Below are 143,343 nucleotides of genomic sequence, written 5' to 3'. Positions count from 1 at the left end.
GGATTGATTCGATGACTGCCGTGTAGAACATGTCGAGATTGTATCAAACTATTCAAAAATATGAAAAATAACATGCTAAAAAAACTAAATCCTCATACCCTCACACGCAGGTGTCTTCTGGTATTTTGAGTCAATGAGGCGTGCGCCAACTCTTGATGTCAAAGAACCAAAATAGGTCGACCCTGACAGAAAATAATCAGTCTGATGCTTTTCTTAAAGAGGACAATGTTTGAACTCAACACTAAGTTTATTCCAAGTGAAATGCACATTATTGGATTGGTTTTTCGAGCTCTCATGGGGCATCAAGAACAAATACTTCAACGGCTTTACTAAAATACGGAGTACAGCCTAATATAGAAAACGTCGCATGCACAAAAGAAAATCCAGATGCTTGAATCTGTGCGCATATGGAAATGCTGGCGTACCAGTCTCCTCTCTTGCCACGCCCCTGTAAAATATGCAAATTTGTGTAAACAGGGCATGTCGGTGGGAATTATCACGCTGCATGAGCAGATAATCGCATTATTAAACCATGAATCACTAATGAAAAAAAAAAGAGCAACTTCAAGGCTGAGCCGCAGATGCTTGTAGACAAAGATGAGACCCCCCAAACATATTTTTGGCACGATATCCTTTGAGCAGTGGCATTCCGTCAGGGCCAGCAAGGCCTTCTCTGCTGGCCTAAACATTCTCAGAAAAGTAAATTTAATAAATTTACTTTTCTGAGAATAACATGAATTTAATTTGTTATCTTATTTTCATAAATATGTCAACAAAATTATTCTCTGTATTCTTTACGTCATATTATTTCCACTTAGTCGAGTGGCTTTCAATGTTATTTCAAATAACATTGAAAGACACTCGATAAATAACTTATTTATTCTGGTAGAGTTTTTAACCAATCATATTTCAGATAGCTTGTGTTGCCAGGTAAACTAAACTTGCTCGGGGTAAACAGAGCAGGCCCCTGTGAGCTGTAAATGAACCGGCACAGTCAGCTTGCAATAGCCAATCAGATCACGAGTCTGCATGCCAGGGCCAGCTAGAAGGGCTTACGTCGACACTGGACGTGCGCGTTCGGTGATTGGATTAGCGCCTGCTGGAGGGAGCTGTTGCTGCATTTTGACCCAAAATGGCCGAAGGAGAAGACGTTGATCTGGTTGCAGGACTACTTTCCACACAATTTTCAAGACGGACCTTCCACTGGATTTACCAATTTAAGTTGTTTTACCAAGGCAGCAAGGAAACATCAGAGCACGCCTGGGCACTTACAAGCTACGGTACGTTTATAAACGTTTGGGGACACTCGCGTAGATCTGCAGCTCCGTGAACAGGCACTACATTGGTGAGTAAATGAATTTTAGTTTACATTTCTTCTTGTTATTTTATTTCGTTAGTATTAATGGGAACTAAATAAAATGGCAAAGATACAAAAATGTATCAAATAAATCTGCTTACCTGCAATTTATAATGGCGCATTGTAGTCAGCTTCGTGCACTAAAATTTGTTCAATCTCAGCATTGCTCAACATTTTCAGTTATGTTGCATAGCCTATTCTCAAAATGCAAATGATCTGTTAATTTTATTTTCAAAGAATAGTTTGTTTTGTTATTGTGTGGTTGGTGTCTTATATGAAATTGTGACATTGCGCAATTTATTGGACAGACTTGTTTATGATCACACAGTGTAATTTGGGTGGCATTTTATGTAGTATTTTTTAAATCTTTCTTTTTTGACAATATCTGTAAATTTAGTTTCCTGCTCTTAATTGTGAACGCATACTTGATGGTTTTAAATGCTCCTGAAATTAAGCGCTGCCTGACGAGCCTATATTGTGTTAATGTATGTGACGTCAGTGAAGGCCTAAGGTTGAAATGCACGGCCCGCCACTGCCTTTGAGAGCCAACAAACAAGCTCCGTGGCAAAGATCTGCCACCAATTGTGGCTTAATGCGCAAATGGAAGCGGCATCAGTTTGTGATCGGCTTGGCTTAAAGTTAAAATAAAGTCTGCCTTGGGCCTGATGGACCAGTGCCGACCTCACAGTGCAGACGTCGTGGGTTTGATCCCAGCTCTGGCCTCCCTGATATTCTGACACATTTTTGTATATAGATGAGGCCCTTGGTTCTAAAGTTAAGGTTGTCCCTTTTTTTTTTGTATTTGCACTGTTATTTGACAAATATGAAGGAATCTTGAGCCTTCATGTTTATAAATAAATAAGTAAGTAAATAAAGTCTGTTTACTTCCCACAGCATGCGCATTACAAAATGGCACCCATGAACTCCTCCCAAATGGGTCTTGTTGATGGAGTCAGCCAAGTAATTTATGAGCGCTTCAATGGAACTGCTTCCCTGAGTCAAGTGGACTCTAATCGGGCTTTTATTTCCCCGAGGAAGAATGACGGGCCACTCAGCACATTTACCATGATAGATGATGACGCTCAGAAGGTTGAAGTTTGCTTTCCTTTTATGAGGACATTCGCTTTGGTGCCAACAACAGCCCGCTTGTCATACGTCGTGTTATGGAAATAATAGTGGTTTCTCACCAATGACTCATGTTCAGTCAAACTTCCGTGTATTTGCTGCATTTGCAAACTTGCATTATCATGTTTTTTTGATGGGGCCGATCGATCCCCTGTGATCCACAGAAAACAGTCAAAACTCACCTATTTGCTGTTTTGCCAAAGTTTGTTTGTTTGTTTGTTTGTTTATTGAACATAAAACATATATACAGTAATAATTTGACAGAAAATAAGGTAGATAAAAAAGTAAAAAGAAAGAAATCAATCTTCATTCAACACAGTTGAATAAAGTCATTTTGAAGTGAGTTGGAGAGCTTCGTTCATAGTATTTATTTTTATTTTTTTTGCTGCTGTCCGTGATGCTCAGGACTGGCAAGGAACTACGTCGGCTGTTTGGAAAAATTAGCATATTTTCCTGAAATTCCCAATAGGCAACCCGCCTCTTGCCTCTCACTATCTGAGGTCTCTTCATTTATGACTTTTTTTGGTCAAACAGGCTGGAGGGGTGGTCATGGCATCTCTGAATGGTTGTTTTTCCTCTGATGCGGTGATTTCGTACAAATCATATGTGTTAGTGAATTTCTTAAAAAGTTTGGTTTTCTTTTTTAAGTGAATGTTGACTGGCGGAACAGAAGCCGTGTTGTGGATTAATCAGTGCAAGATTGAGGATAAATTAGTGATAAGAAACGGGTCGCTGGCGGTCTCGTGGGTCATTCGCCTGACTTGTGTACAGACAGCACGGCTTCAGCTCATATTACCCAGCAAGTGTGAATGTGAGTTGGTCCAAAGTACCCCGCAATGCACTGGCGGCTGGTCGAGTGTTGATCCCACCTCTCGCCCAAAGTCGGCTGCCATAAGCTGCAGCTCATCTGCGACACCCGAACGGAGAAAACGGCAGAAAATAAATGAGGATCATTGACGACGGAAGACTAAAGATAAATTCACTGCATGCCGCGACATAAAACTGCTGTCTGCCTTTCATCCTCAGGTTAATCTTGTGCAGACAGTCGGGGGAATTGGGAGGAAGGTTGTCAATCTCTGACACTGTTTCAAATCTGACACGGAGTGCCGGCAGAATGCGGTTTGATGATCCAAAATGATGTCCTTGCTTTGTTTGGGTGACACGGTATGGTATCGTGCTGCCAAGATTAAGTGGTCGACGAGAGTTCAAAGATCCAACTCCACATTATGATTCAATACAGAAGAACTGATGTATTCAGATGCGGGTCATTAACGCAAAAGCGTGCATCGCGCGCGACGATCGGCCGGTGGAGCGGCCAACCGGATGTGGCGGATGAAAATGGGTAGAAGGTCTTGTGTTTGGTGAGATCTGCTTCATGTGCCACATGTACAGATCTGCATGCTAAAAGTGCAAATGAAGTGTGGCATCCACTTGTGAGAACTACACGGGTACGGTGGTGGTGTGTGTGTGTGTGTGGGGGGGGGGGGGGTCGGGATAAGACAGCAGCAGCTTAGTGCAAGCTCCCTTGTGTTTGCAGCGCTGAAAATCTCCCGCTCTGACTGCAGCTGGAGAGTCGCTTCGAAGGGTTGGAAGACTCGCTTTTTAGAACACGGCACTTCAGCACACCGCACTGTCGTCGAGGGGGGGAAGATGTTGGTTTTGAGCCAATGCTTGTTTCTCGCGTTTTAATATCAGTAGAACAATTGCAATACAGTATATGAACGGATGGCCTATTTTTAGCCAGCACAACGGTGAGACTCATTTGCACAAAGTACCACCAGTTTGGTTTCCAAAGCCGAACGTGCCCAGCGAAATGGAAGCGGAAACACTCTGCAACGTGCAAACAAATTCCGCTGACAGAAACAAACATAGACGGTGTAAAGTAGCCATGAAATTAAGTATGCCGGGAAAGTGAAAATCAGACCACCAGCTTCGAAAACAAAGAGCAGAAACAGAAAATAGGCTCTTTTCTATCCTCGATAGTTTTTTTTTCTTCCCCGACGGTTCAGCCACATTAGCTTGTGTAGCATTGTCAAAAACAAGCGAACACAATGAAGGACACAATAAACACGGCAGGTCTTAGTCAAGCCCCAAGGCGTTATGTTGCAGGATGGGAACGTTATTCATTACACCGGGAAATCAGTTGAGCTTTTGACGCAACCAACTGGGTGAATTTAGAGTGTACAGCATCTTCTATGTTGGTGCTTCGGATGCAGAAAGTTGATCGTCTTGCTTGGGAATTAACCTGCAAGTCGATAACATTGAATGGAAGTGACTCATCAAATTTGTTTAGTCACCCCCACCACCCCCCGCCCCCCAAAAACGTTACAGCATATCGTAAGACAACAAAAAGGGATTGTTGAAAAAAAAAATCAAAGTAGGAAATTCAAAGTGAACTTTGATTTATTTTAGTTGTTAAAAAAAAGTGAAATTAATAGACTATGGAGTGATGCATCATGGGTTTTTCTGGCTTCGATCATTTGTTGCTCATAAGTATTTTGTAGGTGCAGTCTCTGGTTATCCAAATCTACTTTTCCAGCATATGCACACTGCACCTGTGTGACCGTTTTTAAATTTTTTTTTTTAAATAACGGTAACTCTGCAGTCCTTTGAATGCTAATACAACAGTGTTCGGTTTATTGCCCACTAAAGTTTTCACATGACGACAAGTGTAGTGCATGCACGAAAGAATAAAACAGAGGTCTGGTTACTGGCTGTGACATGAGCCATAAATAGAAATCATTGGGGGAAATGAGGCCATTGCCAAGATGGAAGATTGAAGGCACGCCGAAGTATTTTCAGTAGGTACATGTAGCAAAAAAAAGAAAAAAGAAAAAAAACCCCAAAACAAAACATTGCCTTTTGAACCGTTATTTTCCTATGACATTATTTTAGTGGGCGACTCGTTAGCACGTCGGTCTCACAGTGCAGAGGTGCCTGGTTCGATTCCGGCTCCGGCCTTCCTGTGTGGAGGTTGCATGTTCTCCCCTGTGCCTGCGTGGGTTTTCTCCGGGTACTCGGGTTTCCTCCCGCATTCCTAAAACATGATTGGTGAGCACTGTCGAACAGCGTTTCTTAACCTGGGTTTGATCGAACCCGAGGGGTTCGGTGAATCGGTATCGGGGCGTTCGACGGAGCCTCTGCCGTGCAGGGTGAGACACACGACTCGACATATCAATTAGTTATGACATGCCCGCTTGGCCTTTGCTGGCTGCAGATGATCACATGACATTGCTTGTCCAATCAGTGCTGCGGGAAATTTAGTTCGCTCGGTGGTCAACGTGTGACTGTCTTGATAGTTCGTCGTCAACTTGATAATTTGTAATTTTATTGACTTTTTTCTGTTCTTAATACAGTAAACGCATTTTTTAAAATAACTTGAATTTGTAAAAAGTCATTTTTGGTTTTCATTAATGAAGGGTTCGGTGAATGTGTATATGAAGTGGTTGGGTTCGGTACCTCGAACAAGGTTAAGAAGCACCGCTCTAGAATTGTCTATGGGTGCCATGTTGGGTGGCCGGGATAGGCTCCGGCACGCCCGAGTCCCTCGTGAGGAGAAGCGGATCAGAAAATCGATAGATGGTTAGCGTAGCGAGTGAAAATTAATTCATAGACTGAATTGATATCGTGGAAGCGCTTTGCCAAATACACTTCCTTGCATGCAAACATGCAAACACTTTGTTTTTCTTCTTTCTTCCCACAATCTTGCTGTTGTAGATTGTAAATTTCCCCAATGTGGGACAAATTTAAGGATAACTTATCTTATCTTATCTTACAATACCTCAGCTCAGCAAATGTCAAAGTAAAAAAAAAAAGTTGCTTTTTTGGGGTGGGGGGGGGGTGGCATTTTGTGTATAACGTGAGAGAATTGTGAATTGTTAGTAAAGGTTTTAAAACTGTACTGGTTTTTACCGTAACCTGAAATTGATGATGTTCCACAATTTTACTTTTGGGTCTAAACAAATCTGATCAAATTAGAGCTGCAATCATACTTCATATCTTCCAGATGTTATTTCAGAACATTTCGGGCTCAACTATATATTTTTCATTCATCGCCTCATTTTCAAAAGCAACAAAGAAATGTTTTTTGACAGTCCTGTTTGATTTCTCGTAACCAGCAGTGCAGTATGTTGTGAGCCAAAGGTATTGAAAAAAAAAAGAAAAGAAAAGGGTGTGGGACTTGACACGTGGGAATTCAAAAACGAACCTGCCAAGTCGACTCTTAAAAAATGGATGAGACAAATATTCACAAGATGTAAGACGCTCTTGGAGCGTTGATGATTTTTTTTCCCCACTCCCTGTGGATTCATGGATAATTACATGCCCACTGGAGATGTAAAAAGCTTATATGTGAGAACGTAATGAAGGAGGATATAAAAGAAGTCATCAAAAGGAATACTTAAAACAGGACCTAGAGAAATCAAAAGATTTGCTGGGTTAAAAAAAAAGATAAAAAAGAGACTGCCGCTTCTGAAGAAGCCCCGCGGTTGTGATGCTCGCAGTTAAAGCGCTCTATTTTGGACTATCTGGTGCATCGGTGTTTTTTTAATCAGGTCGGTGAGCTCACTGAGTGGGGGAAGAATTTGGGAGGAAATGGCTTTAGGGGTCCGCGATTATATCATAAAAGCCGTTGATATGGGAAGAAAGGTGTCCGTGTGTTGAGTTCGCAATGTCCTTGTGTCCAGGGTGTGCGAGCAGGGATGGTTGTCTGTCCCTTGCGACTGATTTCGGAGTCGAGGGGATGGTCCACCCCAAAGTCAGCTGGGATCGGCACCCCCCCCCCCCCCCCCCCCCCCGAAGAGGATAAGCAATATTGTATAGGAAACGTTCGGCTGAACGGTTGTTCACAGTCAATTAGACTTCAGCCCTCAAGGGGAAGCTCAGAAGCAAAGAACTAAATTGCGCAGCATCCAGCCGAATGCTTGAGCCTGAATCAAACGCGGCCTTTTGCAACACTGTGCTCCCAGCCACAAATACTCAGTTAAGCTTTGTCATGGATTTAGTTGATAACCTTCACGCAACCTTGTACGAATTTAAATTCCTCTCGTATCCTGAGGGTCAGTGCTCTTTCTGCACTGTATTCCAGTCAATGTGTCCTTCAATTAAAAAAAACAACAAAAAAGCCCCCTAGTTGTTCCTGGTGCATACCTTCAGATGCGGGAGAATGGAGTTCTACCGTATTTTCACGACTATAAGGCGCCATTAAAAGTCTTAAATTTTCTCCAAAATGGACAGGACGCCTTATGATGCAGAGCGTCTTGTGTATGCGCTGAGTTCCAAAACCTGACTGACAGCCGACACGCTGTTTATATAGAGAAAAGGCGGAAGTGACTGTGGACAGGCATGCGGCAAAGAAGTCGGCCAATCAGTGAAGGGTGGGCGTGTATATATATACACATATGGAGAGCGAGAGAGAGAAAAGGCAGATGTGAGTGAGGACAGGCATGCGGGGAAGAAGTCCGCCAATCAGTGAAGGGTGGGCGTGTAAGTGGACGCTAAAGGGACGCCCCAAGCAGGTACCAACACCTGTATAGAGTGTGGCTATGTGCATTGTTGCAAAACAACTTCGGTTTTGGTTTCTAAGAACCCCCGAAAATAAATCCTACAAAGAGACACGCCTACGAAGCTCAGTTCAAACTTCAAGCCATCGGTTATGCTTTTGGCATGCGGACCCATCTCACAGCAGCGGTGAAAAACCAAGTCAAGCAAATGAACTCTGAGCTTGCCGTTATTCCCGGAGGCTTGACTAAAGAACTCCAACCGCTGGACATCGGCATCAACCGGGCGTTCAAAGTAAAGTTGCGAGCAGCATGGGAACAATGGATGATCGATGGCAAACACAACTTTACAAAGAGTGAGAGGCAGCGCCGGGCGAGTTACGCCACAATTTGCGAATGGATTGTGTCTGCTTGGACGAACGTGTCTGCTTGCACTGTTGTTCGAGTTTTTGGCAAAGCCGGCATCATTTCTGTGGAGCCACATGGCAATGAGAGTGACTGACAACGAGAGGGAACACAGCGTTTTTGATGGATTACCGGTACTTGCACAATTGTTCAATTCTGATACAGAGGATGAGGACTTTGATTGATTTCTGGGTGATGATTGATCGAAAAACGTGAGTACATTGTACAATGGCTAAATAAAATACAACGGAACTCAGTTTTGCTTCTGTTGCCTTTTTAAAAACGTGTTTTTAGCTTGTATCTGTATGTCTTGGCATGCTACCGTATGCTTCAAGCTAACGTGTTTTTAGCGTGCGCGCATGAATGCCGTATGTTTAAGCTGGCGTATGTTTTACCACTTTAAAATTGCGCCCAATAATACAGTGCGTTTTGTCTATGTGTAAAATACAGAAATAGCACCCATTAATGAGACTGCGCCCAACCATACGGTGCGCCGAATGGTCGTGAAAATACGGTACTCTAAAAGTATACAGTATTCGTATTACTCACCAACTATCATTATGTTGTCCCTACTACTATACGAAAATAATTCTCTCTCTCTCTCGCTCTCTCTCTCTCTCTCTCTCTCTCTCTCTCTCTCTCTCTCTCTATATATATATATATATATATATATATATATAGAATGTGTTGTATCGTATCAACACATATCTGTTTGCTAAGAAAATTACGTTTCAGACCCTTTAGTGATATCGACAAATTGAGCTGCGGGTTTTAACCCGGGCTCGGCCACCTTATTGACTCATCATCCGTCTTAAGTATCTCGGAGGCCAATTCTGTCAAGAAACTAATGATTTATGGATGTTGGCGCCATCCTTTTGGGAACGGGAGCATCGTGATATAAATGTCCTCCGAGGCGCAGGAAAGGCTTCGGCTTCCTTTCGACGGCAGCGGTCCCTGCGGGGCTCCGCCCAATGACGTCAAAACCCGCGATGCAGTATGTATTGTATTGTAATGCCCTTCAATGTGGACAGAAGGATGCACGCAGTCGCTGATGCAATCTGTTTCGTTTTTCATAAACAAAAGGAGGCAGCTAATAAACACGTTCACAGGAACTGCTGCTGCTGGTCACAACTCACGCCCATGCGCTCTACACTCAGACTAACTGCCGCAGCCGATATTTCTCCAACCTAGCTCGTCCCCTCTCTCTATGACGTCAACCGCGACTCAACTAACCCAGCCCAAGGACACATAAATAACAAGAAACAGATATTACCGTATGTTTGGTTTTAGGCTCAAATGGATGTCTCGCTATACAATGTTCCAAATCAGTCAGCCTGTAGGATCTAAATAAGTAATAAATGTGGCAAATAAAAAAAAAATCGTTGCAACTTGTGCTTACTCATATGCAACACAGTGACACACGCTGTCAAAGACAATCAGTCACGCTCACATTCGCGTCTATTGACGATTTAGAGCAGGGTTAGGCAATTGGCCCCTTTTTAGATTTTTTTTTGGGGGGGGGTAACTTGTGAATCTAAGGTCATATTTACCTTTTTATATGATTATGAAATTGCAATGTATGTCATTTGCGAAATATTCCACATTTCCTTGGGTTGCTCTGCCCCCTGCTGTTACATTTGAGGGGTGCATTGTGTGGCAGGGGGCGTGGTTACCTACATCAAGATTTACGTCAGTTAGTATGAGGAAACGAGAGACGGCAGCGTGCGTACAGCGAGATCGTCGTTTCTCCTCATTACTCCAAAATTCCTGTTGAGAAGGCGAAACGGTATGTGGTCATAACTGTGTGTTTTATACGATTTGGATGCATCTAAGTCTGTCGCACACCGTGTCATTTAATATTTTTGTCATCGTTTTTCACCCAAAATGGCGAGGGAGGTCTGGACAATGAAAGCTGTACAACATCGGCCGACTTGTCGAGTCGTTCTGTGTTCGGAAGATAACCTTCAGGCGCAATTTGTTTTTCTACAAACCCAAACTATTCTTCAAAAAACACTAGTAGACATTTGATATGCATTTTCATTTAAAAGTGGGGGAAATTAGAATACAAAACATGGGGGAAAATCCAAAATCTGAAAAAATATTGACAAAAAAAATGCGAATCATGAATAATGACCACGCAGAGCTCATCTTAAATTGTAATATCACCAGTCGCTACTAGATGGTAGACATCTCTCAGTTGATTTTGCACTAGGTCTTATACTGTCCCGTACTACAACGTGAGTAGGCCTAATACGGTTTGGGAGGAGTCAAAATGATATGCAGGACAAATGTAGTACCTCGATAACATTAACATTTGAAGTGGGTTGATTCTTGTGGGGAAAAAAAAATTAAAAAAATGAGTTCTTGCACTTAAATGTTTTCTTGTTCAGCAGTTTTGTGCTGTCCTAGAATGATTAGTTACATTGCAAGAAAGCCCTTTGCACCTTGGAGGGGGGGGGGGGGTAATGACAGTATGTGAATGAAAAATTGTGGCCTCCTCCAGCGTTCAAGTTGCCTAGTCCTTATTTGGACTATTCAATGAACCCATCGTGCACATTTTCAGATGTGGGAGCAATCTGGATTGCATTCTATATAAAACCTGCGTAGTCATGCATCGATCTCTTTGCATAAATACTCTTAACACCGCGTTCGGCTTCGACAATAAAAATGAAGACATTACATTTGAGTCCTAACAAGAATTGCCTCAAGAAGGAAGATGCGAGCTTGAAATACTCATTCACAATGCAAATCAATATCTAATTAAAAGCTGAACATTAAGATGCTTGTGTTGAGGACAGCCCCCCCCCCCCCCCCCCCCCACACACACACACACCACCACCACCACCACGTTAAACTGAGTGATCAATACCCCCTCGGAGATGATTTCTTCACCTGTCTTTCACATGCGTCCCCTGTAATGGTCCTTTCCTTTGAGAATTTATTTGCATTATTTTTTTGGGGGGGCCTCAAAGTCAGCACTTTTCTAAAGACTTCGATTGGCCTTGTAGTCCATCACTCAGCCTAAGATGTCGTCCATTTAGGCTGCAAAAACTTAATACCACCTCTGATGGTATCTTGCGTTCCAAAGAAGCACCTTTTTCCTGAAGTGCCATTGTCGAATTGTGAGGGGGTGGGGCGAGGGTGGAGGGGGGGGGGGGGGGGAGAAATCATGGCGAGTTGCGGACGCCCAGCATGATCACTTGTCTGCTTGCGCCCATCAGGGCAAAGCGCTTCGCTTTGTCTCGAATGGAGGACGGAAGACGAACTGGAGAAAACCTGAAGTTGGTCTTGCATCACATGACATATAAATGGCCGTAATCCAGCCATTTCTTTTCGAGATCGCTTTATAATCCCGCCAACTCTTCATCTGAGTGAGCCGGTGTCTGTCCCAGTCCACCCTGGACTGGTCGCCAGTCGATCGCAAGGCACATCAAGACAAACAAGCATTCACACTTATGGGAAAAACGTTAGCGCCTGAAGTTCAGCTTTTAAACCAAGGCACGGGTTTCAAACTGGGGGTGGGGTTTCTAATCAGGATTTGCTTGTCAAATTACAGTTTCAGAGGTCACGCTGGAGCTGAGGTTTCAAATGAGCATTTCAAATTAGGGTTAGTGTTTCAAGCATCAGTTACGTCTTTAGGATCGGGTTTCAAATGAGGTTTTTGAGTTTGGGATATGGTTTCGATTTAGGGTTAGGATTTCAAAGATGGGTTTCAGTTGACAGTTACTGTATCCGTTCTTCAATGAAAATGAAGGATTTCATTTGCCTACTTTGCATTCTTTACAACAGGGGTGTCAAACTCATTTTTGTCGCGGGCCACGTTTGAGCTACCGTTTCCCTTGGAGGGCTGTTATTAATGAAACCATAGAACGAGGTCAAATATAAACTCTTTAGTTACTAGTTACTGTAATGAGGGCTTTGCTAACAAGAAAATGCTGACAAAGTGTCTGATATTTATTACACATGAGAATTTTTACATTTTGGGAGAGATTTTATCAAGCATCAAGGAAGTTGACACATTCGCGGGCCACATCAAATGATGTGGCGGGCCAGAGCCAGCTCCCGAGCCTTGAGTTTGACACATGAGCTTTACAGTATGTCCATGGAAAGTGAGTAGTAAAGATGCTCTTAGCACGAAATTCAAATGTCACGCCAAATTACATTCAGTCCACTTGCACCCGTAAATCAATAACGCCATGACAGAATCGGCGCGCATTCAGGAAAACCCAGAAACATAATTATGGCTTGAATAAACGTTGAAAATATCACTGGAATTGGAAAGGAGAGTCAAACGGAATTGTGAGCCCCTGCTGGGTCGTGGCGATGTTCGAATTTCCCAAAAAGGCAAAACTGTCAAAGGTCAGCTCAAACACTCCTTCACAAGAAAAGAGCTGAGGAGAGTCACGTTTGGACAGGCCCATTCATCACGTACGAAAAGTGAAGTGGCGATGCAGTCGCTTATCGAACACCCTCTCGCATATCGAACCCCTCAATGTCAATTTTCACGTTTTTTTCTAGCTCTTAATGGCCTACAGATTTCCATCCATCCAATTTCTGATCCGCTTTATCTTCACAAGGGTCATCAAGCTTCGCGTCAACGATTTGGGAGCTTAAGAAATCGGGTTCTTGGTGTTTATCGATGTTTATTGTAGTAACACAGAAAAAATTGGTCTGAACGAAATGTGTATTTGTAACGTGTGCACTGCTTGCAAGTAACGATGAAGCGCTATTCCGTAAAGGTCGCTGCGTCTGGAATTCTAAGTGCCCTTAGCTTCCCCCCAACCACCCCCCTCTTTCTTGCAGAGCGCTCCAAGAGCTCCCTCGGTCAGCACTTTTCACTTCATACAAATTCTAATGATCTTTTATTTTAAAATCATCCGCACAAGCACACATGCAAATTGGGCAAAGCTGAGTTGCATACTTCTTAAAGCCGTCATGGTCCCATTGCGATGTCACCACACCGTTGATTTTGGATTTTCTGCAGGTCGTTGAAATTTCTTTTTGGGAGAAAAAAAAAAGATGATGATTTTGACTGAATTATTCACCGCTGACGAAATGTTATTCGGGTGCAACAGTAAGCCGAAGGTGAAAGTTAGTCACAATGTCGGAGAAAATAGAGCACCGGTGTCATTTTCAGATGCAAGTGGCAGCCGGGGCGGCTGATGTGGAAATGATGAATGTGCATCTGTGGAAAGAAGCAACAGCCGCAGATTCGCGGCTGTTGATGATTGGCTGCGCATGATGAACATTAGCACAGGATGTGCTTGGGAAACTAACCCCCCCCCCCCCCCCCCCCCCCGCCCCCCTTAAGTGCTGCTTATCGCGGCTCTGTATGGTTGAAAAAAGATCAGTTCACCTGATACAAATATTTTGGACGCCACGAGCTCACTCACCTGAAGGACTTTTGGTCTCAGAATCAGCGCGCCATAGGTTGGAGCGCGGCCGCAGATACAGCGAAATCGCAACTACCGTGTTTTTCCGCACTATAAGGCGCTTCGGAGTAAAAGGCGCACCTTCAACGAATGGGCTATTTTAAAACGGTTTTCATATATCGGGCGCACCGCTTTATGAAGGCGCATAGAATAGAATAGAAGCTACAATAGTGGCTGCGGTTGCGTTATGCATCCACTAGATGGAGCTAGGCTAATAGAAGACAATACAATCCAGCTTTATTTATATCGAGCCTTCACAACCGCTGCAGCTGTAACAAAGCGCTTTACAGAATATTTTAAAATATGACGTCCAAGAAATCGGAATTTTGATCCACATACAAGGCGCATCGGCCTACAAGGCGCACTGTTCACTTTTTGAGAAAATGGAATGCTTTTCGGTGTGCCTTATAGTGCGTAAAATACGGTACTATCGTGACAACTGTCGAGGTGACCTTGAGCAAGGCAGCAAACCAGCTTCGAGGCCCAGCACGGTTCGCCAGCCCCCGCCGCCACTCACCAGCGCTTGTATGCCTCGGCTTTCAGTCCACCCTTCGCATTCCCCATTGAAGGTATTCGATGACGCGCCAATTATTTCACACATGTCCATTCAGCCACATAACAGCATTCGTTTAGCGGCACGCTCTTAGCGCTGACACACAGTCATCAACATCTTCGGATGACCTCGACCTTCTCCTCATTCTGTGCTTATTTGAATGTTTCCATTTTCTAAACTAACCACCGGTTTGGTAAATATTTCTGGCGGAGCTTTTGTATCTCTCACTTCTCAAGCCCTTGCTCAAATGTTGTCGCTGAGAGAGATTATGCAGAACACTGCCGGCGCTGGAAGCGTATTCATTGCATGCACAAGGGGGCATTCACGATGCAGAGGGGGTGTTAAAAAAAAAAAAAACTCAGTTCAATCTTTCCCAGTAATTTACCTTGGCAGATATCAAACGGAGTCATTGAGTCAAACTGAATGATAATTGTAGCTGCCAGGAGCAATACTCAGTTTAGATCATCTCCGGAGAACTCGGCTGCCATGGAGGAATGATCACGACCGCTCTCCATCTCTCTCTTTTACCCTTGCTTCAAAAAGATTTTTAAAAATAAGAAGAAGAAGAATGTGCAGCCTGAGGGGTTGCTCCGTGATAGCTTCTTGTCCTGCAGCTAAATGGGCTGCCACTCATGAGTGTGTCGCGCATAAGACCATGAAGATCTCTGAACAGATGTCGGTCAAAAATATATTGCCGTTCTTGCTCCGATCTCGAGCGATGCATGCGTACATGTGCGTACGCTTGCACGTGCGCGATTGGGTCGATCGCGGGAGGTAGGTCGCTTCGAAAGTCGATCTTCGGTCGAATATGTAGCAAGCTGACCCAAGCAGTAAGTAACCACTGCTGAGAGTGCCCGTTTCGAGTGGCAACAACGGAATACAAGGCAGATTTGAAGAGGATTGTTCAAGAGAAGGAATGCTAGAAGGTGTTAAACAACATGCATAGTAAGAGAAAAACGTTCTGAGGACTGGCCTGTGGTCTTCGTACTGTCGGAGTCAATTTCTGTCATTATCATCTTGGTGTGTGACACTTACAATAAATGTGGCCGAGCATAGGTCTGTGTGTTTGTGTGTGTGTGTGTGTGTGTGTGTGTGTGTGTGTGTGTGTGTGTGTGTGTGTGTGTGTGTGTGTGTGTGTGTGTGTGTGGAAGGAATGCAGTGATGTTTGTGTGTGCCCATGTGCATAATTTGGCTCTTTGCAGTAACACGGTAAAAAAATTGGCTCTTAGTGGTCTGACTGGTTGGTCACCCCTGATTTCGAGTGTTCAATCAGTCTGCCATTCATGTTTTTGGAATGCGGGAGGAAACCGGAGTAGTTGGAGAAAACCGACGCAGGCACGTGGAGAACATGCAAACTCCCCTGCAGGAAGTCCGGAGCCCTGATTGGAACCCCGATCCCCTGCACTGTGAGGTGGACGTGCAAATTATTTTTTTCTTGTTTTCCAAAAAGATTGAAAAATGACGTTAGCAATTATGCCATGTGGCCGACGGTTGACCAGCATTACAGAATATGTTTTAAAATACATTGGTGGACCGTGCTACCGTCAAGAAGCATCAAGAGACCCCCCCCCCCCACCCCAAAAAAAGCAGCCCTCCTCTTTTTCACCAGGGTCCACGCGACATGGATGCCCGCAGCAGTAACATACCCTGTCAAGTTACAAGAGTAGGTACAGTTGAATATGTTGGCTAGTTGAGTTCTGCAGCTCAGTGAGAAGGTCCAAATATTAGCAGCTGTCAATATTGACAACTTGACACCATCAAAATGAATTAATACCTCTCTCACAGTCAAACCAAAAGTGAATAGTATCATTTTTGTCCTGGCGGAATCGAAATTGAGTCTCATTCGATTGTGAACATGTCCCATCATAACAAAAAAAAAGTGTCTTGTTTTGACTGTAAATCATACTTATTCAGCTCTTTGAAGCCCACAAAGATTCAGACGGCAGCACCTTTCCACCCTTCAGGGACTTGAAGCACTCGACAGCCTTCCAATGTTAGCTGGTTAAGTACTCCGAGCCTGAAGAAGACCACACCAGCGCTTTGCCGGACGGCCAAAAGGAAGCTGAGGCGAACGGCTCTCATCGCAAGTCAATTTATTAAGAGAAGCCCTGCCGTGGTTTTAACAAAGCATTTCTGACGATCTGCAACCTTTTTTTTTTTTTTTTTCAATTCCGTCTCTCCCCTCATCATTTTTGAGCTCAACTATCCTGCTTGTCATTTCCAATCCATTATGAGCGCAGAGCGCTGTCACCTTTTAAATTTGTACTTCAACCGATAGATCACCGAGCCGACGGGACGGAAAGAGGACTTGATTAGAGAGCAGAATAGGAAGAGACTTTGAAATTGCACAGGCACGTTATCACTGGCGCGTTCGGCACCCTCGGCGAGCCCGAAACCCAAATATCCAGACCAGTTAACCATCTCATTTATTCACCTCGGTTGTTCACCTCAGGCCATTTGATCGAGGACGGAGGATCGTGCGGCGGCATGTAAATGAAGGTCCTTTGGTGTCACGAGGCGAAATGAGCCTCGTGTGAGTGTCGATTCCTCGCCGCCGAAATCTAACAGGCCTGTTCAGAACCTCGTGACCTTTGCCCCCCGGACCCCATTATGCATCCACGGGGACCGGCGTGATTGATGTGGGCGACAATGGATGAAATCACGTGTGTGTGTGTGTGCGTGTGTGTGTCTGTGTGTGCGTGTGTGCCGTAATTTCCAGACTATACGCCGCTACTTTTGTCACACGCTTTCAACCCTGCGGCTTATTGAATGATGCGGCCTGTTTAACGATTTTTCAAACGGCCGCCAGGGAGCGCTCGAGCAGAAAAGGTAACTGTGAGAGGCTATAGTGAAAACAACCGGCCACGAGAGGGCGCACTTCACCTGTGTTTTGAGCTGGACTGCAATCCGAAAGCTGTGTGTGTGTGTGTGTGTGTGTGTGTGTGTGTGTGGCCGGGTCGATGACAGACTTGACCGAACACAAAAGTCTCGAACCGCTTCGGCGGTTAGGGACTTATTATTGATTTTGAAGGGCACCGCATGGCGACTTCCTTCGACGCGGCATTTTGGCGGTTTTACCCTCAGCTGTCGAGTGAGCGATCACTTCAGGACATCAAGCTCTCGCGGTCATGATGACGTTGGTCTCGTCATTTTTGGGGCTCCTGAAAAATGTTACAGTTAGAAATGTGTTTTCCACCTGACTGTGTAAGTGCGTGTTATTTTTCTTTAGCATGCTTAGAGTGTATGTGGCAAAAGGGAAGCCATGTTTTTTTTTTTAAGAAGTTTTAAGTTTTTTAAAGAAACAAAAACAACTGAAGAATCACGCATCTGAATCAGGCTTTAAACGTTGATGAAACATTTCTGAAACGGAATACTGCGGAATAAATTGAATTGTTGAAATGCTGAATTTGAAAGTGAAAAAGGTCAAACAATGTGCAGGGAGGACACTGCTGTATCTCTTAACTCTTTCAGTCCACAAGACGCACTTGTATGTCTTTTTAGAATAAGGCCCCGCCTACCAAGGACGTACTTATATGTCGAAGTCTCTTTTTTGCATCATAGAGAGGAGGAGGGTCTGATGCAATCTGTGACTGAGAATAAGCCGTTTTCATTGTAAATCATGTAAAAAAAAAAGTGACCAGTAGGTGGCTGTGGTGCCTCAAATGCTTGAAAGGCATGCTTTTACAAAAACAGCTCTTTTTCTCAGTTTTTTGCCCAGGAATCGCCATTTCCATGAAACTTAGCCATTTTGTAATGGCCCGGTGGTCGAGTGGTTAGCACGTCGACCTCACAATGCACAGGTGCAGGGTTCGATTCCGGCTCCGGCTTTCCTGTGTCGAGTTTGCGTATTCTCCCTGTGCCTGCGTGGGTTTTCTCCGGGTACTACGGTTTCCTCCCACATTCCAATAACATGCACAGCAGGTAAATGGAACACTCCAAATTGTCCTTAGGTGTGAGTGTGAGCGTGAATGGTTGTTTGTCTCCGTGTGCCCTGCGATTGGCTGGTTACCGGTTCAGGGTGTCCCCCGCCTACTGCCCCAAGACAACTGGGATAGGCTCCGGCACCGCCCGCGACCCTTGTGAGGATAAAGCGGATCAGAAAATGGATGGATGGAAGAATTTTGGGAATCAATCCAACAAACAGTGGCCAAGATTTGCCTCCATTTCCAGGGATTTTTTTTTTTCATGGAAAAGTCGGAAACGTTTCGAGGGTGAATCAGGTGAATTTGTTCAAATTAGGAAGGTTTGAATCGGTGGTGAAATATGGACAGTGCGGCGCTGGAGAAACGAGTCAAATCCAGTGAATAACAGATTTGATCTTTTTTTTATTTTTATTTTCCTTCGATTGCCACCTGCCTGAATGGCCACGGGAGGCAGATGCGGTCCCCACTGGTGCCCCGAAATGAAACCTAACAAATACATCCTGAACACGGTAATCCACCAAACCAACAAGTCCTAAACAATAGGAGCTTTCAAACCACAAATTAAACAGTGAGTGGATTATGGCATCGGCGGTGGAAAAACCCAACAAATAATCCTTCAGATATACCGTGTCAGTTCTGATTACCGCGGCTCGGAAAGCACATCTGCTTTCCATCCAATCGATTTGATTTAATTAAGTTTGAAGGTGAGGATTTGCGAGACCGCAAGTGGGTAAATCTTTTCACACCTGTCCTACACCAAGACACAAAAGACGGGACAAATCCAAATCAGCGGGAAAAAAAACAAACTGCTTTTCACTCCGCTGCTCAGGCGTGCAGCCGTTTGGTTTCGTTTGTTTTTATTTGCAGCAACTATTCAAGCCAAACTTTGCAGTCATGAATGCATGGAGGCGACACTTTGTTTTGAAGAAGGAATGAGTCTGAGCACAGAGGCCCAGCTCAACACCCCAATAACCCTTCTCCAAAAATGCGAATAAAAAAAAACGTGGAGACTGACATGACATTCTCGGGTGTCCAGACTCCATCATCTGCCCCGTCAGCCTGATGTCAAGCAGCAACATAACCCCGTGACAACAGGCCTGCGAACCGCATTTCCATTCCGTCCGTCCATTTTCATCACGGCTTATCCTGAAGAGGGTCTCGCGGGGAGTCGCCAGAGCCGATCCCAGCCGACGTCGGGCGAAAGGCAGACGGCAAAACAAAATCGGAATTTTATAATGATGAATCCGGGCGGCACGGGTGGGTGATTGGTTAAGCACGCCGGCCTCACAGTGCCGAGGCGCGCGGTTCGATTCCGGCTCCGACCTTCCCGTGTGGAGTTTGCATGTTCTCCCCGTGCCCGCATGGGTTTTCTCCGGGTACTCCGCTTTCCTCCCGCATTCCAAAAACTTGCATGGCAGGTTGATTGGGCACTCCAAATTTGTCCCACGGTGCGATTGTGAGCGCAGATGATTGTTTGTCTCCGTGTGCCCTGCGATTGGCTGGCGACCGGTTCAGGGTGTCCCTCGCCTTTGCATCAGTTTCACAAATGCAAATTAAAATCTTTCCCACACAGATTCAGTTAGACCTGACACGAAGGACATGGTGAATGATCTGGGAAGCTCAGTTATGTTCGAGCGCTGCCCCCCATGTTTCCATCAATTTACTTCGACTTGTGTCCAGCTTGCCATTGTTGTCTCATTAGTCAGCATCTGCGTTGTTTGCAGCTTTTTGTTCAGTCCTTCTCGTTGATTGTGTTTTTGTTGGGTTTTTTTGCCTCCCCAGCGTGTTATTTTTTATCCTGGCGTTTCTGTGTTAGCTGCTGCAAAGCCGCTACTTTCCTCTCCTTAATCACCGGGAGAGCTGTGAAGACGAACATTGCTGCTTCTTTTGGAATAAAAACCGCACGCTACAACAAATGGCGCGGCGGCACCTCAGATCACTCATTTACCCTCGCTGCGGGAATTAATTCCGTTCGAGGAAGTGTACACCAGGCGGGGATCATAGTTTGTCTCAATGAACAAAAAGTCACTCGGCTTTCTTCTCCTGTGCTGCTAACAGATGAGTTCCTCCTTGCTCAGAAAAAAGGATTTCCCAGAATGCGTTGGGGAAAAAAAAGACTCCCAAAAAGGTTCCCAAACAAAGCAAAAAACATCTGAAGGCAGCAGTGCGTGTTCTGTACGCCTCAAGAATGGATATTTCGATGATTACTTAAGTCTAAGTTCCATCAAAGGGAGAAGGAAAGCCAGAGGATAGGGTGCTACCATGCATGAAAAAAAATGCTTCAAGTTCAGACAAGTTCAAGATGGTGATGGCCCGGAGTGGCCCATCTGACACACCGTGAAAATTCCCGGTGGGCCGCAAGAGGCCGCTCATGAGGACGCAGTATCCTTATGATGGGTTTACACCGGATGCGAAATGAATTTTCATTCTCTGTAGTGAACCTTCTTTCGAGGCAAGGGCAGAGAAAAAGATTTCGTATTACATAACAGGGGGACTTTTCTCAGTTGGGGGAGCAGAAAAGTGGGAATGGCTTTCATGCATGAAGATTTTTTCACACTAGGGGGGAATTTCACCCATGTTGGTTTCGTTGTAGAGGTGTTTCACTGTATACACACCGATGGATACACCTTAAAACTCGACATCGCTGTAATGTACTCACTCTTTTTTGTTTGATGCTGATAAGAAAAGATCAAAAAAACTTTATTTGTCTCACAATGGAGAAATTCCCAATTTGCAGCAGCAAAAGTAGGAAAGGGAGAAGTAGAAGAACAAAAAGTCAATAAATAAATCAACATTATAAAATAGGCATATTAAAAATGGGTCAGTGGGGATGAGTCCAGGTTTTCGTTTATTCGGTAGCCTGACAGCAGTCGACATGAACGAGCGGCAGTATCTCTCCTTCTTGCAGTGCGGGCGTATCAGTCTCTGGCTGAAGGAGCTGCACAGTGCTGTCAAGGTGGCCTGGAGGGGGTGGGAGGAGGGTCTGTCCCGTCATAGCTGTTAGCTTAGCTAGCATTCTCCTGCTGCCAGTGTGTCCAAGGAGGGGTATATACAGTATCATCTCATATTTCTATTATTATTATTATTATTTGGGTCATTTATTTCTGTTATTTATTTAACAGATATAAATATATATCCCTCCATTTCCTAATCCGCTAATCCTCACAAGGGTTGCGGGCGTGCTGGAGCCTATCCCAGCCGTCTTCAGGCAGTAGGCGGGGGACACCCTGAACTGGTTGCCAGCCAATCGCAGGGCACAACCATTAGCGCACACACGCGCACAATTTCGAGTGCGCTATTAACCAACCATGCATGTTTTGGGGAATGTGGTCGGAAACTGGAGAAAATTCACGCAGGCACGAGGAGAACGTGCAAACTCCACACAGGAGGGCCGGAGCCCGGAATCGAACCCTGCCACCTCTGTACTGTGAGGCAGATGTGCTCAGCAGTCGGCAGACGTGCTCAGCAGTCGTCCACTGCGCCACTTTAATAATAATAAGATCAAGCAGCACTGTCTGAAAAAGGAGAAGATCGTGATTAGATTTCAAGGTATGAGGCAGGAGCCTTGACACTTGGAAAAGGGAAACCCAATTTGTTGACTCCCGCATCTGGCTAATGAAAATGCTGCTTGCTGCCCCGCTGCGAGCCAGCCAACATTCATCAACGTACATCTTTTTTTTTTTTTTTCCATTTGGCGGTGCAGCGGCAGAAAAATGAAATAGCATCTGTCAGTGACCCACAAGTCCTACAAGGCCCAACAGCCATCATGGCGGCGTACGTGAACTTCGGCATGTCTGCAGATTGAGTTGCAACATGACTGTTGCTCTGTACTTTTGTGCGAAAAGAACATCAAGCCAAATTAAAGTCGGCTGTCGACTCATTAAAGAGACGAGCTGCTTTTATTTGCCACACAAAAAGCTAATGATGTTGAAATGAGCAAAACCAAGCAAAAAGAACAAAAGAATCACTCAGTGGAATCCCGTCAATTAAAAAAAAAAAAAAAAGTGAAAATTGGGGCCATCATAAGCAGTGGCATTAAAATGCTATTTAAAATAAGTAAGCAGGTACAGTTGCTAGTTTTTACTTTTTACCCATTGTAAATAGCACAGCCACCTTATGCAGCATATATGCAGTTGCATATATACAGTACTTATATCTTATATTTTACATTGCATTCTGTAATATGTGCATGTTGTAGATTGCGAATTTCTCCATTGTGAGACAAATAAAGGTTTTCATATGCGAACTTCTCCATTGTGAGACAAATAAAGGTTTTCATATTCTTATTCTTCTCCCCAAAAAGTCGCAAAATTAAATTTAAGATTCAACATTTTAGAATTCCTTTGTCACATGCACAGTAAGAAAAGCAACCTGAGCACTGATCACACTGAAAGTCTCCCTCATCTCAGAGAAAGAATCCAAAAGATTACAAAAAAAAGCAATTTTAAACAGTGAGAGAGCAAAGCTTGAAAAACATGACGAGTAAAAAGCAATGTGTTCAAGTTTGGCAGTCGTGATCATTCCAGTTACCGCAAAACGAAGAATATGTGCTATACACGTATGCAAAGGTATAGTTAGTATTGCCGTGTAAACATTCAAGTAAGCCGCATTACAAAAGAGACAACAGAACATGTGCTATCAAATTGCGGAGTAAGAAAAATAACACGAGATGTTTTACATTCCATCTCTCTTATATTTACGAGATGAATATACGCTTACATATAAAGTAATCATGTACAGTACAGCGTGACAGTAAATTAATTTTACAAGTTCAGTACTCATGTTGTATGTTACTCGGTGACGTTACGCAGACGATTCTTTTCAGTTCGCCACGGTTTAATGCTACAACGTTAGCAGTGGCAGCATATTTACCTTCTCGTGGTTGACATTCTGCAGATGTCCCTTCAAATTCGGCGTGTTCTTCCCACGCATGATCGTTCCACATTCTTTACATTTTGTCTTTATTTTGGATTTTTTCTTCGTCGTGGAACGCGAATGGGCCCCACAAATCCTCTCGTCGCTTTCAGCCAGTCTCGCACTTTCACCATCTGATCTTTCTCAACCTCTTTCTCCCCGGCAGCGTGATTGAAGCGGGTGAGCGGCTTCCGTTCCCCGCTCCAGTCAGCCTCTGATTGGTTCAATTCTCGCTTTGTTCCGTTTTCCGACCGGTTCTTTTCTCTCACCCCCCGGGGAGGATTCCTTCTTTTGATTGGATATCGTCGTTGTGTTTTTTTTTCATTCGTCTTTTATTTGTTGACGAAATTGTCAATCAATTTAGTTAACCTTCTTTTATCCCTAAATGACTTCTATTTTTGTTTTCATTTCGTTTTCGTCTGGAAAAAAATTATTGTGACGAATGAATGACGAACATTCTTGTAAAAGTGAAATATAAATTCTCTCTCTCTCTCTCTTCTCTCTCTCTCTATATAAATATATCTCCGGTTTCCTCCCACATCCCCCCCATAAAAACATGCATTGTTGGTTAACTGAACACTCGAAATTGTCCCGAGGTGTGATTGAGAGCACGGATGGTTGTTTGGGTCTATATATGCATGCAATTGGCTGGCAACCTGTTCAGGGCGTCCCCCACCTAATGCCCGAAGACAGCTGGGTTAGGCTCTGGCACGTCCTTGCCCCCCCCCCCCCCCCCACCCTCCTGAGGATGGATGGATAAATAGAAAAATTTAACCAGATTGCTTCAATATTACCAAATTGGCGGGGGGGGAAAATTACTTGGCTGTTGACATCTAAATTACATTCATTGCGAAGTACATCAAGAGGATGGGATATCGCTGATTGACTAATGAGCTGCTGATGGGTTGGAGCGAGGCCAAAGCCCATGCTAGCAGCGCCACAGCCAGGCTCACTAGCCCAGAAGCGTAACCTTAGCTAAAAACTGGAAACGTTGCTTTTTAAAAAAAAAGTTTTCCATGACTGGAAAATTGATCAGAGCCAGTTATCCTCACAAGGGTCTGGAGGGTGCTGGAGCCTATCCCAGCTGTCTTCGGGCACTAGGCGAGGAACACTCTGAACTAAATGCCAGCCAATCGCAGGACACATAGAGACAAACAACCATCCACACTCACACTTACACCTTGGGACAATTTAGAGTGTTTCATTAACCTGCCGCGTATGTTTTTTGGAATGTGGGAGGAAACCGGAGTACCCGGAGAAAACCCACGCAGGCCCGGGGAGAACATGCAAACTCCACACAGGGAGGCCGGAGCTGGAATTGCACCCGGTACCACTGTACTGTGAGGTCGACGCGCTACCACTGGACCACCGAGCCGCCATCCAAATCCCCCTCAATCAAAATTAGCCCACATCTTGTCACGCGTCACTCGTCAAAGAGCCATATTATTCACTCATCGAAATGTTAGCATTTGGAAAAAAGGTGGCAGCAACAACAGTTATGATATCGTGGATGAAAACAACACTGCCACAGATGTTTTTTTTTCTTCCTTTTTTTGCGACAGGTCATATGATTTATCATGCACCATTTTGATTGCTGTCGCGACGCCATTCCCTTCCAATTCAACATTCTGAGCTAAACTAATTTCCAACTCAGCGGGGTTCGAACAGCTCGCGCTCAGTAGTATGCCTCTGGCTTTAAGCAGAGCCGTCATTGCACGCATATATTGGCACTCATCAATGAGCAGAGGAGTGCTTGGGTTTACGCAATGCGTTTGCTGCATTGCACAGCTGCACACCTACTGGCAAGTGGGTATTTGTGATCTCCGGAGGTGAAAATACAATCGATGCGCTTGGTAATGCAAAGCGTACTTGCGTTGGCACACCCTGCAGGTAAAGGGGAGTGGGGCTCGGGGGGGGGGGGGGGGATGCAATCAGACCTCCCTTCCCAATCCCACCAAAACAAGCAGCTTTTAAGAGAGCTGTAAAAATAGAGGGTGAAACGTGTGCCGTTATGCTTGATCAGAGGAGGATTTGGACCGAATGATGTCACAGACGTTTTAAGAGACCAATACCCTGTTTTAATTGGTGATAAACGGGTGACTCCTCCTTTGATTTTCCACCCCATCTCTCTCTTTGTAGAAAATACTTAGACATTTTATTAAAAACATTGCAGAAAAAAATGTACACACGTGTCCAGCCAGAAATCTCGATCATCACTTAAGGCAAAATAGCAAACAAATACTTGATAATAAAGTAACCATTTTGAATTGTATTTATATCCACGAGTGTGGTTTTTTTTTTTCTTAAATAGATTTAGCAGACGTCCCGTCGTCCCCGTTGTAGCGCAACAGATGCAAAACAAAATGAACATTAATGATCTTCTGTTTTCATGTCATCATAATAAATAGAATACTATTTACATTCATTCGCTTGCTTTGGAACCCAAAATATATCACAAGCCCCACACGATACTTTACATATTGCTCGCATATGAATAAAATTTGAAGTATGTAACATATATTCCAACATTTATTCTATTACAACTAATGTTGATAGTCCTTAAAAAAACAATGTAATAGATTTCTGGCCAAATTGTAGATGTGTAATCTCTTTAGATGCAGACAGAAATAAATAATATAAATACAAAAAAAAAAATCACCTAACAGCAGATTAGATTAGTCCTCATTCCTAGAAGTCTTGAACTGAGACAGAAGTTCCTTGCAGACATCTTGCATCAACACACAAAGCAATAAAACAATATTTACTTCATGGCTTGGAGGCCGAAAATGCACAACTCCCAAAGGCTACATTTCGAGGGAGGGGGGGGGGGGGGGGACGGAGCTCTGACCCCCCCCTCCCAAAAGAAAAAAAAACACTGAATGAAGGGGAAAAGATAACTTGTGTTGATATATATATATATATATATATGCAGTATTTACACATAACAGAAAGCTCAGAATAAAACCGCCCAACGAAAAATACCAATAGGACACTTCTGAAAAGTATTCCTCTCTCTTTTTTTTAAATGATCACATGGCGTTTTCTTTTGATATCAATACTTTTCTACTCAATCTGAAATTTATAATCAATACAATGCGATTCCAGAAGAGTCTCTTTGTATGTCCGTCGTTGCAATGCATTTGTTTGCTTTTTTTTTAAATTTTCATTTTTTTCTATTTTTTTTTTAAACAAGATGAAAAGCAATTCAGTCATTCGCTGTCCTTTTTTTCTGTTGATAAAACTCCATGAAGCTCAGCTCCAAACCGTTATTACAACAGAGACATTCACAATTCCGATTGTCTTTGTTAAAAAGACATCAATATTTCCTATATATGCTTTGTCAAGAAGGCAGCGTAGCAAAATAACTTCGACCTGAAATTTTCGGAGTCTGTGCTTCTCGTCACTTCCTTTTGCCTTTTTTTTGTCAAATCTGTTCTCGCGCTCACAGCGGGGGGTTTCCGCTACGGTCCGACCCCAACTGAGCTATACCCTTGTGGTGGAATGGCCGTGCGGCAGGTTGGTACTGTTCTGGCTGCCGCCAAAAGTATTGAAGTTGTGCAGCGGCTGCATGCCAGCCAGTGAGTTTGGGATCATGGTGATGGTGCTCGGCGTCATCAGCGGGATGTCGTCGGGCGAGCGGCGCAACGTGAGGGTGTAGTCGGGCGGGCAGGCGAGGCGCAGCGTGTCATGGACTTGCATGGCCTCGCGCTGGTGCTCGTGTTCCAGTTGCTGCTGCTTCATCTGCAGCGTCACCAGCTCCTCGCTCCGCAGGTGGGCGACGTCGTTGGCGGCGGACGGCGCGTTGACCGGCGTGGAGTTATGCTGCGGGGTGGGCGCGTGGGGAGTGGAATCGGCGCGCCGCTTGTCTTTTTTGTAGTAGAGTGCCGCGAAGGCCAAGATATTCAAGAAGAGGAGGGAGGCGCCGACAGCGATTGTGACGCTCAGCTCGGTGGAGTAATCCCGCTTGGTCTCGATCAGCACGGTCGATTCGTCGATGAGGTCGTCGCTTTTGCGCGGGTCCGTGGTGTGCTTGGTGTTGCCGGACGGCACGCCCGGATGGCGAGTGGTGGAGGGCCAATTGTTTTTGCCCGGGAAGCGTTTGGTGTAAGGGTACGGCGTGGTGTCTTGCGGGGGTATTTTGGTGGTGGTGGACACGTACTGGAAGAATTCGTTAATGTTGTGAAGATGCGGCACCAGCTCCAGCCAGAAGGCGACCTTGGTGGCGCGGTAGTGGTCTCGGACGCGAGGCTTGAGACCAATATGAAGGTATAGCTGGTCTTTGGGGTTATACTTTGTCCAGGCCACCTCTTCGAACCTGTTGGGCTTTGTGTGAATGAACTTTGTATCCTGTGGGACTGGCTGATTTGGGTCCCTGAAAAAAACCAAAAAAAAAACCAAATGGGCGAGACAAAATTATTAAATAATCGTACTGAGCATGGTAAATGTTTTACATTTACCATGGTGGGAGCACACATTGAAAGTGATAAGAAAGGTACACAGAACCACATGACGAAACACGGGATTAATTCCCAGCCAATGGAAACGGCTCCCTTCATTCCCTTTAAATTCGGCACAGGAGACGCGCACGGTCCACGCGGTGGAAGCAGAAGAGAAGATCGTGCAGAAGATCTGCACGTGCAGAGCACGTTTATAAGGACCTGCAAGATCTCTCATTGCGGATGAGGTATAGTTGGCCGCTGGCGATTATTTAAAAAATATATCTTAAAGATGACAATAACAATTATAATGCATTCGATGAATTGATTTCGACAAGGATTCAGTGGCAGAAGCTGATGTGATTTTTATGAATGAAAGATGACGACGTCCATCACACATATCGGCAGAGCACAGAAACTGTCTGCCATGGCCCACAAAAACTGAGACCTGGTTTCAATTGGTCTAAAGTCTCATCTTCATCCTGTCAGCAAAGTGTCTTGTGGCAGGAGTGTGAAACAGAAAACGCCCTAGTTCCCTCGGAACGCCCAGCATGACGTAGCGCCGCTTGTCCGCCGGTTTTTATGCCGAGTGCATGTGCGCCTGTATTCAGAAATAGCGCCCTACAGGTTCCAAGTAACGAGACTGAATGCTATTTATTTGCCCCTCCTGCCCCCAAATCTATGCGATTTTTATAATTTTATAATTTATAATAATTTCACCGAACAAATCATCTATATAATTTGTGTTATTGTAGTCTCAAACGACTGCCTATAGTTGCTTTGAGGTCAGAGTGGAGTGTTGCGTCATGCAGTGTCTGCTCTCCAAACGGTGACTACATTCGGGGCCGTACGCAATCGGGCTACTAGCATGTGGTGGGATTCGTCGCAACGCCTGTCATCTTAGCCCAACCATATGTTCCGACAATATGCCACTCCTCGGCAGATGAATGCTCAGACATTAACGCACCGCTCAAGGCTCTTGTTCTTCCCTGTGAGCTTTTCTTACATATGGTCCCATTAAGCGTTCAATCAAGTCTGTAATAACGGTGACATGGCGACGATTAACAAACATTTTCATTGGCTGTTGTATTTCCAAATCTATTGTTCCTTTTAAAACAATAAATCCAGCGTGAGACAGATTTGGTTATTTTATGGAATGTTGTGTGATACCGATCAATGTTGGTGTTAATTTATCTCCAAGCTATCCTGTATGTAACCAAATCACCACAAAGATCTTCCGTAACGACGTTCTGAGAATGTGCCAATGAGGCAAATCCTAAGAAATCAAATGAGGTGGAAAATAATAGTTACCCCGTTTTGGCAAAGTTAGTCCAGTAGGTCATGACGACAGCACTCAGCATCACGTCGTTTTTGGAGAAATTGCAGTTAAAGAGATCCGTCGGGCCAATCATCGGGATCCCGAACACGTAGGGGACTTCGTCGCCGTGGGCCGAGTCGGCCCAGCTGGGCTTCATGTCGCTCTGACAGTGGTGGTAAAACGCGTAAAAGTAGGTGGGCGAGCCGTACTGGGCGTGGAGATCGGCTGTAGCCACCGCTGGCGCCACCCACTGGTGGTCTGTGAACAGCGCCACTAAGGTCTTGCGCCGGTTCTCCGGATTCTCTTTGTCTGCCCAGTCGGTGTACATGAACTTGATGGTCTCGCGTAGGGTATCCTTGCCCTCGGGGTAGCCGTACAGGTGGTCCACAAAGTCAGACACGGCAAAGTCGAAATCGTTGGCCGACACGCCGTCCTCACTGTCCACGATCCCGTCAACGAACTTGAATCCCTCGCCTTGATTGACGCCCAGCATGATGTCGTAATTGAGGAACTCGCCTTGCTCCATGAGGATTTGGGGATCGTCGGGGATCACGTCGCCGTCAATGACGGGGCCAAAGGCGATGTGGTACTTTGCCGGCGTCACATACTGCTCAATCAGCTCCTTGTAGTTCTTGTTCTGCAGACACTCCACCAGGTCGATGGTGTCCAGCATGTTGCAGCCCACCTTCTCGGCGAGGGCACGCGTGTACTTGGCGGGCTGGTAGTTGACCGCCCAGCTGGAAAGTGCCGTGCCGCTCTGGATGATAGCTTTCTGGAACATATCTGAAAAGGGGCATCAAGAATTGAGTGTGATTCACGCGGGGTCACTTTTTGTGGGAACGCACCTCAAAGTGCAATCGTACGTCCCGTTTGAAACACGGAATACTGAATTCTCCGGGTCGCCCATGGAAAGATGCTTAGAGTGGGATTTGGATTGTTTGCTTTGTTGAGCTTTTTGTTCGCGGGTTATATGAAAGTGATCTGTCTGGGATTTCGGTTCGGGGCTTAATACAAACAGACTGAGCCAGAGCAAATTAACTCGAAGATTAAAGACAGTGGTGCCTTGCGAGAGGAGTCAAACCGCGTTCAGGTTTTTTCAAGTCACAAGCCGTCGTTTGACCAATTCTTTGCTTTGACTTTGGAGAAGAACATTTGCAATATGAGCCCTCTCCGGTGGCTGTGAAGTCTAAGTCACAAGCCGCAGGTTGAAAGGCAGTCAATAATTCTTGACGAGAGAGCCCTCAAGATGTTTAAATCCACTCACCGTTCACTGCCAAACTCAAAACAAAGATGATTACGCGTTATGTACCATATTGGCCCGAATATAAGACGGTGTTGGTTGCATTGAAATAAGACTGAAAGAGTGGGGGGTCGTCTTATATTCGGGGTCTAGACATTATACCCATTCACGACGCTAGATGGCGCCAGATATCATTGAAGCGAATGCTGAACTTGACTCCCCAGGCCAAAGTGAACCCCCTGTCACGAAGAATAAAATAAAAATAGCGGTAGCGCGAAGAAGAAAAATAAAAAATAGAGGTAAGAAGGAAAAGAGAACAAAATAATAGAAGAGATAACAGAAAACGGAGAAACGTAGCGACAATCTGGAGAAAAGTGGGTCGAAGATCGGCCAGGTTAACCGGCAGCTGAGGAGAAGTTATGATGTCATTTATATTTCAAAAACCAGAAGCCATTCATTTACGAATGTAATTGCATTTTAGTTTACATATTTAAATGTTCAGATATTAAGATTTGAATGAGGCAAAATAACATGCTTTTTCTCTCAAATATATTGTTAGAATCATTTGTTTCAGATGTACTGTAATTATTTTCTGTATAAAAACTAATTTGGTGTTTTCAAACTTCAGTCTTGAAAAAGGGGGGGTCATCTTATAATCAGGGCCGTCTTATATTCGGGCCAATACGGTATTTGAAACAATCACACAGATTTGCCTGAGGAAAGATCACCGTAGCAATGACAAAAGACCGTCACAATATCAACATCAGGGGTAACCAACGTGCTGCGTGCGGGCACCAGGTCGCCCTCAAGGCCAATGGGAGTAGCCCGCGGGCCTGTTGGAAATACAGTATAGCTCACCAGTGATGGGATATTGTGATTTTTGACTCGTAAAAGAATTGGAAAATGTCAACACTGGCAGAGATTTCTAGAAATAAAGTGCCGCATATTGATGCTGATGTTTCCTAATTCTGAGATGTGAACATTTCTCACAGCAACATTATCCATCTGTCCATCCATCCATTTTCAATAGCACTCATCCGGAACTGACTTTTTTGTTTTTTACAGCAACATTATGATTAGTAATTTCAGAAAATGTCATATTTCAGAAGGGAATCTCAAACAGGTCGCCCTTCATGTTGATCAGTACCCAGGAAGTAGCTCTCAGTTCGCCAAAAGATTGCTCACCCCCGATCCACATTTAGCCAATTTCTTGAAATTAGAATGATTGCAGATTCAGTATTTTTAATTTTGAAGCACTATTTATCCACAGGCAGGCAAGAGAAAGTGATGAGTCAAGGAGGCCTACTTCAAAAGGAGGTTTAGCCCTCACGTTAGCACCCCCCACAACCCCCCAACTCGCACCCCCAACCTCCCAATCCCACCGCACCCCCCAAGCCCGTTAAGCAACTTTCAAGCTTTTGCTGCTGCCACTGTTAATTAAGATGTCGGATAGCGGCCATATTTAGTTCTCTCTAGTGTATGAGGACTTATCAAAAGCAGTCATTTTGAATCTGTCAAACACAAAATGGGGAATAATTAAAAGGAAGGAAGGATGGATCTGAGGTTTTAAGGAATATGGTCCACAGACAGGCTCGTAAATACTTCCTCTGAGGTCAAATCAGACACGATTTTATATGACATATCGGTGCCATGATAGCCGCTTGACTACAGAACCCTCCCGTAGTCACTGCACAGTTACTTTTTTTGGCGCATTGCAGGGTTGAGCATCCTTTAATTCCCCCTAAAATTTCCATCTTTATCATCCGGCCTGTCAATAATTTACCGATTTCAAAGACGATTGCGGCAGACTGTGTAATAGGAAGTTCAATCGATCGCTGTCACTTTCAGGATCTCCGCGTTTAACCCAAATCTCACGCCACTAAATTGGCACAAAAGAATGCAGTTTGAACGATTACTTTCGAAGACCCCTTTTAAATCTGATGCCATCGGAACTTCCCCCCGGGGAGGTCCGATCTTTTCCTTTCATTTCCTTTAACAAGGAGGAAAAAAACAAACAAAAAAATGAGAAGACCTTTTCATGGCTGCTTGCAGCTTTTTTAACGTACGTATGATGATTTAATTTGAACTTTGGAAGGAGACGAGAAAAACGTCCTCGAGTAAGACCGGATGTGACCGAAACATGATGAAACATGTTGACATGTCGGCGAATTTTGTCGAAGCCCGCGTGAGCGAAGAGATGTACCTTCTGAGTAATGCGAGAGGGTCAGCAGGCTGACACATGAGGCGCCGGCACCCGAGCCGAAAATGGTCACTCGTTTGGGGTCTCCTTTGAAGGCTTGGATGTTTTCCTTGATCCACCTGAGAGCCTGAATTTGATCAAGCAGGCCGTAGTTGCCCTTGGCCGCCTGGTCTCCGGTGCTCAGAAAGCCTGCGGTAAGGAACAGAAGCGGGAGATAAGCAGACGCCCGTTTTACAACTGCCGCTTTTTCGATGAATTTTGTGAAAGCAAATATTTCCACTTGACGGCGGAATGGCAGGCCCTCGTAAATCACAGGGTTAGGAAACGCATCTAAATTTCAGGTTGTTACCGAAAATTGTCAAAGCGGAAGCAATATGGCAGTTAATTTGTTTGCTGAGGTGTTCCGGAATGTAATTCACCGCTCGTGAAAGCAAGTACAGATATAAATGTACAGCGCTCGGCTTAATTGGCAGCTGATCGCAAAGGTTTATGGATTAATTCACTTCGGGGTAATACTGAAGCTTGCGTTATGGTTCCGGACCAGTCGGAAACAGGAGCGGCTCACATAAATGCAGAAAGTGATGAGATCGAGTACAAAAAAAAAAAGTTTGATTTATGAAATAAGGTTGCAAGAGCAAAGAAGTGCAACATAAATCGCATGGGAACAACCTGGGGCTAAATAACGCTACTCATAAAAGAGAAATGAAGAACGCAAAATCACAACAAAGTGTATGCAGGAAAGTGGTTAAAAGTGCACGATTGTCTGTGTCTCATGTGTTGTTTTGTATTATTTTGTCATTTTTTCTTTTGATGGTGGCGCGGACACCCGCAGTAGCTACTCTTGTCTTGTTTTGTGTTGAGAGGGAAGAAATTTTCATCTGTACTGTATGTGAAACATACAGTACATTTGACAATAAAGTTTATCCAATCCAATCCAATCCAACTCAAGGCGACGGTTACGCAGTTGAACACGGAAATAGAGCAGTGGCAAGAGAGTTCAACATTAACGAGTCAATGTTCTAACTTGCCGTTGGTTAAGTGCACTGTGTCGCTGCTTTATTAAATACGTTTTACTGACATCTGATCGTTCTGTTGGTGTTTCCTTAAGCGTAGCTCCATCTGGTGGAGGCATTGTAGATTGCGTCTTAAATTGCGGTGCGTCCAATATATGAAAAAAATGACAAAATGGGCCATTCATTGAAGGTGCGCCTCATAATCCGGTGCGCCTTTTAGTGTGGAAAATACGGTACAAATTCGTCCAGCGATAGACTGATGACAACATCCGTTTGTCTGGCTGCATGCTCGGCCACAATCTTTCACAACCGATTGACAACATTTGCCCAAAACAATCGGAAAGGCTGCCCGGGGAGAACTGTTGGCCTCTCCTCGCCAGGCCCGCAGGCTTGGCTGGCACTGCCTGGCAACCAAAGTCTTTCCCTGCGAGCCCACCAAAACTACAGTGTCAATTAAAAATGAAAGGGCCACCGGGTTGAAGGGAGAGAGAGATGAAGAAAAAAGGCAGCAGAGAGGTAGCCTGTGGCTCACTGATAGAGAGCAACTTCAAGTTTGTCAAAGCAAGGTCCGGGAATAAGAGCAAATGGGTGAGTGAGAATGACGTCGCCTCTGGCGGCCTTCGACGGCCTGCGGGGCGACCAGCGATTCTGGCCGCTGTTTTTGTCTTCCATCTCCGCTCGTTTGAACTGCCTGCTTTTGTCATTTCTCTCCTCTGCTTTCCCAGCGTCCTCCCTCACCCCTTCGCAAAAGCGTTAAGACGTTTGTCCACAAGGCGCTTCTGGAAATGTGTAAGGGTGCATTTCAGAAACCTAAAAATAGCACATCAAACATCATAAGGAGTTCGACGGGTTCAGTCTTTGGCCCTGTGCAAAAAAATGATTCCAAATGTTTACGTTTCGATTGTTGCCACAAATAAATTCTCAGTGTTGTCAAAACGCAGTGTCTTGAGTGAAATCTTCTTTTAGTGCGGCGCAATGTCGGCACGTTCACTCCACGCATCGATCAGACCATGTGCACCTCCGTTCTGCGATGGAGATTTGCAAATATTTACGCCTCTGTGAAAACTCATTTTCGAGGCTCCGTGTGGCAAAACAAGGGCCGAGTACTGCGAGAACAAAACATAAGGACAAGGGAGCCATTTTCTTCCTTAATACTTGACTAAAAAGCTTCAGTATCAAATGAACAAGCAAAAACACAAAAAATAAGATAGCGTCTAACATCTACGGTGCGTGTCTAAACGTCAAAAACGGGATGCTGCAGTAATCGGGGGTGTCAAACATACGGCCCGCGGGTCAGAACCGGGAGGTTTGATCTGGCCCGCAGGATAATTTAAAAGTAAAAAAATGCATTAAAGACAGAATGAATATTTTTAATAAAATGCAATTCATGGATTATCCGCTAGGGGCGCACACTGTTTTGATCAGAGAAGAAAACAGCAGTCTCAGTCTGTCACTGAGACAGACCCAACACAGCAGACGATAGGAAAACGCCAAATGCTTCTTTATACCAAAACAAAGGAAAGACATGATATTTTTGTTATTTATAGAACAGCATGGTATAATGTTGGCATGTACCGAGTCCGTATGTGGCCCACAATGTGAAATGAGCATTACAACGAGAGCATTACAACATGTTAACTCAATGTTGGGTTTATGCTAAATTGGGAGACACAAAATGAAAAAGGAAGTAAACATGTCTAACGTCATGGAAGGGGCCACCGGCTTGGAGAGAGAGATGAAAAACTGTAGACAAAAATAGGCAGGGCTAGATTTCAAGAGTTTTCCTGACCAACCAAATGCTGAAAATTAATCTTAGGCAAACATTCAATCTGGCCAGTGTTTTTCCAAAAATCCAGATGGCAGGCAAATCAAATCCCAAGATAGTAAAAAAACAACAACAATTATTCTACCGATATCTTGATTCGTTGAAACTGTGTACCTTTGTTTGTTCTATATATATAGCATTGGCCAAACAAACGCAACACACTAATCTCAACAACTACATTCAGCAAAATAGGGAGTCGTGTTTGGAATAATTTGGTTTCATTTGTCGCCATACAGTTTTTATGGCTTTGCATCAAAATACGTCTTGACGTAAAACCAGAAGGGATCTCGATCTGTTCCATGTACAGAAAAATAATGTTGATTCCCGGCTCTCGTAAATGAGATTCCAAGCAAGTGACTTGGCTCAATTCACAAAGCACGATTCCAGCCCATTCTGCAGCCGGGGTTATTTATTCTCCCGAACTCGCACAGTTTCCCGGTGACACTAATGAGATGTAAATAACATTGGAGATAAGAGAGCTTTGCCTATGATGTGGCACCAATGATGGGGGGTGGGGGTGGGGGGGGTCATTGTTAGCGATTTCTGTAACGAGGAACGAAAATGCTCATTTCCATCACACTTTATTTCTAAATGGTAATGAACAAAAAAAAACATCAATTATCTGACAAAGCTTGAATAGAGCTTTCTTTCCACCTCCTCACATAAGAAAAGGTGACGCAGAGGAGTGCCTCCGTACCCCCATCCTTGACGGTTCCTAACAAATGTTCGGAGTCCAGGGGGCATGATTTCCTTTTACTTAGTGACATTGGAAAAAAAAAACTCCTGAAAATAGCATATTCATTTTGGTATCCTTTTAATTTAACAGGGACGGAAAAGTGTGTGCGGCGTCATCCATGCCGAGGCCTTCATCCATCACACTATTCTAGCGAGAGACAGCACATTCTGACAACATGACGGTTATACTAGTTAATTGTGCTCTGTGTCCAGAAGATAATTTGCCCCCATAGCTGAAAGTCGAAATGTTAATTAACAAAGGGAATGACAGGGAAGGGAAGTGTGAGATACGAAGAGCAAAGCCAGCTCAGCTCCAACCGTCCAACCGAGCATCCATGCCGGGAAAGAGCTGCAGCTTAGCTGTAATTTGGAAGCGTTGATACCCGCAAGAGGCCTCGGGACATGCCTGTTTTTATACAACATCATCTCCTGCGTGTCGTGTTCCTGTTTTTCCACCTGCCTGTCTGCTCTTCTTTTTTTTTTTTTTTTTTTTGTGTTCCGAGTCACTCGGCTGAGCGTTGCTGCGTTGCACCTGCCGTGAATAATCATCAGCTTGGTATTTCAATCCGGCAGAAGTTTTACTTTGCTTCTTACCGTGCGTCGTCCCTACGCTTTTCTTTACGAAGATTTGTGATCTGGTATTTGTCAGTCATACTTGGCGATTGTTCAGCTCCTCCCTGTACCCGATCTGGCAAGTTTCATGTTGGGTTACAAAGGAATAACATTTTGATTGACAATTAAAAGCACAGGGGAAAAAAAAAAGTTAGCGAATGTGCGCTGACTCCGGAGTGTGTGCATGTTTGTGCAACCATATTTTTTCGGTCGTTTTTATTTCCCCCTATAAAAATAGATTTTTAAAAAATCTTCAATTCAGTTGTACAGATTATTGGTTCCATTGGTGGTGTAAAAAGTTGTCTCATGGTTTATCTTGGTGTCATTTTTTCACATCGCAATAACCTGCCGTTTGAACAGGGGTGTGTAGACTTTTTATATCCACTACAGACATATTAAAAAAAAACAGTTTGCATTTTTACATCCTCAATCTGTATATCGTACGCAGGGGCCACATCCATTTCGGCTGCTCATTCAGCTTTGTGTCACTGCCCAGCATTGTCAAAATGCACATACTGTAACTATATTTGGATCTCCCCAGGATCAATCCGACGGGGCTGCAGAGATCCAGAGGTTTGGTCAAACAAGAGCCTTGACTCGCGGTGCAAGCAAAAATTCCAAGGTTATCACTGATAAATAGAAGCCCAGTCCATTCTGAATACCGTATTTTCTGCATGATAAGGCGCTTTGAAGTATAAGGCGCACCTTCGACGAATGGCCTATTTTAAAACGGTTTTCATGTATTAGGTGCAGAGAATAGAAGCTACAATAGTGGCTGTGGTTGCACTATTCATCCACTAGATGGTGCTACACTAAAGTGAACATAAGAGATTCATTGATATGGAGCCTTCAACAATCGCTGCAGCTGTAACAAAGCGCTTTACGGAACATTCAAAATACTACGTCAAGATCCGAATATTGATCCATATAGAAGGCTCATCGCATTATAAGGCACACTGTTGGTTTTTGAAAAAATGTGAGTGCTTTTAGGTGCGCGTTCATCTGCTGATCTAGGGCGAGCCCGTTTTCCCACACACGCACATATCTACAGTATGTATGAACCCTGCCTACGCAATAAACTAAGACCAAAACCAGGTCGGAATCTCAAAATTTGTAACTTCAAAAGAGTCACACAGGACACGGACAAAAATACGTACTGATGTTAGACACAAGCATTTCATTGAATATGATCCAGAATTCGTGGTATTGCTTTGCCGAGGATGTCACACATGATGCACCTTGCCTGAAATGTTTCATATTTCACATCCAGGTTGCTTCCTCCACAGTCTGGATTACAAATAGCTTTACTTTCGACTGGCATTTCCAGGAGATGTCAGTGGTTGCGCTCTCAACTCGTCCTGCTTGCTATAGTTCAATATGGGTGCAGGAGAGATATTATTAGTCTCTCCATCTTCTCCTTATTCTTCTCATTACGCAATGAGGCCAACCGCCAAGTGAATGAGCTCGGCTCTCCTGTTTCACGGTGCCAATTTAAGCACTCTTCAACTCCCTTCATCTTCACATAAACAGCCAGGTGCTTTGTTGTGCATTTAAGAATAATCGACAAGCTATGTGTAGTTAGTCGTAGTGTGGCACTTTCTGCTGTTAGCTTGGAGCTAACTAATTGTTCGTAGTTATAAAGAATGAATACTTTCCAAGATGGCGCCCAAGTAGGCAGCCGTCAGCAAGTGCTCTTCAAGAGCCTTCCTGAAGTTGAGGAGACAGGAGCATCGGTGTGGAGCGCGGATGCGTACTTGGAACTGAGAGTCGCCGCTCGGAATTGAAGCGGATTTACATGGGACAGGAGAAATGAATCTTTTTTTTTTTTGTCTATAGATTCTACAGCTTCTTGTTTACTTTCAAACTTAGCTTGTAGCCGACGTGTGCACATTTTGAGCATGACGTCTCTGACCCACTGGTGAAAGGACACCTTGAGTCTCCCCTCTTTCATATAGAACTGCTTCAAACAACAAGGCGTATGATGGAAAAGTGATTAAGATTGCACAACTGTCCGCGTTTTTATGTTATGTGTTGTATTTATTATTTACTCTGTGAACTGTTTTGTAAAGCGCTTTGTTACAGCTGCAACTGTTGTGAAAGCACACTATAAATCAGGATGTATTGTATTGTACTTTCATGAAGAAAAAAAAAGAAAATCTTTTGTCCATCTCTCACATTCTTTTACTCTCTTCCCCGCTTCTGACTCGCCCTGTGTGCGCTAAGGAGAGCAATCGTCGTTGGTGCTCGCAAGGTCGTGGGGAACTCGTGGTCCTCTAGCCGAACAAGTGGAACGGATTGGAAACGAGGGCTCTCCGCCCTTTGAAGTGAAAGAAGCCAATCAATATTTGACCGTATATAATGGAATAATAATTCTTCCCATTCTTTACCTTACACTGCTTTGAGTCGGCTCTTTGTGTCATCCAGACACTCATATAGGCCCATAGCATTGAAAGCCGAGGCCGCAGCGAAAAAAGAAATTGGAACAGGGACGTTCTCAATATGACAAAGTGGAACGGCTTGAATAATGGACACATGGCAAGGGCAGTCTACTTGGAGTCATGCGAAACCCACAGATTCATTCATCGGATTTAAGTGAATAATGATAAATTAGGTGTATATTTATTTCGAATCATTCACTTGCCACTTGACATAGCTCCTTTGGTGATTTTTGTAAACAGAAGTGAATAAAATAAAAAAAATCAGTTCAATTCAAATTCAAAATGTTCTGGGAACCATAAAATAGGCCTAACGGCGCCATTGCTTAGCGTTTGACCTCATATTGAGAAAAACCTTGGGTGACACAACCTTTCAAGTCCACAGGGTTCTTTTTGGAGACGCCGATATGATCCAAAAGGTTTAAAAAGGGTTTGTTGAAAACGACACAGTCTTAAAAGTAAGGCAACCTTCTCTGCAATCCTTTGTTGAAACTCCTTCGAAATCAATATGCTCATTGGTTGACAAATAATCCCGGCTAGTATTGCTTCTCTATTTACTAAAGAAGCAAACGTTGACAGGAGGAATTCATTCTGAGTTGATATGGTTTGCTTAGAAATAAAAATAAAAGGCCCTTTTTTTTCATGGAAAAAAAATCTATTTCGATCCTCTTTTGGGTGCATTTAAATATCTCGAAGGAGGGCCTTTCATTAAGGTCGGCCTTAGGCTTTCCAATGTGATTTATGAAGTTGTGGGAATGAATTAATACTTCAAATTGCTCTGCGATCCATTTCACAGGTATGTGTGTGCAGTTTTTCAAACGTGGCAAAGATAAATATATACAGGGAGGTCAGACACACACACACATCAAAAAAGAGAGCATTCATATGCCGGGGACATATTTCTCTGCTGTGAGCCGCACTCGACTGTGGCAAAGTGTGATTGGTTACACGTCCATTCAGCCGGGACGCTACCCTAGTGATCCACCAGCGTATGGTAATTAAATTCTGCAGAGCTAATTAGAATCTATTTGACATCCGTGGGGAGACATTTGCACAGCTTGCAGAGCTGCACAAACAACTCACAGGCACAAGCAGCCATGTGCACTGCAGCCATTTTTAAATCGGCAAAGATGCTGTGACAGCATGCAAGGTATATTGTTGGCTATAAGCGGGAGTCAACACCCACGTTTTCTTGACAAGAATCTCTTCCCTGCGCCATCACTCGTCGAAACGGTGCATTATGATGCAAACTGCGTTTGCGGAAGTTGAGCTAAGCAGAAAAATGCACCTGTTTTTAGCCATCTCCCAGCGGCGGTCGTTTTGCCCCCTTGTTGGCTGAAAATGACATCACACTTGCTCGAACAACACCGATGTCGTTTTCAGTCGACGGGTGGATTTGACTGCTTAACTCAGATTCCACATATGCAATCAGAATGCCGAGTTTAGACCAGTCGGGCTGCACAGAGCATATTCATGAAAAGACAAGTTTGGGGTTGACTTAGAAGAGATGTCAAATTATCGTGTTAATTGCGATTAATTAATTACATCACATTTAGTGCATTTTTTAAAATCCCGTTGATCTACATTTTAATCTCTGCCTTTATTGTTTATGTAGTTGGGTTGCCTTTTTCTGATAGCCCTAAAATAAAAACAGGGGTTTTCTCTGCAATTTTTAGATTAGATTAAAATATAAATTAATTAGATTAATTAATTACAGACCGAAATTAATTAATCACATATTTTTAATCACTTAATAGCACTAAATAAAATATTTCGTTATATTATGTTCATGTATGATAGACTATTGATTCATTGGCCCCTTTTCTCATGTTGTAATTCGCCCTCGCAGCTAATATTAAATATTTTCTCAGTGTTTATGTAAAAAATATAAAAAAAATTATACACCCAGCCCACCGTTTTGTATTTATCCTCTTCAGCACTACTGTCAAACTCAAGGCTGGGGGCCAGATCTGGCCCGCCACATCATTTTGTGTGGCCCGCAAAAGCAAATCAAACATTTCACCTTCTATGATGATTGCTCAGATCGATACCAAAATTTCAACTTTTCATATGTAACAAATAAGCGAGATATTGTCTCTTTTCAAATAGAGGGAATAAAAGTCAAAAATTCCATACATTTTTTCATTCTCATTCTGTTATTCAGAAGCATTTTTAAATACATTCCAAATGGAACCGCTGTTGCAAGACTGGTAATGTGGTGGAAGGATTAAAATTTTTGGGGGGAGGAGAACCAGTTGGAGTTTATGGAGGGATCATGAGCGAGCTCAAAAAGAAAGAAATTGTAATAATCAATCACAGGCGACGAGACTGTGAACAAGGACGACAGTGGAAGGAGGAGTGAAGGAGGGGCGATGGCGATTAATATCACGCAGATGAAAGTATGCAGATCATGTGATGTTATTTATGAGGTGATAAGGCACTGTCTAAGATGATACGTGTGTCGAGGGGTAAATGGAGGCGTTGCCTAATAGAGAAACTAAATAAGAAGCATTTAAGTTTTGTCGTGATTGAGTTTGACAAGAGTGGCGAAGAAAAGGTCAGAAAACGCTGATGGAAATGTGCCAGAGGACAGAGCACTGGCGGTGTGGACTGCACCATTGTTGGGTTGATTGTAGCCATTTTTTTCCCCACAGTTGGAACAACTCGAATAGTGAGATCGTAAGGAGGCAATGACAAAAGGGAGCCGAACGTTAAGGCAGGTTGGAAGCACGGCTGTCAAGAGGCGCTCGAGCTGACTGGTAGACGTTTTCACTTGTCGTATGACGGCTGAGTATCAGAGCGTGAGTGAAGAGAACTGCTGGAAGGGAAGTTGCTGATGTTTGCACTTTGCGTTTGAGTGGATACGGGCGGGGCGGAGAATCTTGTCGAGCAGCGAGAACACGGATGGGAAGTTGTCTCGACCGCCTGTTTGATGAATGCATCACTGTTTCTGTGACTGAAAACTCATTGGCAGACCAGTCTGAATTTGATTTCAGCGACTTAAAAAGAAACAATATACTAACTATATAGTGTTGACATTTCTTTGTGGGGGCTGGGCATGTAGGAATTATAAATTGAGTACAGTACATTGAACAGGAGTCAAGAGAGTTTTATGCTAACGCTAACTGACTGTCCCCAAAGCACAATGCTGCCACAGTAGATATTTTGTGGGGGGATGGCCACCGTTGTGTTTGTGCCAATACCTTTTTGGAATTATGGCCAAAAGGTTTAGCCTTTAGTTTAATTGGACCATAACCAAAGCTCCCGAACCAAAGATGTGGGCAATGTGTTATGGTGTATCCCCCCCCCCCCCAAAAAAAAACTCGTCATTTGAGAACTGGGCTGCGTCGACGTTTTCTACCCTCTGTATATTGAAGTCACACATTACTATTGTGAGAGATAAAAGAGTCCATGTGTGAATACGAAAAGCTATCCAGGCAGAATGTTTGCTCGACGCTGTCAAACGAGTAACTACAAATACGAAACTTAATATTGTGAATAAGAAAAGAAGTCAAAGCTCCCAAAGCCTGGGATTCAGCGAGTGTCCATTAACGTCAGCGCGGTTGTCAGATCTGACCATGTGTCATTTCCAAATTGCGTCTTCCGCCTCCGCTCTTTCATTTGCAACCATGATGGGCCGGCCCGGGGCAGGCCTGCTGCTGCTGCTCCAACACCCACATCATTAAAGTGTTATCATCATGGACATGTGATGGCACGCATTCAAACACAGCCTGTTAGGAACTGACAAGCCTGGCAAAGAATATCTGACAAAGCGCCTACTAAATATTCAGAAAGAAGGAATTGCAAGCAAGCCTGCAAGTCCGTCTTCCCTCGCTCTCTCGCTCTCTCTCCCCCACATAGCCTTTCTCCATCACTGAGTCGAGCCGGAATGGCAGCCCCCTACTTACATTTCCAAATTGCTTCCGAAACGTAGCCAGCCATGACAGATCTGCGCTGGGCAGGGGACGGAATGAGGGCAAAGACAGAGGTATAGGTTTCCGAAATGATGTCATGTCTTCTGAAAGTAAGCTTTTACAACAGAGGCTTGGCAACGGATGCGTACCAAAAGTGAGGCCACCGCTGCAAGGACAGAAATTTATTTTCATCTACTTTTTTTCCCTCACCAAATTTTTGTCCTGCTCCTTCCTTTAAACCTCAATTCATTCCTTTTTTTTGTGGGTATCCTGAAAACAGGAGCCGATCGCAGACGCACATTCTGCACCGTTCGCCTGTCAAGTCACGTGACTGACACACTCACACAACCATTCACACTCACATCTCCAGACAATATGGAGTCATGTTTCTGCGCCGTAGAAGGAAGCCGGAGTCGAGTATGACTTACGCAGGCCCAGGGAGAAGACGAAAACTCCGCTCCAAAAAGCCTTTGATTTGAAAAGAGCTTCTTACTGTAAGACAGCAGTGCGACCCACTTGTCCACTTTTCTGGTCCATTTAATTTCTTTTATGTCTTGACTCACTCTTCTTCACTAGCTTATATATTTATTTTTGGCATGGAACTTTACACACATTCATTTTTCTCACGTTTTTTGTTGTTGCTGTTCATAAGCTTTCTCAATAGTTAAAAAGAAGCTCCCCCTAGTGCATATTGTGGGACATTACACCCATGGGCATGACACTCTCTTAGACTGCAGGGGTGCCCACCCACCGATCCGCAGACTGTAACCGGGCCTCAGCCCATTTGGGACCGGAGACAGACCTGCGAGCTGTAAGTAAATTTACTAATGCGACCAAAACGTACAGCTAACGTATCAAAACGTACAAGACGATACACTAAACCTGTTGAATCATTTGAGCAAGTTGCAAACATGTGAGTGGAATTTGAACAGCCTGCCCACGTAAACATTAGCTGTTTAGTCGCTAATAACTAGCTGGCAGCCACCGGAAAGAAGCAGCATTCAATCGCCGTCAAATTTTGATCAGTCATATTTACAAGTAGCAATGATGCTAATGACGTACGTATGATCGCGATTACGTTTCCATTATGAGGCATAATTGTTGATTGATCCATTTCTTAATAGTCTCCTGTGTTATTTTATTTTATTCTACATATGGTGTAGAGTAGAATAACACTGTTTGAAATGAGCGGGGGGAAAAAAAATCGAGGTTAACAAAATGTCGAATGACTCGTATTATTATCTTTGCACCAGTGGCTGAAAACTGGCAATTTAAAAGCAATGAAAGAAACGGTTTGCCGCTCGGCGAACAGCATGTACTTGTCTCAGCTGCTCTGTGACACGAAAAGGTTGCGGGCCGCCGCCTTAGAGGACACAGAACATATTTAAAGGAAATGTATAATATGGTTTACAAGCGTTTGTGTGGCAGATTCATCCCACAGAGAACACGACTTTGCCGAGATTGTATTTTCCCCTTTCCAAAGCCGTGCAGCATCTCTTACGTTAAGGTGAAAGAAATTACTGCAGGGGTTGTGAGGTTGGGGGTGGTTGTGGGGGGGTGGGGGGGGGTTCTCGGGAGTGACAGTTGGTCCTTGTAGGGGACTGCTCGGCGACAGTGATGGAGTGCGAGCAGCTTCGACGCACATTGCCGTCACGTCCGAGCAGTCATTTGTAGTCGAGGCAGATTTCCGGCCGCACACCCCAGGAGTGTTTGCAGATTTGTGCTGCTACAAGCGATAACACAGAACCGTGGACGGGATGAATCACCGTATGCTCATTCACTCTTGAAGATGAAATGGTACGGCCGTTTCATATCACGGATGTACCGATGAAAATGATTGTGGTGTTATCACAATATTTCAGATGTGTGAACCTAAAGCAGTTCTAATAGGATAAAAAATATATAAAATAATAATAAACAGCAACAAACATTCATGCAAGGAGGGCCCCACAAAATCTACTTAAAAATTCAAAGGCAACAGTAACAGTGATCAGAGATGCAATACAGATGACTCTAAACAATTCTTTTTCATCTTCATTTTTTTTCTGTTAAGCTGTTCATACCAGATGGGAGCAGACAAAAGAGACAATAGAAGAATTCAAAGGTGAAGGCGGACATCTCTCACTTCTTGTGAATGCACTTGCATGAGTTTCATTTTTTTCTCATTTCCAAGTCAAAGCTAAAGGTTCCTTTTGAAGGTAAGTTAAGTACCCATAAATTGTGCAATTTGGAGAAAATTAGTTTGACTGAAAAAGCGATCTTTGATGGCATTTCACCGCAAAACTAGACAACGCAAAGAAAACTTATTGTCTTTGAAAACAGACGAGTCCAAAAATCCTCACACAACTGGAAAATTGCACCAAAAGGAAGTCCTATTGTAAATTAAAAAAAATAAAATAAAATTGAATTGCAGGATTCAGAAATGGGGGCGGCCCAGTGGTCCAGTGCTTAGCGCGTCGACCTCACAGTGCAGAGGTACCGGGTTCAATTCCAGCGCTGCCCTCCCTATGTGGAGTTTGCATTTCCCCCCCTGGCCTGCGTGGGTTTTCTCCGGGTACTCCGGTTTCCTCCCTCTTTCCAAAAACATGCATGGCAGGCTGATTGAACACTCAAAATTGTCCTGAGGTGTGAGCGCGGACAGGTTGTTTGTTTGTCTCTGTGTGCCCTGTGTTTGGCTGGCAACCGGTTCAAGGTGTCCCCCGCCTACTACCCGAAGACGACTGGGATAGGCTCCAGCACCCCCCCGAGACCCTTGTGAAGATAAAGCGGATCGGAAAAAGGATGGATGGATGGATTCAGAAACGCAACCTCAAACGAAGCCGTGACAGTCATCAGTCGAGGCTGTGTTTTTGTCTTCATGGCGCTTGGCAGCTTTTCGCGTCGGAACTCCTCAACTATTCCTGTCATACACTGACGTTGTTAGATTTTTAAGAGACTTATTCTATCGCAGTGTTTTGGTCCAAGTGTTTCATCCTTCTCTCTTCTACAATAGCGCCAAGTGAGACTGCTTTTGGCTCGATCTAGGTCACAAGGCATTATTAAATCCTCTTGTTCAACAGCTGCCCTCACACACACGCACACACACACACACACAGAACGAGCCACTACTGTCACCCTCACTGCATTCCATCTGTCCTCCAACATCTGTGTTTTCAAATCCATTGGAGGTACAACAGGTCAACTCAGCTAAAAAGGCCGTTTGGACATTTATTATGCTTGCTCATCATCAGGTGGGTTCTTCCTTGTTCAAACAAGAATGGATGGCGACGTTCAACGTCAAATGTTCCGCGTCTGTCTTGGTAATCTTCCTAAAACCGTTCGGGGGTGGTATTGCTTTGATGTAAACAAATTGATTCTGAAACCGGCAGGTATTCACACTTGGGCCATTCTGGCAGATGTGTTGCCCGTGTACAAGACAATCCTGCGCACTGGGGAATAATCGTTGAGTTCTGGAGGATAACAAAGACTTGAGACTGACAGACGAGTGGACTTTCCAAGTATCCACTTGAATTTCTTATCTTTGTAAAGCTACCGAAAGAGAAGTCGCAAGGTCTGGGCTAAGTCAGAACCAGTTGGTGATGGGGCATCTTAAGTTCTGGTTGGTCGATGTGAATGCAGTCAGTGTCTCCTAATGTCCAGTTCCAGGGCCACACCCTCCATCCAGACATACATCTCAACAGTTTCTCGTGTACCTTGTTACGATGGCTGAAAAGAAAGTAAAAATAAGTCTACTAGTCCGTGGCATGGTCCGTGTGGCTATAAATGACAATGCGAGTCAGGCAGACAAACAGCGGTGAATCCTTGCCTCCTTTCAGATATACTGCATGTCCTTCCTTCTACTGGCTGGACAGACGTGACCCCAGAAAATGGGGTCGCCACTAGCGGATAACTAGCAGCATGCCTCGACCACCGTTCCTGAGACCAGCCTCTCCCTATCTCGAGCGTGAAAGAGCGGATCGAATATCTGGACTGGTGTCAAGATAAAATCATGTTAATTGGCACTTTTTGAACATACGTCTGCCACCAGCTCCGCCACATCTTTTCAATTCACTACCTAACCAAATCACCGGTGCATCATGTTTGAAGATGAGATGTAGACTTTCAAACATCTGATCGCCTACATGTAATGCGACCCGAGTGAACAATTCAATTGTGATTTATGGACCTCAGTTCCTGAAAGCTACCACGGATTCAATTGTGCCACTCAGTCAAAAGGAAAGAAATTAAACTAAGAGCGCTCTGCGGTATAATCCCCAAACCTGTGAGACCTTAGCGGTCACCGCACTCAGGAAATGTGTATCGGGTTGGCAGTAAGTAAGCTAAGTTACTGTTTGTTCATTTCTTGGCTGGCATTCGACAGAGAATTTCTGTGCTAGTGGTGGTGGCGGTGGTGCTGGGGTATCACGGGACAAGTTGCAGACGGGCCGTCGTCAGTCATCAAAAATGACCAGCCTGTTTTTTGCTTTAATTCCTCATTTAAACAAAACAAAACAAGAAAATTCAAGCAGCAAGTTGCAGCTGTCGACTAGTGTGGACCGAATGGATGGCAGCAATGGGGGAAATGCCAGTCGTTTGAATTCTTCAGGTCTTTTGAGTTCTTCAGGCAACATATTGTTGAAATAACAAAATAGCGTTGGAACATTGTGAGCTTAGTTCAAAATGATGAATTATGAACTATAAACGGAACGAGTACATTTTAAAACTTGTGAAGCGAACTTTGGACGATTTGGTGTCAAAGACGACGCTTTCCCAACACAGCCAACAGAGTAGCTAAGTACTCGGCCTGTGTCTATAGTCTTACATGCGTCCCTGTCAGTATAATTTTGTTCGCTTCCACTGGACGGCACCATGGTTGACCGGTTAGGACGTCCACCTCACAGCGCAGAGGCGCAGGGTTCGATTCCGGCTCCGGCGTTCCTGTGTGGAGTTTGCATGTCCTTCCAGCGCCTGCACGGGTTTTTTATGGATATTCCGGTTTGCTCCCACATTCCCAAAACACGCATGGCAGGATAATGGAACACTCCAAATTGTCCCGAGGTGTGAGTGTGAGCGCGGATGGTTGTTTGTCTCTGTGTGCCCTGCGATTGGCTGGCAAACGGTTCAGGGTGTCCCCCGCCTACTGCCCCAAGACAACTGGGATAGGCTCCGGCACCGCCCGTGACCCTGGTGAGAATAAAACGGATCAGAAAATGGATGGACGGACAGCTTCCACTGTTACGCAGATGACGCAAATTAATGTATCAAACAAACCTAAAGAAATAATTATGCTATCCAAACTTCAAGCATAAAGAAATCAAGGACCCGGATTTATTACTACAGTCGTACCCCGCTTAGAACGTTTTCAACGCTATAATGTTTACATCTCAAAGTTCCAAAGTTCACGTTTTCCATTTGGCAATTTTGCTGATAGCGAACCCCTTTATAACGTAAACTTCATTATAACGACCAGATTTTTCCCACAAAATAGTGAAAAGACCTTCGTTACAACAAACCGTTGGGGTTTGTTGTAACGAAGTCTGTACTTGTCTCTCACTTTGCAAAGGGAGTCTCCCAGACGTCGGCGGTACTGGCAATTGCCGATGGCGGGTAATATTTGCTGACCGAATATTTTTAGAAATTAAGTGGGAACACTACTGTTGTTTGTTTCATGTCTTGTGAAATCATTTTTCTATTCACATACACGTATTTGTAATAGACATGTTTACACAGTATTCCATGTTTTAACATCCATAAATGTTCACACCGTCTTATACGTCATAGTTGGCGGCCATTTTATTGGAAATGGGCACAACAAACTACCGCTACAATATAGGATTCATTATGTCCCTCGAGGTATGTTGTAACAAGGTTCCACTGTACTGATTTCAGATAAAAGCAAAATTATAGTCTCAGGCTCCCAGGGCCTGAGCACGGAGGTCTCCCAAGAAACAGCAGCTCGAGATTACTTTGCGTTTGCCTCAAGCAGCACAGAAAAGTACCTGTGTGAGCTTGCATAACACTTCCTTGTTTGATTTCTGTATTGATAGACAGTTGTCATGTTTTGCTTTGGTGATGACGGACAGCTATGACATTTTCTTGTTTCCTTCGACTCGGATATATTTTCATTCCTTTGTTTGATCACATTCTTTTCAAGTGATTGTGAGAAGCGATGACATTTCTCATCTCTCCGTGTGACTATCTGTGATGACGCACAGATAGTGCAGTTTTGTCTTTCAAGTTCGAGCTCTGTGATGACAGAGAGTTACCGCTACGTCTTTCTAATTTCCTGTGATGGATGACTTAGTCATTTGTGAGTTAAGCTGCAAAATATGTCACAAACTTGTCTCTTTTTCTCAGCGGTAGAAGGCGCTCTTGTTTGAAGTGCTGGAGAGCAGTGGTCCCCAAGCCCCGGGCCTTGGACCAGTACCGGTCCGTGGGTCATGTGGTAGCGGGCCGCACAGAAAGACTAAAAAAACTGACACATACTTCCGTTTTGTTCATTTTGGAATCAGAAAGGTGTTTTATTTTGAAAAATTAACGGATTCTCTGTTACATCCGTCGACAGTACGTCACTCTTGACGTAGATCAAGGCGTGCTTCTCGGTCACGTGGTAGGTTCCCACTAAAATGAAACCCAGGAGCTAGCAAAATGAGTAAAAAAAACAAAAATGCGGATTTATCTCAACGGGAGATTCTCACGCACCAAGCCCACTCTGAGCAATATGTGGCGATGATAAGTCGTATTCTTCATGCACTTTGTATTTGTGGTGTCTCTTATTTTGAAGGCACGTTTATGTTACCATAGTGACCATAGAGTGTTGCGGCCAGATAGGACGTTCCTCGTGTTTATTATTATGTTTAGAAAATACCACCGTTTTTATGCAGGTCAAATCAAATTATTCTGTTGTATTTACCCGGCCTAAAAGGCCGGTCCCTGAAAATACCATCTGACATTACAACAACCCAGCAACTACATTGATTGTTCCTTTCTCCCATTTTACCTTGTAGTCGGTACGTGTGCTTCCAGAGCTGTGGCCGACAACTTGTGCCAATGCCTTTACATCAGCTTTAATTTACTTTGTAATAGTACTTTGTAATACTTTCATTGTAACTCAAATGAATGCAATGCGCATTGCATATCACGATTTCTTTCTCACAAATTTTCTTTCTCCATCCGTCTCCTGTATTCCACCACAACCGTTCGGCACCGAATCATGAGTCTGCAAGGCATGTTTTTATTTCTTCAGTTTTTCATTGCCCCTGTAGCCAAATACTAGCTCCTATGTTATGTGCCTTGCATAACTTCTGTTGTGTGTGTGTGTGTGTGTGTGTGTGTGATATGTTTTCACAAAATCAGGTGCATTTCACAGAGATCAGTTCAAAGTTGTATGCAAAAATAGATTGTTTGGTCAAAAATGTCGATTCTGAGTTTTTTTCAGAAAATACCCTCCTTAAGTTCTTTTTTTCATTTCCCAGCAACTTAAAGGTAAAAAATGTATTTGCGGGTTGTGAATATATCAATTATTAGTTGAAAAAGTTCATTGTAATTCAGAAAACTTTAGCAGACAGTATGCCAGCTCGTCTCACTAACCAGATGCCTCGCCTCTGATGTCACTCCACAAGATAGCAACCAATTAGTCGAGATACAACATAATGTAACCCTCCATGAAATCAAACAGAACACGTCTGGCTGTGTGGAAGTTTTTTCATTCAAATGCGTTGTAAGTTTAAAAAATGGCCTTCTCCCGACGTGCTCTCTCTGCCTCTGAGACCTGGACAACGTACAACCGCCACCTCAAGGCACTGCAGAGGTTCTGCCAACAGTGCCTGCGTTGCATCCTGGGCATCTCCTGAGACGAGACAACCGCAACATCCTTCAGGAAGCAAAGAGCACCATGGTTGAAACCATCGTCAATCAGAACCACTTAAGATGGAGCAAGAGCGGCCACGTCGTTGGGATGCCGTACTCCCTACTGTCGAAACAAATCTTCTCGGGTCAGTTTAAAGAAAGGAAGCGCAGTCAAGGGGGGGGGGGGGCGAGAAGAAAAGATACCAAGATCTTTCCGAAAGCCAATCTGAAGAAGTGCAACATCAACGTGAAACACGTGGGAGAGCCAAGCTAAGGACAGGCTAACCTCGGGATAGAACATCACCGAAGGAGCATCTACCTGTTGAAGCCCATTGCGGAGCGGACCTCGAAGCGAGAAGCAGAAGAAAGGAGAGAAAGCAACAACCTCGAGCCGACGTTCCAAATGGAATGACCTGCCCTCACTGCGGAAGGAAAATCCAAGGCCAGGATTGGACCACCTCCGTACTCACGCAAACCCAGAACACCACCACCATCCTCACCCGTGAGGGCTCACCAAGAGAAAGAGCCAGTATTTGTCACCTCAGTCATCTGGAGTTTATGGACCCAGTGGAAAACACGAAGAAACGTAGCTAAGCTTTGGGCTCAAGTTACCTTGAGGGATCATCATCAGTATAATGTGTAGGCCAGAGGCTTTTGAAACCCAGCATTCTCCTTTGTCTGGGTGAATGCCTTGTCAACAAGATAACGAACTGATTGCAGTGTCACCCGATGAGTATATCAGTCATCCTCGCAGGAATTGCTCACACGGCAGATGCTAACGTGAAACCTGTGAGGCTGTACTGCCGTGACACTAACGCTCGCTGAAAAAGTCAAGGTGGAGGCCCAATTCTCTTTGCTAACTAGAGATGACTCGAGCCTCGACATTTGACTGGGAAAACTCTGATCTGCTGTCGCGATGCGGTTACGCTAGCTGTTGGCAGCAGGCCAGATCACATTGTGATGTGCTCACACGCCATCAACATCTGTACATGTTTTCTATTCCAACCAGGGCTAAATTTATTCTACACTTTCATTACAGCATTACAAACCCAGAATCCCGAAGCAGTGGATGTAATCTGTGGGGATTATAATCGTGTTAGCCTGGACTCCACACCTGCCGCCCTCCTCCAACATGAAAAATGTCCAACAAGGATGAACAGGACTATTGATTTGCTTCGCGCTAATGCTAAGAAAGGACACTCTCACTCGTTTTGGGAAATCTGAACTCAGCCATGTACGTTCGCATCATTGACTCAAAACCCAGAGAGACACATAAATGTATGCCTGTGAAGATTTTTTTTTTAGCAAGCTTGTTCTCGTTGTTCTAGTTTTTGAATAGTACTGTATGATACAGGGGAATGTCAGGATAATTAACTCATTCAGTACCAGCCAATTCTGGACCAAGTCTGAAAAGACGTTTAAAAACGTCTTTGGGAGTGAATGAGTTAAGTTTTGTTTTTTTTTTTCATCCATCCATCCATTTTCCGATTAGCCTTATCCTCACAAGGGTCGCGTGGGGTGCTGGAGCCTATCCCAGCTGTCTTCTGGCAGCAGGCGGGGTACACCCTGAACCGGTTGCCGGCCAATCGCAGGTCACACACAGACAAACTAACATCAGTGCTCACACTCACACCTAGGGACAATTTGGAGTTTTCCATAACCCTGCCATGCCTGTTTTTGAAATGTGGGAGGAAAAAAGAGTACCGTATTTTCACGACTATAAGGCGCCATTAAAAGTCTAAAATTTTCTCCAAAATGGACAGGACGCCTTATGATGCGGAGCGTCTTGTCTATGCGCTGAGTTCCAAAACCTGACTGACAGCCGACACGCTGTTTATATAGAGAAAAGGCGGAAGTGACTGTGGACATGCATGCGGCAAAGAAGTCGGCCAATCAGTGAAGGGTGGGGGTGTATATATATACACATATGGAGAGCGAGAGAGAGAAAAGGCAGATGTGAGTGAGGACAGGCATGCGGGGAAGAAGTCCGCCAATCAGTGAAGGGTGGGCGTGTAAGTGGACGCTAAAGAGACGCCCCAAGCAGGTACCAACACCTGTATAGAGTGTGGCTATGTGCATTGTTGCAAAACAACTTCGGTTTTGGTTTCTAAGAACCCCCGAAAATAAAATCTACAAAGAGACACGGCTACGAAGCTCAGTTCAAACTTCAAGCCATCGGTTATGCTTTTGGCATGCGTGCCCATCTCACAGCAGCGGTGAAAAACCAAGTCAAGCAAATGAACTCTGAGCTTGCCGTTATTCCCGGAGGCTTGACTAAAGAACTCCAACCGCTGGACATCGGCATCAACCGGGCGTTCAAAGTAAAGTTGCGACCAGGCGTTCAAAGTAAAGTTGCGAGCAGCATGGGAACAATGGATGATCGATGGCAAACACAACTTTACAAAGAGTGAGAGGCAGCGCCGGGCGAGTTACGCCACAATTTGCGAATGGATTGTGGCTGCTTGGACGAACGTGTCTGCTTGCACTGTTGTTCGAGTTTTTGGCAAAGCCGGCATCATTTCTGTGGAGCCACATGGCAATGAGAGTGACTGACAACGAGAGGGAACACGGCGTTTTTGATGGATTACCGGTACTTGCACAATTGTTCAATTCTGATACAGAAGATGAGGACTTTGATGGATTTCTGGGTGATGATTGATCGAAAAACGTGAGTACATTGTACGATGGCTAAATAAAATACAACGGAACTCAGTTTTGCTTCTGTTGCCTTTTTAAAAACGTGTTTTTAGCTTGTATCCGTATGTCTTGGCATGCTACCGTATGCTTCAAGCTAACGTGTTTTTAGCGTGCGCGCATGCATGCCGTATGTTTAAGCTGGCGTATGTTTTACCAAACTGCGCCCAATAATACAGTGCGTTTTGTCTATGTGTCAAATACAGAAAAGCACCCGTTAATGAGACTGCGCCCAACAATACGATGCGCCGAATGGTCGTGAAAATACGGTACCCGTATGCAAACTCCACACAGGAGCTGGAATCGAACCCTGCACCTCTGCACTGCGAGGCGGACATGCTAACCAGTCGACACCGTGCCGCCCTTAGTCTTTTTAGTGTCCTTAATTATTTCAGGACAGCGTATTGTCGGCGGAAGCAAGGGAATGTGATGGCAACTATGGTTTGGTAACTATATATAACACAGATACATATTGAGTTTGGATTTAGTTAAAAATTGAATCCATTGGTATTGGAGCAACTGAGGTAACTGCAGTTACGAGTGTGTAGAGAGAAGCGGCTGGTGAAGAAAAAGAGGACGTGACAGCCCGCAAACGGAAATATTTGGAACATCCTCTCATGACGGGCCTTCTTTTCAAGTCGAAATGTGTTGATGTACCAAGTACGAGCTTGTCTGCGGGAAGTCCATTGAAGGAGCGCGGGAGCTCGTGCGCACGAGCTCATGCGCTCTCCAGCCATAACTGGAGTGCAATTTCCAGCCTCAAGCCTCACAATGACATCTGTATATTCACAGACACGCTTGAGTCGCTGCGACTCGAGTCGCTAAGCTAGTCATCTTGCCCCGCTACTGTTCACTGTTTCATATGACCACTTCTTCCTCAGCTGTCATTCAAGACTGCCCAGCTGGCTATCATCTGAAAGGCCACAGATGAGTATGCGCTATCAAAAAAAAAAAAAAAAGACAAAAAGCAAATGTTAATGTGGCATTTGCAGTGATGATAGATTATGGGAAGACAAGTGGACCAAAAATAAAAAATGATCACAAGAAAAAAAATATGATGAGTTACATTTACTTTAAGTCACATATTCCCACAATTGCATATAAGCTAATAAAATTGTTTGAAATGAATAGAGCGGAGGGCCAAAGAAACAGCAGACGAGATATGGGTCTTGGAAAAATATTTGAGCTGAGTCATAGCTACCGACTCCACATGATGATACGGTTTCAGCCGAACGGGCACAGAACGCAATTAACTGAGGACTCCAAGCAAATATGCCACTGAGGGACTATAAAGCCATTCATACTCATATTCACACATGCATTCCTCTAAACGTATTGGAACAGTGAGGCCAATCCCTTCATTGTTGCTGTGGATTGAAAACATTGGGACATGTGATCAACAACTGCGATTGAATTGAGGCACATTTACATATGGTTCTGATTCACAACTAAGGAAATGGCAACGATTGTTTGAATCCACCCATTCTTCATGTGTCACAAAAGTACTGGAACACATCAAGTTGGTGTCATTTCCACTTGGTTAGGGTCGGGTTTATACTCATGCGTATTAATAAAGGCATTGAAACAACAAGAATGCTCTAAATGAGACATATAATTCATTCACAGATAGCCCCCCCCCCCAAATATTCGGAATTCAGAAAGACATAAGCATAAGCACATAAGCATTTCTTGACGCCCAGCATTTCGCCAATGAGAAATCAAAACATTTTGTCAAGCCATAAAATTACAGCCAATGATTGACAGTCACACCAAAAGCAAATGACCTTGTTTGGGTCTTCGCATTCCGGCAATGTGAATGCTGGTTTTGCGGCTGTGTTAACGCTCGTCTGTCTGGAACGGCCATGTACACGTCAGGGTTATAATGACACACTTGCATCTGAATGGACCAACAATGCTGCTAATCAGCCGACATGAGAAGTGAGCCTTACTTTGCCGTTCGCTAATCTCACCTAACTTGAAAATGTCGCTTTCTCATTTTCATGTTACATTCTGCCTGTGCGGTGAAAATGCCACAGTGCGCTTGTGAGCCTTGCTTGCATATTTAGTCTGTTATAATGCTATTTTCTCTCTCTCTCTCTCTTTCTTTCTCTCTCTCTCTCTCTCTCTCTAATATATATATATATATATATATATATATATATATATATATATATATACATTTTAAATAAATCATGAAAAGTATTTTTTGACATAAATTGACATGGATGAAAACAAGGGACATTTTTGCAATGATTGTTCTTAGTTTGTTTTACCAATGTAAAATGTAGTTTCAGTTGATATATAAAATTTGTGACTTTTTTTTCAATGTAAGTTTTATTTTTCAATACTTTTCAATAAGCACCGGTCATGTCCTCCTGACTACCAGTAGTTCAAATTTGTCCTCTGTAGAGGACATTTGTGAAACGAAATATCTCCCACCCAGTGCATCCAATCGAATGAACTCCTTTTGTGCTCTAAAGAGGACATTCAGTGCTTTCCAATGATACCAAATTTGTAGGGGTTAAAAAAAGTAAGTAAATGGCTTCCCTCAGTGCAAGCACTTTTATGGGAAGAGGAAAAGTAATACTTTTTATCAAACACATTTTGTCTTGTAATGCTGTTGGCAGTTTATTTATAAGACTCTATTGAACACGTTAAAGTGTTGTTTGAGTTGTTTTAAGTGTATTTGAGCCTAATATTCAAGTGTTTAAAAAATGTCCTCTGTAGTGGAATTTCAAAAAAAATCTTTTGGAGTAGTCCAATTACTCCACATAGATTGGGGAATTTCAAAATAAATGTGATTGGACAACATTTTTTTTTTCCTGGTCGTCAGGAGGATATTGTGACTTATTGTGCTGGTCTACAAAAAGGAAACTAATAAATTAAGGCCTACACCTTGTTGAAGCTGACAAATGAGAAATAACTGTCATGTTTTGACAGTGACGACAACGAATATGTCCGAATAATAAGTCAAATGTTTTCTCGTATATTTTGTGGTTGCATTTGTGAGAGCCATTTGTTCATTCCGTTTGGTTATGCTCCACACACACACACACGCTCACGATGAAGCACTTTTCACTTGGAGCAACAGATGAGCTCGCCACGGTCTGACGCTGCAATTGCAGGGAAATTCATTTGCTGCGGCGGTTACCTTTGCTGAATGAAGGCCTCACAAAAACAAACAAACACAAACAAGAAAGAGCCCTGCCAGTGATGTGGAGTCTGAACGGTGATTTACCACATGTGGTCTCGGGCACACACCGCGATCCATTTGTCTTCGTATTGATTGTTTGGCCAAAGCCACAAAAACACCAACCTCAACCCGATCATGCGGGGCAGCCATCTTTTCTCCCCCTAACAGGGAGAGTCTGAAGTGCAGCTGCAGCCTTTCTGTGTCATGTCAGAAGGCATCACCTCATCATCTGAATCATGACCACAGCGGAGAGTCGCCCGTGACAATTGTCATGAGACAACGGCTGCATATTTCCTCCTGTTGTCAGGCCACCACCGGGAGGCAGAGACCATCTTGGAGTGGTCATGACCTCCCGCCGGCCACTTTTGTCCTTGCAGAGTCCGAGGAGCTATGAAGGAGCCGAAAGAAGAGGGTGCGGGTATGTCGACTACTGGACCTGCCCTCTGGCCATTGAAGATGCTTTGGAAAAGGAAAACATCACAAGATGGCAAAAGCAGGAGTACGGTACGAGAAACCAGAACGGGCTCAAATGTTGAAGAAAACATTTTGGGACGGTGATTCATTTCATACAGCGTATCACTGTTATCCGTGCAAATATGTCGACAAGGGGCTGTCATGGGTCGAGAGGTTACACCAAAGAATCAAGCAAATTCTCTGATCTGTTTTTTTTTTTGCTTTGTGCTTGGACAATGAAAAGTATTTAACCACTGCTATGATGTGGTGTCAAAATACGCAGTCATGTTGGTTTGTTTTTGGCTTTTTTGGAACCAAAACAGAATTTGTCATGATCTGTGTTTTTGTGACGGGTGCTTCATCCATCAAATTACGACAGTATTCAACCCAGATGCCTTTATCCGCTAGAAAATCGGGAAATATATTTGCACATCTTTCAAAAGATGGATTTTGTATCGACCGCAGTAAGGCAATCAGCCTCAGCGATATGATTTCTTATTGATGGGGAGAGGTTAGCAATACCTTTAGGAATCATCGTGAGAACTGATTATTCACTTAATAGAGTAAATATGACGTCAACTACACCCATGCTCATCAGTCTCTGTCGATGATGCGAGACGGTGAGAAAAACACTCTGCGGCTCATGTGAGTGTCAATTAAATATCAAAAGAGTCCTCTTTGCTTCTGACTGCTTGCACTGCGTCTAAGTCAGGTTATCCAAAGCTTCACATTAGCATGTCACAATCCATCTTCAGTGGCTTCTCTCCGTATTTTTATCTGCAATCTCTCCTCTTTTTTTTTCCGTTCCACATGGCAAACGTCTCACAGAACACCTTCTCCCCCTGGCTCCTAGGCAACTAAATATAGCGAGTGGTGCAGACAGGCTCGGCCTTGCAATGAATGGCAAGTAAACCGCAGCGGAGCAGCACTAGCGTGCGCACAGAGGTGCGCGCTGGCGTCGCTGACAGAAAACCTCTTGCATCGACAAGAAAGGGAAAATGCCAGACAGTGACGGGGAAAAAACAGAGGACGTTACCTGTGCAAAATATAATCTTTTCATTTACACATTTAATATTCTAATGCTACCAAGTCCTGTTGCTTTTTTTTTTTTTTTTTTAAATAGATGTTTCTATGGTGAAAATCTTCATTATTTTCAAAGCGTTGTAATACAGGTACGCAAATTCAAGTGAGATGACCCTTTGATGCGAAATGACACTACAATTGTGTGCCATTCAAACATTTCGGGCCTGATTTGAACCAACGCGTTCAAATCAGCGCGTTCAAATCAGCGTGTGCAAAAACAGCCGCAAACACAAACCAATATGGAAGCTGATCAACTCACTATGCGCAGCCAGGATTGCGTCTGCCAACGGTCATGAAGTTAATTCATGTGTTATGCCAGCAGCATATGCAAATACAGTCGATGAAATGATCACAAGCACTGCGATTGATGTCAACGGAGATAAATTGTTGCGGCTGATTTTGCGTCTTAACTCATTCACTCCCAAAGACGATTTTAAACGCCTTTTCAGACTTTGTCCAGAATTGGCTGGTACTGAATGAGTTTTAATATAGGGCATCCCAAGCCAGAATCTCGCAGGCAAAATAGAGAGGCGGCAGAGAGCAATTTTTTTATTCATGTCAACATTTTTGAAATGGCAACAAAAATGATCATCCGAGGCCTGGCTTGGAGCCAGTCGCGAGAAGCAGTCACCTTCGACAAAATTCATTAATATGCCTGTTTGCCTCTTCCAGTCTCCTGTAAAAAGTTGCTTTCTGCCATTTAGACAGCGAGCTTGTCCGATAGGCCTCCGCGGAAGTTGCACAGCAAGTATTTGACATCCCGCCAATGGGTACTAAACCTAATATGTGACTTTTTGGCTAACTAGCGAGTGGGCGATGTGGGGTTGCCATGGCCACAACAGAGATGCGAGTCTCCTCTTTGTAGCAAAAATGATTATGAAGCTGAGATGGGGCTAAAATGAGAAAATGTTTTCACACTAACACATGAAGCTGTGCCATGTTGGCACTCATGTTAGCAGCTACGCGATATACACTATAAGGAGCCCACCACCTCAAAGCAGTTGAAGGTGCATCAGGAATCTGAGAATAATTGTCAAATAAGTGGCATCGGTTCCCAAGTAACACAAAGGTTCACACTCTGTTCCCTGATGATGTCATTAAATATGTGAGAAACGTCATGAAAGACATCTTAATAGCAGGGTTGCTGCTTGCACTTCTTTCAGTGTCCTCCACCTCATGATCATGGTGACATAGCGAGAGTCAATTCGTCATGAAATCGATCACCCAAAGTCACTTTAAGACTCAATCAGCCCATAAGTGAAATAATTAATAGGCCTCAAATGGGCCACTCACCCAGAACGCCGAGACGGTAGTTGATTGTGATGACAATGACGTTGCCGTAGCTCGCCAGGATGCTGCCGTCAATCATGTTGCCGGTTCCCTCCATGAAGGAGCCACCATGAATATAAACCATGACCGGCTTTAATCCGTTCTCGTCATGAATATCTGCAAATAGGACACAAGAGATTCATGGAAAAAAAAAGGAGAAAAACGGCTTCAAATGTTGACTTTCACATCGATGCGACAGGTAGACTGGTGGTCATTATTTTCCACGCATGGAAATGGAGACGTTGATTTGTAAAACTATGACACTGTGCAATAGACATCTCCTATATTTACACTTACCGTATTTTCCGCACGAAAAGGCGCACTGGATTATGAGGCGCACCTTCAATGAATGGCCTATTTTGTCATTTTTTGACGCAATCTACAATGCATCCACTAGATGGAGCTACAGGTACAACTTTGTCTGTCTTCGTGCCTTCTCTTCTTCCGTTAGACTCGAGAGTCATTCATGACCGCCTCCAAAAAACGTATATTAACGATTACTTCAATGAAACTATGAAAATTGAAAATACAGTAATGCATCAAAACAGAAAATCACAAAATAAATTTTATAGCCCCCGACAGAATTTATTTTGGCATTTCATGAGTGCAGGTGCAACAGAACGATCAGATGTCAGTAAATTGGAGGGGATTGGACAGTCTCAGAAGTGTTTGTTATTTATTCCTTTTTTGTGTACAGTATTCACAAACGAGGAAATCACAAAATAAATTCTGTCGTGGGGCGATAGAATTTATTACCGTAATGACCATACACAAGGCGCACTGGATTTTAAGGCGTGCTGTGAGCGTTTAAGAAAATGGAAGACTTTTCGGTGCGCCTTATAGTGCGGAAAATACGGTTGTTGTACATACAGTATACTGACTGTATATTCATTTTGAATTAGAAAGTAAAGCAAAGTTTATGAGCAATAGCCAACAGCAAAAACATTTCATTTAATCTCTCCCCGGTTTATCCTCACAAGGGTGGCGGGGGGTGCCAGAGCTTATCCCAGCCGTCTTTGGGTAGTAGGCGGGTACAGCCTGAACCGGTTGGCAGCCAATCGCCGGGCACACCCGTACGAATAACCATTCGCGCTCACAAGCACACCACGGAACAATTTAAAGTGTTCCATCAACCTGCCGTGCATGTTTTGGGAATGTGGGAGGAAACCGGAGTACCCAGAGAAAAGCCACGCAGGCACCGGGAGATCTTCTTTCTGCATCCATTCTAATTTAGAATCAATCCAGTCTTCATGAATTAGTTGGATAGTTAGAGCATTTTACACGGCAAGATCCACATTACAAATCACATGAAAAAATGGAACGTTTTAAACGATTTTCAAAGGCAGGCAGTCTGTTTCTACTGAAAAAAAGAAAAGTAACACGAGCTGTTTGTATGTGTGTGTGTGTGTGTGTGTGTGTGTGTGCTGTTGGGTTATGCATTGAAGACCACTGCCCAAAACTTTTCTTCAATGTGCTGCATCTGTCACGTCACCAAAAAAATATATCATATTAGAGGCGTAAATGGTCTTCTGCCATTTAAAAAAAAAATCTGCTGTGTTTTCACTGGCGGAAATGAGATTCCATTGTAATAGCTTTCAGTTGAAACCAGCAAGGAAAAACAAACCAAAAACAAAAAAAACAACAGATTCAGTCTGACAAGAGAACATTTGTTTGAATATATTTTTTTTCCTCCTTTCATAATCATTTGTACATGACAACAACGGGATGGCTCGGAGGCTTTAAATTCTTCCGCAGACTGATAAGCATTCCCACCCGCTTTAAGCCGACAATCTCAACATCTGTCTCCTCCGCGGCTGGGCCCCATTTGTTCCTGTTGTTTAATTTGCAGTTTGGCCAGTTGTGATTAAACCTGGTGATTAGTTGACGGTTTGGCGGTGATTATAAATTAAGCAGCGTGTCCTTTGCATTCAACAACGTAATATGAGTCGTCATCTTGTCGAGCCGACTTGCCGCATGCCACGGGCCGTTAAGGCTGGCTCTTCGTCATGTGGGCGCGGGGGTGGTGGTGGGGGGGGGGGATTAAAAGGCAAATAGACAGTTACGAGGCTTGTCTTATGATGTAGTAAAATCAGCAGTCAGAAGTCTGCAGTGGTTTATTGATCTAAGACATGTTAATAGCTATGAAAGGAAGAAAAAAAACGGGTGATCGTAGGTCATCATGTTCTCATTCTGTCAGTGTGACCTTCATTGTCAAGCAGTGGTGTCCAAACAACGGCCCGGGGGCCATTTGCGGGCCACCATCCAATTTTAGCGGCCCGTGACACAGTGCCCCAAAAACAAAAAAAGGCGGGGGGGACCTCAAATAAAAATGACATTTGGCATGGGCTGCAATGTGAGTTGAAAAAGGTGAAGCTGGACAGAGTGAGAAGGGAGGTTGTCAGGAAAATCTGTGCCATTACGACTAATGACTTTGTTTTTATACACACCGAAGACATTTTCCCTAATTTCGAAGATGCAAGCAAACCATTTATGATTAAAATAATAATTTATCCTCAAAACACTTCAATTTTAGAGATCAAAAATAGTTCCTTCCACTTTGTGCTCTATTGCTGATTTATGAAGACGTCACATGAATGATCCTCAAGTCAACTGTTTGGAAAAATGGTCACCTTACTACTCTTCGTGGGGTTCTGAATGCGGGGGATTGGATTCGGCTGCTGTTACTTGGAGAGCGGTATCTACTCTGAGATTCAAAAATAAAAATTCTCAATTTAACACCTTTAACAGAAAGCTGATGAAATTAACTAGACAATACAAACAATCTATCCCGCTAATTGCTTTCTTGACTGACTTGAGTGTGTTTCAAAAAGTTGACGAATTTAAAAGTGGCCTTTTCATCCTTCCATTTTTCTGTATGCGGTCCTCAGAAGTAGACCAGCAATCCAAATGCCTCTTTATCAAAGTTTACACTTGATACGACTTTATAAATGTGATGGTGACACCGTTCTCCAAAACTTTGGGACGCCAAGGCTTTTTGGGGCGAAATTTCACCAAGAAGCTAAAATGCATTCAAACCTTGAAAGGTGAATATTTTTCGGCCTTCGCTAAACATCTGAATGCCCTTTTCATGCAGCCATTTCCCAAGGATGTCCACTTCTATGCCTTTCTCTGGCTCTTTCATTGTCCCAGTGCAGTGCCTCCCGCAACTTGCTGAGAACACTCGGTGACACCCAAAGCTCAGTGGCCACTTTTATCTCACAACAACCCGTTTGAAGCATGGCAATGTTGAAGTACGGCTGGTGAATTGGAAGTCAAAGTAATTGTCTTTGTCTTCTGATGTTGACATTTGAAATGCATTTTGAAGCAAACACTTTCTCAACGAAGCAAGGAAATGTAGTCATTCATTGACAGTTTGTAAATGAACGGGGGGAAAAAAAGAGAAAAAAACACTTTGGAAACGCTGCCATTCAAATGGAGAACAGAAAGTTGTGCGAAAAGTACTGAAAAAAACCATGCAGTTTGATATGAGCACTCGAAAAGGCTCAAATTAGGTTTACTTGCCTTGCTTTGCTCACTATTTGCTTCCCCATCTTACCTAACTCGTCATTAGTTTCAAATGTGCCCGTCCCTTCTATCCGCCATCCTCCAAGAGTTGTTCTCTTCTCCTCAAATCTTTCAGCTTTATGCCGTCAGCTTTGGTGTGTTTTACACCCCTTCTTCCAGTCCAGTCGTTCTCGGTTTATTTGTCATTCCTTATTGTTTGCATTTGGTCCACCATGCCACGGCGACTGTAACAGAAGTAACCGAGCAACAAACCGAAGCCCACTTCCAGAAATTTGAATATATTTTAATTACCGTATTTCCCGCACTAAAAGGCGCACCTAAAAGCCTTTTCTGCAGAGCTCACACTGCGCCTTAAAATCCGATGCGCCTTGTGTATGGTCATTACGGTAATATCTCGACCCCAAAATGGCTCCTTGCTCGAGACATGCTGACAACGCAGAGCTCAAACTTAAGGCGATCGGTTACACAATTGAACACGGAAATAGAGCCGCGGCAAGAGAGGTCAACGTTAACGTTATAACTTGCTGTTGGTTAAGTGAACTGTGTTGCTGCTTAAATAAATAAGTTTTACTGACACCTGATCGTTCTGTTGGTGTTTCCTTGAGCGTAGTTCCATCTGGTGGGTGCATTGCAGATTGCGTCTTATAATGCGGTGCGCCCAATGCATGAAACAAATGACAAAATAGGCCATTCATTGAAAGTGCGCCACATAATCCAGTGCGCTTTTTAGAGTGGAAAATACAAAATGTTATTTACATGTGTCAAGAGAATTCGTTTTCCACAAGCCCAAAATCCAGGAACAGCAATCATCAGATTGCAAGGTTGTTGGCCAAGCGGAAGGCCTTGAGATGCCGACCTTCATTCGATCTGCCCGCCCAGAACTATTCAACTGCTCTTCATTCAGTCGGGCCTATTTTCCGTTCCCTTTTCTGTTACTTTTTCCTTGTGTGTCTGGTGCTCGTGTTTCACTTCTTCTCTTTCATGTCACCTTCTACCAGGTGGGAAATGGAGAGAATAAAGTGAAATCCCAGCGGGCTGTTTCACATTCACTTCACTTTCGGTCAAATGGAAAAAAAAGGAAGAAAAACCAAGACGTTTGTGCTGCAAGTTACACTCGCAGTGCGGCATCTCTGTGGCATTGAAACAGATGGATCGTACCGTCGCTTAGCTCTCTGCCGTCCCATAGTCGGTTCGATCCATTTAGCTCGCGTTTTCTTATGAGTTACCTTGCGACTGGAAGCGTTACTGTCGCAATCAGAAGATGTGAGGATGGACAGAAGGAAGGGGCCAGGACAGGTTGAAAATGTCAGTCTGAAAAAAGGTTACTGCCATACGTGTCAAGCATACTTTTTGTCAACCAAACCGAACAAATGTTGTCAAATATTTAAAAGATACATATCAAATTTATTTAACCTCATTAGAATTTTTTTTCTGTAACCCTGGCGTAAAAGATAGGCCCATCCACTGCTCAAAAGGAAGCTAACGCAGCCGGGACTTCCCGCACAAGGCGAGGGACGAACAGACTTTAATTTGCCTCTCCCTTATTTTATTATTTCATCACATGTGATGAGAAAAAAAAAACACAGACAGAGAACATTTGATGAGAGTCTACAGTGATCGCCAGATCATGGCAAAGCCGTGCATCGATGTCAAGGAGCTATGTCTCAACTGTGAGACAAGCTTAGGATGCCTGGGAAGAGCTAAAGTTAGCCTGGGGTGTTAGCTTTCAGTTTTAATATCACTTCTGCTACGCGGTATTTAGTATTAAAATACCACCCTCACCCTGTAAACATTTTTAGGAGTGCCACCGATTAATCACAGTTTTCACTCGCTATTCCCTAAACGCTACAAAAAGCAAAGGAACGTATGTATTCAGAAGGATGTTAGCATCAGGCTACATATTCAGAAATATGCTAGCGTTCATCGCGCCGCATGATTGCAAGACAAACAGCTCTTTCGAATCATGGGGTTAAGTTGTATGATGAAGAGTTCCTTTCTGCAGTCATGACATCACAATGTCTACACTATTTTCGGTGAGAAAGCAGATGAGTCAAATGTCGAGAGGGGATGAAGAGACAGTATCCAGTAATAGAGCAGAAGCCGCGCAGAAGATCCCGCTGCCTCAGGCTGCTGCGAGTGCAGAGGAAGAGGCTGCTCATTTTCAGTGTTTTGTTCCATCCACAACCACAGCTTGTTCTGCAACTGGCATCCTCAGCCCTCAAGGGACGAACTTACATTTTCACACCAAGCACGCCACCAACAAGTGGTTGACACGCAGAGAAAAAAAAAAACAACACAATCACTGCATTCAGCATTTGTCCCTGCTGCAAGTGACAATCCTTTCATAAGGATGCACGTGTGGAAAAAACATGGACACATCGTCATTAGTGCAGAGAGGAGGATAAAAAGATTGACAGAAATAGTGCTGATGTTTACTTTCTGTTGGCTACAAAGGCAAAAAAAAAAAAAAAGCCTGGCAAACAAACGTCTTTTCATCATCAGTCGATGAACACTTCTTTCTGTGAGAAATGTCACAGTATCGCCTTGATAGTCACTGCATGGAAAAGAAACAGAAAAGTGAAACTTGCTTGTGCAGCTCGCATCAGTTAAAAAAAACAAAAAAAACAAACACAGTGACATAATGCCGAAAATAAATTACATTTGTGTCACTAAATAACACTTAAATCACTGAAAAGGGATTTGTCCAAATTTGCATGAATCCCAATTAATAATTCACTCCCCATTTATATGCCTTTTCAGACGCCACACATTCAATCCCAGCTACTTATTTACCGTGTGTGTATGCGTGTATGTGTGTGTGTATATATATATATATATATACACACATATGTGTGTATATATATATATTGTGCAGGAGTTTTTTGCCTATATATATATATATATATATATATATACACACACACATACACATGCGGTAAATTAGTAGCTATATATATATATATATATATATATATATATATATATATATATATAGCTTCTTGCTTGGCTCTCTACGAAGGCGGATGCTTTTGCTTTCTGCTTTCTGCTCCTGCCCCCCCCCCCTCACCCTTCCCTGCTCGCCACTCAGTCCATGTGCTGTCTTTGTCTGACATTTCCTAGCCTCCTGTCGTATTTTCATCCTAAAAACAAACATGGAATTGGTTGGCTGGTGTCTCGACGACGAGAAGAGCAGGCAGTGGGGAGCCTACTTGCCCCTCGGGGACTTTTGCTGCTGGGTACACCCTAGATCCTTGGAGGAAGCGAAGAATGGTGTGCCTGTCAACACTGTCCGTTGAGGATGTGGATGACATCTACATTATCGGCCTTCCGATAACAGGTATGCTGCTGTTTGGTGTTAGCAGTTTCCTGATCTATCGCAAAATTCAACCGACGGGAGCGGCTCTATTGGAAGTGAAGAGGCTGCCGGTCTAAGGATGGGATAGTGCGGATGTCCAACACTCAGACTCAGACTGTGCTCATCCACAAACTGTTGCGGTTTTGGAGCGTCTCTGCAAGATGGTCAAGAACTTGGAGAAACTGGAATCCGTGCTCAAATTCTGACAGAAATCACGGATTTGGCTGATCGACGCCACTAAAGAGACATAAGCCACGGACTCAAGGCTGTCTTAAATTCTTGGGCAGCCTGCTACCAAAACAACATCTGCTATCTCGACCTTCCCCTGATGAAAGTATGCACGGAAGCTAGTCCCCCACCATCACCCCCTCCTTCATACATTCCCTTGTTTCACCGTCTTCATTGTATGTCTTGTGACCTGTTGTAACTGTCATATGCTTGTGCAGGAGTTTTTTGCCTAACTCAAACTATCCTCAAAATGAGGATAGTTCGAGCGTGTTTTTTTTTCTCCCCCTCTCCCTCCCTTGTGGTTTCTTTCTGACTTCCGGGTTGAGTGAACGCTGGCGCGTTTTGGCTGCCGCTGCTCAACCCGTATTGTTTTGTGTTTTTTCTTATTGTTAAGTGTCCTTGGGTGTCTTGAAAGGCGCTTATAAATAAAATGTATTATTATTATTATATACTGGATATATATATACAGTATGTACATACGCACAGCACATTTAAAATACTACGCCCAAGAAATCAGAATATTGATGCATATAGAAAGCGTACCGGATTATAAGGCGCGCTGTAGGCTTTTGAGAAAATGGAATGCTTTTAGGTCCGCCTTATATTGCGGAAAATACTGCAGCACTGAAAGTTTTTCTGTCCATTTCTTTTCCAGCAGGAAGTTAACCCAGAAACCAAATTGCCAATCACTTGCAAGTGCAAAAAAACTGCCTGTCACGAAGCCGGTGTATGTAGTCCAAACTCTAGCTCTGTCCAGACATTCTGTTGTATATGCAGAGCAAGCATGGGCAGCGCTTCAGCGATCCCATTTCAAAGCTCATCCAGAGATGCAAGAAGTGGGGATACGTCAACTTTGTTCTTCATGTACACGTACCCCCAAAGAAAGCAGTCAGAAAAAGTTTGGTCTTCACTGGCTAGCGTCAATATTTTTTTAGGAATTCAAGTCATCGTCATCAATAAAACAAAATGTCCTGCATCTTCCGACTGTCACAAAGCCTTTCGGTTCTAAAGGATCAGAGGGATTGCCCAAGCCTAATCACCATATCAAGAATGTGTTGTCATTCTGTGTGACATGCTTGTGTAATCACAGAAACACATCACTCAATTGTTTTCCTCTCCTCCCACACGGGCTCAATTTATCGTCCTAAATCCCTCATCTGATGACAGGCCGGAGACTATAACATTGTGATGCACGGCCCGTGTCAGGTGCATGAGTATTTCAATAAGTCAGACATTTCTAATTGTCTAAATTCAATTTAGATTGTGACGTTCTCGTGACAATGCAATTACTGTGCAGCCTCAAGATAGGAGGATAATTTGTTCCGTTTCAAAACATCTTTCCTCACTGAAATGAATGGAAACGCCATTATTCCGTTTCACTCTCCCCAAAAGAAACAACAACAAAGTGTTAATGTGTTTGTAATGAACCCCCCCCACACTTTTTATTATTATACTCTACAAAGACATTATTTAAATTCAATTAATATTAAAGAGAAAAAAACATATTTTGTCACACTTTGTAGCAAGCCATTGTACTGCTCATTCTAGTGTGCCTGCTTTGAATAAGACACAGGGATGGCTATAAAGCACATGGAGACTGTTTCAGCTCCTCACTACGGCACTAATATTAGCCACTAAAATGTATGATTGTGCATACTGTTCTATTGTCTGTCTACATGTGTTACTGTACCGCTTGTGTGCAACATCGATGCTATCCCTTATGTATCTATTTGTGTTATCTGCATTGGGGTCGACTGAGAACGCACCGGAAGTTACCATGAGGGCAGTAAACTCAGTCTTAGTCGGTGATTTCATTTTAGAATCGTCTGGCAGTTGAATTGGACAATGTGGAAAATTAATTTTCTGTACACAAAGGTGGGTCTCTAGGGTTGTTGGCAACCTGTTGTGTGAAATGACACAAATTACCCGAATAAACGAGTGATTCCAAAAATGGTGTCAAGTGGCGTGCATGTCAATAATTGGGTGTAATCCCAGTGATCACTGTTGCAATAAGGGGTGCAAGTAACACCGCTTGAGCACATTCATTTACAGTGCCACCAAAGACGGAGATTTCATGAACAAATGGTGTGAGTCTGTTGATTAAATGGAGCAAGGAGGCTCACTTGACATTCTGGCATTTTCTATTACACGGACCCGGCACACCTGACAATTTGGTGACCGAACGTAGACTACAATTTAGACAATAATTTTAGCTAAAAGCAGATCTAAGTTCCGGCACAGGTGGTGGACTGCGATTTCGTTGTATTCGATTGAGGTGCGGGCAGACAAATTCTGAGCTTTGCTGATGTGTGTGGTGGACGTCATTCATCAATATGACGACAGCATGGGATTGTCCCTCCGAATTATGGTAAAAATCAATTCCATGAGCGAACAGTGGGGTTGCCACCACGGACGTTCCAATACAATGGCGCACAGCTACCTGCGGCCATCTTGGAAAATAACCAAAAGAAAGACAACTCCACCCATATTTAAAGATAAATAAATGACGTTGGTCATCTTCAACCTACGGCAGAGGAGGAGTTTCGCGCTCAGCAATCTGCAGAGCCTTCCTTGCTCAAAATATGCAGTGAGCATTGTCTCTGCAGACCAATCTACGTATTTAAAAAAAAAAGGAATCAAATTTGAACAACTGCCTGTTATAATGTGATTCAGAAATGTCAGGGTTTTTTATTTTTTTCTGGGCACTTGCCCATCTCCCTTCTGTCGAGGGTGACCTTTTCACTAAAACCTCTTCTATTGCTCCCGGAACAATGCAATAAAGATAACTCTGAAATTTGTGTTATCATCATGCAGGGTGGAGCCGGGTTAGAAAATTAGGGTTTTGTTTTTGTTCATTCGAGAATGCAAAATAACATGCACATTCGTTTGAGTCGACACACAGCAAAACCGGGTCGAATGCATGTTCTTTACTTGAAGTTAAAGCGTGAGGGGGAAAAAAAAACCAAAAACAAACAAACACTGAGTATAGGAAGGAGTTTTACTGACATGCAATGGAGTTAGGCTTTTATTTGGCTGGGCAAGAACATAAATAAAAAATACCTTGATCATTGCCACCATCATTACTGTTGAAATCTGCCCCTTTTCTGTGATAGTTCGCTCCTAGTGTTGAGGAGAAACATAAAGGGATAAAAAAAAAATGCAAGAAGACGTCTGTAATTTTCAATAACGTAGCTGTGATGTTATTTGACTGTGCAATTGCATTTGTGACACTTCACACTCAAACTGTATTTCAGTTTGCCGCGCCGTGCCTTGGAGAGAGCAGCCGAGTGCAGAGGAGGAGAAGTCAGATTCATTTTTTTCCCCTTGCTTTGTTGAATGCAAAACAAATGAGAAAACAACTTTTTCACTGCACTTGTTTGATTTCCCCAGTGGTTAAAGATTGCAACTGTGTTAGCGACACACAGAGGCAATCAACATTGATTGCCCTTCTAAAAAAGACCCCAAAAGGCCTGCCGGTGCCCATGTTTACATGGGCAGCATCATTCCAATATTAACAGGAATTGCTATTATGAATTCCTGGGGAAAATAGCCAAATAAGTAAGTGGTTTATGTCCATGTCTCAAAATTCTCCACATAATTGGTTAATCAATGAGCGGCCCGAACTGGCTGGCCCCCTGGCTGGATCTGAATGAATTCTTCTGATTCTGTCATGTCCTGTGTTTGTTGTGTTCCAGCTCCGGCTAGAGTGGAGGGCGTTTCCCTCCAGCAGGCTCACCTGTTCCTTGTTCCCAATCAACGCCTTGACCAGATTTTTTAAGGGCTGCGAAATTGCCTGCTCTATGTCGGATTATTGACCTTGCTCGCTGCACTGCCTCAAGTGTTATTTTCTAGACCCTCTTGCTCAGGTTGCTCGTCGCTTTTGTCCGTTTAGATTCCAGTTTTGTGAATATTTTTGTTCCTGAGATTTTTGAAATGTTGCGATTTCATTTTGTGTATTTTGGAGGGTTTGCTGTTACCTTTCCTTTTTGCAAACGCTTTCTGTTTGTTCATGTTTCTTTCATTTTTCCTGTTTTTTTTGGTCTTTCTATTTGTACTTCCTTTGTTTTTTTTTCCCTAAACAAATATTTTCACGACGGATTTTATTTGCGTCTACGTTTGTGGGATTCCATCACCGTTCAGTTCGTCCACGAACTGTGTCAGATTTCTGTCGTTTTAAATTGTCCATTTGCTACACAGGTATCACGATCTGGTCCTCGAGGTCACTATCCTGCAGGTTTCAGAGGTTTTGTTAATCAGAAACATAATCAGGCTTCTGCAGAGCTTGCTGATGAGCTTTTCATTTGAACCAGGTGTGTTGGAGGAGGGAAACATGCAGGATAGGAGCGCACGAGGACCGGAGTTCGACACCTGTGATTTAGTACTGCGGTCATTTTATGGCCCGGCAATAACTATCATCACAACAGAGTCAGTCACCAGACATATTCAAAGGTACACTCGGTTAGTACTCGCTTTGACCTTATTTTCATGTCAGTATGATTCTTGTGGTCCACTACATCCCAAAGTTATTCTAGCAGAGAGGATGACTTTTAGAACATGATGGCCATACTGTATATAGCAATGATTATCAATACTTGGAAGAAATGCAAGCCCTGGTAGAAATGTAACATATCGTTTGGCATATGGTGTAATTGCCATGAGTTTGGGAATGAACCTTTAAATGCAAAAACGTAACCTAGACCCACTGACATTATACACACACACACACACACACACAACCCCCCCCCCCCCCAAAAAAACCTGTTGCTTCAAGTGGCAGTTATCTCAAGAGAAAAGTCATGAGCATAACAGCAACGCTTTATCTCACACAAAGTGGCCATTTGCTCGGCTGGAGATCCCGTGGCGTTTTATCTTCACCCCGTAAAGGGTAAGAAGGTTGGTTATTTTGATAGAAGAAACAGTTTGCCTCAACACCTGGAAGAAAATGTCTTTTCAGGAGATTTCTTTCACTAAATCCCAAGTCGGGCTGGAACCTGAGGCTGTTTGTCAAGCGGCAAGCCTGAGCAAAATTGTGTGAAGACTCCTTAGCACTGCATCCAGCCATCCGTTTTCTGTACGGCTTCTCTTTGCGAGGGTCACGGTCAGCCCGAACTCTTCGCTGACCAATCACGTGCCGCGTATAAACAAACAATTGAGAGCAGGGCTGTCAAACTCATTTTGGTGGTGGGCCACTTTGAAGTTAAGGCGCCCCTGAAAGGCCAGGTATGACGGTGACAGGAAATGAATGTTTAATCGTCTCATTGAATTATTAAATATACCTGTACCCAACAAATTGATGGATGACTAGTTTGGAAATCAGAAGTCAAGGATAATAATTTGTGTTCAATGATGCTAAAAAGGCTACCGTATTTTCCGCACCATAAGGCTCTTCGGAGTATAAGGCGCATCTTCAATGAACGGCCCATTTTAAAACGGTTTTCATATATAGGGCGCACCATGTTATAAGGCGCATAGAATAGAAGCTACACAATACAGCTTTATTTATATAGAGCCGTGGCTGCGGTTGCGTTATGCATCCACTAGAAGGAGCTACACTAAATGGAATGCAATACAATACAGCTTCTTTATATCGAGCCTTCACAACTGCTGCAGCTGCAACAAAGCACTTTATGGAACATTTAATATACTACGTCCAGGAAATGTAAATATTGATTCATATAGAAGGCGCATCGGATTATAAGGCACACTGTCAGCTTTTGAGAGCATTGAATGCTTTTAGGTGTGCCTTATAATGCGGAAAATACGATCATTTAGAAAGCAAAATCTCAACGTGACATTCTTTTCCTATCAAATCGCAAGCTGAGACTGTATAGAAAATTCTTTACACATTGAAGCACTTGTGCACACCCATGTGCCTCAAAGAGGTGGGGCCTACCGAGATGGGGTGTCGTGTAATGCCAGCGAGTCTATTTGTGAGTGTCTCGGTGTGATAAATGACAGATCCTGGCTGAGTGTGTTGTGAGTTCAATAAACAGCTGAAAAGTGCCTCCTGACTGTGGCTCTCCTTTCCCACACGGTAGGGGACTGCAGTAACTAAGTCCATTGTAAAAACACACCAAAAAAATCCCTTAAAAATGCAATCTAACGGGGGTGCGAACAATGAACCGTGAGCGAATACTCTCCCCAGGTGATGTCTACACACTCACACCTGCTCAAACAACTCAAAACAGAATCTGAAAACATGCTCACTCCAGTCCTCCTGAATATTCATATTCTCTTTTCAGCGAGGCGTGTGGCAGCTCAAACAACTCCAATGAGCACATGAAGAAAAAAAAAAAGGCTACTTTATATCTAAGACACAGCAAAAGTCCCGCGATTAAATATGGTCCAAATGGGGAGTTTTTAGCCATGCCTCGTCGGCCTTGTTATGTCTTTTCATCACGAATTCAGTTTGTACCTGCTTTTGCCCGTGGTGACAACGGGGGTGTAGGGTGGCACAGGGAATGAGGGATCACAGACTGACGTTGGATAAGAGGGGTTTTTCCCCCTCAGGTGACTTGTTCTGCGAAGCACTTTGTGCATGTGTGTTTTTTTTAAAGTAAAATAGGTGCTATTTGAATGAATACCGTAATTTCCGGACCATAGAGCGCACCTGATTATAAGCCGCACCTAACTACATTTTTAAAGGAAAAAACGTTTTGTACACACATAAGCCACACCTATGTTACCTTTACATAGAACGACGGTACAAAAAAGGTGTTTTCAAAGTTTTAATAACATACCTTAACTTTTCTTTTTTTTGAAATTTTGAGTAACGTCAAGGTTATCCTCGTTCAAATCAATGGGCACTTGAACGTTAATACTCGTATTATTGTTTATTGCACATGTGCTTTGTTGGATATGTAATTAGACAGATGTAGGCTGTTCATCAGCATTAGGCACTTTGGAACTGCATTGTAAATCCAGCCGAAAACATCACTTCCGCCTGTTTTACTTTTACTCGAGCGCTTGCTTTTTTTTTTTGCCTTTTAGCGCGACAGGCCGTGACAGCAGCTATTTCTCTTCAGTGGACATTTGTTTTCAACTCTCCACTCGTATCAAGAATATATGTCACTGAATCTGTCAATCCATGTGAGACGTTGCGTTCGGTGAATCCCTCCCCTGATCCTTGACTGACAGGCTATTACAAAAGGCCAAATCGCCGTGCGGAGTGGGGTAAGTAAAAGATGATGGGAAGCGAAGGGAGCACTTACTGTATGTATGGCCTGTCAATCCTCGCTGATCTTCAACCATTGATTTGACCATCTCCCTGCCACAATGTTGAGGCAACAGTAGCAAACTGTCTGACAAAATTATTGATCTATACATTTGGATTTCTGGAGCTGTTTAACGTTACAACTAGACAGGCTTCCCTCTTGCAAACTGTCTTCCCAGAACTGCCTGCTCCCGACTTCCACCCACACGTGGTTACGTAACATGCGGCTAGGTAAATTAACAAAGGAATTATTCCAACGTGAGAACTAACAATCCGGTGTCATCCGCGAAAAAAATGTTGAACAGACAAAGTGGATGACAACGCAGTTAGGGTGCAGTTGCTTGTGGAGGAGTTGTTGAATTAATGGTTGCAAGCCCCCCACCCCCTTACCCCGCCTCCAAAATTCAGACAAAAATGTTTCCTAAAGCATAAAAATGTATCAAAATATGTTACAAATACATGTTACAATTAGATCATTGCATGATTAAATGACAGTTGTGCATAATGCAAAGAATAAAAATTATGGTCATTTAACTTTTAACTGCGTCCTCATTGTTTTTTGCCCTCTTTAGTTCATGTTCTCTTTCAGAAGTGTTTTTTGCCTGGCGTTTTGTAAAGAACTGATCCAAGGACATTTGCTTTTAATAATCCTTCGAAAATGTCCAAGGCAAACATCAGCTTCGTGAGCAATCGCCCGACTCGTGAACACAATACATGCAAGCATTAATGGAGCATCCACCCCCCCCCCCCTAAAAAAAACTCCAAATCTGGCACTTACCATCCTCAGTGGGCACATAGACGTTTAGGTAAAGGCAGTCTTCGCTCTGCTCTTGCACATAGGTTACGAGTGTATCCAAGTTGGCCGTGAACCACACAGGGAGCATATCATTGTGTAGGAAGCGATCTTCCAAAAACTGCGGACAAATGGCAGCAAACTGAGTGGCATTCCTGATGCCCGGCCAGGACATGGGGGGCTCCGGTGCCTGAAAGCGCCGTTCCCCTGTTGGGGCCAATGCATACGGGATCCCCAAATACTGTTCCACTGGTCCCAGGATCTCATTGGGGAGTGTGACTTTCACTCCCCGCAACTTGCCGTAGTTGGTGGTGACCACGGGGTGCTGTTGACCCTTGATTGCGAGTGCACAGATGGACATGAATCCCATCCAGAGCAGCAGGAAAGCCATGATGGAACACGTCCATGAAAGGCCTCTGCAAGCAGACATGCTCCCGCTGTGTTGAGCCAAATCTGGCGTTGTGAAAGTCCACCCAAGGGGTTCCTCAACGCCTCTTTGTTTCCTGTCTCTTCCTCAGGCTAAAAGCTGGGGGACAGAGACAGCGTCCTGGCAAAACAACGCGGCTTGCTCAGCATTTGCCATCCTGACTCGCTCAGGTCCGAACATCCAGGAGAGAAAAAGAGCTCGGACGTGGTTGCCTTCAGTTCCAGCTCGATGGGGAGTCTGAAATAGGAGGGTAGACATGAGTGCTATTGGGTTTAGTTGGAACCATGTTAAATGCTCATTAACAAACCAACATGTACGACATACAGTATCTTTCATACTTTAGACCAGTGGTCCCCAACCCCCGGGCGGCGGGCCGGTATAGGTCCGTGGGTCATTTGGTACCGGGCCGAACAGAAAGAAAAAATAACTTGCATTACTTCCGTTGTATTCATTTCGGAATCTGAAAGATGTTTCATTTTGAAAAATGACGGGATTCTCTGTTACATCCGTCTACAGTATGTCACTCTTGACGCGCTTCTCAGTCATGTGAGAGGTTACCGCAAAAATGAAACCAAAGAGCCAGCAAAATGAGTAAAAAAAAAAAACAAACGTCTTTAGAAAGTTTCTTTGGGAAGGGGAAAAGGCCGGCCAGGAGGCAGAAGAGCAGCCAACGACTTACGGGAAAAAAAAGGCTACATTTAATAGACAGTATCAGGAGTCCTACTTAAAATACGGATTTATCTCAACGGGAGACTCCCACCCACCAAGCCCACTCTGCATAATATGCAGCGATGGTGAGTCGTATTTTTCATGCACTTTGTATTTGCGGTTTATCTTATTTTGAATGCATGTTTAAACATAACCACAGCAACCAGAGAGTGTTGCAGCCAGATCGGATGTTCTTGGTGTCACGATTCATGTTTATTATTATTATGATTAGAAAATACCACAGTTTTCATGCAGGTCATATAATATTTCTTTGTTGTATTTATCCGCCACACCTTAAAGGCCGGTCCCTGAACATATTATCCGACATGAAACCGGTCGGTCCGTGGGCCAAAAAAGGTTGGGGACCGCTGCACTAGACAATAGTTGTGATTCAATCACAGTCACGCGAAACACTGGAACATGTGCCAAAACGGACACAAAATACATCTGACACTTTGACATCTTACCAGAGATAAATTAACCTTGTTTTCCTTTATGAAAAAAATGAAGTGAAAATTCTCAAACCTTTCATGCACCTCGTAACCTGATAACATGTGAAGCTGTCCACTGTTGTAACTGCTGTCTCTGAAAGGGTTAAACTCGGACACAGCAAAGACCACTGTTTTTTTCCCTTTTTTTTTAAAGAAATACTTCACAGGTGATCTTCAAGGACATTGCAATAGGTAGGCAGGACATCCTACTTAACATCCAACTTCATTTCAGGACAAGCCAGTAGCTTTTCAAACGTGATCCGAATCTGATGACTGCCTGAGATGGAAGCTGGGGATAAACAGAGCCGTTCAGCTGGGTGAGTCATTCCGTGTCCGACATCACATCAACATCAGTCACCACAACTGTCCTTGCCTAATCGAAACAATTACTTTGAATCCACAAGAAGTGGCACGATGCCTTTTCCGAAGCATGCCAGAAGCCCTCCTAAAAATATGCAGCTGCTCTATTTTTGACAGACGCCTGGCCAATCTGTACAGGGCATACTAATCGTGTGCGGGTGGGTGAAAGTATCTGGGGTATTTTTTTTTTTTCCCCCTGAACGAAAACCCTGCAGACCATTAATGGGCAGACAAAACGCTCCGCTTCTGAAAGCCTCCCGGTGGGATTTAAAGCTGTGTGCAGGCAAGAACAAAGCAACAGCATCATCAGGAGCTAAAGGGTTCAACATGCTTGAACTCAGTTTGATCAAATATGATGTCTGGAGATTGTCCCGAAGCTTACAAGAGGCGCAACTCTGTCTCCTGCAGCAATCTGGACAATATATTGGATATGAATGAATGAATTCACTTGGCCTGAGGTCCATTCCGTTGCACACCTTTTGGTGACATGCTTTCAAACCAACACTCGAACCATTTCATGCACCCTGTAACCTGGTAACACGGTAAGCTGTCCACTGTATTAACCGCTGTCCATGAAAGGGTTCATCTTGACAGCCTCATTTTTGGTAGACCAATCTCAAAAGGCCCAATCGGCTACAGATATTCAAGTCAAACTACACAATGTAAACAACAAAAGTGTTTGTCGTCTGGCCCCGGGAGTGTAATAGGACCCTTCAAGTAAGCAATTTGGAGTCGCTATGGCAAAAATTGATGTCCCCTTTCTTTTTTCAACCCAGGGAAGCAAACAAATGACCCTGAAACTGTCATTGTGACAAGACATTGTGGCTGTCAACACAGCAAGCGCACATTTAGAGAGGAAAAAGACACCAGGATGCATCATGGGTAATGTCATGGTACGTACACGTTCGAGTATGAGAGATGAGTGGTTTGTTTTCCCCCCTTCGGCATATTTACAGCAGGAGATTATTTGCTTGAAGCAGTTTGGATACAGCCACGGGGTTTCCATCATTTGCTCCTGATTTGAGTGCTTGCAAATGTAATGATTATTCCAACAACTATATCGAGAAGGGATATAGTTTGCATGGTAGCAAAACAACATCAAAGGTTAAAGGAGAAATGCGGTGACACTTTCGTCATTTGAAATTGCTGCTTATCGTTCAAGCAAGATAATAGGCTTGGAAATTGGATTTTTTTTCTCCATGAACCGACATTGTACAGTATTTGTGTTAATGTGGTACATAATTCATTAATTGTCCTTTATGGCGAGTGACGGGGCTGAATGCGAGGCTTGCGCAGCGCCACCGCCGCCACTCTCCTTCAACGAGGATGGCGTCCATTGTTCTCACTCTGACTGATTATAACAGCTAAGTCTTCTGAATATCAATGAAGGGGCGCGTTGCCATTTGCATTTCAATCACAACATGATCCAGCCTGAGGCTGCTCGGGTCTTATCTGGAAAATGTTACTGACACTTTGAACTACTGCCGCTAACAATTATTCACATTTACATGTCATGATAGACATACGAGCTATGTCAAAGAATGTTATGTAGACAGGCAACATAATACTCAGATGGATATATTCTTTATCCTCTATGGGGAAAAAAAATATTACAGCAGCTGTGAAAGTCTTTTTTGTTTGCATCTGCATGACTGGATTATACTGCCCCCGGTGGCCAAGTTGGGTAGACCATAATGAATTCCTGCACAAACCGTGAAATTTTTATTTATTGCCTGTCACAACACTTGGCTCTTCTAGCACACAAAACGAAGCAAACGCCGCAGGATCTCCTTGTAGCTGGTTCAACGTCCGGCCCATATTGAATCGGAAAACTCAGAATTAGGGTTTGAAACAGATCGTCTGTGACACTGGCATTATATTTGAGCATACCATGTTGGTTGTCACATTTCCATCTAAAAAAAAACGTGCTAGACAATCCGGTCCACAATTGGAGGCAACCTCTCTCCGTCAAGGAACAGTATACACCAGCGATTCTGAACGGATGGGTCGTGACCCACTTTCGGCATGTGAGTCTGCCCTCGGTGTTTAACAAACAGTGGCTCGAATAAAAATGTGTTCTGATGTTCGCAATGGCGAAATGTAATACAACCAGAGGTTTTTAAAATGTGGATTTTTGTTTACGCTAAGGATAAAAAGGGTGAGACACACTTGTGTGGAAAATATCAGGTGTTTTTGTTTTTTTAAATACTGTATACATTGTCATAATATTGTAGACTCTTTTTTTCTTGAAGCATTTCTGTTACGTTCCTCCAGAGTTGTCATTTCAGGCTTAATTCAGACACACAGTAGGCTGTAAGTACTCTGTTATTTTGTGGACATTTTATACTTACCGTATTTTCTGCACGATAAGGTACACCTAAAAGCATTAAATTTTTCCAAAAGCCGACAGTGCGGGCTATAATCTGATGCGCCTTATATATGGTGTTACAGTCTCTTTATATTGCCTGTTAGTGTTCGATCCCATCTAGTGGTGAGTATTAGCGGGAACCAATTGCAACCTAAAAGGGTTCTGCCCGACACTAATTGACAAACAGCCAACTACTTTGTGAGCTCTGCCCAGCCATTATGAAACAAAAATAATACCAAAAGCATAGCTAACTACTGACTAAATGAAGGAAGAAGGAGACAAGCATAACCTCGAAGGATATTTAGCCCCTTGTGGATGTGAGCCCAGAAGGTCTGTGTGCTTTTTGTTGAATCAATTGTATTCATAACTTTTGTGTTTCATTTATTGTTTTGTAATGCCATTTCTATTTATATGTCCATGTTTATGACCAGTTCTCATAGCTTTGTTCCAGCTGCAGCGGTTGTCAAGGCTCTATATGAATAAAGCTGTATCGTATTGTATTCCCTTTCCCGTAGCTCCAACTAGTGGATGCAGAGCGCAAACGCTGCCATTATTGTAGCTTTTATTTTATGCGCCTTATAAGGCGATGTGGCCTATGTATGAAAACAGTTTTAAAACAGTCCATTGATTGACGGTGCATTTTATAATCCGAAGCGCCTTATAGTGCGGAAAATACGGTAAGTATATTGTGAGGGGTAAAGGGTCTATAAGAAAATGGCGGAATCTAACGTCAAGATAATAGCAATTCGATCCCTTGCAAAAATGGCATACAGCAATGCTCATTTGAGCCACCCACGGTTTTCATTGAAGGTGCGCCTTATAATCCGAAGCGCCTTTCGGTGCAGAAAATACGGCAATTTCGCTTTTCTCTCAGCGCCTTAATCAGGTGCTCTGAAATGAACTCTGAGTGGAGTTATCTGTTATTTATTTGTGTTAAAAAAAAGACAAATGTTCATTTTGAAAAATACATTAGCTTGGTTTGACTTTTGTAATAATGGGCCAGGACCGAGCAAGCATGGGAAAGTTTGGTACAGCTACATTGTACACCGAGGTTGGGCTTGACTGCTTGGTATTGTTTTCACTTCTTGTCGGTGCAATCATTTCAGTGACTTGAATTTTTTAATTTTTATTTTTAAACATGCGGAGTTACAGTACTGTCTTGAGACAAGCTGTTTAGTGTTTATCTACAAATGTTGAGCTGGTATTGAACAGTTTATTTTGACGGCACGGCACGGTATTGTCTTAACTAATAAATAAGAACGCGTGCATATGTGAATACAAGATGCATTCAAGTGAATGAATGCTTTGTTGTTTGAAGAACTCAGACCAGCTGGTGTGAGCAACACTTGCTGTTCCTGACTAAGCGATACGAAGCCAAGGAAGCGTGCTTTGCTGCTGGACAAAACAGAGCCGTTGCGTTGGTTGATATTAATGCCAATATTTCTTTGCAAATGTTTCACAGAAATTGACTTTGGTTTCCATCACGAGGTACAATCACATCTTGCTGCGATGGGCCCCATTTCAAAATTCTGTCTGAATCTACGCCATGTGAAATGATTGAAGAGATTTAAATCAACCGCTTCGGAAGTCACACCTGGTTAACTTGGATTTCGCCACAAACTGAGATTGTCCAATTTTTCTTTTGTGCCCCTTTTATTTGTTTCAACTTTTGTATTTTATTTTGCTGTATTCTGATCATTTGATCACTGCTCGTATACTTTCTATGATTCTTTTTTTGGTACAGCCCTTTGAGGTCATACATCTAAATACAAACATCATGTTCAATATGATGAGCCTTCCGCTCATACTTTCTGGAGTCTTTGTAAGAATGCTTCTTTGATTTGCCATGACAAGAATATCACTCAGCATGCACAACAATGCGCACTTTGCTCAAAGGAACGAAAATAAATAAATAACACACACAATCACAAATGACAGGGCAGATGCACCGTGTATGGGTCAACTGATTTGTTGTTCTTTTTAAAATTACATGTTGTAGCCAGGAAGAAGGAAGACCGATGATTAAAAAAAAAAAGCTCTGTAATCTTGAAAGTCTGTCACATGCAATCACAATCACAAAGCTACTAAAGAGGAGGAGACATTTCACGACATCCTTTTTTGCCCTTTAGTTCTGAGTTAGAACCCGCCTTAAAATACTGCTCAGAAATCCATTTTTCTCCAAGCACACAAGCACCTGAGCATAGCACCCATTCTCAAATACACCGGAACTTCCCAGAGGAGAAAAGTGATGCGGATTCTAAGGAACCGTGACTAAGAGGGGCACTTTCTAGGAAATGGCGCTTTCATTTTGTGGCATTGATACGGTGGAGACCAAAGTCATCTTTCACTGCGTGAAAATAAATACATATTCTAAATATGGCACACCACAGAGAAGAGTTGACAAACCCAAGAAATTTCAAAAGTAAAGAAAAAAGAAATCCAAGTCAAGCCTTTCTCTCTGCTCTCAAACTCCGTGGGCGTGTCCGTATGTGCTGAAACCACGCCCTGATCAACTGTCAATCAACACCTTTGTCATACCTTCACATCCCAACAAGTGTGAGCCAAGAAAAAAAATATACGTAAACCCTTTTGTTGCTGGAATATTTCACACCGGGGTGTCATTTCACTGCAACAATGAGGCCCTCATTCTAAAGAACGCTTGTCCGCACTTGCGACTAAAAACAGGGCCCTCTAACGCTGCCAAGCATGTTTGTAGCAATTCTCTTCAAATAAACAAAATGTCAAAATCCTGAATTGAGAAAGAAATGTTTGGGCCCAGTTGTTCAAAGGTCCTTTGAACGGATTTTAGATCATGATTTGGATCAATTCTTGAACAATGGTTGTTCAAAACCAAAACCGCTTTCTGACATCAGATTAGATCACATAATCCAATCCAGGTTTCAATTCGATTTGATATTATTGATCCAAAATGAGGGTTATTCTGAGTGGATTTCGGGAACCGATGTTATTTTTGAGCTCTCCACTGATATTTCTATTCAGTTGATTTCTAAACCATCGAGGCAAAACTATAGTGAACCCAAAATCCATCTACTGTATAACTGTCGGCTATTATTAAAAACACTAATAAAATGTTAGGAATAGGTGAACCTGCGGGTGCCCACCGTAATTGACACGACAAACCATTAAAGCAGACATAAAAACTACACAGTGGACAGGCACAGTATAATTACATTTTATTTTGGACTGGCAATGAGCTGCGGAGACATTCTTAAAATCCTGACATTGCAAAGAATCATGATTCCCAAGGGGCTTTTATATAGTGCGACTCTAAAAAGTCATGTGACCAACAAAAGTACCACCTGAAGGACATCATCGTGCGGTTCTCAGTAAAGACGTGCTCAATTTGCTTAGCCAGATGTCCAAGTTGTTCTCTGGAATGAGTAAACCAACAAATGGGTTTTTTGTGCACATCATATGTGCGTGCGTGTGTGTGTGTCTTTCGGATGTAATTCCTGGCCACACATTCGCATTTTGTGTGCATATCACTGCATAGATAATTTGCTCCCCCCGCCCCCCCCCACCGCTACCTCCCAAGTCGCCAAAACATCCACTACAGATGGGAAACAGTTCACGCATGGGACGATGTCACTTGACTGCACAGCGCATCTGTTCAAGTCAAGCTGCTGACAAATGTACATAAAATCAAATCATCACAGGAGACGCGGGGTTATTTCTTGGCAACTGTCGTGGCGCCCTTGAGCAAGGCTCCCCCCCACCCAGCTCGAGAGGCGCAGCAGTCTTTGCCGCCCCTTTCCATCTCCTCGCTCGCCTGCATGTGTGTGCGTTTGATTCTGTGGTGCGCCACAGCATAAATGCAGCAAAGTGGAATAAGTGGAATGTCCCCCGAAGAAATTTGAATCACTGAATAAATGTCTGAAAAAGCTGGGGGGGTGCGAGGCAGCAAAAACCGGTATTGCAAAAACTTCAACCCCTTTAGCTGGGGTGCAGCATGGAAAATACAACGCCCCCCACCCCCCAAATTTTTTTAAAATCAAATAAAATCCCCCCTCTTCTCACACACCACCATCTTGTGGTTGCTTGGCAAAAAGCGTGCGTGCAGAGGGGTGCCAGCCTGCATTTTGATTCAGGGAGGGGGGGGGGGGTAATCTTAAATGTGTTTTGTCTCTAGCCTCCAATGCACCCCCCCTTGCCCCCCACCCCCGCCACCACACACCACCCCAAAAAAGTGGACGCGCTGTTGCGTTGACCCTGTTTGAACATAAAACGACGGACATCGCGCCGCGTCCTGCGAGACGTCCAAACAATCAATGTGATGAGTCTTCCTCCGCCGCACTGTCATTCAATCATCCGGCCGATGCGCCGTTTCTTAGGTTCATTTGAGCGCCACCGCAACGGCGTCTCCGACCAAAGTGCACCAGCGCAGCTTGAAGCATTCGACGCAAGTGTTCCGTCGGCCGATTCAAAAAGAGAGAAAAAAAAAGGCTCCCAAAACGAGCAGACGTGCGTGCGGGAAATAGATCGTCATGACGCGAGTCAAGAAAAGCGCAGAAAACGACGTCGCAGCGCGTCAAAAACGAGGCTGCGCATCCTCGTCCAGAGAATTCTTACCTCAGCCCTTTTAACTCCCTTCTGCGGGTCCACACAGACGCGCATTGAAATCCGGGTGCGCTCAAATCGATGCTGTCGAATCCAAAGTGAGAAAATGCGCGCGCGCGCGATGCAGCACAACTCTTGTAAATCCTGTGGCGTGCTACTTGTGCGCAGAGAAGAGAGATAATACACGCGCGTTTTTGTTTTTTTTTGGTATCGCGGATATGATGTTGCGGTGAGTCACTGCAGCGGCACTCGAACCTGATGGAGCCGACTGCGATGCCAGGCAGTGCATTGGCGGGACAAGATGAGCGATAAAGAAAGCACGAGAGAGGTCTTTCTCTCTCTCTCCTCTCTTTCTCTCCCTCTATCACACACACACACACACTCTCTGACTTTCTCTATCTCTCTCTTACCCCCCCCCCCCCCCTTCTCTCGCAATTGGACAACAGAGTGAAGTTTATGGAACCTTGCCGATTGTTCATTTTACATGCACACGTAGCGGTTCGGTCGTATGTTCTTGTTCATGCAAGTTTTGGTGAGAAACTACAATGTAAAATGTGTACGTTTGGATTATGATGAATCCACTGCTGGGCAGCGCAGTGGTCCAGTGGTAAACACGTCGACCTCACAGTGCAGAGGTACCGGGTTCAATTCCAGCTGAGGCCTCCCTGTGTGGAGTTTGCATGTTCTCCCCGGGCCTGCGTGGGTTTTCTCCGGGTACTCCGGTTTCCTTCCACATTCCAAAAACATGCATGACAGGCTGAACACTCGAAATTGTCTTGCGGTGTGAGTGTGAGCGCAGATGGTTGTTCGTCTCTGTGTTCCCTGCGATTGGCTGGCAACCGGTTCAGGGTGTCCCCCGTCTACTGCCCGAAGACGGCTGGGATAGGCTCCGGCATCCCCCGCGAACCTTGTGAGGATAAAGCGGATCGGAAAATGGATGGATGGATGAATCCACTGCTTTGAGGAAAATGGACTCAAAATTGGTTTTACTCTCTGTTTCGACTGGGATCATATTTCATCTTTTTCGAGTAAAAAGGACTCTACGAGATTCACTGTGTACGCTGAAAACAAAATGGTGTGTTGAACATTTTTTAAGTCGATGTACAGTATAATCTACTGAAAAAAAAGATCTGGGTTATTTCTCCAAACACTTCAGTGCACTGCGCCTCAGTAAAAGGACAACGTACAAAGACATCTCTGCGCTACTTGTTATTAGCAAAGCACTGTCGATTTTCACACATATCATTCTTATTGGCGCAAGGAGTACTCTCGTAGCACACAGGTGTCAACTAGTACAAATTTTTGACTCACTAGTAACATGTAACAACTAGTGGACCCTACTTGCTCGAGCGAGCGGACACACGAGTAGGATATCGACTAAATGCGTAAAGACCTCGCCAAAAGGACAGCTGCTTTTGAACTCACAACTCCAGATTGTTCCCAACATGTGGACAGTGGAGGATGGAGAACAGATGCAGAGTCCGTTGATATTGTGCCTTTAAATTGAGAGAGCTCAGGGACATCCACGGACGGCGTGTGAATGTAAAAAGGGAGCGAGAGAAAGGAACCGAGAGGGGGGGCTGGGTGGTGTATCGCACAAGATCCCCTGGCAGTGCTGGCTTATGGCAGCATGACTCAAGCTTGTCCTGAGTCATCCCTGACTCGGACTCGAACAGCTTTATCAACGCAAGCTTTTAAGACTGCTCTGAAACAGTAAGAGTGAATGCAACAACCATGGACAGAAAGACGTTTTTATAAAAAAAAAAACGACCATGTATAAGGCGTTTTTAGACGAAAAAAACACCTACCATGTATAGTAAGGCGTTTTTAGCCCCAAAAAAACGACCATGTATAGAAAGGCGTTTTTAGCCCCAAAAAAACGACCATGTATAGAAAGGCGTTTTTAGCCCAATAAAAACGACCATGTATAGAAAGGCGTTTTTAGCTGGAAAAAAAACGACCGTGTATAGTAAGGCGTTTTTAGCCGAAAAAACCCCAGACCATGTATAGTAAGGTGTTTTTAGCCGAAAAAAAACCCGACCATGTACAGTAAGGTGTTTTGAGCCTAAGAAAAACCAACCATGTATAGTAAGGCGTATTTTGCTGAAAAAAAAAACGACCATGTATAGTCAGCCATTTTTCGACGAAAAAAACGACCATGAAGAGTGAGGTGTTTTTAGCCGAAAAAACGCGACCATGTATAGTAAGGCGTTTTTAGACGAAAAAAGACGACCATGTATATAGTAAGGCGTTTTTAGCTGAAATAAACGACCACGTATGGTAAGGCATTTTTAGCTGAAAAAAAAAACGACCATGTACAGTAAGGCGTTTTTAGCCGAAAAAACCGTCCATGTATAGAAAGGTTTTTTTGGCGAAAAAAATGACAATGTATAGTAAGCCGTTTTTTGCTGGAAAAAAAACAATCATGTATAGTAAGCCGTTTTTCGTAAAAAAATAAAAAATAAAATAAAATTACCATGTATAGTAAGGCGTTTTTAGCCGAAGAAAATCGACAATGTATAGAAAGGTGTTTTTAGCCGAAAAAAAACGACCATGTATAGTAAGGCGTTTTTAGCCGGAAAAAACGACCATGTATAGTTAGCCGTTTTTAGCTGAAAAAAAGATAATGTATAGTAAGCCGTTTTTTGCCGAAAAAAACGACAATGTATAATAAGCCGTTTTTTGCCGAAAAAACCCCAATCATGTATAGTAAGGCGTTTTTAGCTGAAAAAAACCGACAATGTATAGAAAGGCGTTTTTAGCCGAAAAAAACGACAATGTATAGTAAGCCGTTTTTAGCCGAAAAAAACGACAATGTATAGTAAGCCGTTTTTTGCCGAAAAAAAAGCAACCATGTATAGTAAGCCGTTTTTAGGTGAAAAAAACGTGCATGTTTAGTAAGGCGTTTTTTCCTGAAAAAAAAGACAATGTATAGAAAGGTGATTTCAGCCGAAAAAAAAACGACCATGTATGGTAAGGCGTTTTTAGCCGAAAAAAAACGACCATGTATAGTAAGGCGTTTTTAGCCGAAAAAAAAACAACCATGTATAGTAAGCCGTTTTTAGGTGGAAAAAAAACGACCATGTATAGAAAAGTGTTTTTAGCTGAAAGAAAAACGACCATGTATAGAAAGGGGTTTTTAGCCGAAAAAAACGACCATGTATAGTCAGGCGTTTTTAGCCGAAAAAAACGACCATGTATAGTAAGGTGTTTTTAGCCGAAAAAACCGATAATGTATAGTAAGCCGTTTTTTTGCCGAACAAAAACCAACCATGTATAGTCAGCCGTTTTTAGGTGGAAAAAAAAAACGACCATGTATAGTAAGGCGCTTTTAGCCGAAATAAACGGCAATGTATAGTAAGCCGTTTTTTGCCGAAAAAAAAGCAACAATGTATAGTAAGCCGTTTTTAGGTGAAAAAAACAACCATGTTTAGGAAGGCGTTTTTTCCTGAAAAAAAACGACAATGTATAGAAAGGTGATTTTAGCCGGAAAAAAAACGACCATGTATAGTGAGGCTTTTTTAGCCAAAAAAAAACAACAATGTATAGTAAGCCGTTTTTTGCGGAAAAAAACAACAACCATAGTAAGCCGTTTTTAGGTGAAAAAAAACCGACCATGTATAGTAAGGCGTTTTTGGCTGAAAAAAAATGACAATGTATAGAAAAGTGTTTTCAGCCGAAAAAAACGACCATGTATAGTAAGGCGTTTTTAGGTGAAAAAAACCCGACCATGTATAGTAAGGCGTTTTTAGCTGGGAAAAAAACAACAATGTATAGAAAAGTGTTTTTAGCTGAAAAAAAAAACGACCATGTATAGTAAGGCGTTTTTAGCCGAAAAAAACCGACCATGTATAGTCAGGCTTTTTTAGCCGAAAAAACGGCCATGCATAGTAAGTTGCTTTTAGCCGAAAAAAAAACAACAATGTATAGAAAGGCGTTTTTTGCTGTAAAAAACGACCATGTCTAGTTCGCCGTTTTTGGCCCAAAATCACGACCATGTGTCGTAAGGCGTTTTTAGCCGGAAAAAAAACGACCATGTATAGTAAGGCGTTTTTATCGGAAAAAAAAGGACCATATATCGTAAGGCGTTCTCAGCCGGGGGGGTTTTCCGGCTATAACTATACATGGTCGTTTTTTTCGGCTAAAAACGCCTGACTATACATGGTCGTTTTTTTCGGCTAAAAACACCTTTCTATACATGGTCGGTTTTTTTTGGGCTAAAAACGCCTTACAATACATGGTGGGTTTTTTTCGGCTAAAAATGCCTTACCATACGTGGTCATTTATTTCAGCTAAAAACGCCTAACTATACATGGTCGTTTTTTTTTTTTTTGCTAAAACTGCCTTACTATACGTGGTCGTTTTTTTTTTTACCTAAAAACGCCTTTCTATACATTGTTGGGGGTTTTTTGGGCTCAAAACGCCTTACGATACATGGTCGGGTTTTTTTCCACCTAAAAACGGCTTACTATACATGGTTGTTTTTTTTTCTGCAAAAAACGGCTTACTATACATGGTCGTTTTTTTTCCCGCTAAAAACGCCTTACTATACATGGTCGTTTTTTTCGGCTAAAAAACCCTTACTATACATGGTTGGTTTTTTTTCGGCTAAAAACGCCTTTCTATACATTGTCGGTTTTATTCAACTAAAAACGGCTTACTATACATGGTTGGGGGTTTTTTCGGCAAAAAACGGCTCGTATACATGGTCGTTTTTTTCGGCTAAAAACGTCTTTAATACATGGTCTTTTTTTTCGGCTAAAAACGCCTTCCTATACATGGTCCTTTTTTTCGGCTAAAAACGCCTTACTATTCATGGTCCTTTTTTCGGCTAAAAACGCGTTACTATACATGGTCGGTTTTTTCGGCTAAAAACGCCTTACTATACATGGTCGTTTTTTTCGTCTAAAAACGCCTTACTATACATGGTCGTTTTTTTTTTCGTCTAAAAACGCCTTACTATCCATGGTCGTTTTTATTCATCTAAAAACGCCTTATATACATGGTCGTTTTTTCCGGCTAAAAAGGCCTTAATCTATGTGGTCGTTTTTTTCATCTAAAAACGGCTTACTATACATGGTCGTTTTTTTCCGGCTAAAAACGCCTTACTATACATGGTCGTTTTTTTCGTCTAAAAACGCCTTACTATCCATGGTCGTTTTTATTAATCTAAAAACGCCTTACTATACATGGTCGTTTTTTCGGCTAAAAACTCCTTACTGTATGTGGTCGTTTTTTTCGTCTAAAAACACCTTACTATACATGGTCCTTTTTTTCGTCTAAAAACGCCTTACTATACATGGTACTTTTTTTCCGTCTAAAAGCGCCTTACGATACATGGTCGTTTTTTTTCGTCTAAAAACGCCTTACTATCCATGGTCGTTTTTATTCATCTAAAAACGCTATCCATGGTCGTTTTTATTCATCAAAAAACGCCTTACGATCCATGGTACTTTTTTTCCGTCTAAAAACGCCCTACTCTACATGGTCGTTTTTTTCGTCTAAAAACGCCTTACTATCCATGGTCGTTTTTATTCATCTAAAAACGCCTTACTATCCATGGTCGTTTTTATTCATCTAAAAACGCCTTACTATACAGTACATGGTCGTTTTTTCCGTCTAAAAACGCCTTACTGTATGTGGTCGTTTTTTTCGTCTAAAAACGCCTTACTACATGGTCGTTTTTTTCCGTCTAAAAACGCCTTACTATACATGGTCGTTTTTTTTCGTCTAAAAACCCCTTACTATCCATGGTCGTTTTTATTCATCTAAAAACGCCTTACTATCCATGGTCCTTTTTTTCGTATAAAAACGCCTTACTATACATGGTCCTTTTTTTCATCTAAAAACTCCTGACTATTCATGGTCGTTTTTTTCCGTCTAAAAACGCCCTACTATACATGGTCGTTTTTTTCGTCTAAAAACGCCTTACACTATGTGGTCGTTTTTATTCATCTAAAAAGGCCTTACTATACATGGTCGTTTTTTCGGCTAAAAACTCCTTACTGTATGTGGTCCTTTTTTTCGTCTAAAAACGCCTGACTATCCATGGTCGTTTCTATTCATCTAAAAAGGCCTTACTATACATGGTCGTTTTTTTTCGGCTATAAAAGCCTTACGTTCTCACATAGGGTCTACGCAGGAAGTTCATTACAAACCTGTTAGTAAAGTGGTTTGTGCGTCCGCGTCCCAATGCAGAGGTGCAGGGTTCGATTCTGGCTCAGGCCATTTCTGTGTTGTCGGAAACACGTGTGGCCATCCTTTTTTTTTTCTTCACGCTCTCACTCACACCAAGGAACAATTCACAAAATGCCTAATGATGCATCAGCATTTTTTTCAGCAAAAATACTCCTTTTTGGACATGGTCGTTTTTTATTGTGAAAAACGCCTTCGTATACAAAGAAAAAAAAAAGCCGGCATGGTGTCTTGAAAAAAAAAGTGTCATATTGAGACAATGTCAATTGCTCACATCCAGCCAGCTAGTCGAGTGGTTAGTGGCTCTGTGTCCCAGTGCGGAGGTGCTTGGTTCAATTCCAGCTCTGGTGATTTGTGTGTTCTCAAAAACATGTGGGGCCATCCATTTTTTCGCTCTCATTCACACCAATTAACAATTCACAAAACACCTGACAATACATGGTCGTCTTTTTGGCTGTAAAAAAACACCTTGCTATAAATGGTCGTTTTTTATTGTGAAAAATGCCTTCCAACACACACAAAAAAAAGCTAGACTATTCATGCCCTTGTATTTTGAAAAAAATGTGTCTTGTATCGGGACTATGTGAAGCATTCATGGCGGCCTGGTAGTCGAATGGTTAATGTGTCTGCGTCACAGTGCAGAGGTGCAGGGTTCAATTCCGGCTCCGGGCTTCTTGTGTGTTTTCAGAAACAAGCGTGGCCATCCATTTTCTGATCCTCTTCTCCAGACATACCTTCGCACTCACACCAAGGAACAATTCACAAATATACTGTACATATATTATTTACATATACATGGTCGTTTTTGTTTCGGCTAAAAACGCCTTATTATACGTGGTAGTTTTTTGGGCTAAAAACACCTTACTATACATGGTCGTTTTTTTCGGCTAAAAACGCCTTAATACACATGGTCGTTTTTTTCGGCTAAAAACGACTTACTATACATGGTCTTTTTTTTTTTTTTTTTTACTAAAAACGGCTTACTATACATGGTTGGTGTTTTTTCGGCAAAAAACGGCTTACTATAATTGTCGTTTTTTTTCGGATAAAAACGCCTGACCATACATGGTCGTTTTTTTCGGCTAAAAACACCTTTCTATACATGGTTGGGGTTTTTTGGGCTAAAAACGCCTTACTATACGTTGTCGGGTTTTTTTCGGCTAAAAATGCCTTACCATACGTGGTCATTTATTTCAGCTAAAAACGCCTAACTATACATGGTCGTTTTTTTTTTTTTTTGCTAAAACTGCCTTATTATACATGGTCGTTTTTTTTCGGCTAAAAATGCCTTACCATACGTGGTCGTTTTTTACAGCAAAAAACGCCTTTCGATACATTGTTGGGTTTTTTTTGGGCTCAAAACGCCTTACGATACATGGTCATTTTTTTTTTCACCTAAAAACGGCTTACTATAAATGGTTGGGGGGTTTTTCGGCAAAAAACGGCTTACTATACGTTGTCGTTTTTTTTCGGCTAAAAACGCCTTACTATACATGGTCGTTTTTTTCGGCTAAAAACGCCTGACTATACATGGTCGCTTTTTTCGGCTAAAAACACCTTTCTATACATGGTCGGGTTTTTTTGGGCTAAAAACGCCTTAAAATACATGGTCGTTTTTTTTTCGGCTAAAAATGCCTTACCATACGTGGTCATTTATTTCAGCTAAAAACGCCTAACTATACATGGTCGTTTTTTTTTTGTTGCTAAAACTGCCTTATTATACATGGTCGTTTTTTTCGGCTAAAAATGCCTTACCATACGTGGTCGTTTTTTACAGCAAAAAACGCCTTTCGATACATTGTTGGGGTTTTTTTGGGCTCAAAACGCCTTACGATACATGGTCGTTTTTTTTTTCACCTAAAAACGGCTTACTATAAATGGTTGGGGGGGTTTTCGGCAAAAAACGGCTTACTATACGTTGTCGTTTTTTTCGGCTAAAAACGCCTGACTATACATGGTCGCTTTTTTCGGCTAAAAACACCTTTCTATACATGGTCGGGTTTTTTTGGGCTAAAAACGCCTTACAATACATGGTGGGGTTTTTTCGGCTAAAAATGCCTTACCATACGTGGTCATTTATTTCAGCTAAAAACGCCTAACTATACATGGTCGTTTTTTTTTTTTTTGCTAAAACTGCCTTACTATACGTGGTCTTTTTTTTTTTTACCTAAAAACGCCTTTCTATACATTGTTGGGGGTTTTTTGGGCTCAAAACGCCTTACGATACATGGTCGGGTTTTTTTCCACCTAAAAACGGCTTACTATACATGGTTGTTTTTTTTTCTGCAAAAAACGGCTTACTATACATGGTCGTTTTTTTTCCCGCTAAAAACGCCTTACTATACATGGTCGTTTTTTTCGGCTAAAAAACCCTTACTATACATGGTTGTTTTTTTTTCGGCTAAAAACGCCTTTCTATACATTGTCGGTTTTATTCAACTAAAAACGGCTTACTATACATGGTTGGGGGTTTTTTCGGCAAAAAACGGCTCGTATACATGGTCGTTTTTTTCGGCTAAAAACGTCTTTAATACATGGTCTTTTTTTTCGGCTAAAAACGCCTTACCATACATGGTCGTTTTTTTTCGGCTAAAAATGCCTTACTATATATATACGTGGTCCATTATTTCGGCTAAAAACGCCTTACGATACATGGTCGGTTTTTTTTTTCATCTAAAAACGGCTTTCTACACATGGTTGTTGTTTTTTTCGGCAAAAAACACCTTACTATACATTGTCGTTTTTTTGGGCTAAAAACGCCTTACTATACATGGACGTTTTTTTCGACTAAAAACGCCTTACTATACATTGTCGTTCTTTTTTCGGCTAAAAACGCCTTACTATACATGGCCGTTATTTTCGGGTTAAAACGCCTGACTATACATGGTCATTTCTTTTGGGCTAAAAACGCCTTACTATACATGGACGTTTTTTTTTCACCTAAAAACGGCTTACTATACGTTGTCGTTCTTTTTTCGGCTAAAAACGCCTTACTATACATGGCCGTTTTTTTTCGACTAAAAACGCCTTACTATACATGGTCGTTCTTTTTTCGGCTAAAAACGCCTTATTGTACATGGTCGCTGTTTTCGTCTAAAAACGCCTTACTATACATGGCCGTTATTTTCGGGTTAAAACGGCTGACTATACATGGTCATTTTTTTGGGCTAAAAACGCCTTACTATACATGGTTTTTTTTTTCGGGTTAAAACGCCTTACTATACATGGTCGTTTTTTTCGGCTAAAAACGCCTGACTATATATGGTCGGGTTTTTTTCAGCTAAAAACGGCTTACTATACATGGTCGTTTTTTTCGTCTAAAAACGCCTGACTATACGTGGTGGTTTTTTTCGTCTAAAAACGCCTGACTATACGTGGTGGTTTTTTTCGGCTAAAAACGCCTGACTATATATGGTCGGGGTTTTTTCAGCTAAAAACGCCTTACTATACATGGTCTTTTTTTTCGTCTAAAAACGCCTGACTATACGTGGTGGTTTTTTTCGTCTAAAAACGCCTTACTATACATGGCCGTTATTTTCGGGTTAAAACGGCTGACTATACATGGTCATTTTTTTGGGCTAAAAACGCCTTACTATACATGGTTGTTTTTTTCGGGTTAAAACGCCTTACTATACATGGTCGTTTTTTTCGGCTAAACGCCTGACTATATATGGTCGGGTTTTTTTCAGCTAAAAACGCCTTACTATACATGGTCTTTTTTTTCGTCTAAAAACGCCTGACTATACGTGGTGGTTTTTTTCGTCTAAAAACGCCTTACTATACATGGCCGTTATTTTCGGGTTAAAACGGCTGACTATACATGGTCATTTTTTTGGGCTAAAAACGCCTTACTATACATGGTTGTTTTTTTCGGGTTAAAACGCCTTACTATACATGGTCGTTTTTTTCGGCTAAAAACGCCTGACTATATATGGTCGGGTTTTTTTCAGCTAAAAACGCCTTACTATACATGGTCGTTTTTTTCGTCTAAAAACACCTTACTATACATGGTCGTTTTTTTCAGCTAAAAACGCCTTAATACACATGGTCGTTTTTTTCGGCTAAAAACGACTTACTATACATGGTCTTTTTTTTTTTTTTTTTTTTACTAAAAACGGCTTACTATACATGGTTGGTGTTTTTTCGGCAAAAAACGGCTTACTACAATTGTCGTTTTTTTCGGATAAAAACGCCTGACTATACATGGTCGTTTTTTTCGGCTAAAAACACCTTTCTATACATGGTCGGGGTTTTTTGGGCTAAAAACGCCTTACTATACATGGTCGTTTTTTTTCACCTAAAAATGGCTTACTATACATGGTTGGGGGTTTTTTCGGCAAAAAACGGCTTACTATACATGGTCGTTTTATTCGGCTAAAAACGCCTTACTATACATGGTCGTTTTTTTCGGCTAAAAACGCCTTACTATACATAGTCGTTTTTTCGGCTAAAAACGCCTTACTATACATGGTCGGGTTTTTTTCGGCGAAAACGCCTTACTATACATGGTCGTTTTTTTCGGCTAAAAACGCCTTACTATACATGGTCGTTTTTTTCACCTAAAAACGGCTTACTATACATTGTTGCTTTTTTTTCGGCTAAAAACGCCTTACTATACATGGTCGTTTTTTTTAGCTAAAAACGCCTTGCGATACATGGTTGGTTTTTTCGGCTAAAAACGCTTTACTATACATGGTTGTTTTTTTTCGTTGAAAAACGCCTTACTATAGATGGTCGTTTTTTTCGGCTAAAACCGCCTTACTATACATGGTCGTTTTCATGGGTTGAAACGCCTTACTATCCATGGTCGTTTTTTTCGGCTAAAAACGCCTTACTATACATCGGCAGCATGGATATACCAGCACTGTTTTTGCCTGGGAGGAATGTCGGCGCCATTTGACTGTCGTTGCTGGACAGTCCCGGGGCGCTTGTGTCTTGCGCCTGTTATGGGCAGCATTTTTCACAGCCCCGCTTTGTTCAGCGGAGAGATCGGTGCTGTTGAACGGTCTGCGGCTGGATGGATGTAAGGCTTGAGGAGCCGACGATGAGAAGAAAGGAGCGTTAGCGCGGAGCGCCGATGCGGATGTGGAACTGGGAGTCGCGGCTTGCAACTGAAGTGGATTTACATGGGACAGGAGATGTGAGCCAATCTCTTTTTCGTCAATGGATGCTACAGCTTCGTGTTTGCTTTCAAAACTTAGCTTGTAGCAGACGTGTGCACATTTTCAGCATGACGTCTCTGATCCACTGGTGAAAGGACACTTTGATCCTCTCCTCTTTCATCTATAACTGCTTCAGACAACAAAGTGTATGCAGAAAAGTGGTGAAGATTGCACGACTGTCTGTGTCCTATGTGTTGTGTTGTGTTATTTTTGTTATTTTGACTTCAAAATGGCGCCGCGTGAGTGGCTGCCTTTCCAGCAGCTCCTATATTTTGTTGTTCTACTTCTTCCTTTCATAACTTTGCTGCTGTGAATCGGGAATTTCTCCATTGTGAGACTAATAAAGGTTTTCTTATCTTATCTTATCTTATCTTATGGTCGTTTTTTTTTTTTTTTTTTGTTAAAACGCCTCACTATTCATGGTCGTTTTTTTCGGCTAAAAACGCCTTACTGCACATGGTCGTTTTTTTCGTCTAAAAACGGCTCATCGTTCACTTCAAAGAGCCGGGCGGCTCTTTGTACCGGCTCGTTCGCGACCGACACATCACTTGTGAAAATGTAGGTGATTGAACAGTCAGAGGTGCTGCCAAAAAGAACCCTTTCTGCACTGAAATACAATGAAATTAATTTTGATTCCGTTTGCTGCAATACAAACCGGATATTTCATACTTGACCATAAAGTTAATTTAAAACTTAGTACCTCAATTCAAAAACAAAATCTGACGTTGAAAAAAAATGTCGTTTTGTATTGTAAGACTGAATATGAAAATAAACAGAATTTAATTTTCAGTGAGGATCAAATACAGTTTCAAAGAAAAAACAGTCTATCGTTTCAAATTCAGATTGTACAATTCAGATTCAGTTATTCAATATGATTCAGAGTCAAATATACAAATCCATCCATTATCCGAACCACTGACCTTCAATTCACGTAATTCAAATTCAGTATAAACTATTTAAAAGTTATTTACGTTTAGTTTTTGGTAGCAAATATTCCGCCCCACAGCGTCACACCTAGTTTAGTTTTGGTTGTAAAGTGTCCTAGAGTGTTTTGAAAGACGCTTATAAATGAAATGTATTATTATTATTATTATTATTATAAGAAATTTCAGGGGTTATTTTTACTGACCATTCATTGTTCATGACATGTACAAATGTTTATTTTCCTAAAACACTGTCCATTCTTGTTTTCTTACAGTTCTTACAGCCGCTGTGAGACCTAATAGCCTAACATCTTGGGCCTCAGACCAGGAAATTGATGTCACAAACAAAAGATGGCTACATCTGGCTCCTGATCGGGATGGTGACAGGAAGGAGAGCATGAGAAGAAAAGAGGACATGGAGAGCGCAACAATTTGATGGACAGAAAAATACCGTTCAAGAGTAAGCTGCATCCCAAGTTGGACTTTGTGTTCACTGTTAAATCAAGAAAAGTGCATTTTTCCAGTGTATGTGGAGTTATATGTGAGGTTCACAAATTATGACAATAAACATATTTTTATAACAGTCGTTTTGAGACTTTTTTTTTAATGTGGATCAAATATGGCTCATGAAAGATGTGGCTTGGTTGAGGTTGAATTCAGGCTGATATCAGGAACCTGTTCTGGCCCAGCGTCGGGCCGGAGTAGGGCCAGATATGGTTTTACAATGCGGCTCAGATCTGGGCCGAATGCGGCCCACATCATGGATGCCAGACGTGGGCCACTGCACGAACGTCATTCATTGAGGTATGTGGGCCGAGTGTACGTGCCGTGTCTGCCCCAGAGCTGGGCCAGACCAATTTTGCTGACTGGGGAACGCATGGAGGACGCGGCCAGGCACTTCCCTGCTGAGTGAGTCGACTGTCAGAGCTGTAGACTTACAGCAGCGCCGGGGGGATGAGGGCAGTGTGGACTTAAATACTTCACCAGCGACAAGCTTGCCTTGGACGATTAAGACTAACAGCGGCGGGAAGCGAAGAAGGGAGAGGTCTCTTCTCCCCCCTCTGTGTTTCGGCACAGATGATTCCAAACGCTTCGGGGCTAGGAAAAAAAAAAAAACAACACAAGAAGGCAGTCAAGCACCGAAGAGGCACGATGATGGTATTATTCAGGAGTATAACATTGACGCATGAATGAGGCTTCCAAACGCTTGCTCGGCAACAGGTGCACATTTGTCTAACTCGACTAGATTTTCTGAGAAACTGCAGCAGCTCAAGTGTTGATGAAACAAAATTTCCAAGAATATTTTAGATCACTGCTAAGAGGAAAAACTAAAAAAAAAAGGCTTTGTATTTAAACTTTTCATGCACCCTGTAACGTGATAACATGATCAACTGTCCTCTGTCGTAACCGCCGTCCCCGAAAGGGTTCAATTTGACGTCCACGATAGGGTTGGACATCGATAACCGAGACTCTCGTGCATCTGGAACTCACATTCCAGTTCTCCCAGAATCATTCCGATTTTTAAATATCGGTGGTACATTTTGACGCGTAGTTCGCATGCAGAAGAAGCACAAACGAAGAAGGACCGATAAGAAATGTGCGTGCCCCTCCCTGCCACTGTAGCCGCGGCGCAGGTGTCTGGTCCCGGTTGGCCACAGTAGCGACTCGAAATAGATAATAGCTTCACACATCTTCACCTACACTCACTAATCGGTTGAGTGTTAATTTAATGAAAGATGTGGATGGAGCCCTTGGGCCCCTTGAGTTTTCCGGGTGTGGCCCTTCAAAGTTAAAACACCCGTGATTTAAATGGAGATGCCAACCAGTTATTTTTGGATGAACCCATCCAAACGTGTCCATAAATTCATTTTCACGTTTTCATTGACTTTACTATGAATTCCTAAAATGATTTATTTTAATCAGCATTACTCTAAAAATGAGGAACTCGAATTTATCAGGTATTCATTTCTTACTTTATTTTTTTGAAAACCTCATGAAAATCTATTGCCACCTGAGCGTAAATGAGTATCCACTACGCTGATGGGCGAACCTGCTGAGCAGACAGACAAAAAAAGCGGAGCGATTTGGCAAGCCAGTTCAGATGAGCAGCAGGTACGCGATGTGCTTCCAGTGTGCCTGTTGTGGGCGACGCACGCTTGCTTGGGATAGAAAATACTGGACATACAGTACATGCACAACCGCTTTAATTTTCTCGCCGCCCTAGAATTTGTCTTGGCTTCCGGTCTCAGTGACCTCACAACACAAGGCTGGCTTCAGACCACAATAATGTTAAGTAAAACTCTGACTAATCAAGAATTGCCAAAGCCAGGGCAAAACCCCAAACCCATTTTGACATCGCTCCAGCTCACCCAAAACCCTGGAAGAGGATAGAGAGTAAAAGAAAAAAAAAAAGGGCGGGGGGGGGGTTCCAGCTACAGGACCAATGTAAATTATGTAAACATCTGAGTCTGCCTTTCTTTGATTTTTCTTTGCGACAGTTTCTTGTGCAAAGCTGTCTCCTGGGAGATGCTGAATGCAATGTCGCTGGATGCCCCACTGATGGCCTGGCTTGTTTTCTCCCCATCTACAGAATTCAGCTTTAGGACAAAGTCCTTCCACCTTTGGGAGTTTTGTAAGTTCATCGTTGGATGTCGCGCCAAGAGTCAGGACGTTTAATAGGGACTCGATTACAAGCAGTGCATGTCAACAACACTGATCCAGAACCGTAAGGTCAGTCATTTTTTCGGAGTTTAAGTGGAGTCAGTGCCATCTGTGTTGCGAGGACCAGACCCTGTCCTAAAGGATCTTGGAAAATGTCCATCATCCACTACATGATGAACTGTCTTAACGCAAAGCGCAAATGACTCAAGTGCGCATGTGCGATCCTTCCTACAGCAATCAAACAATATCATCCCTCTCTCAGATCGTCTATGGTGTGGTTGTCAGCAAAATTATGATTGATTATTGCGCACCGCTTATGGCAGTAATTTGCACAGTTCTAATTCACTGCCGACAAAAACTCAAGTTATGAGCTTCTGACGGCACCTCAAATAATCATTCTGCACACGGTGTCACTGCTTTCCTGGCACATTGTGCATATTTGTCTTCTCCGATCTCACCAAACTTCGCTATCCTTTCACATTTGAGGTTCTTCAGAATAAGCTCAATCGTGGTGCCCTGAGAGATGAGTCAAATTTGTTCTGCAACCAAGCTCTTAACTCAGAACAGTCTACCGTCCATCTTCAATGGAATGAATGGAAATGCCATTAGTCAGTTTCATCCTCTTAAAAAAATAGCACTCTCTCATATTTTACTTTATAAAAACATGTAGTAATACCACAAATAGTAGAGAATTAAAAAGTGCATCTAACAAAATTCATTGCGGCTCCTTCTGGTGTGCATGACCTGACCACCAGGGGGCAGTACAATGCAGTCATGCAGACAAACGAATCAAGTTTTCACAACTACTGTTCGTGACTCTGTAAACTGCAGTCATATTAGTTCGCAGAGGATAAATCTATGCCTGCGAGTATTGTTATCTTGTCTGTCTATATGTGTTGCCGCACCATTTGCATTTAAATATACACTACTTACAGTGTTGATGAAGTGCTAGCAGGAAGCTAGGGGGGGTCATGTGGTTGCTTGAAATATCCATGGAATTCCTTGCTTGAGGTTTACTTTGACAGGAAATGACAACTAGCTTGGAGTGACGTTGAAAAGCTTGAATGCTCTTTTTTTGAAGACTTGTTTGCTATCCGCCAAACTGCTGCTTGTTGTGAAGTAAGTTGAGTTGAGTTCACTGCCACCACACAGCGCTTGCCACTTTGCTTGCAAGTCAAAACTAAAACAAAACAAAACCAAAAAATTATAATTAAAAAATCGGCTGAACGAAGGCTCGTTTCTCGAAAAACTAGATTCTTATTGCAAAGCACCACAGTGTCGGTCATTTTATTTGATGTATATTTTTTTGTATTTTTAATTCATTTTTTCTTACCGACCTTACTCTCATTGAGATGGTTTTAGATCATGTGATCAGTATTTGTTGTCAGTCGGGACCGGCGGGATTCACTCACTCAATCCAATCGCTCAAAATGCACGGGACAAATCAATGCGTTGACCTCCAACATGGCGGAGCGTGATGTCACAGGAAACCTATCAACAGTGTTCAAACACCCATTCAAATCTTTGTGCTACATGCTAAACTCACGAGCATAATTCCACTGAGATTGCCAATTCCCGTCAATGGTTTTGGCAGATAAATCTGATAGTTTGACCAATTTAAAAAGCATAAATTACTAGATTCATTTCATAGGATTTAAAAGCTTTTAACCGCTTTTAGCCGCATAGCGTGGCCCTTCATAATCTCTCTCACACACAGTCCGGGACAGTTTAGAGAGAAACAAAACACCAGAGCCCATGACCTTGACATGCAACGAGCCAGTCATGAACGTTAGCGTTCAGCTCACTGGCGACGGTCACTGAGAGCCCATTAGCGGCTGGCAGGCTGCGAGGAGCGCCACACTTCTCACTGGCTGGTTTTAGGAATTCTGTTTAATCACATAAAATCATAAGCGGCATTAGTCTATGAAATCACGCATATCTCCAGGCGGTGTGAGTCAGCGGAGTGAGGAAACAAACTACGTCTAATGTTCATTAGAGCAGCATGAGAGCTGGAGCTTGTTGGATGGCAAACGGCAAGGTGGGGGGCCACAGTCGCACAGCTGCCGTGCCGGATTAAGATGGATTAGTTGCAATTCGTCTGAGGGGTAATCTTGCGCTTGTTGATTGTGATAGCCACACTCAAGATCGGCAGGAATCTTGCAACATTCATACAGGCAATTATCTTCAGATAAAGTTCAGTTGTTATGCCAATTTGAACACAATTTAGCCGGAGCGTCAAAGCATTTCAAATACCTGGGTGTTGTTTTTTTCCCTTTAGAGGAAAATTAGGTCTATTTTTTATTTCTCATGAGAGCACATTGATGTGAAAAACCATTTCATAATGCAGGGACTGATGCTAAGGGGTGTTTGTTTTCGCTCCGTAGTTAATTGGTTCTTCAATAGCCTAGTAAATAAAAATCTGAGCTACAACCAGTTGAGTGAATTTTGCCTGAGCAGATGTATCTCAGTCGTCTTGAGGCAAGATCAGTTGGGCTTTAGATCTGATAAGAATATGAACCCTTTCAATGCACCCTGTAACCTGATACAATACAATACATCCTGATTTATATAGCACTTTCACAACAGCTGCAGCTGTAACAAAGCGCTTAACAAAACAGGTTTGGATTTGCGAAGTTTACCTGTTATGGCAAGAGGGAAACGTAGGATTATAACCAACCAATCTGTCAAGTACACATTTTTTGGTGGTTATTGGCGCCCGTAAGTAAGAATATTTCCCCCTTTGCTGAGGTGTTCTTCCAGGGTCAATCTTAAGGCCCATCCCTTTTCTGCTCTACATGCTCCCTCAGAAAATTCTTATGTATCTCATACCACTTGTATAGAGATGACCTCCAAATGTATTTTTCAACACAGTAGATGAGATAAGTGCACCACATGATTGTTTGACTGCAATTAAGAGCTGGATGGCTCACAAATCGCTGTATGCATCATCCATTGCGCCAAATGCCAACAAATCTTGTGAGACTTCAGACACCATGATAAGCTGTCCACTGTAGTAACCGTTGTCCCCGAAAGGGTTAAATCACTTAAGCATTGGTATTTGGTAGAAAAAACAAATCTTGCTAATGTTGCCCAATTAATCAAAGTGCATCCTAAAGTGACACACATAATATTATGTGTGACAACATCTTATGATGCCACATGACATCCATAGGGTTCAATAATCCCCAAAATGTAAAATATCGGTAAACTATTTCGCCAGCACACTGAGAAAAAAAAAACAGAATACCACGTGTTCCTCCTAAAATAACCATTGACCGTTCCTATCAGAGAAGCCTCGTTAATGTTTCACTGACAAAAATAAGCTAGGTGGAAGGATCCGATTTTGCTGAGTAGAAATGCCAGTGTCGAGTAGGGCAAAGGAAAAATAATGCTTTCACAAGAGTGGCCTCACAGGAAAGAGGTCGGTTCTAATGGATCACGTATGTTAAGGGAAATGTCAGATTTTATCCTCTGGCAATTTTTCAGGAGGACGACTTAAGCGTGAGTAATGATGATGATGACGAAGAAGACAGGGAGGCCCCAGGCATCCACCTTAAGGGGAGGCATTCAGCAGAATCTGCTCAAAACCTTTCTCAGTGGCCGCGTTCCTGGCGTACCAATAAAACTGATGCAGTGAGTTTATTGAGTCAGCACACCAGACGTGAGACTAATAATTTGATTGAAGATGAAAGCACATTGATTGGCCAACTAGATGAACGTTTATTTATTTCTTTATTTATTTTGGACAGATGCAAGGGTGGAGAGGAGTGTACACATTTAATGTATCAAAGATTTCCCACCAGAGCCCACGTTTGCGCATTACCGTATTGGCCCGAATATAAGACGGCCCTGATTATAAGACAACCCCCTCTTTTTCAAGACTCAAGTTTGAAAAAAGACTTTTTGAACATCCATCCATCCATTTTCCGAACCGCTTGATCCTCACTAGGGTCGCGGGGGGTGCTGGAGCCTATCCCAGCCGTCTTCGGGCAGTAGGCGGGGGACACCCTGAATCAGTTGCCAGCCAATCGCAGGGCACACAGAGACAAACAACCATGCACGCCCATACTTACACCTAGGGGCAATTTTAGAATGTTCAATCAGCCTGCCATGCATGTTTTTGGAATGTGGGAGGAAACCGGAGTACCCGGAGAAAACCCACGCAGGCCCGGGGAGAACATGCAAAGTCCACACAGGGAGGCCGGAGCTGGAATCGAACCCGGTACCTCTGCACTGTGAAGCCGACGTGCTAACCACTGGACTAACAGGCCGCCCCTTTTTTGAACATCAAATTCATTTTTATACAGAAAATAATTACAGTACATCTGAAACAAATGATTATAACAATATATTTGAGAGAAAAAGCATGTTATTTTGCCTCATTCAAATCTAAAGTGCAATCACATTCGTAAATGAATGGCTCCTGGTTTTTGAAATATAAATTACATCATAACTTCTCCTCAGCTGCCGATCTTCGACCCACAGATTGTCACTACGTTTCTCCATTTTCTGTTATCTCTTCTATTATTTTGTTCTCTTTTCTTTCTTAGCGCATTTTTTTATTTTTATTCTTTATGACAGGGGTTCACTTTGGCCTGGGGAGTCAAGTTCAACATTCGCTTCAATGATATCTGGCGCCATCTAGCGTCTTGAATGGGTATAATGTCTAGACCCCGAATATAAGACGACGCCCACTCTTTCAGTCTTATTTCAATGCAAAAAACACAGTCTTATATTCGGGCCAATACGGTAAAGCAAAACTTGTAGCATGCATGGACACCAGAATGAACGAACGAAAACGTCCCCATGATTGCACTCAGCAATATGACGGCTTGGGTGTCGAGATCTTGTGCTACGTGCACGGCAAATTGGCTGCGATCGTTCCGCCTCACTTTTTTTCGCGAGCGTTTGACGCAGGGACTAGATTCGCACACACCGAAGAAGTGGAGGCGCTGTGCTTGCTAAATGATCGCAGTTGCACCACCCATTTTACAAAGAGTCACGGAGGACAAAGTGGTTCCTTAATGTAGCTCCGGCTAATGTTAGCCTTGGGACAGTTCAACGGTTGTAAAACAATGACGATAATAAAAAAATACATATGCCAAGCCAGCTCACGTTTATTTTCGCGCGTAAAAAGTTCAAATCGTCTAACTTTGGCGAATAGACGAAATGAGCGGATTTTTAGTGCGTGTGCACGCTTCCCGCCTCTCCAAACGCATCATCCGCCTCGCCCAGCACGCATACGTGCCCCAACGTGCCAATCACATTGACTTCAATTGAATCGCACCGCAAGAAATGCTCGCGACGGATTTACTGTGCACGTCGCATACATTGGCGAACATTTTGTTGTTGAAGTTTCTCTTTGCTAATTCTTCAGTGATTTGTTTGTTGTTACGTCCACTACAGTATTTTTAATCAATGACAATGTCATTCGTTGCAATGACAAACTACCTCGCGAATGACATCATTTTTTCGGTCCACATTTCATGTTGCAACTAATTGTGAGAAGAAAAAAAGTCATTTTAAACCCAATCTGACTGAATGGGAAGCTTGTAAATTGTAAAGATTATGGTCCAAGTGCAAGGCCTTGTGTCATGTCTTGGATGACAAGAGCAAGAGTGGCTCCAGGACTTTGGACGGCTGGCTCTCTGTTGGTCAGGTTTGCGGCAATAATGACTTTTGCATCTCACTTCTTCGTGCTCCACCTGTCTGAGGGGGATCCAGGAGTAACTCTGCTATGCTCGGCTAAAGGTGAGAGGCCAGTCTATTTCTGGCAGATGGCACATCAAATATGTGCAAATCAAGTTGAGTGAAAGAGACATCAGAAGAAGGAAACCCAAAAGAAGTTGGTAGAGTTTCAAAATAAGGCACCAGTTCTGCATTGGCTCTTGCAGGAAAGTTGTTGACACAGGCATCGGTAAACTGAATTAACAGAAGGCTCAGGCAAACAACTCGAGCCAAAAGAATTCAAAAATAAATGGCTTAACAATGTGTTGAAACATGTACCCAGGGCACTTTATTTGCTATTCACCGTTTGGAATTGAAATGATGATGCTAAATTGTGCTATGAGTCTCTCGTCCATTTATTACGCACGTTGGGCAGAAATGATTTCCCCTTCACAGTCTGAAGGATCGTTTACTTAGAAAACAGGAGAAATGCTTCAAGTTTGCTGCGCAGAGCAGTACTTCGAAGCCAGGCTCGTTGTTAACAGGCTGAGAATATTAAGAGAGTCAATAAAAGCACAACTACCCGTGCAGATCTTAGCTCAATTATGCCCAAATGCCCCCCGCCCAAAAAAAAAAGATTGCTCTGCAGGGCCTGTGCATTGTGGTCCACAACCGAAAGTCAAATAAATTTAGACCGAATGGACTAAAGAGCTCACATTTTCAGGACTGAATTGTTATCAAAATAAATTGCGTACCAAACAGAGCAATTCCATCATCGGTTGGAGAAATGACAGGCACTTAATGTGCTTTGCAATCATTTTGGGTCACCCTGTACATGGCTTTTTATGACTGCTTTCAGTAAGAACAAATAAATCTCAATATTTTTTTGGGAATGAATCACGAGGTTGTTGTTGTTGTTTTTTTTACATTCAAATTGACAATTGTGATGACTTGTCTGGTTTGCTTTGGGTCACCACCAGCTGAAAGGAGCACCGGCTGTCACAACTGTGCCCTGCCAGCTGCCCTGCAGTCACATTCCCTGCCCATCTGCTCCACCAACTCTTTATTTTTTTTGCAATTGCATCAAGCAATGTATAGATTTCAATTGAGTACCTGTATGTACCCCGGTCAAGGATGACGCCTCGTACTGATGTCCAAAAACGTTTAATCGTGGAACACCGTGAAAACTAAAACACATTTCAAACAACATCAAAATTACAATATCTTTAACAAGACATTAAATAAATAAACACAAAATGACATACCGTGTGCACCTTGGTAAACCGAAAGTAGATCTAATTAAATTACGTAGACCACACGGTATCGTAGCTCTGTCTCTGTCTCAAGTTGTCTTCTCGATCTTTCTCTCATTCCTCGCTATCCACGGCACGTGACCCGGAAGTGATTCTTAACAAAACATTCCAAATAACATATTCAGAGGATTTAAAGAAAAAACAAATATGAAAGTTCACATAGAAATATAAAATATTTTTGCAAAACAACAAGCCTAAAATAAATTGTATTTTTGTTGTCATGGCAACCAACAACTCAGTCTTGGCGCCAGTTACAGTACCTGTATTTGCATAGCTGGGTAAGTTCATGCAGTTTAGATGGAATCAAGCAGGTGCTCACCCAGCAAAAGGCTCCTCCCATCAAACTGACAAAAAGGCATTGAGGGATCTGATCTCGGTATAGGCCCTTGTTGATGCTGAGTTGAGACTCTCTTTTGGTCCTTTTCCACCGCGCTTGTGCTCGTGCTCGTTCCGGGCCAGTTCCCAGGTTAGCACTAGTTCTTTCCTTTTCCACCACCGAAACTGGATGTAGGTCTAGCTCTGGTGCTTGAAATTGGTGCTGAAGATGGCCCCGATTATTTGTCAGATGGAGTTGAATGACTCTCCGGACACACGGAGGTTTTGCACAAACTGTTGAGTGGTGAACACCGGCACAATTGTGTCCCACCAGGAGAGCGATGGCGGATCTGCCCAGTGAGCGTGTGATCAGCCAGCCTTGTGATCATCTACAATGATTAAGAAAGATATAAGCGTTTGCTGATTGCATGTCGCTCACTGTTCTATACTACATGCAAGTATAATCGATGCTTTATGAAGTTGCCTAGCTAGCAGATGCTAACAGCGCATTCTAATAATTATTATTATTACTGTTATTAATAGTGCAGGCACTCTTGGGTAGCAGTGACATCTGGACGATGACGTAATGACGTAGCTCCTACTTGGCTCTTTGCCGGTGGAAAAACAAACAAGCACACCAACTAAGCACAGCACTGGCCCTGGCGCCGAACAAGCACCAATTTTGTTTTGGTGGAAAAGGGGGTATTTGGGGCAGGCTATCTCCTGAAGCCTGTTCGATGCTGTTTGATGTTAGCAGTCTTTTACGATGAGGGAAATGGCCAAATCATCAACTAACTGAATATTCACACTGCGTTAGAAGATACATCAAATCTTGGGTGTTGATGGAGTTGATTTCACGCTCACCTGCTGGGACCTAAATGTTGCCATCGTGATATTTAGGTTAAGTGGAAAGAGAAGAAATAAAAGGATAAATACACATGTGTGCTCCTTATTTGCGGCTGGAGAAAAGGGGCAATTTGGGCGAGCCAATGCACCAAAAATAATTTCATGTAAATCATCTTATTAATGCAAATTCACATTGGAAAGCTAGCATTCTTTGGGTCCCCTAGAAATGTTCCGACTTCATTTCTCCTCCATCTCCTTTGTATTTGGCGCTGGTGATAGTGGATTAGGATTTAGGAGGATTTAGGATTGGATGTGGTTTTATTCCCGTCATTTCATGGTGTCCTCTGGTTGGTTCACTCTCAGCCATTGTCGGATCATCAACACGTGTGTCCATTTCTGACACTGCTTGATATGTGTTCGTTTACGGTCGCGCGACAGACATCTGTGAGGTACACGACCACTGGGTTTTGTCGCTACGATGCCAGATTTATTCAAGGAATGTGTACTTTTAGTACGAGACGGCCAATAACGCCTTCTAGAACAGGTTTACATTACGCCCTACCCGGGACGGTTAGCAAATCGTTGAGATAGAACCATTTCATAAGCGACCACTGGATCTTATCTAAACAAGGATTATTATTCATATTAATAATATTATTATTGTTGCAGCTCCTAAAAAAGGAGAGCTGTGGGGTGTTTTTTTTTTAAACATGCACTTTATTAATGCTTTTAACAGTCTCAACAAAACCTGGCGCATCTCTCTCGACTATGCGCCAGCTCTTCCGTTCGGCTCGCGAGGCGTTCAAAGACCGCCTCCGAAAAAAAAGGAAATTAACGATTACCTCAAAGACACTAAGAAAAGCGAACATAATGCACCAAAACAGAAAATCAAGCGATGAAATCACAAAATTAATTATATGGCGGGGAGGGGGGGTTGTGAACACACAACAAAGGAATAAATAACAAACAATTCTGAGACAGTCCAGTCTCCTCCACTATTATTCACTTGGATTCAATGATAACATGACAGATGGAGCCAATAGAAGCATACAGTATGCTTTCAACTCAGTGGGCACAGGATCACGCTCCTGAATAAGAGGCGAGCTTGAGTGAGGATGGCGGAAAAATTAATATGGCTGCCGAAGCCCTCACTCAGGTCCACTCACAGTGACCTCGAAGCGACACACCCCAAATCTTCTTCAAAAGTGATGCAAAGATATAATTCAGGGCATGGCCTCAGTTATTTTGCTTGCTGTAGGTGGAGCCAGGTGTCACCATATTTTTGCCCACCGAGCATGTAATTGCACACCACTGATCAAGCCAACAGCATGACCTTTCCAGTGCCATATTTGAAACAAAAACACATTGTCCTTCACTTCAGAGATACCAAAAGAACTATTACAAATTCATTTGCACTACGGTAGCACCATATCATTGGTAGATACCTCAAATTTAGGAAGAAGAAGCGTAAGGTTGTCCGTTTTTGATCATGTCTTTCATGTGGTCATGTCTAGCAATTGTTGGTTCCTTGCTAATAGAATGATGAATTTCTTCCAGTATAAAAAAAAAACAATCTTATATTTTCTTATATTTTGACATCATTGTCAAAAATGTTAAATGGTTTTCATGTAAAATAATCTTTATTGTTGCTTAATTTAGATTTTTTTCTGTTTTATTTTTTATTTTTCATATTTGTTGCAAGATTGGGTCTTAAGTCTCTAAAAATTCTAACAGAAAGAAAAATTAAATAAAACTATCATATAATTAGCTTCTTTTTATCATCATAATAGCATCACTTTGTCATTTGAGTTTGTCGTTTTTCACGTAAAATTTGGACTTCATTTTTGGAAAAAAAATCCTTTGAATATCGCAACTTTATCAACACTGCCTTTGCCTTGCGTTTGAGAAATATGTGGGCCTCCCTGCATTTTAATGTTGGTCATTATCACGGTACATGGAGAGCCAATTATTTTTTGGGATGGTACTTGGTTTCAAAAGGTTGAGAACCACGGGGATAACGTGTACTTACTACACATTCGAACCGATTTAGAAAATAGGAAATTGACTAAATGGGGCACGTTATAAGTGGATAAGGGAATAATTCCGAACACAGCCAGTCTTCCGATCAGGAGTGTCACCAAAGTGAGCAATTTTCTCAGTTGGGGAGAGCTCGCTCAAGATGATCCGGTGTGTGTCACGACATTGTGTAGAATGTGGATATACTTTCCAAGTAGCAGTAATACCTGTTCCGTCCTTTGTTGTTGTTTGTTTGTTTGTTTGTTTGTTTTTACAAGCAGCTCATTGGGAACGGCTCGGGAACCCCCGGGAAGAGCTAGAGGAAGTGGCTGGGGAGAGGGAAATCTGGGCTTCCCTGCTAAAACTGCTGCCCCGGCGACCTGACCCCAGATAAGCGGGAAAAGATGGATGGATGGATGGATAGAGCTCATTGGGCAAGCAGGGCAATGGCAAAAAAAAAAAGACCAACATCAGCAGCATCAGTTATTTGGGGTTGAAAACAAATGTGGGTATGGAGTTTGTTGCCTGACACGGGGTGGCAGCGGGGGTGAGGGGGGGCAATATAGTAAGCCTCATCGGAGTAATGCTAAAACAAAGAAACAAAACCAGATAGACATTCGAATATATAGTATACAGTACCAGGAAACCACATGACTGAGCTCTGATGCCAATAGCGAAAATCCACAACTGACACCCAATCACAAATGTTGTAATTGCTAGCTTATAAATGCTACTAGGCCACAGCAACCCCCCCCCCCCCCCCCCACCCCCTTAGACATGATTGTGGTTTGACTAAATGAATCTGCTCCCCTTGGTTCAACATAGTCATTTGGGACCGCGATGCCAGTGCGACATTTCTATAAGATAAGATAAGATATCATTTATTTGTCCCACAATGGGGAAATTTCAAGGTCAAGGTCATCTTGATTGTCAAATATGCTTTATGTCTGACATGCAGCATAGATGAAATTTCTTCCTCTGAATCCTCCTCAGTGCAAACATGCAAACGTGCATTAAACACAAAGCTAAGACAAGATAGCAGCTAATGTAATGTAATGTGAACAGTATAAACAGTATAGACGATATAAACAATACAAACAACATAAACAATGGCACTTGTGGCTATTGTGGGTAAAGTGAGGTAGTGCATTGTGCAATACGCAGATGTCGGATGATGAGGGGAGGGTCATAGTCTGTGACAGTTTACAGTCTACAGCAGCAAAATTGGGGGGTAGAAAGAAGAAAAAGTGTTTGCATTCACAAAAATAAATGTTTCAAGTTTCAATGTACACAGTTCAATTAAGTGCAATATAAATATAGATATAGATATGGTGGCTGTGCTATTTACAATTACAAAAATATATTACACATAGCTTTGGCCTGAATACAAATCACGGCTTTCAAATTAAAAATAAATCAATAAATAAATAGATGAAAAGCTCAAGCAGAGATTCCCTTTACTGTAATCTATAAACCACAGAAATGAGATATGGGTCCCCATTTCTTGTCACTTGCGAATGAGATTGCTGCTGTTGATTTTAGCGGTTGTATTGAGAATTGCTAATGGCAAGGGTTGATGAGTGGTCACTTCGAAACCGGAGCAGAGGATTGTGAACTCACAGCACTTAATATTTCAAGAAAGAGAGTTCCCACAAATTGCCGACACTTGCCATCCTATTCCCGAACAATCAGATTTATTTCATTTCAACAGGTTCAGGAGAGCATAAAAAGCCACATCTGTCGAGGCTCACAGCAGACCATCCGTTCCATTCAGCTGCCCGGCGCTTCCCATGTGAGTGACATGCAGCAGCATGGCCCAATTCTCCTCACCAAGAGACCATTTATGGGCATTGTGAATGGGAGAGGACATGCATAAAACAAGGCTGCACTCCTGGGATTAGTGTGTGGACTGGAAGCAAACGGAATTCACTGACACAGAAAGCCTCTTATGAAACCAGGGAGGGCAAGGGGAGAGGAGGCTGGCCACAAGGACTATGACGCATACTACAGTTGAGTGACATGGTGAAATGTAAAAGAGGTAAAGGAGGTAAGGGAGCTTTTTTCTATTTCGAGCGGTCCCTTTGAGATACGAGTGTCATTTTTGTTCCGTGACCACGCTTGTAACACAAAACCAATTGGAATTAGCGAAGCAGTGTCACAAAATAAATGTCTTCTTTCTTCTTACGAACGTCTCTTCATATGAAATTTTCAAGTTATGAAACGTCTCAACAGAAAAATATTGTCTCTTGTTACAAAAGAAATTTCAAGATACGAAAGGTAAAAATACAATATGGCCCGCTACTCGCAGCTCTGAGGTTCCTGAACGCAACATCCTTATAGCTGCTCTGCCATTGGCTATTACCGAGCATCATCCTGGCATACCATTGGCTGAGAGGGACTACTAGCGGACGTTTCTTTGTATGTAGATAGATGATCTGTGTCTTTGCAGCGTCCTCGTCATTCGCCCCTCGGGCCACGAGGCGTTCTGATCGTTTGACGTAAATGTGAATCACCCAGAAAAAGTGTTCACCAGTTGAGCAATTGCTCACTATGCTGTTCGCCTTGGACATTTTCAAAAGATTGTTAAAAGCAAACGTCCTTGGATCTGTTCTTGACAAAACGCCAGGCAAAAACCACTTCTGAGAGAGAGCAAGGACTAGAAAGGCCAAAAACAATGAGGGTGCAGTTCAAAATTACATGGCCATCATTTTTATTCTTTACTCTATTCATTGTTTTTTACATTATGCACAACGCTAATTTATTGTACAATGATCTAATTGTAACATGCATTTGTTACATATGTTGATGCATTTTTATGCTTTGGGAAACATTTATGTCACAATTTTGGTGGGGCTTGGAACGAATTAGGGCATTTACATGGAAAACGCATCTCTACTGATCACATTTTCGAGTTCAGAAAATTTATTTCGTAAGTAGAGGTACTACTGTACACTAAAACCTTTGCGATGCCGTTTCTTGAATTGTGCTACGATAGGCCTTGAGTGTCTTAGCCAAATGCCGTTTTAATGAACCTTTTTCACAGCACTCATTTTGACAGAGTATAACAGTAAATAAGAGGAAAAGACAAAGCTTTGACATGAATGTTGGACTGTATCCCAGATGATTTAGCTCGAGTAGCAGGATTCTGGACCCAACTGATCGCTAGTCAATCACAGGCCTGACACACCCGAGACAGAAATCATTCCGATTCAGATTCACACCTCTGAATTACTGAGAGCAACGTAGTGATGCGTGACACTAATGAGACGATACCACGATGCACTTGACTTAAATAAAGAGGGGTTGTATAGACTAGTCAATTTGTTGACCTTACTCAGCCCCGATGATTCGGCGCATAACGTCAACTAGTCGCTAATGACGCGCTCTTAGCTTGAGGAGGCAGAGCCACTTGCTGAAGCAGTCAAATTGCGCTGAGTGAAATGAGTCACCTTAATGAATGTAATCGTCTTCGACAGGGTGTGCACAGAAGTCAGTACAGTATACATATCTTTTTTTTTTTCCGATTTCACTTTAGGTATCATTCGGGCAGACGTGAGGTCATCAGCATTTGACAATTTAGGCTTTGCGGTTCTTATAAGCTCCCCTTTCCCATGATGCTCCAAATGCCTCGGCCACATGATATTAGTAGCATTGTAATATTTTTTTTTTAAACACTCCTTAACTCATTCAGTACCAGCCAATTCTGTACCAAGTCTGAAAAGACGTTTAAAAACGTCTTTGGGAGTGAATGAGTTAAAGTGGAACAACATACGCTCTCCACGGCAAGTATCTAAAAACAGGATCTGTTTTGACAAAGCACGCCTTGGAAGGCCTACCACTTGTGATGAACACTGAATTCTTAGAACAGGCATTAGCACAACGCTAGGCAAAGTCTATCTCGAGGAACTCGGCATCAACAAAAGTTCAACTCAGTGGATGATTCAGAGAGCGATAAAGCGTTATTCGTGCTGACATCAAGTTGTTCGAAGGCTTAAAGTGGAAGATTACGATGCTCCAAATGCCTTCTTCGCAGATTCTCGCCTTAAAGGGTGACACAGACAGAGAGCTGTCCTTCAAGGCTGACTGTTAAAGCTCATCGTATATTCCACCTGTCGCTCTGCTCTGCCAAAATGTTTCTGTATGTTCATCGGGGTGTGCTGGTGCCGGGTTGCAAAGTGCTGCCACCTCCAACTGCTCCTCCCTGATTAGTGACCCTCATCCCCAAAGTGACCCACCAATCGGTCCTCAGGAAGACGGCCAGATGGATGATAGGATCCCGGGAATCTGCTGCACTCTTGCCTTCCGCACTGGCTGGCTGTTATTCAACATGAGCAGTCAGTCTGTTAGCCCGACCGATGTACCCAGTCAGTACAAAAACAGTACTGAAGTCAGTGAAATATTGAAAAAAAGAAGCAAAAAAAGGCTTTATGGTCACCCATCACTTATCTGATCGTTGGATATCCTGACATTTTTTTTGCACAAGCACATTGGAGCCATTTGGGCTTCAGATGAAAAGCATAAGTCATGTCAAAAAGAAATATATATAAATATATATATATATATATATATATATATATATATATATATATCCATCCATTTTCCGAACCGCTTGATCCTCACTAGGGTCGCGGGGGGTGCTGGAGCCTATCCCAGCCGTCTCCGGGCAGTAGGCGGGGGACACCCTGAATCAGTTGCCAGCCAATCGCAGGGCACACAGAGACAAACAACCATCCACGCCCACACTCACACCTAGGGACAATTTAGAGCATCCAATTAGCCTGCCATGCATGTTTTTGGAATGTGGGAGGAAACCGGAGCACCCGGAGAAAACCCACGCAGGCCCGGGGAGAACATGCAAACTCCACACAGGGAGGCCGGAGCTGGAATCGAACCCGGTACCTCTGCACTGTGAAGCCGACGTGCTAACCACTGGACTACCGGGCCGCTATATATATAAATATACTGTGTGTGTGTATATATATATATATATATATATATATATATATATATGAGAGAGAGAGAGAGAGACAGACAGACAGAGAGAGAGAGCGAGAGAGAGAGAGATAGATACACACACACATATATCCATCCATCCATTTTCCGAACCGCTTGATCCTCACTAGGGTCGCGGGGGGTGCTGGAGCCTATCCCAGCCGTCTTCGGGCAGTAGGCGGGGACACCCTGAATCAGATGCCAGCCAATCGCAGGGCACACAGAGACGAACAACCATTCACGCCCACACTCACACCTAGGGACAATTTAGAGCGTCCAATCAGCCTGCCATGCATGTTTTTGGAATGTGGGAGGAAACCGGAGCACCCGGAGAAAACCCACGCAGGCCCGGGGAGAACATGCAAACTCCACACAGGGAGGCCGGAGCTGGAATTGAACCCGGTACCTCTGCACTGTGAAGCCGACGTGCTAACCACTGGACTACCGAGCCGCCACACACATATATATATATACACACAATGCTGGCGGCCCGGTGGGTCAGTGGTTAGCGCATCGACCTCACAGTGCGGAGTGAGCTTGAGGAGGAGGAAGTTCAACTCCAGCTCCGGCCTCCCGATATGGAGTTTGCATTTTCTGCCCGGGCCTGCGTGGGTTTTCTCCGGATACTCCGGTTTCCTTCCACATTCCAAAACCATGCATGGCATGCTGATTGAACACTCTAAATAGTGCATGAGCGCGGCTGGTTGTTCGCCTCTGTATGCCCTGCGATTGGCAACCGGTTCAGGGTGTCCCCCGCCTAGTGCCCAAAGCAGTCTGGGATAGGCTCCAGCAACCCCCGCGACACTGAGGAGAAGCGGATCGGAAAATAGAGTCATGGATGGATATATCATGCCGGTGACAAAGGCTATCGGCCTGCCTTGTGGCTCGACAGTATATATAACGTTAGTTGTCATTAGCCACCCAAGGAATTACGGGCCTCGTCCACTGGTTATTGGATCCACTGGACACTTTCTTGGAATGGCGAGATGAGTTTGGGGCCGCGATCAATACACCCATCACTTGCTATCCATCGCAATATCTCCTCTGCTTCATCATTTACTTCAACGCGGGGGTCCACATCTTAGCCAGGGGATGTCAATTTATCCAAATCAGCCGAGAAAAGTCGGCTTTGCCTTTCTAAAAGTTTGATCCAGCATTTGAAAACCGTATTCTATGTATTACATATTAAAAATAGAGTGGGAACGAGCTGTGTCATAATGCCGAGGCAGCATCGCAACACCGTCCTCATATAGCCTAAGATAAAAGAGAGTCTATCATAATTTGTCTTGAACAAGCACGTTAGGTGTCAGGATATGAGAACATTATAACCGAGGCACACGAAGCAAGGGCCGATAAGCAATCCAAAGTAGATGTTGAGGTAAAGTCATAAAAGCACAGCACACCACACAGCACCTCAAGCTTAAATGGAAACATTTTATTACGTTGTATCATCCAGTCCAATGAGGAGATTTACTGCGGGGTGATAAATCGAGTCGCCGAGAAATAAGTATGTGGACAACGCTAAGCAAAAACACCTATTTAGATTCATGGACGACTTCACGGCATCGTCCTTTGCATTGCACGGATGAAGAAGAGTTCCATAAAAAAAGATATTTCGTCTTTTCGAATACATAGATATCATACCACTGCCGTTCTAGAAGGAGAGATATTACTGATGGAGGGTATTACTGGGGGATTGGTTGAGGTAGCCAATGCTAGCTTCACGTAGGTACGATTCATTCTGGAGAGGGGTCTGAAAAGTTGCGTCATTCATTTTCCATTTGCCGATTATGCCAACAAAGAACAATCTTGATCAAGTAAACTTCATTTCAACAACCAGATTTATCTCACAAAATTATGAAAAGGCCTTCGTTACAACAAACCGCGGGAAGCTAATTGCCGCTGCGACCTTGCTTACGAACATGCACAGCGCGGGATTCCTGTCCTTGCTAGGCAATGCTACTGATCGACTCGTACATTGTTGTACGACATGCTCTGAAAACATGCCTGGTAAACGGAAGCAAATCTTGCTGTCTGTGAAGGCTGAAATGATCTCTCTCACTTTCGAAAGGGATGAAGCACAGCCGAGACGACGTAAATTGACGACAGTTGGCTTCGTCTGCGGCGCTGGCGGTTGCCTCTGGCGGGTAAAATTTGCTGGCTGAATGTTTTCAGAGACAAAGTGGGAATGCTTTTGTTTGTTTCATGTCTTATCAAATCATTCTTTTCTTCTTATTCACATATTTGTAATTGACATATTGACACTATATTACACGTTCATGATTTTACAGCTATAAATGTTCATACTGTGTTTGACGTCATAGTTGCCGGCCATTTTATAACTACCGTTATAAGCGACAGATTCTTTATCATCCCTCGAGGTACATTGTAATGAGGTTCGACTGTCGTACACGCATTTGCGTGTCGCCCCAGTCCAACTGCTTTAGATTGTGGAAAAATGCAGTATGTTTTCTTGAATGTACAAAGCCATGACATCATTCCATGCTTTGTGATGAGATTCAAGCATTTTATTTTTTTAGGGCAAATCTACCTGACCCACTTTCACAAGAAGCGGGCCATGTGTCTGAATGCACATTTTGTCAGTTGAACGAGTCCCGACAGCTTTGGCATGAGTTCATTTTTGCCGTCTTGTTAACTTTTTACTGGAACTGATCAATGAGTAAATTACTGATGACAACACTTGAGTGATCTCATCAATATAATGCCACAGGACTAAACTGACATCAGAAGTCATGCTGGATTCTTTTTCACTTTAGAGTGACGTGAATTATGCCGGGCCTGGCCAACCAGGAGATTTCCGAACGTTATTTGTCTTAATCGCCAAAGACAGAAGTACTCATCAACTTTGATAAATGATATAAGGTTGTCCTGAATGTGGCCTTACTCAGAAATGTTCCTTTCTAGTGACGCCAGTCACCGTAGTGTTTTTCGAGAGTTATGTTGCGTCACTCTGAAGATTTGCATGTCTCCGTGGTAACCACAGCTCGCCGTACTTACTCAACCCTCCCGCATACTTCCAGACCGACTGCAAGATGAGAACCGAAGTACTGACAAATGCTGTGAAGATGAAAACTATTATTTTATGATACTGTCCAGCAAATGAAAATGGCCTCAAGTGTAAGCGTGCAAGAGCTGATGAATTATTTTCTGGAAAACTTTAAACCAACCGACTCCACATGTGATGTGAGTGAGTCTGCTGCTCTTGAAATTTAAATCGAGTTAATGGCCTTGTTTGGCTGATCTGTCATTTAAGACAGAAGAGCAGGAGGCTAAATCGGGAGGCATTCCAATCAGCCTCAGGCAGACGTCATCATTCTGGACTTTGCTGGGATACATCTGAGATAAGACAAACGGTGGCCAAGGGTAATTGCAGAGGCATTAGTCAACGTCACGAAAACAAGCTGAAGGCGGCCAGGTGCTATGCTACATCGCTAAAATGCCAGAGAAAGAAAGAAATTGTGACTACAGTCAAACTCCTCGACAACGAAATCATGTTTGCAGCAAGAAATGTTTCACAACAGGGGACTTTTCACTAAAGCAAATTTGATCTCAGATGTAAACACACACACACACTCATATGTGTACTCTTTATTTTTATTTCAATAGTGCATAAGAATGAGCATATACTTTTTTGACACTTTATATAGCCATCGTAGGAAGAAATAAAAGGGGAACAAATTGCAACATTTACGATCAGCATTCACTTTCACTTACATCAATTTCTTGCATAATCTCTTTTACTTTGCTTCCTCCATCTTTCATTGTTATTACTTTTATCCTGTCTTCAAGCATTCAAGTTTTTCTTTTCTGCACTCCTTGTTCTGCAAAGGTCAGTTTTTGTTGCCACAAATACTTCCTGTACTACTGCGCATGTGTAAGCCACTGTGGTGTTTGCTGTTGCCGTTTCCGAGCTAAGAAGTAGGAGTCCCTATAGGCTGAGGTCGGATTAGACTTTTGCGGAAGGCTTGTTTTCGTTGTAGTGAATCTCGTTGCGAGGCAAGGGCAGAGAAAAAGATTTCGTATTACGCAACAAGGGGATTTTTCGTTGTAGGGGGAGCAGAAAAGTAGGAATGGTTTTAATGCATGATGATTTTTTTCACACTAGGGGGTCTTTTCGCCCATGTTGGTTTCGTCGTAGAGGAGTTTCGCTGTAGTGGTTATTGTATCGCAGCATGTTAACTTTCAGTCGTTCCAACACAAAACCGAGTCGACTCTGAACAAAGCGGCGGAGGAGGAGCTCTCTCCTTGTCTTTGGAAAAGGAACAACCTCTGATGCCATTTCATCCTCGAAAACACACGGTGGAAGATCCTTTTCATGACACCTCTATTTCTGCTCTACTTCTTCACCGCATTCACTTCCATCTACATAATTTTCCCCTCGATAAAGTTGATGTTTAATTCATCGTTGTGTGCCGCTAATACTGCATACGCTGGTGAGGGTTTTTAGATTTTGAATGTTCTGCCGGCGCTTAAACTGGTAAATCAGAGTCAAACAACATACACCATGAATGGGTTAAAAAAAAAAAAACCAAACAAATATTTGGCCAAGAAACGTTACTGGATGTTTTCAGTGGCGTGATGAAGCAGAGGTCGCACGGCACATTTGCGAGCACCCCCCCCCTCCCCCTCCCCGATTAGCAACATGACTGGAGTTAAAATGAATAATCCCAAGTGAGACAGGAAGTCAAAACAATTCCAGCGAAATCCAAATGAACACAAAGTGAATGATGATGTAAGCTTTTGCTGCCAATGAACAGATGCAGCTTGACAGCGCAGAATTGCATCAGAATCATAATTAGAACGCGTTTGGCCTCATTCATGTATTGGAATAAAAAAGATGTTTGGTTGTTTTTGTTCAAAGAACTGCTTTCGCTGCTTCCGAATCAATGTTGATTTTGGAATTATGTCCTCGGTGTGTGTATTACTTTATGTGCTTGTCGGCTCTCTGTGGAGGGGTGGGGGGGGGGGGGGGGTGAAAAATGGAAATGCTTTTTCTTGTAGTGGAAGAAAAGTAATCCGATTTTTTTTTTTAATGAATCATAATTACAATGCTGTAATTGGCACCTTGACAACGTCCACTGCCTCGTTCACACAACCCTTTGCTTTGAAGTGTCTTTGTCCGTCCTTAAAGGCCGTGGTATTTATCTTTACAAACAGGTGTGAGCCCAAAGATTTGATGTATCGCATCAGTCCACTGAACCAGAATTATTTCATCGTACACCACCGCTTTATCTTCACAAGGTTCACGCGGGGGGTTGCCGGAGCCGATCCCAGCCGTCCTCGGGCAGTCGGCAGGGGACACCCTGAACCGGTTGTCAGCCACTCGCAGGGCACACAGAGACGAACAATCATCCGCGCTCACAATCACACCGCGGGACAATTTAGAGTGTTCAATCAGCCTGCCATGCATGTTTTTGGAATGTGGGAGGAAACCAGAGTACCCGGAAAAAAACCCACGCAGGCCCAGGGAGAACATGCAAACTCCACACAGGGAGGCCGAAGCCGGAATCGAACCCTGCACCTCTGCACTGTGAGGTGGACATGCTAACCAGTCCTCCACCGGGCCGTGGGATTTATTATTTTATTTTTTTGTCTCGACAATTGATTCCACAAAAATGATTACAGCGTGGTCGCCCAGCTTGAAGCTACGTTAAAGTACAAGCTAGTACGTCCGGGCAAGTCAAGGTGAACATATTTGCGTGTCTCTGTGCGTCAGTCCTGCGATTGAAAGGTGTTGAGATGGGGAAAGGACAACAGGATTCAATTCATTATTTGACCAACATGTACAAAACAAAAAAATTATTCTTGCTGATGAAACACGATTTTAATGCGTGCTAAAAATGTCCGTACTTGTCATGGAAATCCAACCGACTCTACTCCTCTGTTGTGTGTGGAAATATTTGCGGTCATTCAGTGGCTAAAGTTAATTATTAATTTGTTGGCGTGTGGACAGGATCATCTGCAACACTGCCTCCTCGTTGTACTGCATAACGGTCTTGGATTTTTTTTTAAATAGATGCGGATGTAAGACAAAGCCTGACGTGCAATTGTGGCTATTTTCAAAGAGAATTTCATCCTTTCCTGAACTGTAAGACCAAAAAGGTACGCTGTAGTAGCGAATGTCTTTGTAGCCTGGTGTCATGCTGAGGTCTCCTAATTGGAAGCTAATGAATATTCTTTGTTGTTGTTTGAGAGTTAGGATAAGAAAGTACATCTGTTTCGCTCCCTGATATTGTATTATTACTTCACTGTGAGGGAAAGCAAGATATTGTATCTGGTTGGGAGGTCGCCAGCGTCATGAGGCGGATGATAAATGTCTGTTCTTGTAGGACCGGGCTTAAGAAGAAAAAGCCAGGTAATGCTCAGCAGCAGCCATCTTGAAATTGTGTCTACTAAAGTGTTCACATTTTTTTCTTCACATTCACGTTCACATTCTACCTAATGAATGAGATTGAGTTCCTGTAAATAAACTAAAGTTTACCTCTACGATGTACAAGACATACTTTTTGGAACATTTTGGAGGAACGGGTTCCTTATTATTATCAATATGAATGGATTTATTTATCTGAATCTTTTTAAAGGAAAGCCATTTTATATTCTACACGGGTGGTGAGTGTCAAGAAAATTGGACCGGTAACCTTGGAGGAGGTTAAGACTTCCGGTGAATCTCGGTGGATGAAGTCCACCATTTCCAATTCCGCTGTCCTTTGGGGAGCTTCGATTCCAAATATCTGATCTTGCCATGTGAATTAACAATGACACGACTATTGATCTCGTGCCAGAAAAAGAAATTAATTTGGCGGCCACCCTGTGCTAGGTGCTAACTCATTTCAATTCAGATGTTTATCAGAAATACAACGCTTGTTTTTTTAATATCCATCCAGCCATTTTTTTGATCCGCTTATCCTCGGGAGGGTCGCGGGTGTGCTGGAGCCTATCCCAGCTGTCTTCGGGCAAGAGGCGGAGGGACCCCCTGAATTGGTTGCAGGGCATACAGAGACAAACAAACATTTGCGCTCCCAATCACACACAATCTGGAATCCGCAATTAACTTTTAAAGTTACAGGTTTTCAGGTGCAAATGGGGGAGCGGGTGACTGAAATTTGCTGTTATCACTCTCACACTCCCTCATACGAGTCACAAGAAATCAAAAACGGCACCGTGTGGCAAAAAGCTCTGTGTGGTTCTGTTGTTACTCAACATAAAGAGAGTCAGCTCAGCTGGTGAATGTTTGTTATTTCCTATAATATATATATATATATATATATTGTCTGTTTCCAACATCATGCCCCCACACATAATGCCTTTGAAACAGGTAATTCACTTTTTTATTATATTTTGCAATTTTACACTGTACAGGAAAGAGATCTAATGCAATATAGAGAAAGATACTTGACACTCAGCTGGAGCATGAGCACTTCTTTTCCGGCTTCCCAGCGGCCTAGTTTGGTCGCGGGTTGACTTCAACTGAAAATTGACCCAGTTAAAAAAGTGTGAAATATTCTGTTGCTTCCCATATGAGAAAATCCCTGAACCTTCGTTGCAATATGACCTAAAAAGCTTGCCGCCAACAACTTTAAAATGTCTATGAGATGCAAATGTCTCAAATAATTTGGGATATAGTTGGGTCATTTCCTGTCAATACAAATGTGTTTCGTTAGCTCTTTTCAAGGTTTGTCATTCCAATAAGCTCAGGCGGGGAAGGGGTGGGTGGGGTTGTATTTTGTGGGGGATCGGGGGGGGGGGGGGGGGGGGGGTTGCTCTGGGCCAGGGGACTGACGAAATTCCTAAAATGCAGGCAGATGTATGAAAGTGGGAATGCAACTCATTGACTTAATTTTCTCCTTGCAGCAATCAGCGGCTGTTTTCTGTGTGTCTGACAAGTGCGTGTTCCAAGTTAATGCCGAAACCGTGTCGGCTTAATTGATGCAGGGGGAGCATCTCACTCGGATGGTTCCATCGCGATGGGCAGAAATGTGCCTTCATGTATAAGTCAGGAAAGATCTTGAACAGCATCACGCATCGTTGGGGTTTAATTAGAGTGATTAGAACCTGCTTGAAAGAGTCTGATGATGGTGAGACTCAGGGGTCGTAGGAATGTAAGACCCCATTTCCAATGATCCTCCACTGCAGGGTCTACTTCCAAAATGAATGGAAAATGTAATTAATCTGTTCCCGCACCCCCCGCCCCAAAAAAAATTGTCACGTGTTTTTAGTAGAATAGCACTCTGTAATAGCATTCTGTAATGGTGTAAATAAAAATAAAACAAAAGAGTAATGAGATTTCGCCACATATTTGGGCAGTTTCAGTTCAATGGACATTGTGCTGCTCCTTCGCCATCTGAAGACCGCATAGTACAGACATATTGCACATGGAGATAGTTTCCAGCTCCTCGGTAAAAAGCATTCATATTCGTCAGTCTTTGCAGAGGATGAAGAATACAGATTTTGTTCCACTGCTTTTGGTCAAATAGCCATCCATCCATCCATCCACCATCCGAGCCGCTTATCCTCACGAGGGTTGCAGGTGTGCTGGAGCCTAACCCAGCTGTCTTCGGGCAATGGGGGGGGTACACCCTGAACAGGTTGCCAGCCAATCGCAGGGCACACATCATGCTCTCACACACATGCCTAGGGAAAATTTAATGTTCCATTAACCTGTCCTGCATGTTTTTGGAATGTGGGAGGAAACCGGAGTACCTGGAGAAACCCCACGCAGGCAGGGGGAGAACATGCCAAATTGCACAAGAAGGCCAGGGTCCGGAATCAAACCCTGCACCTCTGCACAGTGGGGAAGAGGTGCACTCTGCTCGAGTCCGCTGAGCTGCACATTGCAAAACAGAAATAGACTCGCTGGGGTCTGTGCATGATAATGGCAAGTAAACTGCAAGAGCTCCCCTTGCGGATGATGCAATTGCAACCCCGATCGCGCGTCCATCTCTGACATCCACCGCCCACAATAGTGATGGGGGTGCTATTAAAATATTTTTAAGATGACAGTGATTGTCATTCATTGAATGAATTGACTTCTACATTGATTCAGCTTGATTGTCATATTTATGAATGAAATCTGATTACATCCACACACGTCTGCAGTGTGCCAAAGTTTTCTGTCTGCATCTTAATTTAAATACATCAAAATCACGTTACACCATGTGTGCCAGCGTTTGACTTGCTTTTACGGAGTCTAAAATGTCATCTAACCAAATTTGCAGATGCACCGGGAGGCTCGCCAGGACCGCCCGGTGAGATGTAGCGCATCTACCAAGTTCACAAACACGCCGTTTTTACGCCGAGTGCACAGGCGCCAGTCTACCAGAACAGGGCAACTCGTGTCACTGTGCCAATGACAGAATTTGAAGCTTTTATTCTGAGGGCAGTTCTTTCCAAACCAATTAGCCTGGAGATGATTCCAAATTGACGAGGAAAAGATGGCATTTGGGCGAACGCAAGCATTCGATCTACTCAAGACAGACATCACCGGCGGAACATCCACAGCCGCATGCTACATTTCTTTGCCTGTGTCAAACGGGAGGAAATGTTTCATGGAAAGAGCCGAAGTCGCGACACTTTCTGACACACTGGGACACAAGAAGAAGAATCCCTCTGAAATTAGATGCGGTTTGTGTTTTTAAAAAATAACAACAGTCATCACTAAAGCAGAAATATACGGGAAGCATCAAACAGCGTGGAGATGCATTTTGCTTGGATTCAACCGATTCTAAGTCATTCCCTAATAGAAACTCTCTCCTCGGGTAGGCATTGCATTAATTCTTCCCGACAGAGGTGTCTTATCAAAATTCAGCAGGCCTACTCGGGTAAATAAAAGTCTGGCAGCGGGAAGGGTGGCGCGTGGGTGGAGGGCTGTTGGCTATACGTTTAGTTTAAAGTTACAAATCTCTCTCTAAAAACAAAAAAAAAATAGATTTGATTCAAATTCCGTCCGTGGGAACGTGGCATCACAAATTCCTGCTGTAAAGAAGTGAAGTCAGGGGGAAGTAAAGCGGTGATTATAGGATCAATAAGATTGCAAGTGAATCGTCAGGTTATTCGCCGAGGCCAGTTAGCTGGCTCAGCAAACACATGCCGCATTCCTCGGCAATCCTCAAAATGAACCGTTAGCTAGAATGGTAGAACAGAGTGCACCGCTAAAAAGCTGTAAGGAAAATGTGCGCTTGTACGTTCCAGTGCTCCCCTCCCAGAAGTCACATTCATTATACTTCATATATATGTGCAATGTCAATATAAGTGCAATATAAATATATATCTATATTTATATTTATAGGGATGATTGTAGTTATTGAAGTTAAAATTAATAAATAATGATGCAATTAAATGTATGGGTTAAGGAACAACGGTTGCTTAGCTTTTTTTTTTGATTTATTAGAAATGACAGTCGATAGCTCAATGAGTGTGTGCGCAAAGTGTGGCTAGCTAGCCAAAACATTACCCTACCATTACTTGTTTACTTCATTCGCTCCCTTGAAATAGTTCTGTAGAGAAGCTGAAACTTTTCCCCCTCGGACAACAACTTGCTGACCGAATTAATGGAGCAAATTGAAGACAAGAAAACAGACAAGAGCACGGTGAAAAAGAATGATAATGTTTGGCCGCAACTGCCCGACAGATCGACCAGAGTGAAAGAGAAGACTTTGCTCAATTAAAGCTCACTGGAAAAACTTAAAAACAAAAGCTGTGGTTGAAGTACTAGTAAGACAGCTGCATTTTTTGTCACTGCCATGTATGACAATTCAGGTCTGCTGAAGTCTCTTTCGCTACGTGACACAGATGGTTGAATTCTGTCTTACCACAAGTGACTTCATTTTTCCCCACGGGTTATATAGCAATGTTATTCATGGTGGATGTGTTTGCATTTAGTATTTTGGATTAAGTTTTGGTGTCTGGTGGCTTTTTGACTGTCCCACAGGGAAATATTCCATTCAAGTCAAACTCTTTTTTTCTGTGCTTTTGTTTCCACTAAAACTAGAATGATGGAAAGTGCTTCATAAAACAAAAGAAAAATAGGTCTTTGTGTATTTTCAATTTTCAAGCCATTTGGGAAGCTGACGGGAATGTAATATTTAGTCTTCCGACAATAATTCTGTTTTGCAACCAAAGGAAAGCAAAACATTTATCATTTAAAATGCCCTGCCATTGTGTAGAACTGCTGGCAATTTTTACTGAGTGTCCTTTGCGACAATACATCCTGTGGTGAATCAAATCTTTTCACCCATGGACACGCTGAGATACAAGAGGGCAAATTTAGGATGAGCATTATTACTACAGACTGCTATAGAACCAACCCTGACAAACATTTTAGAGTGAAAGTCTGGTTCTGGCTATGGTTTGATGACTATTGACATCTTGGCAGATTGACTTGAACGTAAACACTCCCATCAACCAGGACAGCCCTTCGAGCACAGATGTGCTGCTCAGCATGCGCTCAGGCTGATAAGAGAGCTCCATCGGGCCTTCCCCCCCGAGTGCTCAGCAAATAGCTGATAGGGCCAGTTAAAAGCAAGGATAAGTGACTCTTTGGGAGGTGGGAGTGTGTGTCCTGTCATTGCGTCAGGAAAGTTATCTCTTTGTCAAAGCGAGAGCCGTTTTCATTTTTGAATGATATCCGACAAGGATGGTCAGTACAGCAGAATTGCCACCATTTTCAGTTCTTAGATCCTTTACCACATTTGAACTGATTATTACCCCATTTGCAGTCCAAGATAGTTCTTCATTTTGTGTTGCTCATGAAAAAAAAAAGTCATAGTACAAAGCACAAAAACGCAGTTCTTCTCATTATGGCGGCGTCGGGCGGCACGGTGGTCGACTGGTTAGCGCGTCTGCCCCACGGTGCAGAGGTGCAGGGTTTGATCCTGGCTCTGGCCTTCCTGTGTGGAGTTTACGTGTTCTCGCCGTGCCTGCGTGGGTTTTCTCCGGGTACGCCGGTTTCCTCCCACAATCCAAAACCATGCATGGCAGGCCGATTGAACACTCTAAATTGTCCCGCGGTGTGATTGTGAGCGCGAACGGTTGTTCACGTCCTAGACGCATAATTTTCCCACCGGACGAACAGCTCCAAATAACGTTCATTTTTGGGACGCGAGGAAATTTCTCAGTCAAAACAAACAAACAAAAAAAAAACGACGGTACATCTTTTTTTCCAGCAACGCAGTGTCGCAGTTTGACAATCGCCGCCATTGTTGTTTTGATCTCGCGTTAAGTAATCTCGCGTGACGAGATTTCCGTTCTCGCGAGACGAGATTGGCGAGATCGGCCTTCAACCTCGCGGAAAGCAGACGATTGCCAAGTTGTGTAACGTTAAAACAAGTGTTGCGAACAAGTGTTGCGAAAGTTTATTGCGGAGATATGACAGAAGAAGCAGCTAAAGTTGGATAGCTTTTTACGATAATAAGTTGATTTTGAGAAAGCCTTGCATCATTGGAAGCAGAGTAAAGAGAGGAAAATTTATGAACTCAAAGACTGAACCACGGGATGAAATAAAAACTTATTTCTCAGCAAATCTTGTATGCCTGAATTATTTACATTTTTTGCAGCATTTGTTTATAAGAAAAAAAATCTATTATCAATATATAGTGTTGTTGTTTGTGTTATCATCATATGCAATTGAAGAAGTAGACCATTTCAGAGTTCGGAATTTGGGACTCTCTCAATGCATAATGGGACTCATACTTTTCTGATCAGCGAGTCCCTGGGACTCGCAGGGCTCAAACTGTCAAATTATCACCGTCTCTGTGTGCCCTACGATTGGCGGGTAACCCGTTCAGGGTGTGCCCCAAAGACAGCTGGCACAGGCTCCAGCACGCTCGCGACCCTCGTGAGGATAAAGCGGATTAGAAAATGGATGGCTGGATCGAGCACAGTCCAAAGTGAAGTATTGCAGAAACTTTCCTTCCCGTGTTCTCTCTCCCCTCCCACGCATCTTTACAATCACCCCGTGGTAATGAAATCAGTTGTAACGAATACAAAACCAATAGTGTCACGAGTGGAAGGTAGGATAAAAAATTACAAGGACATTAAAAATGAAGTTGGGAGTCAATTCAACAGACCTCTACAGGCTGAAATTCAAAATCACGCTGCATTATTCATGTTTGGTGGGGTAATTTTAGCACACAGAAGCTCGTTTCTTGAGCTCGAATGGATGCGTGTTCAAAACGCAATGTACGGAAATTGTGTCAGGAGTGTCAGGGGCGCTGTAGAAATGCCCTCGGGGTATCTGTTGTGCGCAGCACCCGAGCTCCTCACTCCGACATCGATGCACGGGATGTGAATCAAGCAGGTAAAGTGGCGCTTCGAGAGACATATCAGTGACCCAATTTAAGATTTTTTCGAGATAAGGAGCCGTCGTTCGGACGATTTTTCGTTTGACTTGTAAGCAGAGACTCGAGATACAAGCACTGTCGGGTCGCAGTGAAACTCGAAGCGTCTCACAACAAGCAGCAGTTTGGCTATTCTTCAAAAGAAAGGCTTTCGGCTGCCACTCCTGTTTAAGGCTTACTGACAGCAAATGAAACCTAAAACAAAAGAGATTTACAAGGCTATTTCAAAACAATGACTTTTTACCTTTAGGTCAGCTAGATCAATGCTTACACATATTTTAAAGGGGAAATACCAAAGAAGGGCGGCCCGGTAGTCGAGTGGTTAGCAAGTCGACCTCACAGTGCAGAGGTACCTGATTCAATTCCAGCTACAGCCCCCCTGCATGGAGTTTGTATGTTCTCCCCGGGCCTGTGTGGCTTTTCTCCAGGTACTCCGGTTTCCTCCCACATTCCAAAAACATTCATGGCAGGCTGATTGAACACTCCAAATTGTCCCAAGGTGTGAGCACCAATGGTTGTTTGTCTCTGTGTTCCCTGCGATTGGCTGGTAACCGGTTCCGGGTGTCCCCGCCTGCTGCCCGAAGACGGCTGAGATCGGCTTCAGCACACCCCCCCCCCCCCCCGAAGACGGCTGAGATCGGCTCCACCCCACCCCCGCGACCCTTGTGAGGATAAAGTGGTTTGGAAAATGGATGGATGGATGTTCAGAATAATTTGATTGCTCATTAGTCGGCTGGTTCCTCAGAATTTTACTCATCGCCCAATTTTGGTAAACAGCACTCTCTCATAAATGGAATCCAAACATGAGCTCAAGAGAATGTGTGCAGGATGCTCAAAAGGCACTGCGGCGTCTTATCTCAAAGTTGTGAAAATGTGGCGTGGACATCGTTATCTCCGGAAAATCCCTTCTTGGTTTAAGAACCTTATCCAGTATATAAAAAGCATCCGCGGCAACTTTTTACAGAAAGTTTGACAATTCCACAAAAGCCTGTTTGTTGATATGCAAAAAACTAGAGCTTTTACTTCTGGCGTTAAGAGTGATATCTGTGGGACTTTGCTCAAGTCACCGAAGAGAGAACTGAGAGGCAAAGCCAGTGATGTGACTTTCGTCACCAATTGCTTCAGAGGAGTTCCCGGCTGTAATAAAGATCGTGAATATTTAATCCCTCATTTGCGTCTGTAAGGTGATAACCTCCCTCCGAGTTTTCCCAGTCCCCACAGAAAGAAAAAAAAAAAAGAGAGACATCCCTTTCATAAAGAAACCATGTCTTCTGATGGGGGCACAAAAGACACCTTATGGGAATGTAAAGGAAGAGACCTGTCTATGTTATCTGATCTTATCTTGTCTAATTCATTTATAGGCAGGGAGACTAGTCTGGTAGACCCCTCCACCCCCCCCCCACCCCCTCCATCCTCAAATAAATAACTATTCCTATCTGAAAAAGAGGTCACGCACACAATGCCATGGGGTGACCGAGCTTTTTCCGACTTTGCCTGTAAGAAGAGTGTCTGAGTGCTGATAAAAAGCGGATATAAGAAAAAAAAAACTTGACGTTGAAGATGAATGCGTCCCCCAACCAATCCTGGCTATCAGTCCTACGCACACGCAAGGACAAGGGCCTGGGAAACATGTCAGGGTTGCTATCTCTGCCGCGCCATAACCCTCAGCTGCCCTTCTTGCAGTCAGGCAGAGTTAAGTTGGGGATAAAGGAGTCGATCGGTCGACCTCGGAATGCCAATTTTGTTTAGGGGGGAAAAAGGGAGAGGCGCTTTTAACATGTAGCCTCAAGACGAGGTGCTGCGGGGGCATGCACTTGTGGCCACTTTCAAAAGAGCTGACACAAAGAAAAGCTTGTGCCCTCAGCTGGAAACCATTACACCATATACCCAGGCAAGCATCGATAGTCATTAAAAACGGTCCTCCTCCGACTCACTGCCGTTAAACGGCCATTCGAGGTTGCGCTTTCATTTACGACAGAAATTTGTGTTTTGGTTTAGCGCTTACCATAAAGCTTTATTTGTTTTGCAGGGGACACACAAAATCCGATCATTCAAAAATCAAGCCAGACAGGAGGTTCAGCGCGGGAATCGAGATGAACTTCTGGTGTTCTCTTTGCATGTTCTTTGGATTTTTTGTTTTGTTTTTGGATGCAATCTTTGGACAAATGAACAAATTGTCAATAGGTCCATCTATTAATCGTCTTCTGCTTATTTGAGGTCAGGTGGTGTGGGCAGCAACCTAAGCAAGGGAAGCCCAGACTTCCCTCTCCCCAAATACTTCATTCGGCTCTTCCAGGAGGATCCTGATGTGTTCCTAAGCCAGCCGGGAGTCGCGTGTCTGCAACACCTCACCCGAGAGTTGCCCACCAACAGATGCCCGCGCCACCTCATCTGGCTCCTGTCAAAGTGGAGGAGCAGTGACTACTCAGACCTCCTCCCGGATGAACGCGTTTCTTCCCCTATCTCTGAGGGAGAGTCCGGACCCCCTGCAGGGGAAACTCATTTCAGCCGCTGGGATTGGCGGCCCTGTTGTTTTCGGTCACGACTCACAGCCGGTGACCATAAGTGAGGGGAGGAACACAGATCAAGAGGTAAATCAAAAGCTTTGCCTTTTAGGCCAGTTTCTTCTCTGGCCACAACGGATTGATACAAATTCGACATCACCGGAGACCAGATGCTGCCCTAAGCGAAGGAGATAAAGTTGTTTAAAAAATATATGTATATACCTGTATATACAGTATATATATATATATATATATATATATATATATACAGTATACATTATATATATATATATATATATATATGTGCTTGGTTGAAGAACAATTTCAGTCCATAACTGTTTGGGTCTGTTGTCCATCGACAACAGAAAATGTTGGGTTACCTCCATGGAGATCTCCACAAGAGAAATCGAAATGCCGACTCTTCAGGAAAGGATTTGAATGACTGGGAAGCGGTTCTCATAAACAACTGATTTTCAATTCCAATATCGAACAACCACGAACGGCGTTCACAAACTACACATCGCTTTTGTGTTTCACGATGTGGTCGCGCTGTCAGACATATCGTTCTGCGTCTTGAACCGGGCGAGACGTCGCACTACAAGTCGGTCACCAACCACATCCTCCCCAATGGAGGCACGATGTGCATGTGTGTTGTTTCTATGTTCACAAAAGGCAAAAAAAAAAAAGAAAAAGGACCATTCCTGGATAGTAGGGAGAGGGCGAAATGGACTGTCAACTCAATAAGAACTTGAGGTGACAAATTTGTATAATGACATCCATCCATCCATGGATTCCCTGAACCGCTTTTCCTCAGGAGGGTCGCGGGCGTGCCCGAACCTATGCCAGCTGTCTTCGGGCATCTGGAGTATACCCTGAATTGGTGACCAGCCATATTCAAAAGCTACGTCAGGGCCTCGTCCTCATCCACATAACCACACTATCATGGATTTTTACATTAGAAGATCAAAAGCCATATCCTGGAGATAAATACAATGAAGATGCAATGAGGCCACGTCTTGACTAAAAGCTTCCAAAATTAGACCCCTTTAAAGTCTGAAATTACTCCCACATACTCTGGCCAAGATGTGTGATGCTGGCAGGAAAAGATAAAACACCAATATAACAGTCCAAAAAAAAAAAAAAAGACAGATATGTGCGATGTCTTGGTATGTGGTTTTGTGAGCAGCGAATGAGGCGGAAAAAGCAGCCGAGACGATGAGCGGCTCCTCGGGGATTAAAGGTTGAAAAGAGGGATGGAAGTGCAGCGAAACTCTATTTCAGCAGCCTGAAGGGCACCGCGGTCCCTGGAAGCTCCTGGAGCGGGCCGAGCTGTAAAAGCCCGCTTGGCGCGCGGGGCTGGCCGGACAAGCAGAGATGAAAGGCTGAGGACAAATTGGAGTCTCTTTACTGGATTACACCGAAGACGGGAGTTGTGTTTTGGGCATTTCAATAAGGCCATTTCAAGTCGGTGTCGAAGAGTCAGGCAGACTGCATTACAGCCTGAGGTGGAACTGCAGACTTCTGCCAAGGTCAAAAGCTGTCATGCAAATAAGTTGGAAATTTTTACGGCAGAATGAAAGGAGGAATCGCACTTGTCTTCGATATTGCGAAAGAATGCTCAGTAAATGCTGTCACCGAGCCAAAACGCTTCAGAAATGAGGAAGCGCAAAATTGATGGAGACATAACGGTACAATCGATTTCACAGCAACCCCACATGCAAGGCAATGTCCCCATTTATGGCTGTGAGCACTACAGAGACGACATCCAAGTATTCGGAACGGACATTTATAACACCGCAGTTCCGTTTTGACGCCACTAACATACATTGGACGCCACCAAAATAGCCCGTCCCCCTTTGCCCTTGGCGTTGACAACTTAATTGCGCAACTAAGTAAGATGCCGCTTCTCAAAAGCTAACTTAGAAGCTCTCAGCTAAGGTGTGCATCCAACAAAATTCAGTGCAGCTCCGCTAAACTTTGGGCTGTGGCATTGTAGTCCAGTGGCTGAACTGTGAATGAATGCTTGTAAGCCCGGCAGAGCGTCTGCTAACATCAGGACGAGTCGGTGGGAATTCTGGACAGCTGTTCCCCCTTCCTTCATGGGCCCCTATAACTCAGTGTGGGAGGAGCTATGAAAATCAATAACGGCGTTACGCTAGTTTTGCAAAATTCAGAACCGCTTGTTCACAGACACATTTTTCCAAATAAACAGTTTACAAAAGATTGACTTGGTTTAATTTGGCATTTGCGTAGGTGGGTAGAGGCCCCACCGAACTAGTTGAATACAAGCAACTCAAAAACAATGGTCATTTTTCAAGAACGTCTGGCTCCGGGACTTGACTTAGGGACCAGAAGGCGAGCTGACATTGTTGTGCATGCCACTGACTATAACGGGGCCGTGGATTGGATTAGTTATGTGTCATGTATTTATGGCAAAATAAGTCTATCCCTCTTTGGGTATGGATTAGCTCGTCTGAATAAACACTTGATGACCTTGAATCTGATATTTTGAGGAGTAATGTCATTGGGAGTAAAAATGAGCCTAAGGTCAACAGCTTGGAAGAGTTCACCGCATTTTCCGCACTATAAGGCACTTTGGATTATAAGGCGCACCCCCACTGAATGGCCTATTTTAAAACTGTTTTCATATATAGAGCGTGGCGCATTATAAGGCGCATGGAATGGAGGCGACAATAGTGGTTGTGGTTGCGTTATGCATCCACTAGATGGAGCTACGCTAAAAGGATATACAATACAACTTTATTTCAAGTCTTCACACCGCTGCAGCTGTAGCAAAGCGCTTTACAGAACATTTAAAATACTACAACCACGAAATCAGAATATTGATCCAAGTATCAGGCACAAAATGGAATGATTTTGGGCGCGCATTATAGTGCAGAAAATACGGTGCTTAAAATCAGAGCTGTCTCACTTGACAAAATAAAACTGATAGTGCCACATTAGACATGATGAGACTTTTGGGGAGGGGGGGGGGGGGGGGGGGGTCTGAGATTCAGCTAAATGCTGGTAGGCCAAAGAGCTGTGGTTCGAATTCCTCCATGCTCCTCAGCCTCAGCGTGGCCTCCCGTGTCAGGGCCGAGTCCAAGTTCTCATCCGGAATCATCACCACCTGCATGCCCGCAGCCAAGGCTGCCCTCACACCATTGGGAGCGTCCTCGAATACCAAGCACTGTGTGTGTGGGGGGGGGGGGGGGGGGGGGGGGACAAGATGGAGGACAACAAAATGATACGATTCCATAAGCCTATTAGGCAGACGGTAAAGCTGAGAGCAAAAACAAAGGCAGGGAAATGGGACACAGAGGCACCGTTTCCATTTCCAATCTGATGAGCTTGACATTTCTCACAAGAGTGCCGTTGACCTCGGGGAGGCGGTCGACCCATTAAAACTGCAATTTGAAGGAAGGTGCCCCCACCAGCCTGACACTGTATGGGGGCGATGCTTGCATCAGAATTCAAACTGCCTGAACTTTGCCACACTGTATCAACCACGAGAATAATATAACGCAGAAGATTGTAACGTCACACACAACCTGGCAAAATTTTGAATGAAGAGTGAAAAAAAAAAAGTCTGGGCCATTTGTGTCATTTTATACTTAAGAATAGGTGGACACTCCCGAGACCCAAATATATTTCCAGAAGCAATAATATACCGTATTTTCCACACTATAAGGTGCTTTGGAGTATAAGGTGCACCTTCGATGAATGGCTTATTTTAAAATTATTTTCATGTATAGGGCGCAGCGCATTATAAGGCGCATAGAATACAAGCTACAATAGTGGCTGCGGTTGCGTGATGTATCCACTAAATGGAGCTACGCTAAAAGGAATACAATACAATCCAGCTTTATTTATGCAGAGCTCTCACAACCACTGCAGCTGTAACAAAGCACTTTACAGAACATTTAAAATACTACTTGCAAGATATCAGAACATTAATCCATATGTAATGCGCATCGGATTATAAAGTGCACCGTCGGCTTTTGAGAAAATGAAATGCTTTTAGGTGCGCCTTATAATGCGGAAAATACGGTAATCAGAATGTGCCCTTTAATGTACTTTGCGGGTCAACACATTTTTTTCACAACACCTCTCAGGATGAAGTGAGCTCTTTCAAATGGACAGATGATCTACATGATGTTGTATAGCTGTGAATATAATCAACACAAAGCGCTTCTAAAAACGGCCACGCTCGCCGGTGCAAAAAATATTGCCGTTATCGACCCCAAGATTGCACGGCTGACAAACCGTGAAACGTTAACGAGCTGACGTCTACGTCTGCGTTAAGGCACATAAATCACCACTCTGTCTGTTGGGTTTGAGACTGAAGAAAACATGACGCGCATCAAGCGTGTAGCGCGAGCAGTGGCGGGTGAGTAAGTGGCGGTGACAGATTCTCCGCAACATTCTTCGCCACGATCTTAAAGCCGAGGGGGAAGGCGCACGCAAGGAGTGTGCAACATATCCCCGTCGCCGTTCGCGGTTGCAGAGGCCACCAATTATCGCCCATGTTAATGAGAGGCTGGACAAAGAGGGAGCCGATCGTTTATATCAAAGGTGGGAGGAAGTCATTATGTGCAAGTCATAAACAAGGCTCATGTCTTAACCGTCCCGGGTTTCAAGAAAGTCTCAATTTATCGTGGCAAAAATCAAGCAAGTGCAAGTGACACTGTTATATTTCACGCGACTCTCCCCCCCCCCCCCAAACGCATATTAAAAACATTCACAGGACGTTTTTTTTTCCCCATTATCCTCTTTGCGATATCACTGAGATACAGCCCAGTCTGTCCTTGAGTGACGCAGAGATTATTTGTGACATGCGGCCTTGACTCCTAGTCAACCTGAGATGTGACTTTAAGATTTTGCTAACCCAGGAGTCGGCAACCCAAAATGTTGAAAGAGCCATATTGGACCAAAAAAATCCAAAAACAAATATGTCTGGAGCCGCAAAAAATTTAAAGCCTTATATAAGCCTTACAATGAAGGCAACGCATGCTGTATGTATCTCCATTAGCTATAAATGCCTACTATCAAAATGACTAAGTTGGCAAAATACATAACGAACGTTCATGATTAAATGTTTTTTTCTCAACTCAACTGTATTTATAGAGCACTTTCAAACAGCCATCGCTGCATACAAAGTGCTGTACATGGAGCAATTAACATATACAACAAACAGTAAAGCAAATCGGTAACAAAGACGGTTTTCCCTGCAGTGCATCCTGTAGAGCGGGCGGGGGCCCAAACTTTTTTGACGGAAGATCGACTTTTCGATCAACCAACCTCCCACGATCGACCCGAAAGAAAAGTTCTTGTCCTAATTGGACCTGATTTGAACAACTCGATTACGACCGCGTTCCCAGCGTGAAGGCCTTTTTGATGAATGACAGGAGCAGAAATAGTTTGCTCCATTCTGTGTCGATGTGAAAGTGAACTTGCTCTTACGTTTAATTAATTGTACTCAGACGTCCGAGTGCACCCATGGTGAAATCTGCCGTCTCGTCATCAACGCTGCCTTTGTGTTTGGAGAGAAGTCTCTATTCTTCTGAGGGGAAGAGAGTGTACTTCTTTTCTTTCTATTCTCTGACTGAAAGAGCAGCGCTTGCACAACATCTGCGACGCCACTGAGTTGCAGCACTCTGTGAGAGCTGCGGCTTGGGGGGGTTGGGCGAGGCTCTCTGTGCTGCACCTGCCCGCTTTTGCATATATGAAATCACAATGTGAAACGTTGCGTTGCTGAGAGGAATACTACTGTCTGTATTTGAGGAGTGTGTGTAAATATCTCGATATTTTGTCTTCCGATCCATTATTGATAAGCCTCTGCCAAGCATCGAGATTTTAAATGAATATAAGGCCGCTTGAAGGTGCATCAGTGGAAAATGGATGAAAAACAGAAAATGGGACATTTCATGTATTTCTGAGATTTTTTCATCTGCCACAAGTTGCGTGGACCGGAAAGACACTCCAACCCGAAGAGATATTCACCTGACTCGCGGGAATTTCACTTACAGTATTTCTAATGAAACTTAGGCATGAGCACAATTTAAAAAAATAATAATAATTAAATCATGACTCGCTGAAATTGTTTTAGTGGTTTTCATGCTGTTTGTTTTGTTTAAAAAATCTGACATGTGGCTACCATAAAAAAACCCATCTGTTCGTTGGAAATGTTTCTTGACTCAAAAATTGTGACTGTTTAGGAAATAGTAAATTGAAAACCATTCTCCGGTTAGAGAGGTTTGGCATAGATGCATTTCATTTTGAAAAACGTTCTGTCAGCCATGTGGGCCTTTTACTTCCTGATAGTAGAACGACCACAAGAGGGCGCCAGCTACTGGTATCAGCAGCCTTCGCAAGAACATCGATCTTGAAATAAGGCCGCTATCAACCCAATACCGAGAGCTGCTATCGGTACTTGCCCATCCAATAATAATAATAATTCTTGACAAAACAGCGATTAAACCACCAATAAACATTTTCCATGCTAAAAGTGGCTATGCTAGCAGTGGTATTTATTTGTCCATTGGATATGCCACAGGTGTCAAACTCAAGGCCCGGGGGTCAGATTTGGCCCGCCACATCATTTTATGTGGCCCACGAAAGCAGATCATGTGCGTCAACTTCCATGATCCTTTCTAAAATCTGTACCGAAATGTCAAATTGTCAGGTGTCATAAATAACTGGGCTTTTGCAATAATTATCTGACCCCGTTTGCACTCACTTGAACAATAAGTGAACAAACAACAAACAAATAGTTGACTGAGTTGACAAAATTAGAAATCCATCAATTTGTTGTGTACAAGTGTGATGATTATGTGATGATTAAACATTAAGGAAAGATGTAACTCCAAAGAGGCCCCTGACAAAAACGAGTTTGACAACCCTGGGATATGCGTTTTATTTATGTTTTGCATTTTATTGGTTCATCTATTTAAAATAAATTGAGAAAATAGCCCAGAAAATTGCCATCAATTTATGTCATCTTATGGGTGAAACACTCCCTTTACATACGAGATGCACAGAGTATAGTAAATGTATCGCTTCTGCCCTTAGTTTGTACCAAGTATCAAGCCAACACTTCCTTTCTCTGACAACGTAATACTTTTTGCAAAATCCAATAAGGTTGCCCTGCCCACCTTTGCTCTCTCATGCTCAGGCACACACACACACACACACACACACTACACTTCTTTTTGTCAGATAGCCTGAGCCGCGGAGTGACGCATCATCATTTATTATTCCACTGAACACTCAGTCGATTCCCCCTCTGTGCTGCGGTTTCATATCTCATCAAGAAAAATGCCAGCCCAAACCACGGCTGCCTGCAGATAAAAAATGAAATAAAAAAAAAGAATCAGGTGTGCAGTGCCACGGGCAGACCTATTAGTGGGAAGAAATCCTTTCAAGTGAATGAAGAAGAAGAAGGGCCTCGAGCGTCAAGCTGCCAAATGCCTCAAATGTACCTGTTCAATTACCCCACAAATGACGGGATAATGAGAAGAACGCCATCATCTTTTCCTTCACAGACGCCATCCGTGTACAGTATTCAGTAGTATTTGCTGCCTAAAGAGAGATCACTGGAAGTCAAGTGGAGCCCCTCCCCCCTTCTCCTTTCTGAAGTCAGTTTCTGAAAATATATCTTAACCGGCCCATGAACTCAAGTCATGCATCTTCTAGTGACCAGGAGAGCCGAATCAGCTCTTTTACGGCACAACAGGCACTAACAATTCAGAGAGACAAGAGAGTAAATAAATAAGTCAATAAATAAAGCACGCCATGTATCATTTTCTTTCCACGACATAAATATGCATCGCAAGCAGCAGCCAATCATAACCCCAGCTGCCTGGAACGTAATGCCTCAGTCAAACAGTATATGCGTGCAGACGACTGTGTGGCGCACCAGAAGGGGCAACATTCTGTTGATGCAATATGCCCCCCCCCCCCAAAAAAACCGTTAGTTAATTATTGTATGTTTTCATCAAGTACAATATTATGAAATGCTTTCTTTCCACTATTAAAAATACTCATGACGATATTTTGTGTTTTGGGGGAGGAAGGCTGGAACAAATTAAAGGCACTTCCATTCATTTCAATGGGAAAAGATGATTTGCGATACATGTGTTTTGACTTCACAGAGCAAATAGAACGCGTATGTCAAGGCAAGAGTGATTAACTTCCTACAGGCTACTTCAAAAAAGGCCACGGTACAATAAATGCGTCACGCCCTTTAAAAATCTCGGTCAAGACGTAAGAACCTTAGCAGCCAGGGTATGCCATTTACTACGTTTTTAAATTAGCAACATCAATCATAAAAATGTGTGTTTCAAAATGAATAGGTTAAAGGTATTAAGAGTCCATTGATCCTTCACCTAAAAGGGCTTCAAAGCAGCGTCTTAAAGCCAAAAACCAATTGGCCTGAGACACATGCGCGGGTGTATCTCACTGGCACCACAACAGCCAGTCTCAAAATATGAGGAAAGGACTTTTTTTCTTTAATTTCCTTTTCTTGTGTCTCCCGTATCAGGTATTATTTCTTTCCCCCAGTACTTTTGTTTGTCATCATTTTAAAACTGATCACATACTATTCCATGAAAATCTGCCGATCACGAATCGGCGGTCGATCAATCGGCGCACCCCGAGATTAAATATTGGAAAATAAATACTCACAGTATCTGGAGAAGCCGCAGGATTGAATCTGCTCGCACAGACCAGAAAGGAGTCAGGCCGGGGTTTGGAATTCTTCACCTCAGGGTCGTCTCCCAGGACAATGTGGTTGAACAAAGCAAAGAAATCTTTGTGCTGGCTCGTCTTCAAGTTGAACGTGGCGCCTGCTGAGCTGGTCGCTACGGCGATAGGGATACCATGGTTCTTCAAATGGTTCACCAGCCTCTCCACACCTTTTCAGGACAAAAGTTATCTCATCATTGCAAGTGGTAAAACATTCCGAGACAATATGACAATATAATGAAAGAACAATTGCTAAATTCAAGTTCAATTTAGTGTGTGTAATTCCAAAAGACACTTACTAATCATCCTGCTATTTTATTGTTCAAAGTTGCTCTCCGCTTTAACGCGGTTCCAGCCAGACGTCTGTGAAAAGTGTAATCGATCACTCAAGCATTTATTTGCAGTGTTAAGCAGACCTGGCATGAGTTTGGCCGAAGGAAATATCCTCTCCTGTATTTCTCTGGTTTCAGTAAGGAGTTCTTCTGCCGTAATAGGAAGATCCAGAGTGTCTCGGATTGTTTTAGCTGCATCCAAAGCCTTTGCACCCATCACTTTGGCCTTCAATCCCCATGTGTATTTCTTTCCAAAGCGGTCACACACTTCCTGGAAGGACACCGAGTACAGTCGCTCGGTGTCTGAAATGAAAACACATGAACGGAAAATTATATACTTTGAACTAAATACATGAAAACAAATACGATGAAACAAGTGCAGATTTACGCTTATGTCCCGCGAAATCTTTAGACCTCCAAAATCATCGCTTTTCAGGAGACCCCAAAAAAATGGCTTGTTTGTTCAATTATTAACATTGCGTCGTGGAAGAAAGCAAGATATTTTCACGTCAATAATTTGGAGAAATAACACCCTCACGTATGGACTGACCAATAATACCAACGTGTGGGGAAAAAAAATTGGAAAATTGTGACAGGAGTTGCCGGCATGACACTGGTGATGTGCTACATGTAAAACACAATGTTGAATGATCATAATAAATTGCATTCATAACACGTTTAATATCACACAAAAAGCAAATAATTAAAAGACATAATACTAAGAACTGTGGTACACCTAAAAACAACCAGGTAATATTTAAAATAATAATAATAATCAAACATATTCACACAAAATGCTAATCAAGGCTTTTCTAGAAATGCAGGTGGACCTTTGGTACATACACATTCATAAAAGCTAGTCTTGAAAACATCTTTCATAAACCATGTAACAGCCTATGATTGCACAACAGAAAAAAAAAGCTAATTCGTTCATTTGGATGGATCGAATCCCACGCCAGTTCACCCTCAATTTATTAGGAGTTTTTGACTTCCCGATTAAGTGGCTTTTTAGAAATGTTCCCGGTGCACTGATCCATTACCTCAAGTAAAAACGTCTCTCGTATTAAGTTGACCAAAAGTTACCAACTGTTTTCACTACATCATGGAGCAGGACGCGTACATGCTTCCAAATAAATGACTCTTACAACGCCGAAAGTTCGTTTCTGTATTATTATTTCTTTCGTGCGGTTTCTAAAATAACTCCCCAGTGTGTGAAGGAGTTTTGCAGGGTACCTAATAACAATCCATCCATGTCGAATATGACATGGCTCACAGGTTTGTAGACGATGCCTGACATCGACATGGTTGGACCTTGGAACTCTACTTCCGTGTTGGAGTGAGGCGGAAACGTAAGCAGAATTACGGCGAATAAGAGGCGCCAAAACACAATCAGCGTTTACTATGACAAGCACACAGGGAAACATTACAGTAAATATTCTCTAGTACGGACTCGTGTTTGTGCTGTCCAATTTGTCCTGATAACAGAAATTCCTCATTTGGGAAATGAGCATGGTACATGTCCTTTATGAACCTGCAAGTATGTTGACAAAATGCATGTGTAACAACACAATCAATAAAATACTAAAATATACTGTCCAAAAACCGTTTATATAACAAAAACTGCAATACAGGTGTATCCAAAAAAAATCACAACAGTAAAATACGTACAGTATTTTAATGTTTATTTTTTTCTGTCTTGGGAAAAAAATATGTATTTTGGATTGTTTTGTTAGATGCATTCTTTGGTTTATGACAATGTTTGCCTGCTTGTCATACAGTTTTCTTGCTCGTTGCAAGTAACTGTCCCGTTGATCACCGATGTCTGGTAATTCTTGTGCATACTGAAGGATTTTTGTTGCCATTTGCATTGCTTCCTTGCTGGATGGTGGCTTGTCATCAGGAGTTGAATCGATGCCTTGTAGTTTAAAGTTTCGTAGATTTGCGTCTTTCCGACTCCAAGTGTCTGCTGGTTCTTTTTAACTTTGTGTCCAGCCTCGCTCAAACGGGTGCATTTCACTCGCTCCGCTCCAGTTGTTACAGTTCTTCTACGTTTCAATGCGATGATCTACACGACGTAAGTGAATAAAGTTAAAATCATTCACAATTACAGTAAAACGCACGGCAATAAAAACTCACTTGCACGTCGTCGTTTAGAATCTGATGATCGAAAAACGCGAAGTGAAAACTTGTTTCAGCGTTGTCTTTTCCGTCGCATCGGGTGGGCGTTGCGTGTATTTAAGCTCCCGCGGCATTACACCTCCATCCGGGTTACGGGTAGTGGAATTTCCGCTTACGCAACTTCCGGTAACATGTAATATCGTAGTCAAAATGTTAATGCATAGGTTTTTATTCCGGGTGAAGGATATTCCTTTCCGTAGAATTCCGGGTATGGGAATATTTACTGTATCGACAGGAAGGAAAGTGAAAAATTTGCAGTGTAATTATCGCAATTGAACTGTACATACTTGTTTGCGTTATTCAAATGCAGGAATATAATTTCTGGATGAGCAACTGTTCTCTGACAATAATTCACAACAGTGTAGAGACGTTGGTTGCAAATGGAGGCTCATAGAGTGAGGAAAAATTTCGCTGAATAGAGATGTTGAAGAATCACTGTTACCGCCTGTGTTAGGGATCGTCAACAAGTTACATCTAGACACCTCGTCTCTGTCTAGAAATTCTGTCCATAAAGATTATGAACAGAGTCATATTCTATAAATTTCACTTGAAAGCCAAATATTCCCCAAATTTTTGTGAATAGTGTTTATAAGTTTAAAAAATGAGGTTGAGTAATTCGAGTGCGAACAAACTCAGGCACACAGAGAACATGCAAAATCCACACAGGGAGGCCGGAGCCGGGTACAAACCCGTGACCTTTGCACTTCACATTATCAACATGCAACAGTTCGACTGAGCTTAAATGGCCTGTAAATTGAACATTAGACCAGCATCATTGCCTAATGAATGTGAAAACAACCTGCCTTGTGTGTGTGTTTGTGTGTGCGTGAGATAGCCCGTGTGCACACCACAGTGAATGATGCTTTCAGTCAGGAGAAGCTCAAATGCGTGTACTGACTTGTTAAAAATGAATTTAATAAGGACTGTAAAAGTGGTGACCACTGCCCTAGACTATCATTAGCGCAGTCTATTGATGTAAATGGCGTATGAACATTTTACTGACCTATGGTGCTGCTTTGATGGAGCCCTGTGAATCACAGCTCGCTCCAAGTGGCTGAGCAAACGGGTAAATATGACCAACTTCATCTCTATCGCTGCACCTGCCTGGCATCTGAAATAATGATTTCAGAACTGATCTTTGGTCTACGTGCCCATTTGTAAAATTATAGTTGGAAGCAAAATTGAAAAAAGAAATAATAATAATAATAATAATAATAATCACACTAGAGAAAAACTGACCACAATTTTCCTAGTTTAAGCGAGGCCCTCCATTTTTCCACATAAAAGACACCATTGCATTTGAGAGCAGTAAACCTTTATCAGGCTTGCATTTCCACTGGGGGTGTGTGTAGGCGAGGTAGAGCTACAGTAGTTTCATTTCATCGGTTACAAAAATAGCTTTCAAATCAATCCAGCAGGACACCGTGTAAGCCGCTAATAAATTCAACAAAGATGAGGAATGTAACCGAGGATGCAAAGGTGCTAACTGTCCCCAATGATTCTAAAAATGAAAGCAGCTCAAATGGGACTCGTCTGTTGCGCCACTCTTGCTGTCGCCGCTAGAGTGGGCCCATAATTTTCCCTGGAACTTTACCGCGGGGCCTTTATCTTTTTTGAGCATCTGCCCGTGTTCTCCAGGGACGTTTCCAAACGTCAGCTCACTCAAGCTGACCGCTGGAAGCCTCAAGCGTGTCCTTGTTTGGTCCCCCGACTTCCCCAATCATCGACTCCCAGTCTCCTTTTTCCATGATAGCAGTCTTACCCCCTCTGAATTGACTCCAGGCAACTCTGCTTTAGAGTAGGGTTATTTTAGTTAACAGTTTAATTTAGGCAACGGTCACCTCCCAACTTATTCTGTGATCTGGTTACAACCACTTGGCAGAGTGCACATCTGTTTGTTGGCATACTGTATACCAGTGTTTTTCAAACCCTGTGTCGCGGCACACGTGCCGCGAGACATTGTCAGGTGTGCCGCGGTAAAATATCCAATTTGTATGCCTGTGCGGTCTATCGCCCAGAAAGTAATCGTGTAGTACCCTCGCATACCGCTAGGAAGCAGCAACAGCTAGCCAATTGCCTTGTGTTTCGACCACTAGAGACAAGCGAATTTATGCCGCATGAATGCAGGACGACAGTGAAGCAATAAATATGAAAGATTGTAAAATACTTTTTTCTTTGTGCTCATTTGATTCCAATTCAAGCTGTTTAATTCATTCTTCCATGTTAAAAACGGTTATAGTAACAATATAACATGTTCATAGTTAAAATAAGCGGGGTGGGGGGGTCACATTTTCAGCTCGTGGTGTGCCGCGGGATTTTTTTTCAATGAAAGAAGTGTGCCTTGACTCAAAAAAGTTTGAAAAACACTGCTGTATGCACACAACCGCCTGAGAGAATGACAAAGGTGGTCAGGGAACTCATAGCTCATAGCTGGCTAAAGCTTCTGTATGCTAATAGCTACAATATTCTCTTTCATTTAGTATCAAAAATGAAGGATACTAGGTCTAATTAAAATGTACCGAGATGGAAATAGGGAAGGTACTTCAAGTGCAAATGAGCAGGGAATTACAGTATTTGGA

The 143,343-nt window shown here is 43.1% G+C and overlaps 2 protein-coding genes across 4 annotated transcripts; both read right to left on the bottom strand.

Annotated features, from left to right (window-relative positions):
- Positions 1 to 25,268: 25,268 nt before the first annotated feature.
- nlgn4xa (neuroligin 4 X-linked a) lies at positions 25,269 to 83,895 on the bottom strand. The gene is made up of 6 exons (XM_086111126.1): positions 83,573 to 83,895; positions 74,614 to 75,292; positions 59,479 to 59,631; positions 32,405 to 32,590; positions 28,955 to 29,744; positions 25,269 to 27,579 (listed from the first exon to the last, which is right to left on the bottom strand). The coding sequence occupies exons 2-6, from the start codon at positions 75,056 to 75,058 to the stop codon at positions 26,691 to 26,693; spliced, it is 2,463 nt and encodes an 820-aa protein (XP_085967252.1). The 5' UTR covers positions 75,059 to 75,292; positions 83,573 to 83,895; the 3' UTR covers positions 25,269 to 26,690.
- Positions 83,896 to 96,059: 12,164 nt separating this feature from the next.
- pudp (pseudouridine 5'-phosphatase) lies at positions 96,060 to 139,922 on the bottom strand. 3 transcript variants are annotated; one of them, XM_086111113.1, is made up of 4 exons: positions 139,820 to 139,922; positions 138,671 to 138,889; positions 138,195 to 138,424; positions 96,060 to 96,938 (listed from the first exon to the last, which is right to left on the bottom strand). In XM_086111113.1, exons 1-4 carry the CDS (start codon positions 139,887 to 139,889, stop codon positions 96,855 to 96,857), a joined length of 603 nt encoding a protein of 200 aa, XP_085967239.1. In that variant the 5' UTR covers positions 139,890 to 139,922; the 3' UTR covers positions 96,060 to 96,854. The 3 variants fall into 3 exon arrangements, with proteins under 3 accessions (XP_085967239.1, XP_085967230.1, XP_085967221.1); XM_086111104.1 differs by lacking the exon at positions 96,060 to 96,938 and adding an exon at positions 105,345 to 106,185; XM_086111095.1 differs by lacking the exon at positions 96,060 to 96,938 and adding an exon at positions 131,728 to 132,699.
- Between the last annotated feature and the right edge of the window lie 3,421 nt (positions 139,923 to 143,343).

The sequence above is a fragment of the Hippocampus guttulatus genome, chromosome 1, assembly GCF_054856545.1.
Source record: "Hippocampus guttulatus isolate MCC_2025c chromosome 1, RoL_Hgut_1.0, whole genome shotgun sequence".
NCBI classification, from domain to species: Eukaryota; Metazoa; Chordata; class Actinopteri; order Syngnathiformes; family Syngnathidae; genus Hippocampus; species Hippocampus guttulatus.
The sequence above is the reverse complement of the archived record's forward strand: the minus strand, read 5'-3'. Positions and strand labels throughout refer to the sequence as shown.

What these genes read in the sequence shown, in the direction of transcription:
- nlgn4xa (XM_086111126.1), bottom strand. Translation starts at nt 75,058, where the DNA reads ATGTCTGCTTGCAGAGGCCTTTCATGGACGTGTTCCATCATGGCTTTC. An exon ending in CCTCTCGCATTACTCAGAAG is followed by an intron (nt 29,745 to 32,404) that starts GTACATCTCTTC and finishes GCCCCTTTTCAG; the next exon opens with ATATGTTCCAGAAAGCTATC. An exon ending in ACTAACTTTGCCAAAACGGG is followed by an intron (nt 27,580 to 28,954) that starts GTAACTATTATT and finishes GGTTTTTTTCAG; the next exon opens with GGACCCAAATCAGCCAGTCC.
- pudp (XM_086111095.1), bottom strand. Translation starts at nt 139,889, where the DNA reads ATGTCGATGTCAGGCATCGTCTACAAACCTGTGAGCCATGTCATATTC. An exon ending in TTCGGCCAAACTCATGCCAG is followed by an intron (nt 138,425 to 138,670) that starts GTCTGCTTAACA and finishes TGTCCTGAAAAG; the next exon opens with GTGTGGAGAGGCTGGTGAAC. An exon ending in CTGCGGCTTCTCCAGATACT is followed by an intron (nt 132,700 to 138,194) that starts GTGAGTATTTAT and finishes CCACACACACAG; the next exon opens with TGCTTGGTATTCGAGGACGC.